The sequence below is a fragment of the Pangasianodon hypophthalmus genome, chromosome 28 (genome assembly GCF_027358585.1).
Source record: "Pangasianodon hypophthalmus isolate fPanHyp1 chromosome 28, fPanHyp1.pri, whole genome shotgun sequence".
NCBI classification, from domain to species: domain Eukaryota; kingdom Metazoa; phylum Chordata; class Actinopteri; order Siluriformes; family Pangasiidae; genus Pangasianodon; species Pangasianodon hypophthalmus.
In genome coordinates, this window is record NC_069737.1 from 1,133,569 (window position 1) to 1,251,048 (window position 117,480).

General features: G+C 38.8%; 10 protein-coding genes across 11 annotated transcripts in view; 2 read left to right on the top strand and 8 right to left on the bottom strand.

The window, feature by feature from the left end:
* Positions 1 to 5,250: 5,250 nt before the first annotated feature.
* On the top strand, positions 5,251 to 14,598 carry LOC113545735 (putative C-type lectin domain family 20 member A). The gene is made up of 6 exons (XM_053231049.1): positions 5,251 to 5,336; positions 7,575 to 7,622; positions 7,810 to 8,202; positions 8,459 to 8,800; positions 13,325 to 13,416; positions 13,870 to 14,598. Exons 2-6 carry the CDS (start codon positions 7,589 to 7,591, stop codon positions 13,969 to 13,971), a joined length of 963 nt encoding a protein of 320 aa, XP_053087024.1. The 5' UTR covers positions 5,251 to 5,336; positions 7,575 to 7,588; the 3' UTR covers positions 13,972 to 14,598.
* A 2,583-nt stretch (positions 14,599 to 17,181) lies between these two features.
* On the bottom strand, positions 17,182 to 30,868 carry LOC117596372 (C-type mannose receptor 2-like). 2 transcript variants are annotated; one of them, XM_034301295.2, is made up of 7 exons: positions 30,739 to 30,868; positions 26,072 to 26,166; positions 22,243 to 22,286; positions 19,873 to 20,265; positions 19,034 to 19,375; positions 17,991 to 18,076; positions 17,182 to 17,417 (listed from the first exon to the last, which is right to left on the bottom strand). In XM_034301295.2, exons 2-7 carry the CDS (start codon positions 26,101 to 26,103, stop codon positions 17,313 to 17,315), a joined length of 1,002 nt encoding a protein of 333 aa, XP_034157186.2. In that variant the 5' UTR covers positions 26,104 to 26,166; positions 30,739 to 30,868; the 3' UTR covers positions 17,182 to 17,312. The 2 variants fall into 2 exon arrangements, with proteins under 2 accessions (XP_034157186.2, XP_034157187.2); XM_034301296.2 differs by having other exon boundaries at positions 26,072 to 26,169.
* Positions 30,869 to 31,349: 481 nt separating this feature from the next.
* LOC128317668 (putative C-type lectin domain family 20 member A) lies at positions 31,350 to 38,328 on the bottom strand. The gene is made up of 6 exons (XM_053231100.1): positions 38,277 to 38,328; positions 37,821 to 37,870; positions 33,281 to 33,673; positions 32,797 to 33,138; positions 32,156 to 32,247; positions 31,350 to 31,961 (listed from the first exon to the last, which is right to left on the bottom strand). The coding sequence occupies exons 2-6, from the start codon at positions 37,855 to 37,857 to the stop codon at positions 31,854 to 31,856; spliced, it is 972 nt and encodes a 323-aa protein (XP_053087075.1). The 5' UTR covers positions 37,858 to 37,870; positions 38,277 to 38,328; the 3' UTR covers positions 31,350 to 31,853.
* A 17,414-nt stretch (positions 38,329 to 55,742) lies between these two features.
* LOC128317665 (C-type mannose receptor 2-like) lies at positions 55,743 to 59,284 on the bottom strand. The gene is made up of 6 exons (XM_053231072.1): positions 59,227 to 59,284; positions 58,810 to 58,858; positions 57,956 to 58,348; positions 57,349 to 57,690; positions 56,682 to 56,773; positions 55,743 to 56,496 (listed from the first exon to the last, which is right to left on the bottom strand). Exons 2-6 carry the CDS (start codon positions 58,844 to 58,846, stop codon positions 56,389 to 56,391), a joined length of 972 nt encoding a protein of 323 aa, XP_053087047.1. The 5' UTR covers positions 58,847 to 58,858; positions 59,227 to 59,284; the 3' UTR covers positions 55,743 to 56,388.
* Positions 59,285 to 64,283: 4,999 nt separating this feature from the next.
* LOC128317675 (putative C-type lectin domain family 20 member A) lies at positions 64,284 to 66,053 on the bottom strand. The gene is made up of 4 exons (XM_053231155.1): positions 65,669 to 66,053; positions 65,065 to 65,412; positions 64,844 to 64,935; positions 64,284 to 64,656 (listed from the first exon to the last, which is right to left on the bottom strand). The coding sequence occupies exons 1-4, from the start codon at positions 66,003 to 66,005 to the stop codon at positions 64,549 to 64,551; spliced, it is 885 nt and encodes a 294-aa protein (XP_053087130.1). The 5' UTR covers positions 66,006 to 66,053; the 3' UTR covers positions 64,284 to 64,548.
* A 3,782-nt stretch (positions 66,054 to 69,835) lies between these two features.
* Positions 69,836 to 73,574, bottom strand: LOC128317620 (C-type mannose receptor 2-like). The gene is made up of 4 exons (XM_053230721.1): positions 73,200 to 73,574; positions 72,026 to 72,367; positions 70,091 to 70,185; positions 69,836 to 69,943 (listed from the first exon to the last, which is right to left on the bottom strand). The coding sequence occupies exons 1-4, from the start codon at positions 73,525 to 73,527 to the stop codon at positions 69,836 to 69,838; spliced, it is 873 nt and encodes a 290-aa protein (XP_053086696.1). The 5' UTR covers positions 73,528 to 73,574.
* A 5,766-nt stretch (positions 73,575 to 79,340) lies between these two features.
* LOC128317664 (putative C-type lectin domain family 20 member A) lies at positions 79,341 to 90,777 on the bottom strand. Its single transcript, XM_053231058.1, has 6 exons — positions 90,713 to 90,777; positions 89,290 to 89,330; positions 85,162 to 85,554; positions 84,450 to 84,791; positions 83,583 to 83,674; positions 79,341 to 80,494 (listed from the first exon to the last, which is right to left on the bottom strand). Exons 2-6 carry the CDS (start codon positions 89,321 to 89,323, stop codon positions 80,381 to 80,383), a joined length of 975 nt encoding a protein of 324 aa, XP_053087033.1. The 5' UTR covers positions 89,324 to 89,330; positions 90,713 to 90,777; the 3' UTR covers positions 79,341 to 80,380.
* Positions 90,778 to 94,512: 3,735 nt separating this feature from the next.
* On the bottom strand, positions 94,513 to 100,080 carry LOC117596318 (macrophage mannose receptor 1-like). The gene is made up of 6 exons (XM_034301030.2): positions 99,960 to 100,080; positions 98,234 to 98,280; positions 96,227 to 96,622; positions 95,554 to 95,895; positions 94,985 to 95,076; positions 94,513 to 94,785 (listed from the first exon to the last, which is right to left on the bottom strand). The coding sequence occupies exons 2-6, from the start codon at positions 98,268 to 98,270 to the stop codon at positions 94,675 to 94,677; spliced, it is 978 nt and encodes a 325-aa protein (XP_034156921.2). The 5' UTR covers positions 98,271 to 98,280; positions 99,960 to 100,080; the 3' UTR covers positions 94,513 to 94,674.
* Positions 100,081 to 114,473: 14,393 nt separating this feature from the next.
* The window catches only part of LOC113545725 (uncharacterized), a 3,846-nt gene continuing 839 nt past the window's right edge, over positions 114,474 to 117,480 (top strand). Inside the window, exons 1-2 of the mRNA XM_026945202.3 lie at positions 114,474 to 114,608; positions 117,219 to 117,480. The exon at positions 117,219 to 117,480 is cut by the window's right edge and continues 839 nt beyond it. Of these exons, the coding sequence (XP_026801003.3) occupies positions 117,224 to 117,480 (257 nt within the window). The 5' untranslated portion in view covers positions 114,474 to 114,608; positions 117,219 to 117,223. The remainder of the gene's footprint in view (positions 114,609 to 117,218) is intronic.
* The window catches only part of LOC113545732 (ribosomal protein S6 kinase beta-2), a 19,658-nt gene continuing 18,499 nt past the window's right edge, over positions 116,322 to 117,480 (bottom strand). The window contains exon 16 of the mRNA XM_034301293.2: positions 116,322 to 117,480. This exon is cut by the window's right edge and continues 1,357 nt beyond it. The gene's annotated coding sequence lies outside the window, so the exon portion shown is untranslated.

The following is a 117,480-nucleotide window of genomic DNA, read 5'->3' on the forward strand; positions in this document are numbered from 1 at the left end:
GAAATCACACTTAAAACACAATTTTTTAAGTTCTTTTAAGTTTAAGTTTGAAGACCGCCAGTGATTCAGCTGTTTGGACATCTAGGGGAAGTTCAAGGACAGTTGATTGTCTATGTTTACCCCAAGGGTGCGTGCAGTAGCTGAAGGTGAGATCTCAAGTTCAAGTTCAAGTGGAGTTTATTGTCATTTCAGCCATATACAAGTACATAGTGAAACGAAACAACGTTTCTCCAGGACCAAGGTGCTACAGAAGACAAACACAGAATGACATAGAACTACAAGGGACATAAATTATACAATACAGTGCACAAGTACAAACAAGTGCAGACAACACAAGACAGTACAATGACTACTGGGACAGACAATGGGCATAGTAAGTCCCAGTGCAGTGCCGACCAGTACACAGTTCTGTTTAAAGTGAACCTAGTGACAATAGTGCAAATAGTACAAGAGTACAAAACAAGTAGCTGAAATAGTGTAAACATAAGTGTAAACATAAGAGTAGCAGTCTATGTACAGTATGATATAATGAGTAATGTAGCAGCATAAACATGTGCAAAAACTTGCAAAAAAATTGCAGAGAGTACCCTGATGATCTTCTCAGCTGTCCTCACTATCCACTGGAGGGTCTTGCAATCCGAGACGGTGCAATTCCCAAACCAGGCAGTGATGCAGCTGCTCAGGATGCTCTCGATAGTCCCTCTGTAGAACATGGTTAGGATGGGGGGTGGGGGGGGGTGGGGGTCCTTCGCAGAAAGTAGAGACTCTGCTGGGCTTTCTTCATTACGGAACTGGCGTTGAGCGACCAGGTGAGGTTCTCCACCAGCTGAACACCAAGAAACTTGGTGCTCTTGATGATCTCCACGGAGGTGCCGCCGATGTTCAGCGGAGAGTGGTCTCTCTGTGCTCTTCTGAAGTCAACAACCATCTCTTTAGTTTTGTCCACGGTCAGAGACAAGTTGTTGGCTCTGCACCAGTCCGTTAGCTGCTGCAACTCCTCTCTGTATGCTGACTCATTGTTCTTGCTGATGAGACCCACCACGGTCGTGTCATCGGCGAACTTGATGATGTGGTTCGAGCTGTGCATTGCTACACAGTCGTGAGTCAGCAGAGTGAACAGCAGTGGACTGAGCACACAGCCCTGTGGGGCCCCAGTGCTCAGTGTGGTGGTGTTGGAGATGCTGTTCCCGATCCGGACTGACTGAGGTCTCCCAGTCAGGAAGTCCAGGATCCAGTTGCAGAGGGAGGTGTTCAGGCCCAGCAGGTTCAGCTTTCCAATCAGGTGCTGAGGAATGATTGTGTTGAATGCTGAACTGAAGTCTATGAACAGTATTCGAACATGTGTGTCTTTATTGCCCAGGTGGGTGAGGGCCAGATGGAGGGTGGTGGTGGTGGCGTCATCTGTTGAGCGGTTGGGACGGTAAGCGAATTGCAGGGGGTCCAGTGATGGGGGCAGCAGGGTCTTGATGTGCCTCATGACGAGCCTCTCGAAGCACTTCATGGTGATGGGTGTGAGTGCAACGGGATGGTAGTCGTTGAGGCAGGACACTGGAGACTTCTTTGGCACGGGGACGATGGTGGTGGCCTTGAAGCACGTCGGAACAACGGTGCTGCTCAGGGAGGTGTTGAAGATGTCAGTGAAAACATCTGCCAACTGGTCTGCACATCCCCTGAGCACCCTGCCAGGAATGTTGTCTGGTCCAGCAGCCTTCCGCGGGTTGACTCTGTGTAGAGCCTTCCTCACATTGGCCGTGGTTAGACACAGCACCTGGTCATTGGGAGGAGGGGTGGTCTTCCTCGCCGCCACGCCATTCTGTGCCTCAAACCGAGCGTAGAAGATGTTCAGCGCATCAGGCGTTCAGGCATCACTGTCACAGGCAGGTGGTGTTGTCCTGTAGTTGGTGATGGCCTGGATGCCCTGCCACATGCGCTGTGTGTCTCTGCTGGCCTTGAAGTGGCTGTGGATTCTCTGAGCGTGTGCGCGCTTTGCCTCTCTGATGGCCCAGCACAGTTTGGCCCTCGCTGTTCTTAGGGCCACCTTATCGCCTGCTCTGAAGGCGGAGTCTCGGGTCCTCAGTAGCGCACACACCTCTGCAGTCATCCACGGCTTCTGGATGGAGCGTGTGGTGATGGTCTTGGAGGCGGTGACGTCATCAATGCACTTGCTGATATAGCTAGTCACTGATGTCGCGTATTCCTCCAAGTTGGTGAAGTCGCTGTCAGTTGCCGCTTCCCTGAACATGTGCCAGTCAGTGTGTTCAAAACAGTCCTGAAAAGCAGAGATGGCTCCTGCTGGCCAGGTTTTCACCTGCTTCAGAACCGGTTTGGAGCGTCTGACTAGCGGTCTGTATGCTGGGATTAGTATAACAGAGATGTGGTCTGAGTAGCCGAGGTGGGGGCGGGGCTCCGCCCGGGACGCGCTGGGGATGTTTGTGTAAACAAGGTCCAGCGTGTTCTTCCATCTCATTGCAAAGTCCACATGCTGATGAAATTTAGGGAGCACTGACTTGAGATTTGCATGGTTGAAATCTCCGGCAAAAATAAACAGTCCATCAGGGTTTGAATTCTGCAGCTCACTAATAGCTCCATACAGTACACAGAGCGCGTCTTTAGCGTTAGCGCTGGGGGGAATGTATACACCGATTATGAGAGCAGTGGTGAATTCCTGTGTTAAATAAAATGGTCTGCATCTAACAGTCACAAACTCCACCAGCGATGAGAAGTAACTAGAAACTAGCACCGAGTTCTTGCACCATTCCGTGCTGATGCAAACACACAAGCCGCCGCCGCGAGCCTTAACACACAGAGCTGTGTTTCTGCCGGCTCGAAACGAGGCTAGCCCGTGTAGCTGAATGACGGCGTCCGGAACTCTGCCGCTGAGCCACGTCTCCTTGAAAACAAAGACGCAGCAGTCTCTAAACTCATGCCGAGTTTGATAGTTGTCTGATAGTTGTCCAGGGAGATTGCAAGATCCTGACGTTGGGATGAATCACCTTGGATGAACAGCAGTTCAGTTTTGCTGGGATTAAGTTACAGTTCATGAAGAGATGTCTGCCAGACATGCTGAGATCTGAGCAGAAACATGGGTGTCTGAGGGAGGAAGGGGAGGATGAGTTGAGTGTCATCCGCATAGCAGTGGTATGAAAACCCATGTGAGGACATGACCGCACCAAGAGATCGAGTATAGAGGGAGAACAGAAGAAGGCCAAGTATTGAGCCTTGTGGGACACCAGTGGAGAGTCAGATGTGGATCCCCTCCATTTCACCTGATATGACCGACCTTCCAGGTAGGAAGGTAACCATTGCCAAGCTGCACCCCGAATTCCAAGACTTATGTGGGTGGAGGAGAGAGTCTTGTGGTTGACTGTGTCAAACGCTGCTGAAAGGTCAAGGAGGATGAGGCAGCATGTAGCTTCTCAGTGACAGCCAAAAGGGCAGTATCTGTGAAGTGTGCAGCTTTGAAGCCAGACTGGTTAGGATCTTGGAGGCTGTTCTGTGAGAGATGGAGAGACAGTTGACAGTTGTAGACAGTGCATTCGAGGATTTTAGAAAGAAAAGAGAGAAGTGATACCAGTCGTTAGTTGCTGATGTCAGTGGGATCGAGAGTAGGTTTCTTCAGGATGGGAATAACCCTTGCTCACTTGAATGCAGTTGGTACATGACCAGATGTTATGAAGCCATTGATGATAGTGATGAAGGGGAGGAGGTCTTGTGAGATGGTCTGGAGCATTGTGGAAAAGATTGGATCCATTGGGCAGGGGGAGGGATTGCAGGATCTCTTCTGATGCTAGACTAGAAAAATGTACCAGTTAAGGAGAAATGGAATCCTGAGTGTGTAGTGTAGGAGTTGGGGTAGAAGTGAGGGTCTGGCAGATTTTTTCAATCTTCTCATCATAAAAAGTGGCACTGATATCTACATTTCTACTTTTAAACATTGTCCCACACTATTTCCATAGTATTGTGCTCATCATCATAGTTCCTGGCATGTAGTTGAGCCCGTAGTCAGAAGCTCCGGACAAAGCTAGAAATGTCCAGCAGTCAGAATGTAAATGCTGGGAATTGGAGTCAAATGTCCTCCAAATTTTCTAAAGTGGTTTGGGCACCTTACAAGGATGGCCCCTGGTCGGCTCCTGCTAGAGATGTAGCAGGCATGTTCAGTTGGATGGCTTTCTCGTACTCATTTGTCTTTAAATACTTGTTTTTCAACTTCTATGGTGTTGTAGTTGTGGAAACCACCAGGAGGATCTGGAATCTGTGGCTGGAGAAAGAGAAATCTGGACTGACCTTCTCAGCCTGCTGCCACCACAGTGACCACCACTAGAAAAAGTGGAAGGAAAAGAAATAAAAATGAATCAGTAGTTATGATATACTCTGTATTATCTAGACTGGAATAACATAACATTAATGTTATAAACATTTCCTTATTAGGGTACACAATTATACCTACAGTATATGGTGATACACCCATGATACAGTATGTGACATGATATGGCCCTTATTCATCAAAATTGTGTATGTTCAAATCTGCTCATAAAAATGAGTGTAGAGTAAATTCCACTGACAGATACCTTTATCTTTGGTGCGTCTGTCAAACTCACGTCTAGTTGGAGTGTATGTAAATGCTCAATTTGCAGTTAAAGAATAAAAAATATCAAAATCATTATAGCATTAACAGTAGAACAAAACAGCAGCTTGTCTTATGAGTCACCCCAAGAACAGAATAGACTTTTTATTTATTCTAATTTAGTATGTCAGAAACTGTCATGTATTTTTATAGAATTTATTTAACGAATCATGATCTGAAAATGTTGAACTCATGTTCTCTGTTTTCATTTTGTGGAGAACAGGTTTGTATTTGTATATGTCCTAGAGGAAGGTGAGATGGAAATTATGTAAATCATCTCCATTATATAAATCGTCAAGAACTACTGCTTGATATAAAATGGTATAATGCGGCATCAATACATGGCTGTGGATTTAATAAAGTCAGAGAAATATTGACAGATGTTCATGAAAATGAATACTGCATTGGTGTTATTTCATGACCTAGCATGAGTTTTACACACAGTTTGAGGAGAGCCAGTCTGGAAATGCTGACCTCATGTCCTCTGTTTGACAGGAAAAGGTCTGTATGTCATTGTCCTAGAGAAAGGTGAGATGGAAATCAGTTTCAATGATGTCCATAAAGTACTACTCTTTTGCATAAAATGTTATAATAAGGCATTATCATTTGCTTATGGAGTTTAGAATGTCAGAGGAAGTTTGTGAAGATTTGAAACATTCAGAGCTAGTGAAAGAAGAGAACACTGGTCTAAGCTTTGGTTTTTAGATTACAGGTAGGTTTCACTGCTTTTCTTTTTATATGTGTTGCTTGTTTGGTTACATGGCTTTCTCATTCTTATTTATTTACCTGTTTTTCTATGTCTGTGCTGTTGTAGTATTGTACTCTTTGTATGAACCTTTATGGATTGAAATGCTATTATGTTACCTATCTGACTGGTCTTGACACTAAGATGCACTTCAGACATAGTGATCTCATTTTTAGTAAATGAAAATAATTAGAGCATTACATGAATAGTGTAATTTCATGACATAGCATTATTTTTTATTTGATTTAATCTTTCCAGCCATGTACATGCACAGTCCATAAAAAATTACTGACATGACAGATTCAGATGGGAATAAAATCCCAGAGATACTCTGGCAATAAATACATTATCCATCTCCACATGTAAAAGTAATCTAGTCTGAACAGGACTTTAGTAAGATATAAAATCACATTGTCAATACAATCTGAAAGAGAGAGTGGGTTCAAAGGGAAAATATATGTAAATGCATTTTAATTGCTATAGTAATCGGTATTAAACTCAATGGTAATGTAACCATCCCATCATAAACGGTCATAAACATGTCTACCTGTAAGAAACAAATTATTTGGATCCATGTGCATAAGTTTATTGTTAACAATTTACAATATATAAAGTTGTTTAGTCTTATGATAGTAGAACCATTACTAAATTGTTAGGGAATAAGGCTATTAAGCAGTAAATAATGCTAGGAATTGTATCATATTTTATTTATTATAAAAAGTGTTTAAAAAACTTTTTGGTGCATTAAAACATTAATGAACATAGTATTTAGCAGTATAAACAGTTATAACCACTAGGCAAGATGGTGTTTGTTGGCAAGCCATTGCCTGGTGTCTGTGCTACCTGTCTTGGGTATGATTCTCCTGGTCATGTGTCACACAAAAAGCTGCTTCAGTTCTGGTATATGATCATCATCTCCTTCTCAATATCCGCACCTCTGTTACGGATCCTTATGGCTGGGATTCCGGGAGACAGAAGCGCTCGGATCCTCCATTTTTTTTGCCCAGCTACCGGCAGACATATGTCGCCTACCAGTTTGTAGAAATGAGAGGCAGTGTTTTGGTACAGATGAGGAGACATTTCCATGTCCTCTCTGGATTCCAGGTTCTTGTAGATCTGAGGCTCCCTGTCTCAAACCCTAGTTATGGTTGGTTCTTCTCTTGGCACTCTCTGGAACAAAGATATGCCAGTTTTGTTCCTGTTTTCCCAGTGCAATACATCAAGAGCCAGGGGGATGTAAACTTTTGAACAAGATGATCAGTGTAACTTGTTATTATTTTTTTTAAAGATCTAATTTTTTTCATTTACTACTGCCCTTCAGAAGCTACATAAGATATTTACATGTTTCCCAGAAGACAAAATAACAACAATACTACAGACCATTTCAGGATTATTTAAGTTCACGTGGGCTGAATAGAAGTTCAGAAGTTTAGAAAAAGAGCAGGCTACTGAAGCAGGAAACAGGCGAGGTGAAGTAGAATTATATCCAAATATGGAAAAATATTCTGCAAAAATCTCATTATGCATGGGAAGCAGATCAGCGTCAGTATGTAGACACATGGTTCTTTATGTCCAGCAGCTTTAAATGTGTTTGTTCTTGTGAATTAAAAGCTTTAAATTGTAAGAAAAGGGAGGCCAAGCAGTTAAGAGTAAATATAAGTTCAATAAATATACGTTCATAAATAATGCAGGCATGTTTTTCTACAGATGTAACTGTACTTGTAATAATTTGTTGTTTAAAAAATAAGGAAATATATTATTCGGAGGGAACGTCATGGTTACCACCCCACGCATCATTTTTAAGACAGTGGCCAGTAAATGTTGTGTTTCTACATAAAAACTTCACTATAAAAAGAAATAAACAAAAAGGTGATAACAGTCATGAGTAATGAAGCAGCCTTTATTTTGTCACATTTACATTACAGCACAGTGAGATACCTTTCTTTGCATTTCCCAGCTTGGTAGGAAGCTAGGGTCAGAGCGCAGGGTCAGCTGTGTTACAGTGCCACTGGAGCAGAGAGAGTTAAGGGTCAATTTAATTAATATTTTAAAAAATAACAAGTGCCTGAGACTTGTAAACAGTACTGTTTATGTACACTACATTTCATGTTTCAACAATTGCCAAATATATGCTTGACTTTTATATTTTAAAATTTACCCTCAAGCTTTTGAATATCATTTAACTCATTTCTTTCCACTGCCAAGGAGTTTCATCCATCATGAAGCATCTTTTTTTTCTCCTGGGTCTCACTGGTGAGAGCATTTTTATAAACCTCTTTGTTTTCTTGATAGCAATTTTATTTTTGCTTCATATTTCAGATCAACAATATACACTGAAAATATAAATCATTGTTTATTTTGGTCATATATTTATTCTGAACTTCTGAACTGGGCTAGTGGAAATTTCATTTTGCATTGTAAAATAAATTATTGTTGACAGGCGTGGTGCCAATCACCATCTCCATTCTGCAAACTACGCGTGGTCTGTATTTCATCAACCAGGCAGTGACATGGCCTGCTGCTCAGAATTACTGCAGGATGAAGTACACTGATCTGGCTAGGGTTAAGGATTATAGTGATTTGCTAAAACTAAGAGAAATGGCGGCAAGTAGAGGTCTGACAATGTGGCCTATCTGGATCGGCCTGTACAATGACTTTGACAGTTGGCGCTGGTCCTTTAATAACCTCCTACTGACAAACACAACTCCAATGAGTTGGTACCTTGGACATCCTGATAATTACAAAGGGGCTGAAGCATGTGGTGTAATCTTCAGTCCTGGGTACTGGGGGGACTCTAACTGCACAACACTGAACCCATTTATATGCTACAATGGTGAGTAAACATCCTGAATTTTATAATTTTTTTGTCTTATGGCTTTTACACACACAGTAGCTATAAACTAGATTTGCTATGAGCTCTCTACCTGTACAGATGAACTAACAAGATAAATGTGTATAACAGAAAGCCCAATAAATTTGCACTGCGTTTAAAAACCCCAGAAAACACTGCAGTCTGATAAGCGTGTACCAGTAATGACTAAATTTTAATTTAATTTGACATTTGTTTTCTACCCATTTTGTTTTTACAGCTAGTAACAGTGGTGCTGGCAGGTTCGTCGGAGTCAGTAGTCCTCAGCTGACATGGTCTGGAGCTCAGACTTACTGCCGAACATTTCACACTGATCTGGCCAGCGCACTCAGCCAAACAGACAACGACCTGTTAGTGCAGGTGGCGTCTCTACAGGGCCCTTCCTGGTTTGGCCTGTATAGGGACACGTGGAAGTGGCTAAACAATTCCAAAGCTTCAAACCTCCTGTGGGGTTCTGGACAGCCTGATAACTATAGACCTCAGGAGAACTGCGGGATGCTGTATGATGGACTGTTCGGTGATGAATCATGCACAAGCCTACACTATTTCTTCTGTGAATTCAGTCAGTGATCTTTTAATTGCCCTCCATGCCTAAATTAATTAAATGTTTTAACACTTTTTAGCTCAGATTTCATTTGATTGTTATGATCAGTAACTTGTGCTCCCGAATTTTGTGCTCATGCTGATTTGATCCTTCAGGCCACAACAATCAGCAATAAGCAAAGACTAGTTTATTATTAGGGGGCCAAGCACTAGGTACTGATGCTGTGGCTAATAGCAAGCCAGTTAACACTTTGGATCATTAAGCTCTGCCCACTTAGATTTTGAGCTAGTTTACATATGTGAAACCTACCTTTTCATTAACTAGTCCTAGGATTTGTCTAACCCTTTGTAGAGTTGTTAAATATTGCCATAGCCCTTCAAGGTTGGTGTTATACGGGAGGAGGTGGGTCGTCAGGTTTTAGAAAAAAGGGACACAGGCAGACAGGTGTAAAAAAGAAGGAGAGTAACCAGAAGGAAATAAACAATACGTTCTGTTGGCAATCCTGTTCTGCGTTGTATCAGTTCTTAAAACAATTTACATGGTGTCAGAAGTGGTTGAACATGGCACAAGGTCTCCGCCGTATTGATCCACTGATTTTCGACGAACATATAGCTGACAATTGAAGCAAATTTGAAAAAGGATGGCGTATATATTGCAACGCTGGTCTGTCAGACAAATCGAAGAAGGTGCAGGCCTATTCTCTGCTGAATTTAGCGGGTCCGGACGCGGTGGAGAAATCCGAGGCTTTCACGTACGCTGAGGGGGAGGACAAGGAAGATCCCGACGTCTTGCTGCAAAAGTTTGTTGAACTCTGCTTGCCCACAAAGAATATAATAATGGACAGACACATCTTCAACACAACTAATCAAAAGCCTGGTGAGTCCATTCAGTCATATGTTTCCACACTGAAAATACTTGCAAAAAAATGCGACTTTGGACAATTAAATGACGAACTGATACGTGACCGCATCGTTTGCGGGATTGAAAGTGACAGTGTGCGGAAACAACTGCTCCGTGAGAAAAAGCTCACGCTGGACTCTGCAGTTAATATATGCTTGTTATATGAGCAATCCGAAAAGAGCACAAAAGAACTGAAACACGAGGCTGAAGTCTGTACCATACAAGATCGCTGCATCAACTGCAACAGATACCACGCCCCTGATAAACTCAAGTGTTTTGCTTTCAATAAACAATGCAACAACTGTGGTAAATGGAACCACTTTGCAAAGTGCTGCAGATCGGCTCCATCACACAAAACAGCACCACAGTCTCAGAGTCGTGATTATCATCCTAAGCGAACTGCAGCACAATTCAGAAACTCTAAGTCTAATCGAGTGAATGAACTGGACACAACTTTGGATGTCCCTGAGGACACTTTCTATTGTGAGACAGTGGATGATGTCTCTCAGAAAGGTGAAATATTTACAACACTACATCTGAAACATGGGTCTGGCCAATTGAAAATTGAAATTGCAAACTGCCTGTCGTTTATCACATGCGGGTAGATGAGTCAGTAGTGCCCACTGTATGTGCTCCTAAGATAGTGCCCATTGCAATGAAGGAAAAAGTCATGGCAGAGCTTGAGAGAATGACTAAATTGGGTGTCATTACCCCTGAAACTGATGCCACGGAATGGGTATCTGCCATGGTTGCTGCCAAGAAGAAAGATGGCTCTATAAGGATATGCATAGATCCAGTGCATCTCAACAAGGCGCTCCTAAGGCCACATCATCCATTGAAAACCATCGAGCAGGTCATAGCTGATATGCCAGGTGCCAAGGTTTTTAGTATCCTCGATGCCAAATGTGGATTTTGGCAAATCCCTTTAGATGAGGCATCATCAAAGTTGACCACATTCATGACACCCTTTGGCAGGTACAGATTCCTGCGCATGCCTTACGGGATCTCCACTGGCAGTGAAGTATTCCATCTCTTTGAGGGACAACCATGTCAGATCGTGGTAGATGACATCCTAGTCTGGGGGCGCACACTACAGGAACATGATGAGCGATTGAAACAGATACTTCACAAAATCCGTGCCTGTAACATGAAATTAAACCCGGATAAGTGCCAATTTCATGTCACCTCTGTCTCCTATGTAGGCCACCTCCTGACTGCTGACGGCATTAAACCGGACCCTGACAAGACTACAGCTGTCCGCCAAATGCCAAAGCCTGAGGACAAACAGGCCCTGCAACAGTTTCTCGGCATGACCAACTACTTATCGAAGTTCATTCCACACTATAGTGACGTCACAGGCCCTCTACGTGAACTGGTAAAGCAAGATGTGGAATGGTCATGGCATGATCTGCAGAATGCTGCCTTTCAAAAGCTGAAGGATGCTGTATCCAGTCCCCCTGTTCTGCAATACTTTGATGTCACTAAACCCGTTGTTCTCTCAGCTGACGCATCCCAACATGGACTGGGCGCCGTATGTCTTCAGAAGGGTGCTCCTGATGCTTTTGCCTCACGCGCTTTAACACCTACTGAATCTCGGTACGCCCAAATTGAAAAGGAAATGTTAGCCTTGGTATTTGCAACTCAGACGTTTCACGACTTCATCTACGGTCGACCCGTGACTGTGGAAACAGATCACCAACCCCTCATCACAATCTTAAAAAAGCCATTACACACTGCGTCAGCACGTCTTCAAAGCATGATGCTCAAGCTCCAACGTTACAGTCTTGATGTGATCTACAAACAGGGCAAGGAGCTCTTTGTCGCTGATGCTCTATCACGTGCTCATCTCCCTTCCACTGAGCCTCCCCTTTCGGATGACTTGCTAGAGGTAATGACGCTTCAAGTTCTCTCATCGCGACGGACAGAAGAGCTCCGATCTGTAGTTAAATCTGATCCCACATGCCAAAGACTTGTTCACATGATAATGCATGGCTGGCCAAGCTCTTTCAAAGAGCTTTCACATGATCTCCGCCCATTCTTTGCCATGAGAGAGGAATTTGTTGTTGAGGATGGACTGATTTTTCGTGAACAGAGACTCCTAATACCACCATCGCTACAAAGTTACTATGTGACTCAGCTACATCAAGGCCATCCAGGTCTGGTGGCCACAAAACGAAGGGCAAAAGAAACAATGTACTGGCCCACGATGTATGGTGATATAGAGAGAGCACTCTTTCGTTGTGCTCCTTGCAATGCCCTCAAGCCCCATCACTCAAGAGAACCTATGCAGCTGCACAATGTTCACTGCTGCAGACATATTTGAATGGCATGGTAAAATGCACTTGGTTCTAGTAGACTCGTTCTCTGGTTGGTTCGAGCTCGACCATCTACCTGACATGAGGAGTATCACGGTAATTGCGAAACGTCAGAGACACTTTGCAGTCCATGGCATTCCCCAGACGCTCATGACAGACAATGCACGGCAGTTTGTATGCAGTGATTTTACAGATTTTGCACATGCATGGGATTTCAAGCACATTCGGAGTAGCCCTCACTACCCTCAGTCTAATGGCCTTGCAGAGCGTGCCGTGCAATCTGCCAAACATCTGCTGGAGAAGTGCCATAGGGAGCACAGTGACATACAGGCTGCTTTACTCCATCTGCGTAATATTCCACGTGCTGACCTGCCATCTCCTGCCCAACTCCTCCTCTCCAGGCGTACAAGAACTTTTCTTCCTGAGTTGAAAGACAGAATGACACCCTCTGTATGCCGTGGCGTTAAGACAGTGCTGACCAGGAGGAGAAAGGAAAGCAAAGCATACTATGATCGCAATGCCCACACGCTTCCACCTTTACAACAGGGTCAGACAGTAAGGATGCAGACAGCTCGGGGTTTCAATAAACTGGCAGTCGTACAGGGCCCTGCCTCTCAACCTAACAGCTATGTGGTAACCTCTCAGGGCAGACAGTACACAGGAAATCGACGTCTCCTTCTCCATGTTCAAGAGCCTGCACCCGCTGAAGGTGCGGAGGATGATTATAGGCCCCTTTCACCAGCTCCACCTCCTACAACCCCCCTGTCACCTGCTGCTGCAATTGCCCAGCCTGTAGTGACTCGTTCAGGAAGAGTTAGCCGTCCCAATCCCCGTTATCAGGACTATTTCACTCGTTAAGGACAGTCTTTTTAGTTGTCCACAATGTTACGTTATGTTGTACTTATTCCTTAGTTAATTTCGAATACTATGTTTGTATGTTTAGTCTCTAAGTGTTATTTAAGGGAAGAGATGTAGAGTTGTTAAATATTGCCATAGCCCTTTAAGGTTGGTGTTATACGGGAGGAGGTGGGTCGTCAGGTTTTAGAAAAAAAGGGACACAGGCAGACAGGTGTAGAAAAGAAGGAGAGTAACCAGAAGGAAATAAACAATACGTTCTGTTGGCAATCCTGTTCTGCATTGTATCAGTTCTTAAAACAATTTGCACCCTTAATAATAATAATAATAATAATAATAATTATGCAACACATTTGCTATATTATTTATTTAGTGTTGCACATTAGTGTTTTGAAAATGCTGTATTACCCTGTGTGTGTGTGTGTGTGTGTGCGCACGTGTGTGTGTGTGTGTGTGTGTGTGTATTCCACAGTTCCACCAGTGAGGAGGCAGATAATAAAACTGCAGTTCAAGTCTGATGGGAATGTGTTTGATCCTGCTGTGCAGTCGTCCATTTTAGAGCAAGTGAGTAACACAATATCTTTGGAATTTTTGTGGGTTTTTTATTTTACTGCTCACATGGAACATCGATCTGATGCTAAACTCCATTTAGCTAAATTCAAACGCTTGAAAAAAGTTCACTAATGTTTTTTGTAGATGAAACTGTATGTAAAGTTATGAGCACTAAGCGCCACTCCTCAAACAAACCTTACCCATTCTAAATTTTACACACTCTCTGAACAGTCATTTTTTGTTCCAAGATATCACTGAGGAAATAGAGCTACCATAAAAAAAGAACATTTACCTTTATAGAGCGTAGAAAAAATATAGAAGCCTTAAGAAGGATCAGTGTGTCATATTTTTAGGATAGGGTTAGGGAAGGTTTAAGTCTTTTGTGAATACAGACCCTGGTCCATGAGGTGCAGCACATGTAAAATGAACAAATCAAATTTTATAATTCAGTTATTATATTTTTAGATGAAGCAGAAACTGAAGCAACATGGCATGCTGGAGAACACCACAGTGACCTGGAGGGTGCAGCCAGATGGAAACATCTTCTACAAGAAAAACAATAATTAGAGTGTGAACGCTAATCTCTATAGATAGTCACATAGTAAACAGTAAAAAAAACACTACATAATATTTAGTGTAGCATTTGTTACTTATTAATGTGAAAGCCAACTTACGTGCAACACAAATATAATAATCACATTCAGCATAATGATTAAAACAACTCTTGTGAATTTCCTAGAAGTTTCTATAACTTTTGAAAAAAGAAAGAAACACACATTTGTAGCCATGAGCCAGTCAGAAACCCATGCTGCTGTGTACGTACATAATCTCTGTGCTCATGTGCAGTAATGACTTTCACCATGACATAAAATCAGAATACAAAGCAAGCAGTGGAGGTAGATAGAGCAGATAGCTCCCACTCACACACTCGTCCTGTCAGAGCTGAAGCACAGACCTAACCACATAGCATCATGAAGACCAAGGAACTATCAAAACAAGTCCAGGACGAAGTTTAGTTATGTAAAGAAACAAAATTTAAAAAATTTAGGATTTTGGCACAACCACTCTTTTCCTGGAGGCTGTCCATCAAAAATCTGCGACTGGGAGGACATTAATTAGAGAAGCGAGCAAGCTGGTGTTTAATTAGGTGCAATATTTTCTCCAACAAACTCAAGGGTCTTCCAGGAAGAGGTATATATATATATATATATATATATATATATATATATATATATATATATATATATATATATAAAATACTTATTTAACCAATACTTAATTTTTATTTATTTGTATATACGTTTGCAAACTATACTGATTTATATGATAGTGTACTTTGTGTATTTTCCTAATACTAGTTAGGTTCCAGGTTGAAACACTAAATACTGAATATGGAAATGTTGAAAGGGGCGGAGATACGTATGCAAAGTGCTGGAGATCTTCTGCCATTGGTCTTATGATTTTCTGATGTTTTTCTTTGCAAATGCATAATTATCAAATTAGAAAAGATCAGAAAAAAATGATAGATGGGTAGCTGTGAAGCCATAATCTTCAGTACACAGTATACAGTCAGGTACATAAATATTTGAAAACTGACAAAGTCGTTGTATTAGCTATCTAGCACAGGATACTGGACTTGGAATGAAATAATAAATATGAATATGATCTCAAAGTGCAGACTTTCCGCTTAAATTTGAGGGAATTTACATGTAAATGGGCTGAACGGTGTAGGAACTACAGCACTTTTTAGATGTGGTCCCCCTTTTTAAAAGGTGTGCACACTTATGCAACCAGTTTTTTTTCTTTTTCTTTCTTTTCCTTAAAAACATTTTATACATTTCTATTAGTTTTTTCCCACATTTCTGTTGGTTGTTATATCACAGTAAAGCTGGAAAAATATCTGACATGGTTTATCTTTGTCAGTTTCTTTTTTTACATTACAAAAAAACCTGCAATTTTATTTTACACACACACACACACACACACACACACACACACACACACACACAGTGTATGTGTTCTACTTCTACTATAATTACTGAAGTACACAGTGGGTTTACTGCTCTCTTTCGCCCCCTAGTGGAATAACAGACACTAGCTCTTTTTGAATTGATTGATTTTAAATTAAAAGATCAGGGATTTTAATTTCATTTGGTGGGCCGGATTAGAACCGTATCATGTACAAATTGTATAACGTATAAATGATTTGCGAGAAGTCCATAGCTCTCCCTAACATACAAAAGCCATATGAACATTTATTTCATGACACATTTATGTCATCAGTAATATATTTGTAGAAAAGAACAAGAATAATTATCAAGTTGAGGGCAATAAAGGTCCGATTATATACAACTATTCTATTATAACTGTGTAACTTATGGTTAATGAGAAGCTCATAAAATGTCAAACTTGATGCACAGCTGTTACAGTAAACTCAGCACTGAATTATTTGAACAGTTTAACTGAAAGAGGAGAAAACACTGCAAGAAAGAAAGTGCTGTTTTTTTTCTATGTCCATTTTGTCTTATTGCTGAAGCATGAATTATGGCCACCTTGCATTTATACATGCAGTTAAATTATTATCATAATGACAAATACACAACATCAGTTTCTGCAAACGTTGGGCCTCAGTTATCAAGCTGGATATGACGGATTCATGCGGAAATCATTTGTGTGAGTGTGAGTGGTATTCATAAAAATGCCATAAATAACAATACCTGAGTGGCATTAAGGAAATATTACATATTTATATATAAAAAAATACAGCAAGTCACCATTTCACGCCTTTAAATAGTTCATATTCATTTATAGAAAATGGACTATGAGTTTTAGAGCATCATGCTAAGTGTGGACCGTAGCTTCCATCCATCCATCCATCCATTCTCTGTACCGCTTATCCTACAAAGGCGGAGAGCAAGGCGGGGGACACCATGGATGTGGTGCCAAGCCATCACGGGGCACAATCACACACACACACACACACACACACACGTTCACACTCTACAAATTAACTTATGCACATGTCTTTGGACTGGGGAGGAAACCAGCGTACTCGGAGGAATCCCCCGAGGCACGGGGAGAACATGCGAACTTCGCGCCACAGGGAGGAGGCGGGAATCAAACCCTCAACCCCAGAGGTGCGAGGCAAACGTGCTAACCACCATTAAAATGAACAATTTGAAATTTTTTGCAGAATAGTTTTTTTATGGACCATTTAAAAACAAATATTTACTGTATGTCATTTTCAATTTGAATTTAAATTGCATATGGGAGGGGAATGAAAGGAATTTATGAACTTTTACTGTTTTTTTTTTTTGTTTTTTTTTTTTGGTGAAAATAATCATTTGGTCCATATCAGTGTTACCCTGCAGTCATGAGTCTTTATCTCTCTGTGGAAAATCTGCTTCAGCTTTCAGAGCACAGAGTGGGTGAAGGGGAATCAGTGACTATTACTGAGCACAAATATTAAATAATTTATTTGTAAAACAACCTAAAATGTTTTGCTTATAGCACAATCCTCCACAATCAGTTCATAATTTTCTTTGTGCTCTCCTTCCACCTGGTGGTTAAAGTCTGTATTGCACACAAAGTATTAAAATGATACCAATGTGCTTTCACTACAGACAAACTGGATTTCATTTAATTAATTAATTAATTAATTTAATTTAAATCACTCCTACAACAACTGTTCATAAAATGTTTATTTAATAATATAAACAACAACAGGTACAGAATATTATAACTGAACTGAATATGATGTTTACTGCAGTAGTTCTCAAACTTTCTAGATCTTCCTTCTACTCTAATATTCTAATTTTTTCTGCTTTTATGTAAGATTGCAGTTAGATTTTAGTTGGCATTATTTAAGCTTTAGATTAAATGTTATCTACAGAGTGAGCATTTGGATGTTACAGATCATTGTTGTTTTTCTTGTAGAAGATGTTTCCGTCTGGCTGCACCTTCCAGGTCACTGTGGTGTTCAGCATGCCCTTTTCCTCCAGCTTCTCCTTGATCTGTAGAACAGAAGCAGGATTTGATTACTCAGTACCAATCCTGAATAATAACACAGTTTTTAATTGCTATAATAACCTTTACATTTAACACTACAGGAACTCTCTCTGATTACTTAAGATAAGGTAAGATAAACTTTATTGATCCCACAGTGGGGAAATTCACTTATCACAGCAGCTCACAGACAGTAAAAGTGCAGGAAGAAAGAAAAGGAAGGGAGAAAGAAAAGTTAAAACTATAACTATATATACACCTTAGGAATAATAAAAGAAATAAAATGATATAAAATTTATAAAATATTGCACATTTGAACATCACAGTAATGCGTAATACTTCTGACCAGCACTGTTTTTCCCACATAAACACTCATTAACATTAAACAGTGTCTATATTTTTAGGATAATAAATCTGCAGCGCCTCTAGACAAGATGAAAGATTATTACAGGCCTGTGTTTTCTTGTTGGAAGAGAAAAAAAAACAAGCAACAGTGGAAAGCATGAATGAATGAAAGGAAAGCAAGTGAAAAGGAGCAAGAAGAAGGTTGTAACAAATTTCAGAGACGTCCTGCGACTCACCTGCTCTAAAATGGACGACTGCACATCAGGATCAAACACACTCCCATCAGACTTCACCTGCAGTCTCACTATCTGCTGTTTCCTCACTGGAATTGTAAAAGAAACACACAGTCTCTGATAAGCTAAGAAAAAAAAAACATGGTCAGATAAAGAAGAATATTTCTGGTTCAGTTATCTCCTGCACTGTAGTCTTTATGGGAGAATAATACTGACATCTTTACATGATTAAAACACAGCCTGGTGCCAGGAGATAGACATCAGGCTAGATGGATGGATGGATGGATGGATGGATGGATGGATGAATGGATGGATGGATGGATGGATAGATAGAGTGGGTTTCCCTTTTAATGTACTCCTGAAACCAATGAGATGATTGAGTTTTTTTTTCCCTGCAAATGAACTTGTCAAAGCCAATCAGCTTCCTATAACACACAATTTTGCTTTCACCTTCTGAGTAAATACTATGATATATGGCTCAGGTGAGTTAATGAACCATTTATGTTAAATTTACATTACATTAATTGTACAGAGAATCCTTTTGTTAGTTTGTCATTTCTTTTGTAGTTAATTATATTTTATATTGTAAAATTGCATCCTTCATATTATTGAATTAATGTTAACCTTTGCACTAAAATAAAACTGTCTTACGTTGAAACTCATCTCCTCCCCTCTTCTTGTGCTGTCATTTACTCATGAAAAGTGAGCTATTTTTTCTGCATACGAATACACATATTTTAGTGAGCCGTCATCAACCAGTTGAGTTGATATAGCGGTAAATTTTTGAAGGACAGTTTATTAGAAGGCACTGCAAGTATTTATTGAAATATTTTTTATTGTTATTAAAACACGATATTATTTTGATTTCCTTCTTACGGAGCCAAGAATGATTTTCTGAAGATGTGAATTTTTTTGACAAGTTACAGAAAGATTAAAATAAAAATGACATAAGGACAAATCTTCGTAAATAATTAATTTTTGGGGGATTTTTGAAGGTACCATTGACTTGTTATTAATAGCAATAGTCAAGAAAATAAAAGACTCACTGGTGTGACAGAAGAAATAGTACTGGTTGTTGCAGGGTACATCACTGAACAGTCCGTTATAAACCAGTGCACAGTTCTCAGCTCCTCCATTATTATCAGGTTGTCCAGGAGCCCATGGGAGGCCTGAAGCGTTGGCCCCATCTGACCACTTCCACGTGTCTCTATATAACCCAATCCAGGGATAAATACTGAATGTCACCAACTGCGCTATCATGTTGTTGTCTGAGCTGTTAAGAGAGCTGGCCAGGTCTGTGTGATGTGTTCGGCAGTAATCCCGAGCTTCAGACCAGGTCAGCAGAGGACTTGAGACAGGGATGAACCTAGCAGCGCCACTGAAATTAGCTGTGAAATAACAAAACTTAGTGTTACTGATGTCTCTCCACCTATCTCCACCTGTCTCCACAATCTCTGGACTTCTGCTTATACACACTTGTTACCAGTCAGCACACTCCCATTAAATAACCCGTACATTGAGCAGAAAGTTTCACTCCTGCTTTTGTCAGTGACTTTGCTAATCCTTTCATCCTGAGATTTGATTTCGTTCCAGGTTTTCACTTTCGTTCCAGCTCCTGATCTAGTTTCTGTTCTTGCCTACTTCAGCCTGTATATAGATCTCCTGATCCTTTGCCTGCCTCCTGATTCTGATCATTGATTTACCCTTTATTGTTTGTCTGTCCGGGTTTGTTTGCACACCTGCTCAAGACTGACACAAATCACTTCTTTTGTATTTAGCAATTCAGTGGTTAATTTATTGTTATATTATTTTTATTATTTCTTTATTCAGAATTTTTGGGTTTTCTGTAATGTAACTACACAAGAATATCAGAACATTGACTCACCATTGTAGCATATGAAGGTTTTTTCTTGTGTACAGTCTGAGTCCCACCAGATTGCATTGCTGTCTATTATACCACATGATTCTTTTCCAGCATAATTGTCAGGCTGATCAGAGTACCAATTGGTATAAGTGACACTCTTCAGTGAGACGTTGTTTAAGGACCAGCGCCACGTATTGATATCGTTGTACAATCCGACCCAGGCAGATGTTGCCAGACCTTTGCTTGCTGCTTCCTTCTTCAATCTTAGCCAGTCAGTATCACTTAGGATCGTTGCCAGGTCAGTGTACATCACCCTGCAGTAATTCTGTGCAACGGGCCATGACATCTTTGCCTTAATCAGGTCATACTTGTGAGGGACGGTTCGCAGAATGGATACAGAGATTGGAAGAAGACCTGTTGGTGATATACACAGAAACTTAACATTACACTGACAGTCTTTAATTCAGTCTATAATCCACAGTTCAGTCTTGGAGTTCAGCCTGGTGTGCCAGTTCTGTTTAGGGCAACCAACAATGAGAAATAATGAGGAGAAGTAGAAAAATAAAACATTGGTACTTCATTTCGTTAACTGTCCTTGCTTCCTTTCCTCGCTACATAGCTCCTCTCTCTGAGATGCAAAAATAGGATACAAGAAAAGAAAACAAGCACAGGAGGAGTGGTGGAAATACATAGGGGCCTAATGTTAGCCAACTAATAAACTAATAAATGCTAGTAAAGATAACTGCTGAATCTGAACATGTGTATTTTTTAATATAGTTTTAATAATCATTAATGATAGGATTTCCAAAACTTTTTAGGCAAATTACCTCAAGTCATGACCACCATACATTTTTTTAAATTTCAGATTTATAATTTAGAAATACTGTGACATTTGTAACATATGTCTAACAAAGGTGATTAAAAACCAAAGCAATATTCCTTGCACTGGCCTACCAGACTAATGGGAAGGGTGAGCTTATGTTGCTTGACACGACTTTATAAAAAGTCAGGAGGTGTGTTTGAAAGGCCACATCATCTATTTCTGCTGTCACATAGATACGTTAGGAATAAAACACGACAGGGCATGTTGTTATAGTAAAAACAACCCATGCTGGGTGTTGTGATGTGAAGCAGACTTGCGTACTCGTGCAATGGCAGCGGCACAAATGACATCACACACTCACCTGTAAATCCGGAGAATTAAAAGTGACATCCACTATAGTTGGCATGTAAGAGCCAAAACATATCCGTGTTCGTCGGATTTCCAAATCGAACGTAAAATGTTTCAAAATTTCAGTCACAGTGACGAGATCTGCCAAACACACTCCCGAGTTATGTTTCTCTCAAAACTTTTCACTATCATGATGATTATGTCATGCTTGGCTATTGTCTAACTTCATAGAAGAGTGATATTTCTTATATTAATAAAACAAGGAGAGGGGATTGTGAGTTTCTCTCATAACCCTATTTATAAACCCCTGATTTATGATCAGAGTAGGCTTGGGACAATTGATGATGATAAAGTTTGTTGTAGCTTGTAATATGTGTTTCCTTTTGGCCTGTTTGAATCCTATACGAATCTTAATAACCTGCTGTCTGACTTCAGAGAAGAGGAACAAAACATCTTTCTCTGGTGCATCTTAGCTTCCCTTGTGTGTGCTGCTGAACAGATAAAACTGCAAATGTCTTCACTCGCAAAACATGTATGAACAGAGATTAAATTAAGTTTAAGAAAGAGAAATTGTTGTTTATCAGGGCAAGTTCACTATATCAGAATTTAATAACTATCTCTACTGCTGTTCACCACAGAGCACATGCACGTGTAGTATATATAAATGTATTAATATTTTATAACAAGCTTAGTTACAGCTTATGACTCTTTACATTTATTTACATCCAGACTTCAGTTTTGTCCTCATTCCTGATAGGACAATGTAAAATATTACACACAATCTCACAATCCTAGTACAACGTATCACAAATAGAATCAGACACAGCCCTGTCTGTATGATGCAAAGTCAACAGCAAATTAAATCTTAAATCAGGGTGTAAATTTAAATTAAAATTTATATCTGGATTTCTGTAACGTTGCTTTGTGACATTGTTAAAAGTGCTATATAAATAATTGAAAATTAAAATTAAAAAAAAGAAAAAGTGACAGTAAATGATAGTGATGAGTAATATAAAGTTATTTTTGATTTATTGTATTTAGTGAGACTTAAGAAAAAAAGACTTCACTGTATTCACTTATATTTACTCTTTCAGTAGGCTAATAATGACTTCATTTCAATACAGTTCAGTAACAAACAAATAAATAAATATGTATGATATTCATTTATCATTTTTTTTTACAATCTATTAACAAAAAATTGATTATAAAAGGGCTCTCACCAGCGAGACACAGGAGAAGAAAAAGCTTCATGATGGACGGGTAGCTGAGGAGTCACAAACAAAAAAAGTACAAATTAAAAGTATAAAAATACAAAAAACGAACATATAAAAATGTTATTATTACTGTATATTATTATTATATTGATTATGCAAAAAAGAAATCCGGTTAGAGCAGCAAAAAAATGTAGAATTTGTATGAAACACTTGGGCAAAACCCTCTGAAGTTTGCAGCTCACCTGCATAAAGCAGCTCACTGTGTCCTAAAGTCAAGTCAAGTCAAGTGGCTTTATTGTCATTTCAACCATAAACAGCTAGTTAGTACACAGTGAAACAAAACAACGTTCCTCCAGGACCAAGGTGCTTCATAAAACAACACACAGAACTACAGTAGACATTAAATATATTTACATAAAGTGCACAGTGCAAGCATGTGCAGAAGGCACAAGACAGTACAAAATCAGGTGCTGAGGAATGATTGTGTTAAATGCTGAACTGAAGTCTATGAACAGCATTCGAACATGTGTGTCTTTATTGCCCAGGTGGGTGAGGTTGGGACGGTACGTGACTTGCAGGGGATCCCGTGAGGGGGGCAGCAGGGTCTTGATGTGCCTCATGACGAGCCTCTCGAAGCACTTCATGATGATGTGTGTGAGTGCAATGGGACGGTAGTCGTTGAGGCAGGACACTGGACTTCTTCGGAACGGGGACGATGGTGGTGGCCTTGAAGCACATTGGAACGGTGGCGCTGCTCAGGGAGGTGTTGAAGATGTCAGTGAAAACATCCGCCAGCTGGTCTGCACACCCTTGGAGCACTCTGCCAGGAATGTTGTCTGGTCCAGCAGCCTTCCGTGGGTTAACTCTGTGTAGAGTATTCTTCACAGCACCTGGTCGTTGAGAGGAGGGGTGGTCTTCCTCACCGTCACGCCGAGGAACAACTGTATGATCAAGTGTCATGCTGATAAACATCTACCCCAGTATTATGATTTTCACTACATAATGATTTCAAATTCAAATTTGAATTTTATTGGTCACACGCACAACCACACACAGTATGATGTGCAGTGAAATGCTTTTTCTCAGCTGTCTGTGACATAAAATAGAATTTACATAAACCTTTATTTACATAAAGCAGAATTTACATGTAAAAGCAGAAGCTCTACCACTGCACTGCAACAGCCTACAGGTAGAAAAGGAAAAATAAAAATATAAGGGATATAAAAGATAAGTGGCAGCAACAGTATGAATATATTTGGAATAAAATGCAGATATGTGCAGTTGTTTGTGCAATATAATGCTGTGCAGCATCAGGCTGAGGTAGTTGTAGTGAAATTGCCAACATATAAATATTTATAAATATGGGGTAATACAGGTATATTACGTAACAGGAGCGTAGGGTGTGTGTGTTGTGCAAAAAAGTCAAGCTCTAGTCCTTGGTGTTGTCCTGGATGAGGGCCTGAATGGCCTGTGGGAAGAAACTCTCAAGTGGGGACATAGTCGGACAGTGGAAGGAGAACTTTGAGGACTTCCTGAATACCACTGACACACCTTCTATTGAGGAAGTAGAGCTGGAGGACTCAGAGGAGGACTTGCCCATCACTAGGGCTGAGGGTCACTGAGGCAGTTAAACGACTCTTTAATGGCAGGAATCCTGGGGTGGATGAGATTCACTCTGAGTTCCTCTTGATGATGTTGGGATGTCCTGCCTGACATGCCTTTCAACACTGCATGGAGGTCAGGGACAGTACCTTTGGATTGGCAGACTGGGGTGGTGGTCCCTATCTTGAATCCTGTGAAAACCTGCTCTTTACGTCATAAATAAATTTTAACCTATTTTCAGTATGCGTCTATTCATGGTATGTGTCTTTTCAGTTACAAGAACTTGGTTAATTTAATGCAATCAGTTGCAATTAAAGTGAGAAGTGAAGTCTTTGGTTTAGAGTTGCAATTACTTTAAATATTTAATTACGTTGAATTAATGTTTAAGTAAGACAAACTCATTCACATTTAGTTTTGGCAAACATGATGCATATTTAGAAGCTTAAAAATATTAAGGCAATGGTTATGGTTTTTATTTTTTCAGTTATATTGACTTGTTTGGGTTTACAGTGTTAATAATAATAATAATAATAAGAAGAAGAAGAAGAAGAAGAAGGGAACGCACAATCTATGGACACTTTTTTGATTCTAAACCATGAAAAGCTGTTTAATTTCAGAACATGTCGTTTTCCCTGGGTGAATCACATTACACAAGCTGCTAATCAAGAGTCTGCAATGATGCAAATCACACACACACACACACACACACACACACACAGGAGTGAGGTGTGGCTATATACCTGACAGATGATGAGAGTAATTGAAATCACCCCAAATTTTGAAATCTTGCTGACAAGCATCCGAAAGTCGACCGGTTAGCTACCTGTCATGTAGCAGATTTCATTATGATGAAAATATGTAATAGGATAGCCTATGTCTGTTAGCTAAGCTTTGCTAATCCTAGTTAAATGCTGCATTATAATAATGGAGAGTGACTCGTTATTGTTGTTCACTTTTAATCTGTTATTTTTGCTCTTAGATAAATGTAAATTATTCATATAAATTTAAACACACATGCTTAAATATATTACTCCGTATACTACTAGATAGTTATAGAGATGATTAGTTTAAAACATTTTGTGTATCACATCCACCGTTAATTTTCCTTTTGTTTGTTTGTTGGTCAAGATCTCCTGAACACATCCCATTTCGGCAGCACTTTCTATCCTTATTATTATGTCTTGCCTCACAGCTCAATTTAGCAAATCACATCTGCAGAAAAATCTCACAATCATCCCAAAATACATGCCATGTTCAGTTCACTTTGTGCAGTTGGATCAATTCAGAATCGAATCGTTTCTCACTGCAATCGAACCACAATAATATTTGATTGGAACCGTACTGAAACCACATCGAGCAGACAGGCTTGGACGAGTTATTTTGGTCGCCACCTGATTGCAATTGTTGTGTTAATGAAATAGTGCATTAATGAACTAAACATGAGATGAGATGAGAAGAGATAATATAAGATAAGGGGAAAATTGTGCTGGCTCTCCTCTACAGGTTAATACCCTTTTTTTTTTCTCCAACAGTTACAACTGCTGCAGCCATCGATGGCCAGAAGTCAAGAGAGCAAAATTGGTCGTGCTTTCTGGGTGGGTGGGGCATACTCTCTCTCCTGTCAATCAGAGCAACATTAGCCAATCGTGGGCGGCTGTGAGCTCATGCATACAGAATAGGGCAGATAGCACTTTCCTTTGAGTGTGTTATGCCCCCTGTGATGCTGCATAAGCTGAAGTTAGAAGAGATGTGGAAGTTGGCTTCATGAGTCACAGAGGAAGCACGTGCATGCCCCTCCCACCTCAGTTAGTGGTTGTCATGTGATAGGGTTAAAGAAGAAAAGGTGTTGAGCTATCTGGTGAGTGGGTGGGAATTGGCAAGACCAAAAAAACTAAAAAAATTAAACAAACAAACAAAAAAATACATCATCATACTCAAGTTGGTATCACAATTCTGGTATCATGATAACCCTAATAACAACAAGCACTTACTTCGTTAAAAACTGCTTGTAAATCCTTTTTATTTTCAGGGTTTAATTTTTTTTATTGCTTAAATAATATTTGTAAGCTTAATATTTTAAGCTTCTACAATAAATATCAAATAAATAATCATAATCATATATATTTTTTAATTAAAATGCTACTTATTACTTGCTTATTATTGGTTTATTATGAAACTCTAAAATCTGAAGCAATTCTAACAATAAAGAGAAGCAACCAGCATTAAAACATACCTGTAATATGAAACTCTGAGGACTGGCTCCATTTTAGATCTTCACTGCTTGCACACAACTCTCTTAAAAGCTTATCTGTTTACTTCCTCTGTCCTCTTCTTAAACATGGAGGGATGAAGAAATGGTCAGAATTTACAACATGTGTGATGTAGACTGATTTCCATTTCTACGTGACTTTCCTTTAGACTGTAGACTCATTTAAACAAAACCAAATTCTGACCCATCGGCCTCAGATTTCAGCACAGAAAGGAAGTGAATGAGTTCATCAGGTTGCCTTTAGTGTGGAATTTCCATGTGCCAATAATACAACATTCAGCATGCACAATATTATCATGGCTGCTTTATGAAATCATCACTGCCTCTTCTTGGTAACTAGGAGGCAGCATTTTTGGGCAGTGAGATAAAATCTAACCCACTGGGAATCCAAGGGAAAAATGTAGAGGCGTCTTAATCATAATTATTTCAAATTAATGGATCTACAAAGGAACTACAGAGTTTTATAATCATAAAAGAAGATCTACATGATGTATTAAACACCAGAAACAGGTCAGGACTATATTCTTACAATGTTGAAATAAAAAGTAGCACTGTGTTTAAAAAATATTTGCACATGATGCACTTAAATTATGGAATTAAATTTGTTTCAGTAGTATTGAAAACAATTTGTCAAGAAAAAAAAAACTTAACTAAAACAACAACAAAAACAACATGAAAGGAAATTGCTCTGTTTTCATGCGTACGACAAGGAGCTCTTTAGGAAGTAAATGGTACAGGGATAATAAATAAGGAATAAAACATGAAGGGGTGTGCTGTTATAGGAAAGTAATCCATGATGGGATGGTATAATACGGCCAGATTCGAAGCAAAGTGGATTATTTTCCCATACCAGCATGTCTTAAAGTGTTTTATTCTTCTTATACCACAGCACTTTGACAGTGATAATAATTTTAATATATTAATGAACAACACTTTGTGCTTTTTTAAACATTAATGCTGTGGAGTCTCCATGAGAAAAGAAAGATTCTGTTATTACCTACAAGACAATACATACAGTAATTGACAGACAGACAACTGTCAAAACCAAGAAACAATGTGATCATGGAAAAACACTATATTAGACAAACACTAGGAAAACAAGGCTCAAAACTGAATATTCAAAAATGAATATTCCCCTGAACCAATGGAAACAAGATTTAAATAAACAAAATAAGAATAGGAAAATGAGAAACAGGTTAGCACGATGAGAAAAACAAATTAGAGATGAAATAGAAACAAGATATCCCAAACAGAAGTACTTGAATCTTGTTACCATGGCAACCATGACACAAAGGAGCAAGGGCAAGACTGTGTGCATGTTTCTGAAGCCAGGCCTGATTTCTTGAGACTGATATATCAGTAATGTCTCAAAGTTACTAGTGACATATTGTTATGAGAAAGGCAAAACCAAGATTATAGGGATAGAATGCAAAGAATTGATAAGTGAAGGTTGAGAGAGACAGGATAAAATGGGGACAGATAGTGGGGAAGAAATGTACTAACTTGTAGTTTCTCTCTAACCTTTTTAGCTCAGTGTTATTCTCAGTAACCTGAACAATGGAACTAGCATGAGGATGTTTTTGATAGACACTTACAAAGCACTTCTGAGTGCTAAATGCTGTAAATGTAAATGTGAAATAAAAAGAACAGGACAGCAAGGGGAAAAATGTAGGGAAAAATAATGTACCAGGGAAAACATTTTAACCCTCTTCATTTTACAAGCTATCTGAGCGGCTCCACACTACTTACTTTACATTGTATCCTCTATACCAGAGGTATTCAAACTGTATGGCAATTGCAAGGAATTGCAAAAGGGGGTGGGATGGGATAGGGGGCATGTGTAAGATGAAAAATACCAAAAATTAAATAGCTACATGACCTGCTAATCTTTATACATTTTCTGTAGGAGCTTCACATTTTAACAACAGAAAGCAAAAATATGCCAAAAGAGCACTATTCTGTTTTCTCCAGCAAAAATGCCAGAGAATCCAGAATGACTGATTTAAAAAAAAAATTAATTCATATGAAGTAGACTCTATCAATGTGTCTGACGTAATTGCCATTAAATAAATATTTAACATCACTTAATTATACTGTTTATTAGAGACGCCACCAAAATATTTTGGAAGAAAATGATAAAAAATGGCACATTTGGTTTCCTCCAAAAGAGAAAAAGGCTGAAAATTTCCTTTTTCATCAGTTTCCTCTTTGGAGTATCTGTATGATCAAACTCACGTCTGGCCAGTGTGTGTACATTTGAGCGCAATATTGTAACCTGAAAAATGCTTGAGTTGCGGTTAAATAATCAAAATACAATCAATAATTATAGCAAGTACAGCAAGCATAGTGGTAGTAACTTGTGTTATGAGTCACCTCATGAACAGAAAAAAAGGTTTTACTTATTATACTGTTAATATGTTATATGTAAACTATGATGTATTTTTACCAAAATTATTTAAGAACTTATGATCAGGAAACACTGTTCTAATTTTTTGTTTTTAGGTTTGAGGAGGACCAGTCTGTTTGCTTTTATTTAAATCTGTCTAGTCCTACAGAAAGTTGAGATGGAAATCAGTCTCTGTGATGTAAATCATCACAAAGTGCTACTGATTTGCTTAAGATGGAATTGTTGGCCAGTTAAGCTTTTGATAAAGTCAGAGCTATTGAAAAATAAAAATCCTGAGAGGTATTCCCTCTTTGACCAGCACGCAAGACACCGCAATTACCAGTCGGGAAGGAAGGTGCTGCTGCTCCTACTGTCTTCCACCAATAGGCTCACAGCAAAGTGGCATGGGCTCTATACCATTGTTCGAAAGATGGGTCCTGTCACCTATGAAATCTGTCATCCAGACAGGGGTAAGGAAAGACAAATTTACCATGTGAACCTCTTCAAAGAGTGGAAGGAGAGAAAGGCAGCCCTGAAAACATCACTGATGGTGTGTGAGGTGGACAATGAAGAGGATAACGAGTGTGATATGGAGGTGATATGCAACAGGCAGTAGGGGAACTGGGAAATCTCAACAAAGACCAAGAGACAGAGCTATGCCAAGTTTTCACAGAGTTTCCAGCCCTGTTCTGGCAGACCCCTGGAAGGACATCATACAATCCACTTGAAAGATCCCAATCCAATTTGGCAACACCCTTATCAAGTGCCAGAGAGACTGATGAAGGCACTAAAGGATGAAATTACCACCATGAAGGACTTTGGGTGTCATTGAGCCTTCCACCAGTGAATGGAGCAGCTCTATTGTCATAGTCCCAAAGAAGGATGGGTCCCTTAGAATGTGCATGGACTTCCCAAAGCTAAATTGTGTCACAGTTTGATACCTACCCAACACTCTGCATTGATGACTTGTTGGAGAAAATTGGACAGGCCAAATTCATCAATACCCTTGGCCTATGTAAAGAATAATGACCCCTTAGATGAGAAGTCTTGGGCGTACCTTCTGGACCCAGATAGGGCTCTTCAAGTTCAGATTGATGCCATTCAAGTTGCATGGCGCTCCAGCCACATTCTAGTGTCTCATGGATTAGGTCCTCCAGAGCTCTGGGAGTGCTGTGCAGCCTACCTTGACTATGTGGTCATCTACAGTAACACCTGGAAGCACTATCTGCAGCATCTTCGTAGGGTCTTGGGCCGAATCCATGAGCCCAGGCTCACCCTGAACCTTGCAAAATGTGAGTGAGCCAAACATGAAACCCGCTACCTAGGGTACCAACTAGAAAATGGAGAAGTGCTGCCTCAGGTCGACAAGGTGGAAGCCATCCGGAACAGCCCAAGATCCCACACCAAGAAGTGGGTATGGTCATTCCCGGGTCTTGTCGGGTGGTATCAGCATTTCATCCAGTTCCAGTTCACTTCCATCGCAGTTTCCCTGACTAATCATACCACAAATGCCACCAAGAACCCAGTGGAGTGGACTGAAGACTGTCCTAAAAAGCTACCTCTGCTCATCTCCTTGCCATAAATTGGGTTCTTGACAGCCTGAGATACTACCTGCTTGGTAGGGAGTTTTGATCTGGATACTGATCAGGCTTTCTCATGGATCCAAACTATGAAGGACCACAACACTAGGGTGACACAGTGGTACTTGACACTGCAGCCCTTCAAATTCCTGATCCATCACAAAGCGGGAAGACAGAACATCATTGCTGATGACCTGTCTCCAGTGCCGAGCTTTGGCAATCCTGGAGAGGAGAGAGGAGATACAACCCGTTGCGATTAATGTTTGGAATGCTGACCAAATATTATCTAAAATGTGAAATGTGATCCTTAATGATACAGCTAATAATGTAAGTCTATTGTGTGCATTCTAAAATAATTGTATTTAATAATGTATTTCATATTTACTCAGGTTAGGCCTTGGGAAGCAAACTTAGGGAAAAAACACCTCCAAAAAAAGGGAAAACAAAGGGTCACCCCATGTGGTGCTTGAACCTAGAGCTCAAGGTTGGAGACACCAACATGCTGTCCAGTGAGCTACCAACCCAGCACAAACAAAGAACTGGGAGTGGGCATTGCCAAAGGCTCGAGAAGAGTAAATGAAAAAACAAAGTAAAAGACTGACTTAAGAAGGAAATAAATAAACTCAGTTTTTTAAAAGCAAGGAACAGGAAAAATCCAGACAAACCCCAAGAAAGAAGCTCCAAGAGGTTTGGTCTGACGCAGCAAGAAAGCTTGAGAGAGAAGGAGAGCCGAGAGATATATGCAAGCATTTTACCAAACTACCAGCTTAGACTCAGTACCACGCTTAACAAGGAGAACTCAAGACTGAGCATCTGAGCAACCTGTAAACAGCCCTTAAATAGGCCAGTCACAGGTGAAGCCAGTTACCACTGATTACTGAGTGGCAGCTCTCTGTCTCCCTCTGGTGGCGAGAATTGGAGTCAGCACTTCTGAAGCTCAGCTAGTGTAGGTGTTCCTCAGATGTTACTAATTGTTCTGCTGAATCACATTTATATATAATGTTATATAATTATATAAAATTATATAATTATATAAAATACCTTTCTAAATTGTGACTCTTTACTCTGTTTGCTGCTGATATGAGGACAGTTTTGAAGTGACGTGATGATGATGATGATGATGATGTGTTTTTATGGATGAATATAAAACACCTGCACTGAATTAATAGTAGCAGACCAAAATAAGCTTAATTTTATAATGGTTACAAAAAGTGACAAAAGGTTTCTATTTAAAATTGTTTATTGATGATATTAATGTATATCCTTAATGCCTTAGGTGCAGAGAATAGAAACAAAATGCAAGGAATAACAACATATTTAGAACTGCAGAGTTAGAAGAAGAAAATTACAGTAATAGTGGCAAGTGCATTATATCTGACTGTTCAAAGTACACACAGTGTATTTACAGGTTCTATTACATTCTCTATCATATCTATAGGAATTATTCTTTACTACGACACACTGATGCATTAAACCCGGTATTTGAACACGTCCTCTTTGACTTTTTCCTTTGATTATCTCCAGTGGCCACGTGCAGCAAAAGCTGAACATATTAAATATTAAATATTTGCCATAACATTGAAAACTGATTATAAAATTAAGGTGGCAAAGTCAAAGTGGGCGTGTTACAAACAGAGCAATAAAACAATATTATTATTCCTCTACTTCTGGTTAATCTTGTCTTCTGACTTCCCCTACTGATCAAAGCTTAAATGTTGGAGTTTAAATAAAATTTCACTGAGTTTGAAATCTACTTGACTTGAAGGTGAGCATTTAGACATTACAGATCATCCTTTTTTTTCTTGTGGAAGATGTCTCCATCTGGCTGCACCTTCCAGGTCACTGAGGTGTTCTCCAACATGCCATTGTCCTCCAGTTTCTGCTTGATCTGAAGAACAGAATTAGGATTTAATTAGTCAAACTGAAAAGAAAAGGAATACGTGTCACAGAGAAGCCATGAATTAATAAAAGGAGCAAAATTCTTGAGAATCACAGAAATTTGAGCAGGTGAACAGTGAGAAATGCTAACAGGGGCATTTTGCACAAAATTTCTCAAAACTTGAGAGACGTCCTGCGACTCACCTTCTCTAAAATGGACGACTGCACAGCAGGATCGAACACACTCCCATCAGACTTCACCTGCAGTCTCATTATCTGACTCCTCATTGGGGAAACTGTGGAATAAACACACACAAACACACACACAGTTTTTCTACCCCTCTTTAAAAAAAATCTTATTCCAATCGTTTTGTAAAAGATCTAAAGAAAACCATTTCATTTCCCCATAATGCATAATTTTTCTCCTTAAAGACAAGCTACTTTCTCAATGAACTTTATGGTATGTGGCTTAATGACATACTGAACTGTCTATCTAAAATTTACCCTACATTAATTACACAGAGACACTTTATGTGTTAGGAGTTTTGTTTGTTTCATGTATATTTATATTTTCATACAGTAAAATCTCACATTCATATTTTGAAATAATGCTGACTTTTGCACTAAAATAAAATTAAGTGTATCTCAATCAACCTTCATCTCCTCTTCTTCTCTGCGGCTGGAATTTACCCATGAACTGTTAGCTGTAATTTTTTTTTGACAAGTTACAGAAGATAAAAAAAACATACAAAAACACAAAACTTGATATATACTTCATTTTTCGTTTTTTGAAGTTACGATTGAATCGACATTAATAGCAATAGTCAAGAAAATAAAAGACTCACTGGTGTGACAGAAGAAATAGTACTGGCTGGTGCAGGTTGTATCACTGAACAGTCCGTTATAAAAGACTCCACAGTTCTCAATTCCTCCGTAATTATCCGGTTGTCCAGGAGCCCATGGGAGGCCTGAAGCTTTGGTCCCGTCTGACCACTTCCACAAGTCTCTGTATAACCCAATCCAGGAATCACCCTGCCGATTCCTCACCTGCGCTAACATGTTTTGATCTGAGCTGTTAAGAGAGCTGGCCAAGTCTGTGTGATGTGTTCGGCAGTAAGCCTGAGCTTCAGGCCAGGTCAGGCGAGGATTAGTGATGCCGATGAACTTGTCAGAGCCACTGAAACTAGCTGTGGAAAAAAGTAAACAAATGGTCACGTCTATGTCTGCACCTGTCTCCACAGAAAACATGATACCAAGAAACACCCTAAAATATGAAAAACTAGCCATCAAACCAAAACTAAACAAATTAATATCAGGATGTTTACTCACCATTGTAGCATATGAACTGTCTTACTCCTGTACATGGTACATCATACCATGTATTATATGCACCTATTGCACCACACGCTTCTTTTCCAGCACCATTATTAGGCTCTCCAGGGAACCAATTGGTATAAGTGACATTCTTCAGTGGGAGGTCATTTAAGGACCAGCGCCAGTTGTTGATATCGCTGTACAATCCGACCCAAGCAGGTGTTGCCAGACCTTTGTTTGCTGCTTCTTTCTTCAATCTTAACCAATCAGTATCACTTAGGATTGCTGCCAGGTCGGTGTACATCACCCTGCAGTAATTCTGTGCAACGGGCCATGACATCGGTACCTTAATCAGGTCATACTTGTGAGGGACGGTTCGCAGGATGGATACAGAAATTGGAAGAAGACCTGTTGGTAACATTATATTTAATGAAACACACAGTAATACTTACAATACAATTCAACAACTCATCGGTAACTATGAAGGAACTACGCAGGAACTAAGCACAAAGAACCATTCATTACTGCATAGTTAATAGTGAACTCCTATTAACATACTTACTGTGTAATTAGTAAGTAGTTCTTAGTATTTTATAGGAATAAGATAGATATTAACGAATAACTACTCATTCATTCCTGCTTAGTTCCTCTATATAGTTACCTAAGAGTTGTTGAACAGTACTGTAAAGTGTTACCAAACACACATATGGTCAGTATTTGATTATAGATATTCCTAAAGAGAAATAGAGAGGAACAGTAAAAAAAAAAAAAGATTAATGCTTCTCTTTTGTTTAATTGTGCCTTTTTGTTTCCTTTCCTCTCCTCTTTGCTCCTCCCTCTGAGGCCATGAGGAAACGAAGGAAGAAAAGCAAACAAGTACAGCAGGAATCAAAGGAACACATTATTGATGACTTGTTGCACATATCTGTATATACACAAGGCAGTGTGATTACACACTGAATAAATATCAATGAAAACATTGTCAACATTTTGCATTAGATCTCCTTATCATTGTTGATTGGAATTTGTTCTTTGGGAGAGTTGAAGCATTTATATTGTTGGCTCATGCTATGGTTTACAGTTTTAAAAAAAGTATGTTCTCCTTGTCTACATGGGTTTCCTCAGGGTTCTTTGGTTTCCTTCCACTTCCCAAAACATGTCAGTAAGAGGATTGCACATGATAATTGAGAAGGTGTGTGATAATGTGTGTGTATACTTTGCACGGTGCTCAAAGATAGACTGGTGTCAATATATATATTCTATATATATATATATATTCATTTATGTGAGTCTGTGCCCAATCTGGTCATTCTCCTCTGATCACTCACATCAACAAGGTGTTCCAGCCTGCAGACCCTACACTCACAGGGTGTGTTTTTGTGTTTCGCACCATACTGTTTAAAGTCTTTAAACTCTGTCGTGTGTGGAAATCCCTGGAGATCAGCAGTTTCTGAAATACTCAAACCAGCCCATCTTGTATCAACATCCATGCCACGATCGAAGTCACTGAGATAACAGGTTTTCCACCTTCTGATGTTTGAACATTAACTGGAGCTCATGACCTGTATCTGCATGATTGTATGCATTGTGCTGTTGCCACATGATTGGCTAATTAGAAAACAGAATGTGCAGTTGTACAGGTGCTCCTGTGAATGGTATATATACACAATCAGTGATATCACCAGCAAGCTCCTCAGGGCAGGGATGAAAGTATCACAATCCTCCATTCGAGGAAGATTTTAAAAGCAGAAATATAGAGGCCATACCACATGATGCAAATCATTCATCAGGAACAGGAATCAGAAGGCCAGATTGGAATTCACAAAGAAATACAGAGATGAGCTACAAAAGTTCTGGAACCAAATTAACCTCTACCAAAGTGACGGAAAGGGCAACTTGTGGAGAAAGAAAGGATCTGCTCTGCTCCAAAACAAAGAAGCTCATCAGTCAAGCATGGTGGAGGTAATGTCATGGCTTGGGCTTGCATGGCTGCTTCTGGAACAGGCTATAATCTTTATTGATGATGGAACTCATGATGGTTGCAGCAGAATGGATTCAGAAGTCCAGAAACATTCTGTCTGACAATTTACAGAGAAATGCATCCAATATAATTGGGAGGAACCTCATCATGCAACAAGACAACGACCCAAAACACACTGCCAACACAACAAAGCACTTCATCAGGGGAAAAGTGGAAGGTTTTAGACTGGCCAAGTCAATCACCAGACCTTAACCCAACTGAGCAGCGTTTCACCTCCTGAAGAGGAGACTGAAGGGCGAAACCCCCCGAAACAAACAACAACTGAAAGAAGCTGCGCTACAAACCAGGAAAAGCTTCACGAAAGGAGAATGCAACAGCTTGGTGATTTCAGTGAGTCACCAGTTTGATGCACTTTTTGCAAGCAAATATTAAGTGTTATTAGGTGGCCAAGCACCGAAGGTGCTTATGCACCCTATTGTTATTCTACCTTTTCTTCTTCTTCTTCTTCTTTTTCTACTTTTTCTTCTTCTTTTTCTACTTTTTCTTCTTCTTCTTCTTCTTCTTCTTTTTCTGGCTATGGTGTCTATGGCAGCCCATAGAACCATTTGGTAAGAAAGTTGTGAAATTTGGCAGGCTTACTGGGGAGGGTATAAGGAACATTCTGACCAAATTTGGGCCAAGGGCTGCTGACTTGGTCAAATTTTGGAAGTACCTTTATTGTCATAACTTTTGAATATTGTGTCCAAAATGTCCAAAAGCCACACATTCCTGGATTCCCTGGGGTCCCTTATCAAAGGAATCTTGATATTCAAAACCATTCTCCTGTAACATGCTGGCAAATGCAAAAAACAGGATGTGAGGGTGTATCTCAGCAATGCATCTATGTCATCATCATGAAACTTGATAAGTATCTTTAGAACCAGGCCTTGAATATACCCAAGGCATTTCATGACTGTGCCACCTTGTGTTCAAGAACTGAACCACTTTAATTTTTGTTATATCATTTGAAGACTTTGTGATAAATTCACAGTGAATTTTTTCTGTAATTCCCTGGAGTATGCGGAAGTGAACACACACCAACATCTGAAATTCAAGTGTACCTCCTGTCGACCATCTTGGATTTTGTTACAAAACTGTTTTTTTTGCGACTCCATCTAAAAATTTTGCCCAATAATCACCAAATTTGGCACAAGTAATCTTCAGAGTAAGCCTCACAAAATTTATCAAAAGAATTTTGAATATTCCAAATGGTTTGTCCATAATGGGTTAATGAATCTGATGGTGAAACCACCAAACACGAAGTGAGGCTGTATCTCAGCAACGACTTTGCGCACTGACACAAAACTTGGTAGGCATCTTCAGGACCATGACCTGAGGCTATGCAACAAATTTCTGCTTTGCCTCACCTACAGGTCAAAAGTAACAATAACATGCCAAAAATGCTTACATCTAACTGCCATTTTTGCTGCTCTTCCTCCAAATTTTGTCCAATCTTCACCAAATTTAGCTCACATCATCTTGAGACATGTCTGAACAAAAATTATCAAAAAATATTGATATTCAAACCATTTTTCTGTAACGTGCTGGCAAATGCAAAAAAAAGTGAAGCCACCAAACAGAAATTGGAGGCTGTATCTCAGCAATGACCTGCACATTGAGAGAAGTCTTGGTAGGTATCTTCAGGACCATGCCCTGAGGCTATACAACAAATTTTGTGACAGTGCCACTTACTGGTCAAATGTTACAATAACATACTGAAAATGGTTCCATCTAACTGCTATTTTTGCTCCTCCAAATTTTGTCCAATCTTCACCAAATTTGGTTCACATCATATTGAGACCTGTCAACTTGCACAAAGTGGGGAAAAATGTCCCAGACTGATGAGAAAAAAATAAATACCTTAGATGTTTTAAATTGCAAAAAGAAGAAGAAAAAAATAGGTCAGAGTAGTTGCAATCATGACCACAGGTCATAGCAGTAGTGGCTACTGCAGCAGCAAAGCCACCCTGCTTCCCATTTGTTCATCTGCACCTTTCCTGAATTTAAATAATGACTATATGAAAGCTCAAGGTTCAGACTTTCAGACTTAGATTTGAGGGTATTTATGGTGTAGGAATTACAGCACTATTTATATGTGGCCCCCCCTTTTTAAGAGACCAAAAGTTATTGGACAATTGGCTGCCCAGCTGTTCAATGGCCAGGTGCGTGTTATTCCTTCATTATTTTACTTACAAGTAAGCAGATAAAAGGTCTAGCATTGATTTCAGGTGTGGCATTTGTATTCGGGGTAAGTTGCTGTGAATTTTCTTTGCCAGGAAAGGGTTTATATACCTTTTATAAGGTGAAGAATAAAGCAACATACAAAAAATGCTGTAATTCCTACACTGTCCACCTGATTTGGATGTAAATACCCTCAAATTAACTCTAAAAGACTGCACTTGGCACGTAACTCATAAATAAATAAATAAATAAATAAATAAATAAATAACACCTGCATCCTATTTGTTAACCACTGAATTTACTGAATATTGAATTTATTAAATACAAAAAAATGGTTTATAAAAATGCTCTCACCAGTGATACACAGGAGAAGAATAAGATTCAGTTTCATGATGAATGGGTAGCTGGGGAGTCACAAAAATAAAAAAAAAAAATACATACAACATAAAAGTTTAAATGTACCAAAATACAAATTTATATTAACAAATTTCCTTTAAAATGCTAAAATTAGTTTTACATTAAATTAATTACTTGGGAAGTAATTAAAAAAAACTGCATTTAAATCTTTACTATTATTTAGGATTGATGGTTTTAGATGTATAATTTAATATTCATTAAATTAAATGTGTATTATAACATGTTTAACCTTATGATGAAATATTATTAATGCATTATTAATTATGAGATGAATTTTAAGCATTCTGAAACAATTGTTCATCAGTCAATTTTTAAATTAACCTGTTACTGAATTTGTTTTTAGGTTTCAAGCCATTCTAACAATAAGGATAAGCATTGAGCATTAAAACTTACCTGAAGGCTGATGTTTCTCCGTTTCAGATCTTCACTGCTTGCACACAACTCCCTGAAAAGGTTATCTGCTTACTTCACCTGTCCTCTTGTTAAACATGGAGGGATTACAACAGGAATGACGTAGACTGATTTCCATTTGCCTTCCACTTTCCTGCAGACTCCAGACGCCTTATTTAAACAAACCCAAACACTGACCCATCAACCTCAAATTTCAGCACAGAAAGGAAGTGAATGAGTTCATCCATGTGCCAAAAATCCGATACAACATTCAGCATGCACAATATTATCATGGCTGCTATATAAAATCATCACTGCCTCTTCTTGGTAACTAGGAGGCAGCATTTTGGGGCAGTGAGATAAAATCTAACCCATTGGGAATCCAGAAGAAAATTGTAGAAGTGTCTTAATCATAATTATTTCAAAATGATGGATCTACAAAGGAACTACAGAGTTTTATAATCATGAAGGAAGATCTACATGACGTATTAAAGGCCAGAAACAGGTCACGACTAGATTCTTACACACCTTACAATGTTAGGAGAAGCACATTGTGACTATTTGAATGCATTTTCTTGGCAAATAGAAAGTAGCACTGTTCTCCAGAGTTGGATTAACATTTAAAACAAAACTTCACACTTGACTCTACAGCTATAAAAACAAAGAGTCCTGTTTTACATAGGAAAAGAAGTGTTACCTAAGACCAGAATTCAGTGTCACTGGACCAAAAGGTCACAGAAAGAGTTTCTTATTACACAAAGTATTATTACAGTGTGAAGCAAGTCTGCAAATTAAATACCAAATTAAACTGTATCATCAGTACAAAACTGTACAAATTTAACAATACAATAAAGCCATATTGCACTGCTTCGGTCTAACCATTATATATAACATTTCTATACAGGATGCATTTAAATGCCATATTATTTTATTATGGAAATAAAATGTAAATAAATACCCTGGCAGACCGTGACATGGCCCAGTTCAGTGATTTCCTGCACATAATCTCATCAACACACCCTTCCTAAGGCTAATGAAGGGGTGACAGTGTGTGTTAGATCACTCTTTCACACTGATATCTACATTTCCTCTGCTAAATGTTATCCCACGCTCTTTCCATAGTATTGTGTACATCATCATAGTTCCTGGCATGCAGTCGATCCCATAATCATCAGCTCCTGACAAAACTACAAATGTCCAGCAGTCAGAGTGTAAATGCTGAGAATTGGAGTCAGCACTTCTGTAGCTCAGCTAGTGTAGGTGTTCCTCAGATGTTACTAATTGTTCTGCTGAATCACATTTATATATAATGTTATATAATTATATAAAATTATATAATTATATAAAATACCTTTCTAAATTGTGACCCTTTACTCTGTTTGCTGCTGATATGAGGACAGTTTTGAAGTCATGTGATGATGATGATGATGTGTTTTTATGGATGAATATAAAACACCTGCACTGAATTAATAGTAGCAGACCAAAATAAGCTTAATTTTATAATGGCTACAAAATAGTGACAAAAGGTTTCTATTTAAAAAATTTTTTTTGAGGATATTATGTATATTTTTTTTTGCCTATAGGTATGGAAAATAGAAACAACATACAATGATATATACTTATTTTTATTTACAACTATAGATTTAGAAGAAGAAAATTACAGTAATAGTGGCAAGTGCATTATATCTGACTGTTAAAAGTACACACAGTGTATTTACAGGTTCTATTACATTCTCTATCATATCTATAGGAATTATTCTTTACTACGACACACTGATGCATTAAACCCGGTATTTGAACACGTCCTCTTTGACTTTTTCCTTTGATTATCTCCAGTGGCCACGTGCAGCAAAAGCTGAACATATTAAATATTAAATATTTGAAAACCGACTTTAAAATTAAGATGGCAAAGTCACAAGTCTGGCATAGAGTTGTAGAATCTATTTGTGACCTTTTCATTGGGTAGTAAGATGTATCTCCTTAGAATTGTGAAGTACTCATATCTAGGGTATTACTGTGTCATGTAAGTATTCATCTTATATGTAGGTAGTGCTGACTGTATTTTTTTCTTATCTCTGTCTTGTTTGGCTCTGGTTTATTTTTTTGTGTGTTCTTTTGAAAATCTAATAAAAAGAAAATCAAAAAAAAAATTAAGGTGGCAAAGTCAAAGTGGGCGTGTTACAAACAGAACAATAAAACGATATTATTATTCCTCTACTTCTGGTTAATCTTGTCCTCTGGTTCCCCTACTGATCAAAGATTAAATGTTGTAGGTTAAATAAAATTTCACTGGGTTTGAAATCTACTTGACTTGAAGGTGAGCATTTAGACATTACAGATCATCCTTTTTTTTCTTGTGGAAGATGTTTCCATCTGGCTGCACCTTCCAGGTCACTGAGGTGTTCTCCAACATGCCATTGTCCTCCAGTTTCTGCTTGATCTGAAGAACAGAATCAGGATTTAATTACTCAAACCGAAAAGAAAAGGAATACGTGTCACAGAGAAGCCAAGAATTAATAAAAGGAGCAAAATTCTTGAGAATCACAGAAATTTGAGCAGGTGAGCAAAATTTCTCAAAACTTCAGAGACTCACCTTCTCTAAAATGGACGACTGCACAGCAGAATCAAACACACTCCCATCAGACTTCACCTGCAGTCTCATTATCTGACTCCTCATTGGAGAAACTGTGGAGTAATCACACACACACACACACACACAAACACACACACACACACAAACACACACAGTTTTTCTACCCCTCTTTAAAAAAATCTTATTCCAGTCGTTTTGTAAAAGATCTAAAGAAAACCATTTCATTTCCCCATAATGCATAATTTTTCTCCTTAAAGACACGTTACTTTCTCAGTGAAATTTATGGTATGTGGCTTAATGACATACTGAACTGTCTATCTAAAATTTACCCTACATTAATTACACAGAGACACTTTATGTGTTAGGAGTTTTGGTTGTTTCATGTATATTTATATTTTCATACCGTAAAATCTCACATTCATATTTTGAATTAATATTCACTTTTGCACTAAAATAAAATTAATTGTATTTCATTCAAACCTTATCTCCTCTCCTTCTCTGGGGCTGGAATTTACCCATGAACTATGAGCTACTTTTTAAAATCAAAAGTCAAAACTTGATAAATAATCAATTTTTGGTTTTTCTGAAGTTACCATTGAATTGACATTAATAGCAATAGTCAAGAAACAAAAGGCTCACTGGTGTGACAGAAGAAATAGTACTGGCTGGTGCAGGTTGTATCACCGAACAGTCCGTTATAAACCACTGCACACTTCTCAATTCCTCCGTAATTATCCGGTTGTCCAGGAGCCCATGGGAGGTTTGAAGCGTTGGTCCCATCTGACCACTTCCACAAGTCTCTGTATAAACCAATCCAGGAATCACCCTGCCGATTCCTCACCTGCGCTAACATGTTTTGATCTGAGCTGTTAAGAGAGCTGGCCAAGTCTGTGTGATGTGTTCGGCAGTAAGCCTGAGCGTCAGGCCAGGTCAACAGGGGAGTAGAGATGCCGATGAACTTGTCAGAGCCACTGAAATTAGCTGTGAAACCATCAAAATAAAAAAAACCATCAAAATCTTGTTTTAAATTTAAATTAAATTCTAAACAAATAGTCTCAGTCTGAACAAAATATGATATCATGATACAACAAAAAAATGTGGCACCTGTCAATTTATATATTCAATATTCAAGAGTTATTAAGGATAGAGATGGAAGGGTGCTAACAAGTGAGGAGAGTGTACAGAGGAGATGGAAGGAGTACTTTGAAGAGCTGATGAATAAGGAAAATGAGGGGAAAAAAGAGTAGAAGGGGTGACCTCTGTGGAACAGAAAGTAGATAAGATTAGAAAGTCAGGAAGGCTTTGAAGAGGCTGAAAAGTGGAAAGGCAGTTGGTCCCAACAACATCCCGGTGGAGGTCTGGAAGTGTCTAGGAGAGGCAGCAGTGGAATTTTTAACTAGTTTGTTTATCAGGGTTTTAGAGAGTGAGCAGATGCCTGAGGAATGGAGAAGTAGTGTATTAGTGCCGATCTTTAAGAATAAGGGTGACGTGCAGAGTTGCAGCAACTATAGGAGGATAAAGTTGATGAGCCATACAATGAAGCTATGGGAAAGAGTAGTGGAAGCTAGGTTAAGGAAGGTATTGGAGATTTGTGAGCAGCAGTATGGCTTCATGCCCAGAAAGAGCACAACAGATGCAATTTTTGCTCTGAGAATTTTGATGGAGGAGTATAGGGATGGTCAGAGGGAGTTGCACTGTGGGTTTGTAGACTTGGAGAAGGCGTATGACAGTCTGCCAAGAGAAGAGCTGTGGTACTGTATGAGGAAGTCAGGAGTAGCAGAGAAGTATGTCAGAGTGGTGCAGGACATGTATGAGAGGAGCAGGACAGTGGTGAGGTGTGCTGTAGGTCAGACAGAGGAGTTCAGGAGCCCCTTCCTGTTTGCTATGGCGATGGACCAGTTGTCAGAGGAGGTCAGACAGGAGTCTCCTTACACAATGATGTTTGTGGATGACATTGTGATCTGTTGTGAGAGCAGGGAGCAGGTGGAGGAAAACCTGGAGAGGTGGAGGTTTGCGCTGGAGAAAAGAGGAATGAAAGTCAGTCGTAGTAAGATTGAGTACATGTGCGTGAATGAAAGGGAGAGAAATCGAACAGTAAGATTACAGGGTGAAGAGGTGAAGAAGGTTCAGGAGTTTAAGTACTTGGGGTCAACAGTCCAGTGTAATGGAGAATGTGGGAAAGAGGTAAAGAAGCGAGTGCAGGCAGGTTGGAATGGGTGGAGAAAGGTGTCGGGAGTTCTGTGTGATAGAAAAATATCAGCGAGAATCAAGGGGAAGGTGTACAAGACAGCGGTGAGATCGGCTATGCTGTATGGTTTAGAGACAGTGGCACTGAGGAAGAGATAGGAGTCAGAGCTGGAGGTAGCAGAGCTGAAGATGTTGAGGTTCTCTTTGGGAGTGACAAGGTTGGACAGGATTAGGAACGAGTACATCAGGGGAACAGCTCATGTTGAACGTTTAGGGGACAAAGTTAGGGAGGCCAGATTAAGATGGTTTGGACATGTTCAGAGGAGGGAGAGTGAGTATATTGGTAGGAGAATGTTGGACATGGAGCTGCCAGGCAGGAGGCAAAGAGGAAGGCCAAAGATGGTAGAAGCCGGCGTGCACAATTTGTTTATCTAGCTTTAGTTCGCAGTCAAGTATAAAACCCAGATTTTTAGCGTCGTGGACTTGATATGGGGTAAGAGAGCCCAAATCGATTGGGCTCACATCAGTTTTGCCATTTGATCCGAACAAAACAACTTGCGTTTTATCATTATTTAGATGTAGAAAGTTATTTGTAACTATGTTTTCAATTCAAGGAGACAAGCAGTTAATTGATTTACAGCAGAATTTTCATCATGTTTAAGTGGTATGTAGAGCTGAGTATCGTCAGCGTACCAATGATATGATCCACCAAATCTCCTAAATATAGATCCCATGGGTAACATATACAGTGAAAACAATATCGGTGCCAAGATTGATCCCTGAGGAACACCACATGTGGAATGCGCTACAGAAGAAGAGTACTTGCCAATGCTGACTGAAAATCTTCTGTTAGACAGAAAAGATCGAAACCAGTTAAGTACAGTGCCCCTAATACCTATGCAATGCTCCAACCTAGACAACAGGATACCGTGGTCAACAAAATCAAATGCTGAGCTAAGGTCTAAAAGCACTAAAGCCATAATATTGCTCTCATCAAGTAGTAATTAAAATATCATTAGAAACCTTCAGAAGGGCAGACTCTGTACTGTGCAAACTTTTAAAACCAGACTGAAAAACATCAGAAATACCACTAATACTCAAATGGCTTTGCAATTGCAAAAATACAATTTTTTTCTCTAATTTTCGATAGAAACAGGAGATTGGAAATTGGTCTAAAATTTGTCCGGTACAACCCCTGTTAGAAGACAACTGTTCATAATAGTCACTAAATCTGAACCAATAGTCTCAAATGTTTGTTTAACAAGTCGTGACGGCATGAAATCGTAAGGGGGAAAAAGTGGATTTTAAATTTAAGGTGATTTCTCTGCATGTCTTTACAGACTAATTCAAATTCACTCCACTGAATATTGGATAAAGCGGGATCTAAGACAGGGCTTACTGTAATAGCTAACTGAGCCTTAACTCTATTTACTTTATCTACAAAATACTTGAGGAAATTTTCACATTATAAAGGAGAAAGCTCTGGGAATGTCTGCACTGGGGTATTTAACACAGAGTCAATAGTTGAGAATAGTGTTCTGGATCAATGAGAATTTTTGGCAATGATTTCTGACAAATGTTTTGCCTTAGCTGCCTTAGCAGCCTTTTGAAATGTGCTCAATGAGTCCCTCAGCATTTCATAGGACACCTGAAGCCTGTCTTTCTTCCACCTGCGTTCACATTGGCGACATTGCTGTCTAAGCGCCCGAATATTACTATTCATCCATGGCTGTGATTCGTGCTTTAAATTGATAAGCCTGAACGCTGCAATAAGGTCGAAAATATTAGAACACCTGTTATTAAAAAAATGCACCTGATCCTCAACATTTATGTTAGAGATAACAGGATCTAAAATAAGAGGTTGGTGAGCCTCCAAGTACATATCAGACAAATCATTACTGGACTGTGCAGTTAAAACACGCGACCAGCACTCTTGAGTTGATGAAGTACATGGTGGAGAAGGCAACAAAGCTGTGAACAATACAGGTATATGATCAGAAAGAGGGGTATTACATGTCTCAATATCAGCAATAGACAGACCATAGGTCAAGACCAGATCTAATGTATGACTGAGGCAGTGAGTGGGGCCCTTTACCCATTGCACAAAGTTCAGAGAGGACATAAGATTTAAAAGGTCCTTAGCCAAGGCATTAGCAGGACAGCAGACATGAATGTTAAAATCACCCAGCATTAAAATATAATCATATTTAGTCAAAATTTCACCCAAAAAATCAGCAAGTTCATCAATAAATTTGTTACTGGTTGCTGGTGGACGATAAATGAAAATAATGATATATGTTTTGGTACTTTGGAAATCATTAAATTGCTTTTATTTGTATGCTCAAGGCTGCTAACATTCGATGCAAAACCAGCCATCAAACCAAAATGCAGCAAAATAAAATAGGGATGACTCACCATTGTAGCATATGAAGGGTCTTAATCCTGAACATGGTGTATCCCACCATGTATTATATGCACCTGTTGCACCACACGCTTCTTTTCCAGCATAATTATCAGGTTGTCCAGAGTACCAATTGGTATAAGTGACACTCTTCAGTGGGAGGTCATTTAAGGACCAGCGCCAGCTGTTGATATCGCTGTACAATCCGACCCAAGCATGTGTTGCCAGACCTTTGTTTGCTGCTTCTTTCTTCAATCTTAGCCAATCAGTATCACTTAGGATCGTTGCCAGGTCGGTGTACATCATCCTGCAGTAATTCTGTGCAGCGGACCACGACATCGGTACCTTAATCAGGTCATACTTGTGAGGGATGGTTCTCAGGATGGATACAGAAATTCGAAGAAGACCTGTTGGTAACATTATATTTAACGAAACACACAGTATCACTTCACAATACTATTCAACAACTCATAGGTAACTAAGCAGGAACAAATGAGTAGTTAACACAAAGAACTATTAATTACTGCATAGTAATAGTGAACTCCTATTAGCATACTTACTGAGTAATTAACAAGTAGTTCTTAGTATATTACAGGAATAATTTAGATGTTAACAAAGAACTACTCATTTGTTCCTGTTAGTTCCTGCATATTTAGAGAAGAATATGGAGAAGAGAAGGAACTGCTAATTATCTGAAACATAACACCTTCAAATCACTCTGCTAAAATCAGCATTTGGCATGTAACTCATAAATAAATAAATAAATAAATAAATAAATAAAATCTGCATGATATTTTTAAGCACTCAATTTATTGAATATTGAATTGACTAACTACAAAAAAAATGATTTATAAAATCGTCTCACTAGTGATACACAGGAGAAGAACAAGATTCAGCTTCATGATGAACGGTAGCTGGGGAATCACAAAAAAAAAACGTACAAAAAAGAAGCTTAAATTTCTCACTAGTGATACACAGGAGAAGAATCTTCCAACTTACATTTACATTTACATTTAAATTCCAATTTACATTTACAATTTTACATTAAAATTATCAAATTAATTTTTACATTAAATCAATTATACAGGATTTAATTTACAGGATTACAGGATTAATGCTGCATTATAAAATCATCACTGCCTCTTCTTGGTAACTAGGAGGCAGCATTTTGGGGCAGTGAGATAAAATCTAACCCACTGGGAATCCAGAAGAAAAAATATAGACGCATCTTAACCATAATTATTTCAGAATGATGGATCTACACAAAACTGACTTCACAAAATCCATCGCCTGTTTATTATCATCCTCAATTACTGAAAACCTTCATAATATATCACCCTTTACTTGGGTTCAGACAGGTTTTAAATACCCGGGTGTGGTGGTATCCTCTAACCTTGAGGATCTTCTTAATAAAAACTAACGTCTTTTAATTAAAAAAACAAACCAAAAGACAGTGTAGAATATTGGTCTTTATTTCCCATATCCCTTTTGGGAAGAATCAATATGATTAAATCAAATGTACTCCCATGCTACACTTACCTTTTCCAGTCTTTACCATGCTATTTGAATAAATCACTTTTTAAGATTGTAAACAAGCAGATTAGCTCTTTTGTCAGGAATAACCAAGGATTGCCTTTAAAACCCTATTTACAACAAAAGAAAAATGGGGTTTAGGGAGTTTGGATCTACAATTATTCTACTGGACAGCACAAACAAGAAGTACTAGTCTTTCATCATCAAAATCATCAACCTGTATGCTAGATCCTTTACCTACTTGTTTCCTCAAACAGATAATTCCTGACACAATCAAACCTCTTTTAAAGATAATCAATTCTTCCCTTAGCATTGGCTATGTACCTAAATCTTTTAAATTAGCAGTTATCAAGCCCTTGATTAAAAAACCTGACCTTGACCCCTGTCAGCTGTCTAACTATAGACCAATATCAAACCTCCCCTTTATCTCCAAGGTCCTAGAAAAGGTTGTAGCACAGCAGCTATGCTCATACTTACATAGGAATAACATTCATGAAATGTATCAGTCAGGATTTAGGCCTCATCATAGCACAGAGACAGCGCTGGTTAAAGTGGTAAATGACCTACTGGCCTCTGATCAGGGTTGTGTCTCCTTGCTGGTGCTGCTTGACCTTAGTGCAGCTTTTGATACCATTGATCATGCTGTTCTCCTCGATAGACTGGAAAATGTAGTAGGCATTAAGGGAACAGCCCTTTCCTGGCTCAGGTCTTATTTGACTGATCGTTATCAGTTTGTAAACGTAAATGGTGACTTCTCTTCTCATACTAAGGTAAAGTTTGGTGTCCCGCAAGGCTCTGTTTTAGGCCCACTGCTCTTTTCTCTATATATGCTACCTCTGGGTAAAATTATCCGTAAGCATGGTATTAGCTTCCACTGTTACGCTGATGACACATAGTTGTATGTTTCAGCAAAGCCAGATGACAGACACCAGCTTAATAAAGTTGAGGAATGTGTAAAAGAATGTGTAGAAACTGGATGCTTATTAACTTTCTCTTACTTAATTCTGACAAGACAGAAGTACTTGGACTAGGACCACATGCAGCTAGAAGTAAACTTTCTGATTACATACTGTAATAACTCTGGATGTTTCTGTTTCATCATCTGCAGCAGTAAAATACCTTGGTGTGATTATCGACTCTAGTCTTTCTTTTGAAGCTCATGTAGATAATATAACTAGGATTGCTTTCTTTCATCTCAGAAATATTGCTAAAATAAGAAATATATTGTCACTACATGATGCAGAAAAATTAGTTCATGCTTTTTTTTACCTCTAGGTTGGATTATTGTAATGCCTTACTGTCTGGATGCTCCAGTAGGAGCATAAACAAGCTCCAGTTAGTCCAGAATGCAGCAGCGAGAATCCTTACTAGAACCAGAAGATATGACCACATCACCCCTATCTTATCCACACTGCATTGGCTCCCAATCAAATTTCGTATTGATTATAAAATACTACTATTGACCTATAAAGCACTAAATGGTCTCGCGCCACAGTACCTGAGCGAAATTTTGGTGTTTTATGATCCGCCACACCTACTCAGAGCAAAAGGTGCAGGCTATTTGTTGGTACCTCGAATAATGCGTGCTACAGCTGGGGGTAGAGCTTTCTCTTACAAAGCCCCACAGTTATGGAACAGCCTTCCACTTAGTGTTCAGGGCTCAGACACAGTCTCAGTGTTTAAGTCTAGGCTGAAAACATATTTGTTTAGTCAAGCCTTTTGTGAATAGTTTTCTTAGGTACAGGAGCAGGTCTGGAGGGTTTCACAGGCATAGAGTGTTGTGGTGAACTGGGATGTTTGGATGCTGTCGCCCCCCCACTCTCACACGTTCACTCAGGTTTGTCGACGGTGGAGTGGCTGGCTGCTTTATGTCCCAGGGTGCCCTCATGTCTGTGTTAGCTTCTGGTTCTCCCTTTTAGTTATGCTGTCATAGCTAGTCTTGCCGGAGTCCCTGCTTGCACTCTGCATGCAAAGTACATCATGCTTAACCATTAGAGGACAAAAGCTCACCTAACAATCGCTTCCTTTCTCTCCATCTCTCTCTCTCCCTCACTCTCTGTCAAGCTACACATGCTACTTCTGAGATGCCAGTGATGCCAGTGATCCTGACCCCTTCTGCTCCTCCTCGCTGCCTGACCCATCCTGATGCCCTACTTCTGGTTGGAGTTCTCATCGGTTGAGTTCGCTCGCTGCTGCTTGGGGTGGCCCCATATGGACTGCCTGAAGAACTGTTTGGATTGCTGGGGATGGTGCCACCTGGGGGCTGTGGAGATGGCATGGGGCTCACATATGGGGAGCTGTACTGTAATGGCTTGGGACTGCGATTGCTGTAGTGGCTTTGGGGCTGCAGTTGCCACGAGCAGCTTCGTACTCAGGACTCCATCAGTGGACAGTGGATAGATTTTAACCAGCTGGACTTCTTGCAAAAACTGTGATGAATTTATTGGTTGCACAATTGTACTATTTGTCCATATAGTACACAATAATAGAAGGGATTTATTTATAATCGCACTATCCGTTGCACCCAGATAAATTCAAATATTTACAATATATTTTTGTGAATCCATTTATTTCTGTAAAGTTACTTTGTGACAATGTCGATTGTTAAAAGCGCTATACAAATAAAATTTAATTGAATTGAATAGTCAAGTCAAGTGGCTTTATTGTCATTTCAACCATATACAGCTAGTTAGTATACACAGAAATGAAACAACGTTCCTCCAGGACCAAGGTGCTACATAAACCAACACAGAACTACAGGAGACTACATACATTTACATAAAGTGCACAGTGCAGACAGCACAAGACAGTACAAAACTACCAAAACAAGACAATGGGCACAGTGAGTTACAGTGCAGCGCCGACTAGCACACAGTTCCAGTGTGAAAGCGAATCAGATGACAGTAGTGCAAAAGAGTAACAATATAAGTTACTGTAAATATACTACATGTATATCCGTATATAACACCTTTCTAAATTCCACCCTTTGCTCTGTTTGCTGCTGATATGAGGACAGTTTTGAAGTCATATGATGATGCATGTGATGATGATGATGATGATGTGTTTTTATGGATGAATATAAAACACCTACACTGTATTAATAGTAGCAGACCAAAATAAGCTTAATTTTAAAATGGTTACAAATAGTGACAAAAGGTTTCTATTTAAAATTGTTTATTGATGATATTAATGTATATTCTTAATGCCTTAGGTGCAGAGAATAGAAACAAAATGCAAGGAATAACTACATATTTAGAACTGCAGAGTTAGAAGAAGAAAATTACAGTAATAGTGTAAGAGTTAAAAATTAAACACAATTTTATTTTAGTGTTAGAAATGCCCCATGTTAAAGTGCCTGTTGTTATGAGGACTTTTATTCTGACGGGGCGGAAGGCAGAGGGGAGAAGAGAGGAGAAGAGAGGGAGATGTGAATGGAGAATAAAGTGGGGAAAAAGAGCTCGTCAGTATTCGAGGGTTTTATTTCTCTAAACTTTCAGTTATAGCCCCGAAAACACCCACAAGAGTTTCTTTTTTTTTGTATGCTTTCTTTTCGCCGGCGCCTTGCACGAGCGCGGTGTGTACATCTGTGTGATACCAGCGGGACTCCGTGAAGTTCGGTGTGCCATTAATAAACTTAAGAGATGTCAGACGAGGAGGCCCAAGTGCTGCGGGACAACAGTGCTCATACCTCGCGGCCGTGCCGCACACAAACTACCCTGAAAGACATTCCTTTACCGCCGCCATTTCGCAAAGAAGGCACTGAGTCCTTTCAGCTGTGGGCTCGTCGGTATGAGGTGATTCAAGAGGCTCGCTATAAAGATAGCGGTGGTGATTTGGATGCAGTGTTAGCAGCAGAGTTGCCTACTAGACTGCCACCTGACCTGTTCATTGTTTGGGACAATTTTCCACCTGAAATTCAGCACTCGTTCACTGCAGCGAAACAAGAATTACAAGATGCTTTTGGCTAGAAGGATGTCATAGCATCGTTTCAAACATTTCCAAATTCACGCCATAAATTGCCTAATGAACCAATGGAAATGTATGCAGCAGACATATGTAGACGGGTCAAAGAAGCTTTTCCTGATTTTGAGCAGAATGCATCTGAATACATGAAACTGTCACGATTTCTGGCGGGTTTAGATCAAGAACTCCAGATTAAATGCCACGAGAGGGGTGTGAAAACGTTGAAAGACGCCGTCCAGGTCGCTACGCAAGCTGAACGGGCACGCAAAGCAGCCAAATTGGTGCAGCCAGTTTCATCTACGGTGAGAGAGAATTCGATGGCACAGACAGTGAATGTTATTTCTGACACTGACACTCTTTTTTTGAAACAAGCCGTTGTTGATCTCACAAACACAGTCAAAGATTTAAGTAAGGATGTCTCTGCATTGAAACTTCAGCTGCATGATCAACGCAGCCGATCTCATCAAACCTCATCACCACATCGGCATAGTTCAATGAGACATGCTAGTCCAACAAGATATGCCACGGAATGGAGTGCACCAATTGGTCGTTTATCAACCAGACATCCTGATGCACGTTCTCCATCACCTGACATCTACAGAAGATCTCCTAGCTGTCGCAGAGACCTGTACAGACAACAGGACGACACATACCAGCATAATGACAGAGTGGACTTCTCACCGCACCGCAGGGAGAAGTTTGCGGATTACTATTCTCCAAAATACTCCACTGCAGCCGGCACTTACCACTACGTGGATTACAGACAGGGACAACGGCATGACACCATGGCTTCCAACAACTCGTCATTACATCGACGCAGTCCTAGCCCTCATCACAGGTGTGTCACCTTTGACGACTACCAGGACCATCATTACAGACCTTGGCATCACACCCAGGATCATCAGAGTGGTTTGTGTGATGTCTACCCAGATTGTCGCGACCATCGTCAGGGAAACTTCCATTAGCTGATGCGGCGGGGCACACATCAGCTATTTCACCACCAGCCCCAAGCAACACCGAACAGGTGACGACCACAGACACCAGACATCCAGAGAATGGATGTTCTCCTGTTGCGGACATGACGGACACTAGTACAGCACACATCAGTGGTATTGTTGAAGGTACTGACATGCACATCATGATAGACACTGGGTCTAGTATTTCATGAAACTACCTGTATGGCAATTCCTTCATTGCGTAAAAGACCACTAAAGAGTTCTTTCATTCTGTCAAAATCTGTAACTGGTCAGAATTTAGATACTCTGGGAACTGTGACTGTTAACCTCAGATTAGGTACACTGGCATTACAGCATGACATGTACGTCATCAGAAAAGTGAATCAGGGTATCATACTTGGTTTGGATTTTCTCCAGAAGCACCAGGTGGTCTTGAATGTGGGTAAATGTATGTGTTGCCTATATGACCAAACTTTGCCGCTGTTAAGCAAATCTCAACTCACCCCTGTGCACTGTACAGCTCAAATTACTGTGACAACTACCATTCCGGCCCAATGTGAGAAGCACTGTATAGCGCAACTTATCCCATCTGCTGTTAATGCAGGCTTAGCAGATGGATACTGTGGGTTGTTTGAGCCATATCTATTCAAGTTAGATGGTATTGCAGCTGTACACACCCTTACGACAGCTGAAAACAGTCAAACTGTAGTGCGGCTCATTTGTACAGCCCGTTTGTACTGCAACCGGGTATGCAACTGGGGGAGTTCACTCCAATAAGCTCAGATGATGTTGTTGAGCATTCTGATGTTGTATGTAATGTGTCTACCCCTTCTACACAGGTGTCACCTCTTCAATTTGAAGTTCAAAGGGGGGGGGGGGGGGGGGATCTTTCTGATTCTCAGGTGAACGAACTGCATTCATTGTTACATGAGTTTTGTGACGTGTTTAGTAAGAGCCCTACAGACTTTGGTAGAACAAACATAGTCACACACAAAATCAATACTGACAATGCAATTCCCATACAGAAACGTGCTTATCGCACTTCGCCTCAGATGCAGGAGGTGATTCAGTCACATGTGGACGACATGGTGGCAAAAGGCATTGTGGAAGCCAGTCATAGCCCTTGGGCTGCGCCTATCGTTATGGTGCGAAAGAAAGATGGCGCCTGGCGTTTTTGCGTAGATTATAGGGGCCTTAATTCTGTCACCATTACGGATGCCCATCCATTGCCTAGAACAGATGACACCTCGGATGAACTAAGAGGTTCATCTGTATTCAGTACTATGGATCTTTCATCCGGATATTGGCAAGTGCAACTTCATGAGGCAGATAAACCAAAAACAGCTTTCACCACGGGTCGTTCTTTGTATCAGTTTACAGTGATGCTGATGGGCCTTGCCAATGCTCTGCCCACTTTTCAACACTTGATGCAGTTAGTGCTGCGGGGCCTGTCCTGGAAAACATGTCTTGTATATTGAGACAATATCATTGTCTATAGCAAGAGTTTCAGTGAGCACATACAGCACTTGAGAGAGGTTACCTCCGTCAGTACCTCATGGGGCACCCTTTTCGGATGATCACAGACCATAAGCCCTTGCTTAGTCTTAGGCGAATGGTTTTGGATGGCGATCCAACAGGTTGCAGAGCAAGGTGGGCTCTAGAGATTGAACTATATGACTGGACTATTGAGTACTGGCATGGTCATAAACATGCCAACACAGATGCCATGTCTCGTTGACCTGACGAGGAGAGTAGGGAGATTTCTAATAATTCTGCGATCAAGTCTGTCCATTTAGTGTCCACTTCAACGCAGACTGAGGTCACCGAATCGTATTCTACTTATGTACAGCCTGCTTCTTCTGATACATGTTCTGGGTTTGAACCTTCAAATTCTGCTTTCTTTACCTGTTTCAGCATTGCATGCCTGGGTATGGGTAGTGAAGATATCACTCAGACAGCTGATCCTGTCCTAAGCATTGTCGCTGAATGGGTATCAAGTAAGAAGAGACCTACATATACTATGCTGAAAGGAACTGCTAGCGAACAGAGGCATTTCTGGAAAGAGTTCCCAAGGCTTACTTTTGTGGATTCTGTTCTTTGCCATAAAGTTAGACCCCCACCAGATGATCAGATCTTGCAGGTTGTAGTTCCACTTGCGTTGCAGCCAAAAGTGTTCGAGAATTTGCATGGTCACTTGCTTTCTGGACATTTCAGTGCACAAAAGACATTGCAGCGTGCTCTAATGAGATGTTTTTGGCCCCACATGTCTAGGGACATTACACAGTGGTGTGCTCAATGTCAAGCCTGTGAATCAAGGAGACCACCAATGCCTCATCAGCAGGCACCAATGCAAAACATAATTGCAAGCATGCCTTTTGAGAAAATTGCTGCTGATCTAATGGAGTTGCCTGTTACTCAGAAAGGGAATCGTTATGTTCTTGCAGTAATGGACTACTTTACAAAATATCTCAATCTTTATGCAATTGCTGATCAACGTGCAACGACCATCGCTAAGTGTTTGTTTGAAAACTATGTGGGCCAGCATGGAGTGCCACAGAGTTTGGACACTGACCAAGTGCGGCAGTTTGACTCTGACTTGGTGAAAGAACTGTGCTCTCTACTTGGGATTCATAAAACAAGGACATCCCCATATCATGCTATGTCGGACGGTATGGTGGAACGTGCCAATAGATCTATAAAATATCAGCTTGCAAAGTACCTGTATACCAAAGGGGGAGAATGGGATGACCACTTAAAACAGGTTGAATTTGCTTACAATACAAGTTTTCATTCATTGACAAAACACACACCTTTTTTCTTGGCACATGGCCGAGAAGCTCGGCTTCCTGCTGATTTTCTTTTGGGTGTTACCATAGCACCTTCTAGAGCTACTCCAGGAACCCCAAATGAATATGCACATTCTATGCTTTCACCACTGTTGCAGACAATATCCAGACAGCTGGAGCACACCAAAAGCATTACTATGACCGCCATATCCGCCATACAGCTTATCAGCCTGATGATCTCGTATGGGTTGATCTTCCAGCTATGTCAAGACACAAACTCTCTCCAAAATGGACTGGACTATACAGGGTCTTGAGCAGATTGAATTCATCCACAGGTGATATTGGAGTGACATATAAAGTGTTAGATCTGCTTGATCCTAGGTCAAAGCCTAAAGTGATTCACTATAATCGGCTAAAACCTTACCGCTCTGTGTGGTCCCCTGAACCACGTCCAGTTCTTATATCCCCTCAAAGTGGATGCCCTCCGCTTACAGGGCTATCAGGGTCCAGACCTTATGTTCTTCAAGATTCTTCAGTACCCAAGTCTGTAAGACCCATTCAAATGATGCAAGAGAGGGATGGTACATTACCTCCTGTTCAGGATGTACTGTCTGAGGGGTCTAGAGCTAAATTGCCAGTAGAAATCCCTTGTGAAAAACCAGCAGAGGGCACGAAAACTTGGTCAGGACGTTCTGTGCGTCCTCCGATACGTTATAGGGAATTATAATGTCTTTATTCATCTCTATAGTGTTTTTTTCCCTTCCCATTTGCTAATACATTCCTGAGTATGGGATTTCGAAGGGTATGGTAGAAAACACAGTGGAATAATGTCAAATGAGGTCAGAAACATAACACATTCAAGTTGTTATTTGTATGATGTAAAAGTTTACTGTTGCTGAAACTTTGGAATTGTGTTTTTTTCTGTACCTGAAAGTGTTTTCTGTTGAAATTACAAAGGTCTGGAAAGCTTATGTTGTTACAAATGTATGATTTTTGTTGTGGTTTTTTTCAGAAACGAGGATGTTTCTTTTCATAAGGGGGAAGTAGTGTAAGAGTTACAAATTAAACACAATTTTATTTTTGTGTTAGAAATGCCCCATGTTAAAGTGCCTGTTGTTATGAGGACTTTTATTCTGACAGGGCGGAAGGCAGAGGGGAGAAGAGAGGAGAAGAGAGGGAGATGTGAATGGAGAATAAAGTGGGGAAAAAGAGCTCGTCAGTATTCGAGGGTTTTATTTCTCTAAACTTTCAGTTATAGCCCCGAAAACACCCACAAGCGCTTAAGCAAGCGTTACAATAGTGACAAGTGCATTATATCTGACTGTTAAAAGTACACACAGTGTATTTACAGGTTCTATTACATTCTCTATCATATCTATAGGAATTATTCTTTACTACGACACACTGATGCATTAAACCCGGTATTTGAACACGTCCTCTTTGACTTTTTCCTTTGATTATCTCCAGTGGCCACGTGCAGCAAAAGCTGAACATATTAAATATGAAATATTTGCCATAACATTGAAAACTGATTTTAAAATTAAGGTGGCAAAGTCAAAGTGGGCATGTTACAAATAGAGCAATAAAACAATATTATTGTTCCTCTACTTCTGGTTAATCTAATCCTCTGACTTCCCCTACTGATCAAAGCTAATGTTGAAGGTTAAATAAAATTTCACTGGGTTTGAAATCTACATTACAGATCATCCTTTTTTTTCTTGTGGAAGATGTTTCCATCTGGCTGCACCTTCCAGGTCACTGAGGTGTTCTCCAACATGCCATTTTCCTCCAGTTTCTGCTTGATCTGAAAAACAGAATCACGATTTAATTACTCAAACCGAAAAGAAAAGGAATACGTGTCACAGAGAAGCCAAAAATTAATAAAAGGAGCAAAATTCTTGAGAATCACAGAAATTTGAGCAGGTGAGCAGTGAGAAATGCTAACAGGGACAAAATTTCTCAAAACCTCAGAGACGTCCTGCGACTCACCTTCTCTAAAATGGACGACTGCACATCAGGATCAAACACACTCCCATCAGACTTCACCTGCAGTCTCATTATCTGATTCCTCATTGGGGAAACTGTGGAATAAACACACACACACACACACACACACACACACACACACAGTTTTTCTACACCTCTTTAAAAAAAATCTTATTCCAGTATGTTCGTTTTATAAAATTCTAAAGAAAACCACTTCATTTCCCCATAATGCACAATTTTTCCCCTTAAAGACATGCTACTTTCTCAGTGAACTTTATGGTATGTGGCTTAATGACATACTGAACTGTCTATCTAAAATTTACCCTACATTAATTACACAGAGACACTTTATGTTTTTTTTGTTTTTTTAGTTTTGTTTGTTTCATGTATATTTATATTTTCATACCGTAAAATCTCACATTCATATTTTGAATTAATGCTGACTTTTGAACTAAAATAAAATGAATTGTATCTCATTCGAACCTTATTTCCTCTCCTTCTCTGGGGCTGCAATTTACCCATGAACTATGAGCTACTATTGTTGTATTTTGTTTAAGTTACAGAACATGAAATCAAAAGTCAAAACTTGATAAATAATCAATTTTGGGTTTTTTTGAAATTACCATTAAATTGATATTAGTAGCAATAGCTGAGAAAATAAAAGACTCACTGGTGTGACAGAAGAAATAGTACTGGCTGGTGCAGGTTGTATCACCGAACAGTCCGTTATAAACCACTGCACACTTCTCAATTCCTCCGTAATTATCCGGTTGTCCAGGAGCCCATGGGAGGTTTGAAGCGTTGGTCCCATCTGACCACTTCCACAAGTCTCTGTATAACCCAATCCAGGAATTACTCTGGCGATTCCTCACCTGCGCTAACATGTTTTGATCTGAGCTGTTAAGAGAGCTGGCCAAGTCTGTGTGATGTGTTCGGCAGTAAGCCTGAGCGTCAGGCCAGGTCAACAGGGGAGTAGAGATGGCGATGAACTTGTCAGCACCACTGAAATTAGCTGTGAAATGGCAAAAAAAATCAAAATCTTGTTTTAAATTAAAATTAAATTCTAAACAAATAGTCTCAGTCTGCACAAAATATGATACCGTGATACAACAAAAAACGTGGCTCCTGTCAATTTACTGATTTTTTGGTACTTTGGAATTCATTAAATTGCTTTTATTTGTATGCTCAAGGTAGTACGAAAAGCCAAGGCTGCTAACTTTCGATGCAAAACCAGCTATCAAACCAAAATGAAGCAAAATAAAATAGGGATGACTCACCATTGTAGCATATAAAGGGTCTTAATCCTGTACAAGGTTGATCCCACCATGTATTATATGCATCCATTATAACACACGCTTCTTTTCCAGCATAATTATCAGGTTGTCCAGAGTACCAATTGGTATAAGTGACACTCTTCAGTGGGAGGTCATTTAAGGACCAGCGCCAGCTGTTGATATCGCTGTACAATCCGACCCAAGCATGTGTTGCCAGACCTTTGTTTGCTGCTTCTTTCTTCAATCTTAGCCAATCAGTATCACTTAGGATCGTTGCCAGGTCGGTGTACATCATCCTGCAGTAATTCTGTGCAGCGGACCACGACATCGGTACCTTAATCAGGTCATACTTGTGAGGGACGGTTCTCAGGATGGATACAGAAATTCGAAGAAGACCTGTTGGTAACATTATATTTAACGAAACACACAGTATCACTTCACAATACTGTTCAACAACTCATAGGTAACTAAGCAGGAACAAAGGAGTAGTTAACACAAAGAACTATTAATTACTGCATAGTAATAGTGAACTCCTATTAGCATACTTACTGAGTAATTAACAAGTAGTTCTTAGTATATTACAGGAATAATTTAGATGTTAACAAAGAACTACTCATTTGTTCCTGTTAGTTCCTGCATATTTAGAGAAGAATATGGAGAAGAGAAGGAACTGCTAATTATCTGAAACATAACACCTTCAAATCACTCTGCTAAAATCAGCATTTGGCATGTAACTCATAAATAAATAAATAAATAAATAAATAAATAAATAAAATCTGCATGATATTTTTAAGCACTCAATTTGTTGAATATTGAATTGACTAGCTACAAAAAAATGATTTATAAAATCGTCTCACTAGTGATACACAGGAGAAGAACAAGATTCAGCTTCATGATGAACGGTAGCTGGGGAGTCACAAAAAAAACATGTACAAAAAAGAAGCTTAAATATACCAAAATACAAATTTACATTTACAATTTTACATTAAAATTATCAAATTAATTTTTACATTAAATCAATTATACAGGATTTAATTTACAGGATTACAGGATTAATGGTTTTATACACATAATTTAATATTCATTAAATTAAATGTGCATTGTAAAGTGTTTAACCTTGTAATTAAATATTATTAACGCATTTTATAAGATGAATTTTAAACATTCTGAAACAATTGTTCATTAATTAATTTTTTAATTAATCTGTTACTGACTTTTTTTTAGATTTCAAGCCATTCTAACAATAAGGATAAGCATTGAGCATTAAAACTTACCTGTAATATAAAAATCTGAAGGCTGATGTTTCTCCGTTTTAGATCTTCACTGCTTGCACACAACTCCCTAGAAAACTTATCTGTTTACTTCAGCTGTCCTCTTGTTAGACATGGAGACGTGTGACGCAGATTGATTTCCATATTGCTTTAACTCTTCCTTAGACTCCAGACCCCTTATATAAACAAACCCAAATTCTGACCCATCGGCCTCAGATTTCAGCACAGAAAGGAAGTGAATGAGTTCATCAGGTTGCCTTTAGTGTGGAATATCCATGTGCCAATAATACAACATTCAGCATGCACAATATTATCATGGCTGCATTATAAAATCATCACTGCCTCTTCTTGGTAACTAGGAGGCAGCATTTTGGGGCAGTGAGATAAAATCTAACCCACTGGGAATCCAGAAGAAAAAATATAGAGGCATCTTAATCATAATTATTTCAGAATGATGGATTTACACAAAATTGACTTCACAAAATCCAACGCCTGTTTATTATCATCCTCAATTACTGAAAACCTTCATAATATATCACCCTTTACTTGGGTTCAGACAGGTTTTAAATACGCGGGTGTGGTGGTATCCTCTAACCTTGAGGATCTTCTTAATAAAAACTAATGTCTTTTAATTAAAAAAACAAACCAAAAGACAGTGTAGAATATTGGTCTTTATTTCCCCTATCCCTTTTGGGAAGAATCAATGTGATTAAATTGAATGTACTCCCATGCTACACTTACCTTTTCCAGTCTTTACCATGCTATTTGAATAAATCATTTTTTAAGACTTTAAACAAGCAGATTAGCTCTTTTGTCAGGAATAACCAAGGATTGCCTTTAAAACTCTATTTACAACAAAAGAAAAATGGGATTTAGGGAATCTGGATCTGCAATTATTCTACTGGACAGCACAAACAAGAGGTATTAGTCAAGTCAAGTGGCTTTATTGTCATTTCAACCATATACAGCTAGTTAGTACACACTGAAATGAAACAACGTTCCTCCAGGACCAAGGTGCTACATAAACCAACACAGAACTACAGGAGACTACAGACATTTACATAAAGTTCACAGTGCAGAAAGCACAAGACAGTACAAAACTACCGAAACGAGACAATGGGCACAGTGAGTTACAGTGCAGCGCCGACTAGCACACAGTTCCAGTTTGAAAGCGAATCAGATGACAGTAGTGCAAAAGAGTAACAATACACCGATCATGGATCGGACCTGATGGCCAGCACAGCCCACAGATGTTCGATTGGATTGAGATCTGGGGAATTTGGAGGCCAAGTCAACACCTTGAACTCTTTGTCATGTTCCTTGAACCATTCCTGAACAGTTTCTGCAGTTTAGTAGGGAGCATTATCCTGCTGAAAGAGGCCACTGCCATTAGGGAATACCGTTGCCATGAAGGGGTGTACCTGGTCTGTAACAATGTTTAGGTAGGTGGTACGTGTCAAAGTAACATCCATATGAAGGCCAGGACCCGAGGTTTCCCAGCAGAACATTGCCCAGAGCATCACACTGCCTCCGCCAGCTTGCCTTCTTCCCATAGTGCATCCTGGTGCCATCTCTTCCCCAGGTAAACGATGCACATGTACCCGGCCTTCCACATGATGTAAAAGAAAATGTGATTCATCAGACCAGGCCATCTTCTTCCATTGCTCCATGGTCCAGTTCTGATGCTGACGTGCCCAGTGTAGGCACTTTTGGCAGTGGACAGGGTCAGCATGGGCTCTCTGACCCGTCTGTGGCTACACAGCCCCATACGCAGCAAGCTGCACTGCACTGTGTGTTCTGACTCCTTTCTATCAGAGCCAACTTTAACTTTTCAGCAGTTTGTGCTACAGTAGCTCTTCTGTGGGATCGGACCATACGGACTAGCCTTCACTTTCACTCCACACGCGCATCAGTGAGCCTTGGCACCCATGATCCTGTCGCTAGTTCACCGGTTGTCCTTCCTTGGACCACTTTTGGTAGGTCCGAAGCACTGCATACCGGGAACACCCCACAAGACCTGCTGTTTTAAAGATGCTCTGACCCAGTCATCTAGCCGGCACAATTTGGCCCTAGTCAAAGTCTCTCTAATCCTTACGCTTGCCATTTTTCCTGTTTCCAACACATCAACTTCGAGAACCGACCAGTCACTTGCTGAATATATCTCAACCCTTGACAGGTGCTATTGTAACAAGATAATCAATATTATTCACTTCACCTGTCAGTGGTTATAATGTTATGGCTGATCAGTGTATAAGCTGCTGTAAATGTAAACATAAGGAGTAGCAGCCGGGTAGAGAGTATAAAGATTATATACAGAATATTATAAATATTGCAGTACAGAGACGAGCAAAAATTGCAAAGAGAATGGTGTGATATTCAGTTGAGTGTGATTCATATGTGATTCGTAATGTAATGAACACTTGGCAGGAAGCTAAAAAGTTTTTGTGGTTTGTGTTCAAAAACTTCTATCTTGTCCCTTTGTCTTTCAATCCAGATTTACCACCTTCTTTGGGAAGGACTTTATTTACAAAGTGAAAAGACCAAAGTTTTGACTCCTTTAAGCAACTTTTTACTCTAAAACCCTTCTCTGAATTTAAAAATGAATCTGATATTGACAAAGAAGATTTCTGTAAACACCTACAATTTCGACATTTAATAAATGACCTTCTTGTAAAGGGACAAATCTCATTGGAAATATGTAAATTAGAAAACATTTTAGAGAACACGTCAGTACCGAAAGGAAAAATGTCTGAGATGTTTACAATTCTAGACCAATTCGAGGAGACCAAGCTGCCTTATCTACACTGTCACTGAAAAATGTATGGCAAATGGATCTTGAATGTGAATTTAACAATGACCAGTGGGATAATATATGCAAAATTTATTTATTTTTTTCATTTTCCTGTACCAAAATAACTGAACAAAATTATTAATTTATGCACAGAATATATTTGACATCAGTTCACCTTAGATCTGTATAATTTTGTCTTTTTTCTCTCCGTTTTTATGTGTTTTTTTTTTTCTTTGATGCTGTTAATCGCAATGTATCTTGATTTTGAATTTTGCTGTTGTTATAATGAAAACTAATAAATAAACAACAATGATAATAAAAAATTATGGATTTACAAAGGAACTACAGAGTATTATAATCATGAAGGAAGATCTACATGACGTATTAAAGGCCAGAAGCAGGTCAGGACTAGATTCTTACACACCTTACAATGTTAGGAGAAGCACATTGTGACTATTTGAATGCATTTTCTTGGCAAATAGAAAGTAGCACTGTTCTCCAGTGTTGGATTTAAGTGTAAAACAAACCTTCACACTGGACTCTACAGCTATAAAAACAAAGAGTCCTGTTTTACATAGGAAAAGAAATGTCACCTAAGACCAGAATTCAGTGCCACCGGTCTAAATGTCACAGAAAGAGTTTCTTATTACACAGATGTGTGCATAAAAATCTGCAAAATTAATACTAGATTAAATTCTTTTTCAGTGCAAAACTGTACAATTTTAACAGTAGAATTAAACCACATTTCACTTTGTTGATAAACAACTACACAAGAATAAAATGAATGAAATAAAATATCACCCACTTGCTCATAATCTCACTGAAGGGGTGACAGTGTGTGTTAGATCATCATTTCACACTGTCATCTACATTTCCTCTGTTATCCCATGCTCTTTCCATAGTATTGTGTACATCATCATAGTTCCTGGCATGCAGTCGATCCCATAATCATCAGCTCTGAAACAAAGCTGCAAATGTCCAGCAGTCAGAGTGTAAATGCTGAGAATTGGAGTCAGCACTTCTGTAGCTCAGCTAGTGTAGCTGTTCCTCAGATGTTGGCATGAAGCAGGTGATTAAGGGATTCATCCCAACTAAGCATGACAGTGTGAATGCGGTGGTTCAGACAAATTATAAATACCAACCTGCTTACTATTCAGAAGTCAGGTTGATCCAAGATACAACAAATTAATACGTCAAAGCTGCACCATATTAGAGACCACAAACTCAGTGACTTTTCTTTGTTGTTGTTGTTTTATTTCACTTAATAAGTTGAAGAAGCAATGCAGACTAGAAGCAACTGCTTTGCAAACCTCATCACATGGTCACCTGCTCACCTCAAGACATAAAACAAATCCATGCGGATATACAGAAGTATCTTTTTACTAAATAAATAAATAAATCTAGTGTTTGGATCTGTAGTATGTCCGGTTCAGCACTTCTGTTGGTGCTATTCACTGTTCTGCTGTCAACGTTTGGTCAAACTAAATATCTGTAGAATAAAATTTATATCACTTTTCTAAATTCTGACCCTTTACTCTGTTTGCTGCTGATATGAGGACAGTTTTGAAGTGAAGTGATGATGCGTGTGATGATGATGATGCATTGTTATGGAGGAATATACTGAATTAATAGTAGCAGACCATAATATGCTTAAAACCATAGACTACAGTGGTGACAAAAGTTTTTTTTTTTTTTTTTTTAAAAATGCATTGACTATATTATCTATATTCTTAATGCCTATAAGTACAGAAAATAGAAATCAAATACAATGATAGCAATAAGTATATATGCATAACTACAGAGTTCGAAGAAAAAGAAATAACTATTCATTCTATAGCTTATATATGAAAATTATTCTTTACTAAGACACACTGCTATGTTAAACCCTGTGTTTCAGTATTTGAACATACCCTATTTGACTTTCCTCTCATTACCATGTCATGTGACTGCTTGCAGTGAAAGCTGAACGTGTTGAATATTAATTAATTGCCATAAAATTGACAAACTGAATTTACAGTTGAGGTGATAAAATCAAAGAGGGTGCATTATAAACATCCATCCCTATTCTGTACCGCTTATCCTACACAGGGTCGCGGGGAGCTGGAGCCTATCCCAGGGGACTCGGGGCACCCTGGACGGAGAGCCAACCCCACACACACTCGCACAGCCATTCACACACTATGGACAATCTGGGAACGCTAATCAGCCTACAGCGTTCTGGAGGAAACCAAAGTACCTGGAGGAAACCCCTGAAGGCCGGGGAGAACATGCTAACCCCGCAGATGCAAGGCAACAGTGCTAAACACTAAGCCACAGTGTCCCTGTGTTACAAACAGAGCAATAAAATGATATGATTATTCCTCTATCTTTGTCTCTGAAACTCCCTACTCAGCTGGAGCTTAAATGCTGTATGATAAATAAAATTTCTTTCAGTTTGCAATCTACTTGACTTGAAGGTGAGCCTTTAGACATTACAGGATACAGTTTAAGGGGTTTAGTTTTACAGCTGTAGTGTTTTTGTCTTACAGGTTTAGTTACAGATCATCCTTTTTTTTCTTGTGGAAGATGTTTCCATCTGGCTGCGCCTTCCAGGTCACTGTGGTGTTCTCCAACATGCCATTTTCCTCCAGTTTCTGATTGATCTGTAGATCAGAAGCAGTATTTTGTTAGTCAATCCAAAAAGAAAAGAAATACTTATTATCTAGAAGCCAAGAATTAATAAAAGGAGCAAAAATGTTTGAGAATAACAGAAATTTGAGCAGGTGAGCAGTGAGCAGTAATAACAGGGGTGTTGATTTCTCAAAACTTCAGAGACGTCCTGCGACTCACCTTCTCTAAAATGGACGACTGCACAGCAGGATCAAACACACTCCCATCAGACTTCACCTGCAGTATCATTATCTGACTCCTCATTGGAGAAACTGTGGAATAAACACACACACACACACACACACACACACACAGTTGTTTTAATTTAATTTAACTGTTTTAATCATCAATCCTTTCTCTCTTTACCTTATTAGCTCACAGGAAGTTGGATCAATACTCACTGGTGTGACAGAAGAAATAGCGCAGGTTGGTGCATCGTTCATCGTAGAACAGTCCGTTATAAAGCACTGCACAGTTCTCACTGAGGTAATAATTATCCGGTTGTCCAGAAGCCCATGGGAGGTTTGAAGTGTTGGTCCCATCTGACCACTTCCAAGTGTCCGTGTCTCTGTATAACCCAATCCAGGAATCACCCTGGCGATTCCTAATCTGCACTAACATGTCATCATCTGAGCTGTTAAGAGAGCTGGCCAAGTCTGTGTGATGTGTTCGGCAGTAAGCCTGAGCGTCAGGCCAGGTCAACAGAGGACTAGAGATGCCGATGAACTTGTTAGTGCCACTGAAATTAGCTGTGAAATGGCAAAAAAAAAAACCATCATTTTTAGATTATAGATAGATAAATAAAATTGTAAAAAATGTCTTTTCTCTGTTTGCACTGGAAATATGATACCGAGATACAACCCAACATGTGCCACATTTCAATTTACATTAATTTGCCACGTCACATATATAACATAATCGCACACTTTTTTAGATTTCAAAGACGCAGTGATAAAACAAACCATAAAACCAAAACTAAGCCAAAAAAACAGGATACTGACTCACCATTGTAGCATATGAAGGGTCTTATTAGAGTACATGGTACATCATACCATTTATTATAACCAGCTATTATACCACATGCTTCATTTCCACCATAATTATCAGGTTGTCCAGAGTACCAATTGGCAAAAGTGACATTCTTCAGTGGGAGGTCATTTAAGGACCAGCGCCAGCTATTGATATCTTTGGACAATCCGATCCAGGCAGGTGTTGCCAGACGTTTGTTTGCTGCTTCTTTCTTCAATCTTAACCAATCAGTATCACTTAGGATCGTTGCCAGGTCAGTGTACATCATCCTGCAGTAATTCTGTGCAACGGACCACGACATTGTTGACATCATCAGGTCATATTTATGAGGGACAGTTCGCAGGATGGATACAGCGACTGGGACCAGACCTGTTGGTGATATACACATTAAACATACACTGGTAGATAATTAAATATATATTACTAATAGCTAAATGAAAGTAATCTGTGAATCACAATCAAATCCTGCAGTTCAGCCTGATGCTCCAGTACTGTTTTACTGCACAACAAACACATACACATTTTAATGTACATAGTCAAGGTTTTTAATTTGTTTTCTTTCTTTCTTATTTAATTAATATAATTGATTTTACGTTACTTCTTCTTATAATTTTTTTTTATTGTAATTAGTGTTTTGGGACAGTTGAAGCATTTATGCTGTGGGCTTATGCCACAGTTTACAGTAAAAATAAAAAAGCATGTTCTCATTGTCTGCATGAGTTTCCTCTGGGTTCTCTGGTTTTCTCCCACTTCTCAAAACATTGCCTTAGGTGTTAATGTGTGTGTGCGTGGTGCTCATTGGCTAATCAGGAAGAAGTGAGTGTATACCTGGATCATGTAATGCAGCCAAACAGAATAGTTACAAACCCTAAACCCTGCATATGAAGTATTACAGTGTTATTAATCGCTGTTTAGTATCCACACAGTATTAATAAAATATTAACAAAGCAAACTACCAGGAGTGTTTTACTCTGCAAAATCTTGAGCCAAACTTTATTGTGTCCTGATATTTTTAATCATTTGGAGATTCAGTATTTCTGAAAATATTTGTGAGACTCTTGTTAGTATCATGGAAATGGTGAGAAGGGAAGGTTGCACAAGTAAAACAAGAAACAAATAAATCAGTACACGTGCAGAAGTCGATAAAATAGGAGAAATTGAGACCTTAGAAATAAAATAAAATAAAATAAAAAGGAGCAGTGAATTATAAAAGGATGAGTAATATAAGTGTAACGTCACCACCGGCACCTGCCCGCCAGAGGGAGCCCTCACCTGAGTTTTGACTCCACCCTTAAGAAACACTTCCGGGGTTTTCAGGGACATTTAAGCAGCGCGTTCACCACATGAGGACGCGAAGTATTGTTTTCGGGACATTACTGAGCGTTTCCTTTTGCATTGTTTATGGTTTTTCTTCATGTGTATGACCCTGGTTTGTTTTTCTGATTTTTGCCTTTGCCTTGCGATTTTGGATCATATTTTCTCGCTGATTGACTTCCTGGTTTTTTCGGACTTTTGCTCTCGTTTCCTGATTGTGATTTTGCCTGTCGTTTCGGATTTATCTGCTTTAATCTCTGCTTATGGATCCTACACCACCCGCCTCGGACGAGGCATTACAATAAGATTATCTTTCATTTATTTTATTGACTGAGACTTAATTAACAATTAAAGGAATTATTATTTTTTTAATTTTCTTTGCAATCAAAGAAATTTCCTTTATTCTTTTATGCATTTCTTAATATTTTTGATTTGTTAGATCCAATCTATTATCAGCATTTATTATTTTGGGAATTCTATTTGGTTTAACAAAAGCAAATATGAATAAATAATTACATCTCTGTAATATAGATTTACTGAATATTGAATACATCAAGTAGCAAAAAAGTAGTTTATTAAAATGCTCTTACCAGTGAAACACAGGAGAAGAAAAAGATTCGGCTTCATGATGGATGGGTAGCTGTGGAGTCACAAAAGAAAGAAAGAAAGTGTGCAAGTACCAAAATATTAAATCATTCATTCAACTTGTTGTATATTAAACTGATCTAATCAAGCTTTACATCGTTATACTGATTACACAGGAAGGAAATCAGCAGGTTAGAGAAGAAAGTCTGTTTGAAACTCTCAGACAAAAATCCAATAATTATTTTCATTTAGTTTAATCTGCTTTATGTCCCTCTGTGATGTTTGCTGTCAAGCAGCTCACTGCGTCTTAAAGTGTCATGATCAAATCACACTGATAAACTGATAATTTAACCCAATATTGTGATTTTCAGTTTATAATGACATCTGCTTACAACTTCACATTTACAGAGTACGGCATTAAACACCATCTAACACTGCTTCAAGTGTCCACTGAATTTTTTAAGCTTTAACAATTCTAACAATAAAGATAAGCATCTAACAATAAAATGTACCTGTAATGTGGAAGGCTGGTGTTTCTCCGTTTTAGATCTTCACTGCTTGCACACAACTCTCTAAAAAGCTGATCTGCTTACTTCACCTGTCCTCTTAATGCTGGAAACACATGACATGTATGACGCAGAGTGATTTCCATATTACTTTAACTTTCCCTTACAATCGAGACTCCTTATTTAAACAAAACCAAATGCTGAGCCATCAACCTCTGATTTTAGAATTTACAACATGTGTGATGTAGACTGATTTCCATTTCTACGTGACTTTCCTTTAGACTGTAGACTCCTTATATAAACAAACCCAAATTCTGACCCAACGTCCTCAAACTTCAGCACAGAAAGGAAGTGAATGAGTTCATCAGGTTGCCTTTAGTGTGGAATATCCATGTGCCAATAATACAACATTCAGCATGCACAATATTATCATGGCTGCTTTATAAAATCATCACTGCCTCTTCTTGGTAACTAGGAGGCAGCATTTTGGGGCAGTGAGATAAAATCTAACCCATTGGGAATCCAGAAGAAAATTGTAGAAGCGTCTTAATCATAATTATTTAAAAATGATGGATTTACAAAGGAAAGGAGTTTTATAATTATGAATTATGATCTACATGACGTATTAAAGGCCAGAAACAGGTCACGACTAGATTCTTACACACCTTACAATGTTAGGAGAAGCGCATTGTGACTATTTGAATGCATTTTCTTGGCAAATAGAAAGTAGCACTGTTCTCCAGTGTTGGATTAACATTTAAAACAAAACTTCACACTGGACTCTACAGCTATAAAAACAAAGAGTCCTGTTTTACATAGGAAAAGAAGTGTTACCTAAGACCAGAATTCAGTGCCACCGGTCTAAATGTCACAGAAAGAGTTTCTTATTACACAAAGTATTATTACAGTGTAAAGCAAGTCTGCAAATTAAATACCAAATTAAACTGTATCATCAGTACAAAACTGTACAAATTTAACAATACAATAAAGCCATATTGCACTGCTTCGGTCTAACCATTATATATAACACCTTTCTAAATTCCACCCTTTGCTCTGTTTGTTGCTGATATGAGGACAGTTTTGAAGTGACGTGATGATGATGATGATGATGATGTGTTTTTATGGATGAATATAAAACACCTGCACTGTATTAATAGTAGCAGACCAAAATAAGCTTAATTTTATAATGGTTACAAAATAGTGACAAAAGGTTTCTATTTAAAATTGTTTATTGATGATATTAATGTATATCCTTAATGCCTTAGGTGCAGAGAATAGAAACAAAATGCAAGGAATAACTACATATTTAGAACTGCAGAGTTAGAAGAAGAAAATTACAGTAATAGTGGCAAGTGCATTATATCTGACTGTTAAAAGTACACACAGTGTATTTACAGGTTCTATTACATTCTCTATCATATCTATAGGAATTATTCTTTACTACGACACACTGATGCATTAAACCCGGTATTTGAACACGCCCTCTTTGACTTTTTCCTTTGATTATCTCCAGTGGCCACGTGCAGCAAAAGCTGAACATATTAAATATTAAATATTTGAAAACCGACTTTAAAATTAAGGTGGCAAAGTCAAAGTGGGCGTGTTACAAATAGAGCAATAAAACAATATTATTATTCCTCTACTTCTGGTTAATCTTGTCCTCTGACTTCCCCTACTGATCAAAGCTTAAATGTTGTAGGTTTGAAATCTACTTGACTTGAAGGTGAGCATTTAGACGTTACAGATCATCCTTTTTTTTCTTGTGGAAGATGTTTCCATCTGGCTGCACCTTCCAGGTCACTGTGATGTTCTCCAACATGCCATTTTCCTCCAGTTTCTGCTTGATCTGAAGAACAGAATCAGGATTTAATTACTCAATATCATTCCTGAATAATAACACATTTTTATTACCATCATACACTTCCTACACTAATCACTCATTAGCCGTAAGCACCATAACTGCGTCTGTATTTCTACTAATCCTGCGACTCACCTGCTCAAAAATGGACGACTGCACAGCAGGATCAGACACACTCCCATCAGACTTCACCTGCAGTCTCATGATCTGCTGTTCCCTCACTGGTGGAACTGTGGAACACACACACACACTTTAGATGATTAAAACGCCACTTGCTGTCCCTGTATATACACTATATTACCAAAAGTATTCGGTCACCCATCCAAATGATCAGAATCAGGTGTCCTAATCACTTGGCCTGGCCACAGGTGTATAAAATCAAGCACTTAGGCATGCAGACTGTTTTTACAAACATTTGTGAAAGAATGGGCCACTCTCAGGAGCTCAGTGAATTCCAGCGTGGAACTGTCATAGGATGCCACCTGTGCAACAAATCCACTCGCTCCTAAATATTCCACAGTCAACTGTCAGCTTTATCATAACAAAACGGAAGAGTTTGGGAACAACAGCAACTCAGCCACGAAGTGGTAGGCCACGTAAACTGAGGGAGAGGGGTCAGCGGATGCTGAAGCGCATAGTGCAAAGAGGTCGTCGACTTTCTTCACAGTCAATTGCTACAGAGCTCCAAACTTCATGTGACCTTCAGATTAGCCCAAGTACAGTACGCAGAGAGCTTCATGGAATGGGTTTCCATGGCCGAGCAGCTGCATCCAAGCCACACATCACCAAGTGCAATGCAAAGCGTCGGATGCAGTGGTGTAAAGCGCCGCCACTGGACTCTAGAGCAGTGGAGACGCGTTCTCTGGAGTGATGAATCACGCTTTTCCATCTGGCAATCTGATGGACGAGTCTGGGTTTGGAGGTTGCCAGGAGAACGGTACATTTCGGACTGCATTGTGCCGAGTGTGAAATTTGGTGGAGGAGGAATTATGGTGTGGGGTTGTTTTTCAGGAGTTGGGCTTGGCCCCTTAGTTCCAGTGAAAGGAACTTTGAATGCTTCAGGATACCAAAACATTTTGGACAATTCCATGCTCCCAGTTTGGAGCGGGCCCCTTCCTCTTCCAACATGACTGTGCACCAGTGCACAAAGCAAGGTCCATAAAGACATGGATGACAGAGTCTGGTGTGGATGAACTTGACTGGCCTGCACAGAGTCCTGACCTGAACCTGATAGAACACCTTTGGGATGAATTAGAGCGGAGACTGAGAGCCAGGCCTTCTCGACCAACATCAGTGTGTGACCTCACCAATGCGCTTTTGGAAGAATGGTCAAAAATTCCTATAAACACACTCCTCGACCTTGTGGACAGCCTTCCCAGAAGAGTTGAAGCTGTAATAGCTGCAAAAGGTGGACCGACATCATATTGAACCCTATGGGTTAGGAATGGGATGGCACTTAAGTTCATATGTGAGTCAAGGCAGGTGACCGAATACTTTTGGTAATATAGTGTATATGTATATATATATATATATATATATATATATGATATATATAGATAGATAGATAGATAGATAGATAGATAGATAGATAGATCAATGATTTTGTAAATATTGGGTCTAAATTTTAACCTTATCTCATCCCTTTCTCATGAGATGTGCGCTCCTTATGCTATGTTCAAATTAGTGGTCAATCAGTATATTTTTTTTAGTGGCTGATGCTGATCTTCACTGAGTAAAGAGGCTGATGGCTGATATGATGATGATTCTTTCCCCAGATTCCGTAGAACAATATATTAACAAATGAAAATACAATACACTTGTTTAACTTTTGAACATTTATGCCAAATAATCACTGAAGATATATAACACACTTTGTTTAAATATATAATTTAGTATTAGAACTTAAAGTTGTAATAAAAAATGACCTTCTACTCCAGCCTGATACTGTTTCCATAGAGCTCGATGGTGCTGCTATAAATGGTCATCTCTAAGTGAGTCGTGTTGCTCTACATCAGCTCTAAAACAGGCCTACAGCAGAGTAAGAATATCGAGACAAAACAAACGACTCACTGGTGTGACAGAAGAAATAGTACTGGTTGGTGCAGGGTACGTCATTGAACAGTCCGTTATAAACCACTGCACAGTTCTCAATTCCTCCGTAATTATCCGGTTGTCCAGGAGCCCATGGGAGGTTTGAAGCGTTGGTCCCATCTGACCACTTCCACAAGTCTCTGTATAACCCAATCCAGGAATCACCCTGGCGATTCCTCACCTGCGTAATCAAGTCATTATCTGAGCTGTTAAGAGAGCTGGCCAAGTCTGTGTGATGTGTTCGGCAGTAAGCCTGAGCGTCAGGCCAGGTCAGGCGAGGACTAGAGATGCCGATGAACCTGTCAGAGCCACTGAAACTAGCTGTGAAATGGCAAAATAATAAAAAAATTAAAAAAACAAAAAACAAACAAACCAAAAACCCACCATAAAATTATGCTAGTCACATATTTACACACAGCACGCACACACACATACAATATACAGTATACAGTGTGTTTACAGTATTGTGCAAAAGTCTATTTTTTTCAGGACAAACTTTGTTATAGATGTTTATTTTCCGGCTTCTACATTATTGATTCAGTACAAAAACATTTTAGATTCCAAACATTAGTTTTCCAGCACAAAATGAAATGTTACAGAAAAATGTTTGTATGTCAGTAAAGAAAGCAGCAGATTCCATAAGAGACACTTTTCAGATAAAAACATAATGAAGGCTGCTGGGTTTCGCTGCAGAAATAAGAAGCGAGTCGACAGTCAAAGTCTCCAGAAGAACTGTGGCTGCTTCTGCAAGATGCTCAGTAACACTTCCAGCTCATTTCCTTATAAAACTGCACACACTGCACCTCAGATACTGCTTTATTTAAAGCGAAGGATCGTCACATTAAATATTGACTTTGTTTCATTTATTACTGTTTACTGCTCTTTATAGGATTTTATTTAAATGTAGAAACATTTAATTTCATTATTTTTGAAGGCATCTTTGCTCTACAGCATTTCTTTGCATGTGACTAAGACTTTTGCACAGAACTGTATGTATATATATATGTATGTATAGATCAAGCACAAGAATGAGTAAAGTTTATTTGCTTGCATGTTAAAGGCAAACTGTAGGAAAAGCTAAGACTGCCAAATATTATTGCAAACTATCCTTCAAAACAAAACTAAGCTAATCGAAATCAGGATATTGACTCACCATTGTAACATATGAAGGGTCTTAGCTCTGCACATGGTGTATCCCCCCAGTACCCGTATATACTCATTATTATACCACATGATTCTTTCCCAACATAATTATTAGGCTCTCCAGGTTTCCAGTTCGCAAAAGTGACATTCTTCAGTGGGAGGTCGTTTAAGGACCAGCGCCAATTATTGATATCGCTGTACAATCCGATCCAGGCAGATGTTGCCAGACCTTTGTTTGCTCCTTCTTTCTTCAATCTTAACCAGTCAGTATCACTTAGGATCGTTGCCAGGTCGGTGTACATCACCCTGCAGTAATTCTGTGCAACGGACCATGACATCGGTACCTTAATCAGGTGATATTTATGAGGGACAGTTCGCAGGATGGATACAGTGACCATGACCAGACCTGTTGGTGATATACACATTAAACATACACTGGTAGATAATTAAATATATACATTACTAAGAGCTAAATGAAAGTAATCTGTGAATCATAAGCAAATTCTGCAGTTCAGCCTGATGCTCCAGTACTGTTTTACTGCACACAACAAATAGAATTTTTTTTTAAATAAATAAATAAATAAAATATTTTCTTTAATTGTGCCTCCTTGTTTGCTTTCCTCGCTTCCTAGCTCCTCCCACTGAGGCCATGAGGAAAGGATACAAGAAAAGGAAACAAGTACAGGAGGAATCGAGGGAAAACATGTTTGCCAAATGAGTCCTTCTCACTCACTGAAGCATCTTCACTTACTGACGACTTGTTTTTTGGGGAAAGTTGAAGTATTTATCATGTGCGCTTAAAGTTATTTAAAAAAATCTTACTGAAGAAAAAAAGCACCAGTGTATTTTCATGCCTCCAATATTCTCTCTATTTAATTCCTCTGAGTGATTTACTTGCTATATTAGTATGTATGTATATACAAAATATATATATATTATTTTGGGTTCACTGAAATAATTTCAAATACTGATAATTACAAATAACTTTACATATAACAAACAACTTACTGAATGAAATATATTATGTACAAGTCTGTTTTGCGAGTGTTTCCCAAAAGCCTTCGTTATCAGAGAATTAATGAGCCACTTGTCAGTAGTTCTTTGTTGGCTATATTTATAGTGGAATCAACAATTTACAGCAGAAATGACTTTTGTTTGGAAAAGCTACACTGTGTTCAGTCAGATTTAAGAGAAACTGTAATGTATAATTTACATACATATATTAGGTTATGCATTTGTTCCGCTAAATGTAATTTTAACAAAAATCTAAACCTTTTGTGAGGCAAGCAACAAGCAGAATAGTTACAAACCTTAACACATGCATGTGAAGTATTGCAGTATTATTAATCACTGTTCAGTTTCCACAGAGTTTTAATACACTATTGTTATTATTGGAAGTATTCTAGTTGGTAGTAATATTTGTGAATCTCCTGTCTTTATCTCTTTGTGGTGAGGAAATTATGAAATGTTGCATGACTAAAATAAGATATATATAAATATCTAAACATGTGCAGAAGATAAAACAGGAGAAAGTGAGAATTTGATTGATAAAGAGCTGAGTAATATAAAGTTATTTTTATAAATTGATTTTATTGTCAGAGACTTATGTGATAATTAAACATATTTTATATTTTTAATTCACACTGTAATAAAATTTTGTATTGTATTTTATATTAAATATTTATTTAATATTTATATATTTTAATTTTGCATTTATATTTTGTATATTTTTATATTTACAAACTATTGTGATATATTGTGTATTCATTATCTAATAATTACTTTAGTTGTTTTAGGAATTCAATACATTTTAGCAAAATCTAACAAATAAATAAAAACTCATACATAAAAAACATGGAATATTAATTTATTGAATATTGAGTTTATTGAATATTTACCCTTGAGTAGCAAAAAGTTGATTATACTCTTACCAGTGAAACAGAGGAGAAGATAAAAATTCAGCTTCATGACGAATGGGTAGCTGTGGAGTCACAAAAAATTCAAAATAATATATTCACACTAAAAGCATAAAAGTACCAAAATAAAAAGTCTTTCATTTATGCAACTTTAATGATGCAACAACTTTAATGATGCAACATTATACTGATTACACACGAAGGAAATCAGCAGGTTACTGAAGCAATAAATGCTGTAAATCTGTTGGATACTCTCAAAAATTCAATAATTATTTTAATTTTATTTAATTTAGGTTATTTCTCTCTGTGATGTTGGCTGTCAAGCAGCTCACTGTGTCTTCACATTTACGGCACTAAACACCATATAACTCTGCAGCAGATTCGTTCTTATGTAACACTGTATAACTAACATTTACAATGCATTTACAATATTATTTATTTACAAAATTATGTATTATTACTACATATATCTTTCAGACACAGAATGAAATTTTGGTAAGTTCAGTAATAAATTATTTATAATCAGATTCCCAGGAGTATGCCATTACTGCCATTTTTAAGTTAAGAATAAGCATCGCACAATAAAACATACCTGTAACATGGAAAATCTGAAGGCTGGTGTTTCTTCAGTAGCTCCGCTTTAGATTGTCACTGCTTGCACACAACTTTCTAAAAAGTTTCTCGGTTTACTTCACCTGTCCTCTTGTTAAACACGGAGAAATTATGACGCGTGACGCAGACTGATTTCCATACTGATTTCCATATCTCCATATAGGACAAGCGCATTGTGACTATTTGAATGCATTTTCTTGGCAAATAAAAAGTAGCACTGTTCTCCAGTGTTGGAATAATGTGTAAAACAAACCGTCACACTGGACTCTACAACTATAAAAACAAAGTGTCCTGTTTTACATAGGGAAAGAAATGTCACCTAAAACCAGCAATCAGTGTCACCGGTCTAAATGTCACGATGCAGAAAAAATATCTTATTACACAGTTGAGGGTAAAACAAATCTGAAAATTAAATCCATGAATAAATCCCAATATCAGTGCAATACTGTATAACTTAACAATACAAAAAAGCCACATTGCACTTGGTTTAAAAACGAATTACTTTACAAGATGCACTAAAATGACATTATGTTATAGAAATAAAATAGGGTTTTTAAATATAATCCTGGAAGACTGTGACACGGCCCTTTACAGTGATTTCATGCACATAATAAGTTTCTCTAAGTGCGTCTGCCAAATGCTAAACGCCATAATCTCATCAACACACCCTTCCTAAGGTTAATCAAGGGGTGACAGTGTGTGTTAGATCATCATTTCACACTGTGATCTACATTTCTACTGCTAAATATTCCATACTGCAACACAGTTCCAGTGCTAGTATTTCCATAATATTGTGTACATCATCATAGTTCCTGGCATGCAGTCGATCCCATAATCATCAGCTCCTGACAAAGCTGCAAATGTCCAGCAGTCAGAGTGTAAATGCTGAGAATTGGAGTCAGCACTTCTGTAGCTCAGCTAGTGTAGCTGTTCCTCAGATGTTGGCATGAAGCAGGTGATTAAGGGATTCATCCCAACTAAGCATGGTGTTTTAGCCAAATTATAAAAACAACTTACAGGCAAGTGGTTTTTGTTGTACAGACCAAACTCGTTACAGTTCAGAAGTCTGATAGATCCAAGATACAACAAATTCAATGCCTGTTAAAGCCACACAAAATCAGAGACCATGGTTCATGTTGATGTGATTTCATCTAGAATTCCTGCAGATTTTTCAGATGCACTTTCATGCTGGGAATCTCCCATTCTCCCACATCCCAAAGGTCTTTTACTGGATTCAGATCAGGTGACTGGGAAAGCCACTGAAGAACACTGAATTCATAAAACCAGCTTGAGATGACTTTTGCTTTGTGACATGGTGCAGTATCATGCTGGAAGTAGCCATTAGAAGATGGAGAAATTGTGGCCATGAAGGGATGAACAACAATTCTCTAATAGGCTGTGGCATTCAAGCGATGACTGATTGGTATTAACGGGCCCAAAATATGCCAAGAAGACATTCTCCACACCAGTACACCACCTCCACCAGCCTGGACTGTTCACAGAAGGCAGGTGGGGCCATGGATTCATGCTGTTGGTGCCAAATTCTGACTCTACCATCTGTGAGCTTCAGCAGAAATTCGAGATTCATCAGACCAGGCTACGTTTCTTCAGTCTTCAAATGTGCAGTTTCGCCCTCTCTGGTTACATCCTGATTTCACTGTGCAGTAACTATGCATCATCCTATAACATTACTCTCTAATAACCAATACCAGTTTAAGTGTAAGCTAAAATAAACAAGCGGTGGACATGTTTCATATTTAAACAGAAGCCACACACCTGAGCTTGAGCACTCCTATGCAGCGCTCAGTGATCGACCTCGTCCATGAGTACACATAGTTTTATTGCCTTTCCTACTCCGTCCAGGGTGTCATGACACACGACCACTTCTTTAAAGGGTAGCCACTGTCACCAAGCATTAGGACAGAAAGCCGTCCCTCCTCACACAGTCTTGCCAGTGCTGTCTCCTTCAAGATGCGTGCATACCACCACGCCACCAAATCAATTCATTTCATGTCTGCATCACACACAACCTGAACATTAATTGAATGGAAGCCTTTCCTGTTTACAAAAATGGTACTCATTATTGATGGTGCCTGGATGCGGTCATGAGTAGCATCAATACAGCCAAAAATACCAGGTATGCCAGAGTCTCTGCGAAATCTCTCCTGGGTGTGTGTGGCCTCCTCCTCAGTGCGTAGATGAACATATTGGTGAGCCTGATCTTGAAGGGCCAGAGAAACTCGTTGTATTGCCCCGCATGCTGAACTTCTGCTTACATTCACCATATCAGTGACTGTATTTTGGGAAGATCCACTGGCATAAAATCGAAAGGGAAATTAGCACCTGCAGCGCTGGGGACAGCTTTCCGTTCCTATCTGTTAGATACTGCAACTGCGGTGATAACTCATCAATTAATTCCAACAATTCAGCAATTATATGTACATCAAGAACTTCAATAAGTTCTTGATGTACATATATATCCAGAGGACTGGTGCCATTTCTCATTACTCCTTCATGCCTGAAAGCCCGCTGATCATGTAGCCTGTATATTAGACGTGCCATTGTACCGACGTTTTTATTTTCAACTTGGAAACTAGTCAAGACTTTTCACTTTACACCTACCTTTGACTAGGCATAAGATTTACTCTCAGATGTAGCACTACACCTGGATGGTGCAACAAGTACTAATTCTATTTAGGACTTAAAGCGCATTTTATGTTCAGTCTAGCTTTACAACCGGGTGTACGTCCAGCTGGGGGAACTCATTTTAGGTAACAAGCAACCTGTAAGGCCACCTGCCTTACAACTTCCCCTGAACACCCACCCCATACCACCACCACCCCAAAAAATTACTCATTTATTTAATTCAGGATTATATACAACTTATGGTTGATGTTTGTAACTAATACTTTTATGGCACAACTATCAAACAAACATAGGCGTCACATATTCCAGCTATCTTTGACCATGTTTGGGAATTCTTTACAGTCTGTGATGTTTCACTTTATAGTATAGCAGTAGGTGCAGTTGCTAATCACTGCTCCAGGAAACATTTCTACTTTATGCACAGCTGTTACAGTAAATAAATTATGATTGTTTGGAAAAGCTACACTGAAAAAAAAGGCAATATGTGTTCGGTCAGATTTAAGAGAAACTGTAACGTGTAGTTTACAGAAAAATATTTAGTTACTCTTTAAAACATGATTTCACTGCTTACAATAAATGTAATTTAAACAAATATCTAATTTATTACCATGAATTATGAATGAGCGTGATCCGTTGGCCTTGTTTCCATTCCTGAGTGCATGTGTCTGTATGGAGCTCCAGGGCTTTGGATAAATATGATCAAATCATGTTGGCTGCCTTTTTTGAGGTAGAACTGAATGCAAGTAATGAAGTACTTAGAGAAGGAATGGGTCACGTTACTCATTATTTTATAAATGAGTTTACTTACTATGTTAATTAGGAAGGGTTTTCAGAAACATTCGTTAATTAAAGAAAATTCTTACGAACGAGATAACAAAGTACTTTGTATTACAGACATTTTTGGAAACCATCCCGAGTGTTCTGCCAGTCCTCAGCTAAACAGTTCATGAATTGCTTTGTGCTCTGGTTCCACCTTGTGGACAAAGGCTTTACTGCACAGGAAGTATGAAAATGGTGCTGATGCGCATTCACCACAGACAGACTGGATTACATTTCCTAACTGAAATCATAAGTTTATAAGTTTATTCAGTTATATTATCGATAGTATAATATTATAGACAGTAAAAGCTACTGAATATTACCTTTTAGCACACAATACTTAAAGGAGTGATTAATAATTGAACAGAATATGATGTTTACTGCTTTGTTTGGTTCTCACAATCTACAGGTCTCACTTGCAGTCTAAAAAAAAGATTCTACAGACACCTTAAACATCACAGCACAATAACATAGTAATGTATAATCCATCTATTCATTTGATCTATTCATATAGATGAAAGACATGAAAATTGACACCACATTAAAATGTAAAAATGTTTTGAATGTGATCAGTATTTTTACTAGTTTCATTAAGATTGCAGTTTGATTGTAGATGACATTATTTAAGCTTTAGGGAAAATAGTATACAGTCAGGTCCATAACTATTTGGACAGTGACAGAAATTTCATAATTTTTCCACCACTCTTTACTCCACCACAGTGGATTTGCAATGAAGCAATCAAGATGTGATTGAGGTGTAGACTTTCAGCTTTAACTCAAGGGGTTAACAAAAATATTGCATTAACTGTTTAGGAATTAAAGCCCTTTTTTAGAGTCCCTCCATTTTCACAGACTCAAAATGTCAAGAACAGCTACCAAATGCAAATCCAACACTCAGAATCAACTGCAGACCTTAAATATATCCTTAAATTGCCATGAGATAATGAGGGAACAGGCCACACCTGGCCATTAACCTGCATATCAGTCAATTATCCAATTACTTTTGAGCCTGTGAAAATGGAGGGACACTGTAAAAAATGGCTGTAATTCCTAAATGCTAAATACATTAATGCATATTTTTGTCATCTTGATTGCTTCATTTCAAATCCACAGTATTGTACAGATGAAAAATTATAAAACCTGTGTCACTGTCCAAAAACTTATGGACCTGACTGTATGTTAAATACAGAGTGAGCATTTAGACATTACAGATCATCCTTTTTTTCTTGTGAAAGATGTTTCCATCCGGCTGCACCCTCCAGGTCACTGTGATGTTCTCCAACATGCCCTTTTCTTCAAGTTTCTGATTGATCTGAAGAACAGAATCAAGAATTAATTACTCAATACCATTCCTGAATAATAATAGTTTTTATTACTGTAACAGCCCTTGTATATGTAACTCTACAGGAACTTGCTGTGATTACTGCGGACTAGCAGCAATTTGGTTTTAAAAGTAACATAAACACTCATTAACCATAAGGACCACAACTGTGTCTGTATTTATACTAATTTACGAGAATAAATCTGTTGTGGTCCATGTACCTTTTGTTCGTTCTATTTTCGTGTCAGTAACAAAACCAGAACAGTTTTTGATTGTGGTTTCAAAATGAAAAACTTTTTTTTTTAATCAGAAATCGCAGATACAATATTTTAACGTTTCTTTTCTTTCTTTGTAAATCCCAAAATGAAATCGTAAACAAAACACAAAGATAAATGGGAAAAAAAAAACAGTTTTACGATTTAAAAAGATACTATAATCATGTTAAGGAATAAATGTATATTGTTTTCAAAATATTTGGACATGTAAATTCAGTATTATCTCTTTCAATATTATCTCTTTTCTCTTTATTTATTAATGTGCTGAAATCATAAAATAAATAGATAAAAATATAACAATGAAAAAATATCGATTTTACATTTTCAAGCATAGGCCAGTGGGCTGGGTTGTTGTAGCCCAAGTAAGCCCACGTGGGAGTAATTTAGGCTCCGAGCGTAGGCTAGCTAGCTAACATTTCCACCAAAAATGTGAATGCCTACAGCTGGGGTGATGTCTTCATTTCAGCTATATTCTGTTATCATTGAAGATGTGTTGAGGAGACGTGTAAAAATAACAATAACTGTTATTTTTCCTCCTGGAAATATATAATAAGCCTTTAATGGTTGTTGTATTTATTCTTATGGATAAGGAAGATGCTTTCACAAATATGATATCAAATTTAAAAATAGAAAATCATAAAATAAATCATTAAATAAATAAATCATTAAATAAAAAATCATTTGGACATAAAAATACATGGACCATTTTTTTTCCTGAAACCTGTGGTTGTCTCTGAGATGATTGTACAACTGAAGTGCAAGGTCCATGTACTTTTGTACTTTTGTGTTCCTCCAAGGATTTGATTTGTATTAACACTAATTTTGTACACCATGCATGATTTGATCATGTATATTCAAAGCCCTGGACTCCATACAGTCACCTGAGCTCAGGCTCAGACCCAGGACTTTGGAGCTGTGAAACAAGAAAAACTATGAGTGAACAAACACACACAGAGGGAACAGACTCTGGGGGATGGGGTAGAGCTGGAGTGCTGGATGCACTAGGCAGTGCTAAGTTGAGTGTGTTGATGGTTTTGGGGTAGAAACTGTTCAGTAGACTGGAAGGGTGTGCCCTGATGGTCTAATAGCGCTTCCCATACGGCAGGATGGCAAACAGACTGTGGCAGGGGTGTGAGGGGTCCTTAATTATGTTGGAGGCTTTTCCACAGGCAACAGGAACCGTAGATATCCTCCAGGCCTGGCAGCTGGGTTTTGATGATTCTCAGGGTTGTGTTGATGACTCTTTCCATTGTTAGCCGCAGAGCAGTTGCAATACCACAGTGAGATCCCACAGGTCAAGACTTTCTTGATGGAGCAGCAGTAAACATACACCAGCAGATGTTCAGGCAGGTTGACTCTCCTCAAATGGTGTTTGTTGACCATGAGAGATCTTCAGAAATGTGGATGCCAAGGAACTTGAACCTGGTGACCTTTTCCACTCTGTCTCCATTAATGTAGAGTGGAGCAGGGTCTCTACATGTCTTCCTGAAGTTATCCCAGCTTGATAGCCTTACTTCTGCTCCTTCTCTCTCCTCTGCCTCCTTCTCCTTTCGGTAGGAACAACAATCCATGGAGACCCCAGAAGTCTGATGAGTTCCGCTGGGATGCTTCAGTTGTAATGTAAGATGCTCAAAACTTGCTCACCACATATTGATCCCATGTGCAGTAATTCGTTTTGGTGAGACTCCCTGATGTGATGACAGTGCTAAACAGTGAGCATACTATTAAAAATATTAATAAAAAAGAAAACAGCAGCAAACTGAGGAGCACGGAGCTGCTGTGTCTGCATGCACCATCATCTTGGTTTTTCAAAGTCAAACACTAACTGTATTAAGAAAACTGGTTTATGTTAGCACACAAATCCATCTTCCGCATTTCTAATATTAGTTTATAAAATAAATGAGTTAAACAAAATAGGAGATTGTGAGTTTCTCTCATGGTGGGGTTGCAACTCCTGCTTTAATACCTTAATTATAGCATTTTTTTTTAAATAAAACTTTTCAATTTTGGTTTTTCATTTCAGCTTAAGTTTAGAATAATGAAAGAACACAAAAGAACACAGACTGTGGAGCAGCCCAAAGGCTTGAGGAACACTACTCAGCACAACTGTCACTCGGGGGCTCAGTGCTGATTCCACAACTGCAACCCAAAATCACTAGTCATTGCACTTGAGGTTAGTAACCACAGAAACAGTGTTTCAAGGCAGAAAATTTAATAACTTGGAGTACAGGCCTTGTTTCGAGGAACACTTCCATCACTTAATAATTTAAGGAGACTTTATTTCTCCAGTATCTTATTGAGATGTTCCGTTCAATCTTAAAAGGTCCTGTAGTTATGATCTCGCACCTGTAGATGGCACCATGAAGCGCACTAAAATAGACAAGGCTGTCAAAACTGAATAAAAGTGAAAAACTACTTTATTAGTATCCGTAAGTATTGGATATTTTACTTAGTTGTAGGACTAGATGTTCAACGTGTAGTAAAGGTTAGTGGGTTTTCAGTTTTTCCTGCCATTGCCCAAACATTTACATGTCAATGTATTCAAAAATATGACAGTCATGATAGGAAAAATAGGCCTATTATATTGAGAAACTAACGCTGATGCTGGATATTTTCCAGTTGAAAAAGTACACATCTAGAAGAGCAAAACAGTGGCAAAAAGAGAAGGAGAACGCTAAGAACGCAAAGATAGCAAGGGAGAAGGAGCAAAATCCTTGAGGATAAAAGACGTTTGAGAAGGTGAAAAAGTGAGAAATGGAAAAAGAGGCATTTTAATGCAATTTTAGAGACGTTCTGCGACTCACCAGCTCTAAAATAAATGACTGCACAGCAGGATCAAACACACTCCCATCCGACTTCACCTGCAGTCTCATTATCTGGCTCCTCACTGGTGGAACTGTGGAACACACACACACACACACACAGTCAGGTAAAGAAAAGTAGTTCAGTCCAGTTCAGTCACTTCCTGCTGTGTTATGTCCGTTGTAGTCTTTATGGGAGACTACACAATTTTGACACCTTTACATGATCTTTTTTTTCTAAACTAATCCCAGTAGGATTGTCCTGCAAAAGAACTTGTGAGAGTCAGTTAACGTCCCCATAATGCACAATTTTTCCTCTTAAAAAAACACTAAATGAATATTAACATATATGGCTTATGTGAATTAATGAAGCATATATCTTAATGTTACATTACATTTATTGCACCGAGAGCCCTTATGTGCTAGGAATTTACAATTTTATTTATGGTAAATTTATTTTTGTGCTGTAAAATTATTAAATTAATGTTGACCTTTGCACCAGAATAAAATGAATTGTGTCCTAATTTGAACTTCATCCTCTCCCATCTTGTGCCATCATTTACTAATGAACTGAGAGCTACTTTTGCAGCATTCGAATAGTTTAATGAGCCCTCATCAACCATCGCTCCAGAAGGACATTTTACCCCAAAGGTATTGCAATCTGCAAAATGAAGCTAAAGCTTTTTATAAGCAGAAAGAGGAGCAATTATTATTTTCTTGACCAACTAAAGATTTTCCAAAAAGTGAATTTTTTTGATGACGAACAGAAATGTAAAAAAAAAAAAAATAACAAAGACAAAACTTGAATAATTCAGTTTGGGATCATTGTCTTCATGTTAGTAGCAATAGCCAAGGAAACAAAAGACTCACTGGTGTGACAGAAGAAATAGTGCAGGTTGGTGCAGGGTTCATCACTGAAAAGTCCGTTATTAACTGATGCACAACTTCCCATAATTCTCTCAGCATTATCCGGTTGTCCAGGAGCCCATGGGAGGTTTGAAGTGTTGGTTCCGTCTGACCACTTCCAAGTTTCTCTATATAACCCAATCCAGGAATCACCCTGACTACTGCTCACCTGCGCTAACATGCTTTGGTCTGAGCTGTTAACGCAGCTGGCCAAGTCTGTGTGATGTGTTCGGCAGTAAGCCTGAGCTTCAGGCCAAGTCACTGGACTTTTGAATCCGATGAACTTGTCAGCACCACTGTAATTAGCTGTGAAATGGGAAAAAAAATTAGATCAAAATAAAATTTTAAACATATTGTCTGCACCTGCTTCCACTAAAAAATCTGTAATAAATACCAATATACAATTTATTACTTTTCTGATACTTTGCGGTTCAGTTTATATCTTTTGTACAGCGCTTTTAAATCGAGTTTAAATGTGCTCTAAAAATAAAATAGACTTACTTACTCAATAATTGCCTTATTTTTCTACACACAAGGTAGAGCACCCTTGGGTTATCTAACCCAATCATGTACTAGAATGAGTAAAATGGTAGGAAAAGCTTAGGCTCCTAAATCATGTTGAAAAAGCAGTCATCAAGCCAAAACTAAGCAAATTAAATTCAGGATATTGACTCACCATCGTAGCATATGAAGGGTCTTAGAAATTGACATGATGTATCAAGCCAAATAGCATATGCATTTATCATAACACATGCTTCTATCCCCAGAGCGTTATTAGGCTGTCCAGATTTCCAACCAGTAAAAGGGACATTCTTCAGTGGGAGCTCGTTTAAGGACCAGCGCCAGCTAGTAAAATCATCATACAATCCGACCCAGGCAGATGTTGCCAGACCTTTGCTTGCTGCTTCATTCTTCAGTCTTAGCCAATCAGTATCACTTATGACTGTGGCCAGGTCAGTGTGCATCAATCTGCAGTAATTCTGTGCATCTGGCCATGACTGCAGTGTCATGATCAGGTCATACTTGTGAGAGACCGTTTCCAGGATTGAGACAGCAACTGGGACTAAACCTGTTGGTGACATTTTATAGTAATAAATAGTATAGTAATACATTTACATTACAGTACAGTAAACTTACATTGGTGAATGTTTGAATGATTTGCCAATAAAGAGTAAAGTTTACAATCCACAATCCAATCTTCTTGTTCATCTTCCAACTTACCACTTAAAAAAATCATGAATAATAATTGAATCATCCAGAAGCAATAAAAAGGACAGAAAAGGGAACAGTTACACCATTTCATTTCATTACCTGCTGTGTACCTGGGAACCGCTCGATTGTGAAAACTTGGCTGGATGATGTATTTTAAAAAATGATCCTTTTACAATTCGCTTGTCTGGTGTCCAAATGTCTGACATTTTTCACTGTTGATATTCTGATAATGGGCACAGCAGGTTAAAAGCCAAACAGCATTTTTAATCACTTTCATATTATCAGTACCTTTACTATTGTTTGTAAAATGGCACTTTGTTGTAGATCTATTTAATATTTCTTTTCTGTTTTGTTGTTTTCCAATCAAACTTTAGCCCTGAAAGACCTAAAAGTTATGCCACACTTCCTATGGACAACTGACAAAAGTTTGTTTACTTTTTTCTTGAAATTTAACATTTTGGAATGGCCAAGTCAAAGTCCAGACCTTAACCCAATAGAAATGTTGTGGAAGGACCTAAAGAAGAGACGTTCATGCAATGAAGCCCACCACCATCACTGAGGTCCCTCCAAGGAGGAATGGGCTAAAATTCCTCCAAGCCATTGTGCAGGATTCGATTAATCTGTAAAGGGTTCACAAACGGTCTAGCAGCACTGTATGCTGCTATCCAAATAATAAACCTTGGGTCACCAGCAACCTGAAAATTCTTCTGAATGAGAAGAAAAGGACCTTTAAGGCAGGTGACCAGGAGGAAGTAAAGCATGTACAGAAGCAGCTGAGGGTCAAAATTCAAACAGAGTAAGAGGACAGTCTGCAGTAAGAGGAAACTCGAGGACAGTCTGCAGATGAGCAGGACCAGAGTGGTGTAAATGGGGATTTCAGGTTGCAATCTACAATGTTATAGCTTGTAACAGAGAGAGGAGAGTTTGCGAAGGGCAAATGAGCTGAATCACTTCTTTAATAGATTCACTCAGGGGCACTCCACTCACCCATCACCACCACCCAGGGCACCTTCACTACACTCCCCCTCAACTGGTCTACATTTGCCACCAACCCATCATCATCATCATCATCATCATCACCACCACTATCAACAATGTCACCACCAACACAGAGTGACGGCAGCTTTCTACTGCCCCCTTCTCCTATTCCCAGCAGTCTGGTTATCACAGCCAATCAGGTGAAGAGAGAGCTGAGGAGATTACAGCAGGGAAAGCAGTGGGACTTGATTGGAGTCAGCTTCAGATTGCTGAAGCTCTGTGAAGACCAGCTATGTTTCTTTGGTACCTGTGCTAAAGAAAAAGAACTCAAAAGATCTGAATGACTACAGGCCTGTAGCACTGACATCACACACGATGAAGACCATGGAAAGGCTAGTCCTTGAGCAGCTTAGGAAGCCGACAATCATGGCAAGGGATCCCCTACAACTGGCCTCTCAGCTACACAAATTAGAGTCTGCTGCAATCTTCTTGCTACACAGAGACTACTCTCACTTGCAGAACACTGGAAGCACAATGAGGGTAATGTTCTTTGACTTCTCAAGTGCATTCAACACCATCTAGCTCACACTACTGTGGGATAATCAGTATGTATGGCTACAGGACTATGTCTTGGAGCAGATTATCAGCAGCACAGGTGCTCCTCAGGGACCATTCTGGCTCCTTTCCTGTTCACTTTTTACACCTCAGACTTCAGGTACAGCTCTGAGACGTGTTTTCATATTAAACAATTCCTGAACCATGAAAGAAAAATGGACGCTTTAGAAGAGGCACTCGACAGTATACTTGGTCTGGACAGTAAAACCTCAACTAAACATGTCACCTAGGAAAGCACATTCAGGAGGAGAAAGATAATAAATTCATTAAGAAAACTGAGATCCCACACAAAGCATTACTTTACAATCACATATGCACAATTTCAATTTTATGTTTCTATAAATAAAGATTAATAGTATAACTATTCCTTAAATATCTAACATGCCATATCAGTGGAGTATGATCATATGACCACATGACACAAACATCCAGGTTAGTAGAAAATACAACCCAAAGAAACTCGCTCCTCCTATGGTAATTTTACTGCTGTCCATAGGTAAGAGTTTTATCACTGAGGAGATGTGTAAAAAATAAATTCCCCCTGATAAACTAATCCAACTGGAATAGGGCAAAAGATAATGACAGCGGACTTTCACAGGAAGAAATCCGACCTCACCCCAATCCCTATACAGGATGAGAACATTGAGATGGTACAGTCCTACACCAGTACCTAGGTGTACACCTAGACGACAGTTTGGTATGGTCAGCAAACAAAGATAATCTGTTCAGGAAAGGTCTGAGCCAATCCTACTTTCTGAGGAGGCTGAGGTGCTTCAGTTTACACGGTAATCTACTACATACTTTCAATGAATCTGTGGTGTTGAGCATCATCTTCTATGCTGCTGTGTGCTGGGGGAGCAGCTTAAATGCAAAAGACAGACTCAATAACAAACTCAGTAAGATCGTAAAGACGGTGAGCTCAGTCCTGGGGCTCAGCATGGACTCAGTGGAGATGGCAATGGAGAGGAGAATGCTGGCCAGGCTCTCCGTCATCAAGACTGAACCCCTGCACCCACTACATGCTGAAATCAGTGCTCTACAGAGTACGTTGAGCAGCAGGTTCCTTCGTCCCCAGTGCAGAAGGGAACCCTTTTGCAATACTTTCCTCCTCACATTGATTAGTCTGTACAACTTTGTCCCCAGCTCGTCTGTCCAACCCTTTAGTAGTAGGTAGTTCCTGCACAGTTCACTGCACTTTACTCAGTTCAATGCTGCACAATGATTTTTCTACTTCTTCCATCTGTCATGGAACCGGCAAGGGGAGCTAAGATCTTCACTAAACAGATTTCAGTGCAAGCACAGGCCACTGTGACAGTATGAATACTTGGTGATGACGTATGGGCTCATGAATGCTGTTTCTGTCTTCCAAACATTTCTGAACATCAGCGAGTTCATGAATCAATGTGTCATAATTTACATCTGATCTACTCCAAGCATGAAACTGAGCATGTAGAATAGGTACAGGCAGCGCTAGAAAGGCTCCTAGAAAACAACCTGTATGCAAAAGTTGAACAATATGAATTTTAGAAGATGCCTTTATGTAAAGTAAATGCCTTTAGTTGTGACATATACACTGCAGTACAGTGAAATTCTTTCTTTGCATATCCCAAGATGAAAGGAAGTTAGGATCAAAACTTTAGTAGAGTTCAATCAAGTTCCTGAGGTACGTCCTGACTGAGAATGCCATTGAGATGGATCAGCACAAATAAAAATGTGTTACTAATGTGTAAAACTGGTCAACACCGTCCCGTTGAGCTACATATAACGTCATGCCAGCAGAACTTGATAGAGAATGATATGACACACGTTCAAAATGGACACACAATTGCTTCATATGCTGAAAAAAACAAAAATAAATTACATCACACTTTCATTCATTTGGCAGCGCCCCTTCTTTAAAACATTTTCCTGCCTGGATTCACCTTTAAACCCAAACAAGGGATAGAAATATGCAAGAGAAGATTGTTATAAACATTTAAATGTTTATAAATGCACTCACAAACGAGATACAGGAGCAAATATTTCTGCTTCATGATGTAGCTGTGGAGTCAAACAAAAAAAAAATGAGGAAAGAAAAACAAACACTAGCAAAATATGTGCAATCAGACAAACTAATATCTTAGTTTAATTAATCTAACACTTGCTGTTGCACAGTTCACAGTGTCAGCGTGTCAAATCACGCCGATAAACATCTACCCGCTATTTTAATTTTCAGTACATAATTACAGATGCTTATAGCTTCACATTTTCAGTGGCAATGGCACTAAACTATGGAGTGAATTTTCTGCCAAATGTTTCAAATAAAATCCACAGGCAAAATATTAATTATAAAATGCAAGACGTATATTGCAAATGCAGTAATTAAATCAAACTTAATGTGCATTTGCATTTTTTTTCCTTTCTGCAGTCTCTCTTCTGCCTCAGCAATCTTTCTTTTTCTTCTGACTTTTGGCACATTTTTAAGGGGGTGGGTCTTAGAAGAAGGCATTCAACTTACTGTAAATCTTTATTGGTTAAATGATTTTGGAGGAAGAGGTGCTCTGAAAAATTAGCCACGCAGTGCATGGTAGAACGAATGGGGCCAAGTGTTCAGTATTGTAGTTACATTAAAAAAGCTACAAAAATAAAATGAGTAGCTCCTGAAGTGTTTATAGATGCATTCACACATATTTCTGGATCATGCAAGTGTCTTTATTCCATCGGCTTAAGTGGCTTTTTAAACAGCTAATGTTAGCTAGGTGTTGAAGCTGAGGTTCTTATTTGCTTGCTTCATTTCCATTCCATCTTAAAAGGTCCGAGTCTAAGGATCCTGCACCTGTAGATGGTGCCATGAAGCTTGCTAATATCACATACAATTTCCAGATACCACCATCATCTCCTCTTTATCAAAATGTCTCAAAAATGTGACAATTGCAAATGAAAATAAGTATAATGTAGTATCAAAATACTCAATATGAAAAAATTCTACTGTATGATTTATTAATAATGGCTTTGTGAACTTGGCATTTCAGACTATTGGATGGAGCTCCTTATCAAAATTATCAAAAATGTGATAATTGCTTAAGAAAAAGGGGTATAATAGATTATCAAAATACTCAAAATCCACAATATGTGGCTTTTATTATTTTATTTCAAACATTTTTTGGCACAAAATTAACTCCATGCTAAACACCATATTACACTGCAACACGTTCAAACCGCTAGAGTATGTTAGCTAACCAGACTTTAGTTGTAGGCATGTAGCCATGCGTTTAATTACTTAAAGGCAAACAAATAACATTTGAAACAACTGTTAATGAAAGACCAAATAATCTTTATATATTCACACTCCTATGTACAGTACAAAATAAAAAAACAACCATAACCAAATTATTTCTAAAAAAATAATGCATAGAGTTTAAACATCTAACATCAAAACATACCTTGAATCTGAAAATCTGATGCTGTTTCTTCAAAAACTCTGTTCACTTCATATCTTCACTGCTTCAGTACCTTCACTGATTTAAAATACTCCCCTCAAATTTGAAGAGACAGATGAATGGTGAGAATTTACATCACAAGTGGAAGAGACTGATTTACATTTTGACCTTCACAGCTTATCCAAATCTGTTGGGCAGTGAGGGAAAGTCACAAACCAACTGCATTATAGGAATGCTTGAAAATAACAGCAAAATTACACTTTTGAGATAAAAAAAATCTTTTGTTCTTGATCTTGATCTTGATTATTTTTTCGTTTTATGGATCAGATTTGTGTGAGTAAGTTTTGTTAAATGGGTTAAACATATCCATTGTGACTATTTGACTGAGACCGATTTCCATTTTGACTTTGCCTAAGACACGGGTGTCTTTATTTAAATGAGGTCAAAAGGCAAGAGAATGTGACAACTCAGTTTTCAAGGTTACAAACAGAAAATGCAACATAAGAGTACACATTAAGCCCACATACCCTTTAAGCCAACATTCAAGTTTGACATAAAATAAAAAGAAACCAATAATGTGCAGTGTTGTTTTTTTTTTAGCCAGTTCTGCTATTCGTTACTAGATTGATATTTTTTGTTGTTGCACGTCAATCAGATTAGCCAGTATTGAATGAGCACCTGCAATGTGCATTCATCCCCTAGTGACCTTACAGAAAGTAAAGATTTCTTGACCAGTGATGCAGTGTTGTCAGTCCAGGAGAGGTTTTCTGTGATGTGCACACCCAGGAATTTAATGCTGCTCACTCTTTCCACAGTCGCACCATTGATAGTCAGAGGAGCATGCTGAGTGTGCGCTCTCCTGAAGTCGACAACAATCTCCTGTATTCTCCACATTCAGAGAGAGATTGTTGTCTTTACGCCACCCGGCCAGGCGGCTCACCTCGCTCCTGTAGTCTGTCTCATCTTTGTTTCTAATGAGACCCACCACAGTCGTGTCGTCCGTAAACTTAATGAAGAGATTGGAGCTGTGTGATGGTGTGCAGTCATGGGTCAGCAGAGTGAAGAGAAGGGGGCTCAGCACACATCCTTGAGGGGCCCCTGTGTACAGTGTGATGGTGCTGGATGTGTTGCCGCCAACCGGTACTGCTTGAGGTCTCCCAGTCAGGAAGTCCAACAGCCAGTTGCACAGCGAGGTGTTGAGTCCCAGCTGGACCAATTTGTGAATGAGCTGTTGAGGGATGATTGTGTTGAATGCTGAACTGAAATCTATGAACAGCATTCTAACGTATGAGTCTTTTTTGTCCAGATGTGTGAGTGCTGAGTGCAGAGCAGTGGCGATGGCGTCATCGGTTGAGCGGTTGGACCGATATGCAAACTGAAAGGGGTCAAGAGAGGGGGGGAGGAAAGACTTGATGTGGTAAACAAGGATGACCTGTAATGTCTAAATGCTCAGTAGATTGCAAACTGACTTCAAACATCTTGTAGAAGATGTATGAAGGAAAAAAAATCTAGCAATTTGGTGTAGCAATAGTTACCTATTAAAGCCAACTGAATAAGTGCAAAACAAATATAATAATCATATTCTCCATAATGATTAAAATAACTATTGTTAATTTCTGCTAGAGGTTTTTGTACCTCTTGCTCTCAATATTGCTAAATATAGAAATAAAGAAAGATACATTTGTAGTCTTGAGGTAATTAATAACTCATGTCGCAGTGTACATACGTAAGCACTGCTTTTGTACAGTACGTTATGTGCAGTATACTGACTTTAACCCATGAAGTCAGAATACAAAGCAAGCAATGGAGCAGATAGCTCCAACACTCGCACTCTGTCCTGTCAGACCTGAAGCACAGACCCAAGCAAACACAATCATGTAAACAAGGAACTATCAAAACAAGTCCAGGACAAGGTTTATTTAAAAAATAAAATAAAATCCCAAACTTTGAGCACCATTATATTTATTCTTAATAAAAGGGAAGAATATTGCAGTAACATTTGTACCAAGAGAAGGCCTGGATATGGAGGGTTTTAGTCAGAGAAGCAACCAAGCTGGTGTTTGTTCAGGTACAGTGTGAGTGTATAAGTAAAACGTATGAGTATTAGATACAGAACTCAAGGTTCTTCCCAGAATGTGTGTATTTATATCAGTGAGAAGACTCCATTACTGAAGAAAAGGCATGTTGACGCTCATTTGAAGTTTTCTACAGAACATTTGGAGAAGTTTGTAGATTACTGGGAGAATGTAGTGTGGTCAGAGGAGACAAAAATTGACCTCCTTGGCACCAATATGGCACTTCATGTTTGGAGATGAAATGGCACTCCATATGATCCTAAAAATACCATAGCTACAGTGAAGTTTGGAGGTGGAAGTATCATGGTATGGAGCTGTTTCTCTTCTCATGGCACCAGTGGAAATTCTTGAAATCCCCTTCCCCTATTTCCCACACTCTTGACTTGTGGAGATGTTATCACAAAAACTGTCAAAACTGCTCTGTGTTTCAAAGAGAAAAGGGATGAAGATTTTTTTTACCCTAAAAAGGTGAAACAGGCCTAAAACAAAGTGTGAAATAATAAATAAATAATAAATCTCTCCTGCTTCTCCTGCTTGGCCATGTGGACATTAGACAGCCAATGTGGTAAAGGATTACTGAGCACACTGTATGCTGATGATTTGTTTGCATATAGATCAGACCCGGCACTTTATATTCCACAAGAAATTGAAAGGGAAAAAACTTAGATAGGTTCTCTGGAAGAATTTACAAGGTGAAATCTTTTTGTTTGGATGCAGCTGGATTTATACACTTTGGTATCAATATCACCATCACTTTTAAACAACTGTTCAACAACTATACTCCCTTAATTTACAGACTTAAATATGACCTTTAAGTCCTTCACTGGGATGCATTACACCTGTCCAAGTAAAATAAGTTGTGTCAAGATGAAGGTTCTGCCTAGATTTTTAGAATTGTTTCAGGTTCTTCCAATTTTTCTACCAAGATCTTTTTTTTTTTTTTTTTTTTTTTTAACTCAATCAATAACCTTTGTTTGGAAGGGAAAAGACCTCCAGAATTCACAGAAGCCTTCTTTATAGACAAACAGAGGGGAAGGTGATCTTGCACTCCCTAATCCACACGTTGCAAACCTCACCACAAGGTCATCTGCTTACCTCAACACCACAATCAAATCAACAAGTAAGAGGACCTTTGCCTGTTACAGTGGTCATGGTCATGACCTTCAATTCATGAGTCGAAAACAGAAGTATCATTTAACCAAATCAATCTAGATTTTAGATCTGTAGCACCTCCACTTCAACACTTCTGTTTGTGTTATTAAGTGTGCAGTTAAGACTATTTATTGAATAACATTTATGCCTATATGCCTCTCTTTCTAAATTTTGCTGTGAATGCTATGAACATGATCCATGTAATGGTCACTATAAAATGGTTATAATGAAATAATAGTAGTGTATCATAACAAGCATAATGCTGTAAAGACTGCAAAATAGTGATTTTTTTTTTTTTTTTTTAATTGACTGTATTTTATATTCTTAATGGCTAGAGATACAGAAAATAGAAACAAATTGCAGCATTAAGTCAGTGATATACAGTTAAAAGAAGAGAAAAAAATATGATAATAGTTACAAGCATATTGTATATGAATTTTCAAAGCATACACAGTTTACTAATGGGTTCTAATGGGTATCTTATATATGAAAATTATTTACTAAAACACCTTGATACATTAAGTATTTTCCCTTTCCCTCTATCACTATATCGAGTGATCATTTGTAACATGTTAATCAGAAAATATTTGCCATAACATTGCTAAACTGAGTTTATAGTTGAGGTGGCAAAGTCGACACCCTAATGAAGTTCTAGGTTTATTCCTCTACTTGTGGCTAATCTTTGCCTCTGAGGCTCCCTACTAATTTAAAGATGTTGTAGGATAAATACAATTTCATCTATTTCAGGTCATGCTTGTTTTTCTTGTAGAAGATGTTTCTGTCTGGCTGAACCCTCCAGGCCACTGTGATGTTCTCCAGGACACTATTTTCCTCCAGTTTCTGCTTCATCTGAAGAGCAGAATCAGGATTTAATTACTCAATCCAAAAAGAGTAAAATAATGTGTCACAGACAATGCAAGAATTAATAAGAGGAAAGCAAGCAAAAGGAGCCAAATTCTTGAGATAAACAGAAATGTGAGCAGTGAGAAATGCTAATAGGGGAATTTTACACAAAACTTCAGAAACTTTGAGATGTCCTGCGACTCACCTGCTCTAAAATGGACGACTGCATAGCAGGATCAAACACACTCCCATCAGACTTCACCTGCAGTCTCATTATCTGACTCTTCACTGGGGAAACTGTGGAATAAACACACACACATTGTTTTCTCCTCTTTTTTTACTCTTATTCCAGTATGTTTGTTCTGTAAAAGAACTTATGAAAGTCAGTTTAGTTCCCCTTAATTGCACACAGACCCATCATCTGCCAGGAATTTTGCTTATGAAATCATTTCATTTGTGGTATTTTTATACATGTGTTTTTGTTCTGTAAATTTTAATCCTTCATATTAGACATTGCAACAAATTGTAAATAAGGGTGTTTATGTATTTGTGGATGAAACAGAGCATTTATTATTATTATTATTATTATTATTATAACAACATTTTTTCACTTTCTTCTTGCAGAGCACTTAAGAGTTTTTGAAAATGTGATTTTTTTTTTGGATAAAATACAGAAAGTAAAAAAAATAAATGCATCAATACAAATCTTGATTAATTCATTTTTGAAGTTAACTTGATATTAGTAACAAGGAATAAGAAGGAAATAAGACTCACTGGTGTAACAGAAGAAATAGTGCAGGTTGGCGCATTGTTCGTCGATGAACAGTTCGTTATAGACCGCTGCACAGTTCTCATTGCCCCATTTATTACTGGGTTGTCCAGGATACCATGGGAGGTTTGAAGCGTTGGTCCCGTCTAACCACTTCCAAGTGTATCTATAAAGCCCAATCCAGGAATCACCCTGTTTATTCACCACCTGAATTATTAAGTCATTATCTAAGCTGTTAAGGGAGCTGGCCAAGTCTGTGTGATGTGTTCGGCAGTAAGCCTGAGCTTCAAGCCAGGTCAACGCAGGACTAGCAACACCGATAAACCTGGCAGCGCCACTGAAATTAGCTGTGAAATAAAAAAAAATAAAATAAAATAATGATAATTCTTAGATTAAAATGCAATTGTAAATAAATTGGCATGTCTCTGTCTGAAAATATGATACAATAATACAACCCAAAACATGCATTCTATCAATTTATTAACTTTTTGTACTCTGCAATTCAGTATTTCATGTTTGTATTTTTAATTTTTTTTTACTTTGTTCAGCATTAGAATGAATAAGGTACAGTAAAACTCCTGGGATGGCAAAGCCAAGGTGGTAGGAATAGCTAAGGCTGCTAATTCTTGTTGCCTTCAAACCAAAACTAATCAAATCAAAATCAGGATACTGACTCACCATTGTAGCATACGAAGGGTTTTAGTATTGTACATGGCGCATCCGCCCAGGTTCCGTATATACTCAATAGTTCACCACATGCTTCTTTCCCAATATAATTATCAGGCTCTCCAGGATTCCATTTAATAAAAGTGCTACTCTTCAGTAGGACGTCATTTAAAGACCAGCGCCAACTATCGGCATCATTGTACAATCCAATCCAGGCAGCTTCTGCCAATCCTTTTCTTTCTGCTTCTTTCTTCAGTTGTGAAAAATCAACATCACTTATGACTTTTGCCAGGTCGTTGTACATCATCCTGCAGTAATTCTGTGCATCTGGCCATGACCAGCGTGTCATGATCAGGTAATAATTGTGCGAAAGTGTTTCCAGGGTGGACAGGATGACTGGGACAAGACCTGTTGGTTTTAGAATTATATAATACACATTCAATACAATACAGCAGACACTAGTATCTTTGAAGAAAGCTCTTCTGATAAAGAATGAAGTCTAAAACCCACAATCCAATCTCGTTGTTCAGCTTGTTGTTGTAAAGCACCATTTTAATGCAACCAAGGTAGAGAAATAGTGAGGCAATAACAGAAATAGTTTGGAGATTCAGTTCGGGGGTACAGATGTCTTGCTCTGGACCAGTCCTTAGTAGACTTGCATAATACTGATTTTTTTCCCTGCATGTGAATTACTATTAAAAAAAATCACGATTAACTATTTAATTATCTAGAATTATCCAAATAAAAATGCAGAAATAAGACAGAAGAACTAGCATTTCCACCTTTTCAGGTTGAAGGAGAGAACTGGAGGATGTAATATCAGCTGTGCAGTGGGGAACTGTTTGCCAGCAATCACAAAAACTCAGCTATATGAAAGCATCTGTGCACCGACTGGCACAGGAAAGAGAACTACAAACGACACTTGAATCACTTTAATCTATTACCATGGACATGGTTTGGAAAGTTGATACTTTGTTGTAGGATTAATTAATCTTTTATTCAATCAGTCTTGATTGCCACCTCACAGCTTCAGGGTCCCTGATTTGATCCCAGGCTCAGGTTACTGTCTGTGTGGAAGTTTGCATGTTCACCCCCATGTTTCCTCTGGGTTCTCCAGTTCTCTCACACAGGTAGGAACATGCAGGTAGGAAGACTGGCTATGCTAAATTAACCCTAGTTGTGAATGTGTGTGCATCGCACTCTGCGACAAACGGGCATCCCAACGTCGTGTGAATTCTCCCATCTTCAAGGACAAAAGGACATTTGTGGAACAAAAGGACACGCAAAACAGGCCAATGTGCTAGGATTCTCTGCACAATGCAAAAAAGGTGCTTCAACCCTCCTCTACCTAGCATTTTACTGGCAAATGTTCAGTCATTGGATGATAAACAAACGAAGATTGTGGATTAAATTTCAGCACATTTGGAACTGCTGGTTCCCCAAAACACTGTACCTAATACAGGCCAACACCCAGGGAACACCATTCCTACCATCAAAAGAGTTTGTTTGCATGTTTTTGGGAGGTGGGAGGAAACCCGGAGAACCCAGAGGAAACCTATGTGAACACAGGGAGAATATGTGAAACTCCGTTCAGACAGAAACGCGAGCTCAGGATCAACCCAAGTACCCTGGAGCCATGATGCTCCCCACTGTTCCACCATGCTGGTCATGACTCTATGATTGCCAAAGTTTTCTGGAGTAGGACTGAGTTTTTCCAATAGAGTCTAGACCACTGTCTTTAAACACTAGCACTTGCTTTTAAACCTCCAGAAAATCAGGGATAGAAAACTGAAGAAGCAAATAAGCATGTTTTCTTTGCTGTCAAATAATGTAACAAAAGCGAGAGAAGACTTAATGTTTTTAAAATACTTAAAAGACTAATAAAATTATATAAGAATGAGAAGGTGGTGCACATAACAACCTTTTTGTGTCTATATATGTGTATGTGTGTGTGTGTGTGTGTGTGTGTGTGTATTTGTCCATATATCAATTAAAATCTTTGTTTAGAAAAACACTCACCAGTGAGACAAAGGAAGAGATAAATACTCTGCTTCATGATAAACACACTGTGGAATTAAAAAGATTATGAAAAAGCTGATCAACAAAGAGACAATGTTGTGTAAATTTTCATAAAGAATTTAAATAAGCAGTTCAACATTATAATTATCACTCATAGAGGAAAGAAACACTAGCATAATCTGTGCTTTAGTGACAAAAACTGGTAAACAAATCCAAATGAGAAGCGAAGTGGTAGTCAACAAACAGGCAAGGTACGAGAATCAAAAACCAGACTCAAGATCAGTAACCAGCATATCAAAAACACATGGGATATAAGGATTGGTAACATCAGGCAAGAATGCACTGAGTAAATACCTCGTAGGCTTGTGTGGGTATTTATCCAGTATTCATGATTAAGTCCAGGTGTGTATGATCAGTATGATGGCGACTGTGAATGTGACATGAGTTTGTGTGCATTGGGTGTTGTAGTCTTTGGTGGCCCTTTCTGTAGGCTGCGAAGTAGACTGGGAGTTACAGCGTGACGTTGATTCTGCCATTAACGTGACAGCAGTAGAAAGGGTCGTACTAAAGAGCTCAGATACTTTAAATATCCAGCTCCATCACTGGATGCCACCTTTGCCACAAGGCAGTTCATGAAATTTATTTCCTGCTAGATCTGCTCCAGTCACCTTTAAGTACTATTACTGTGAAAACGTCTTCTCTGGAGTGATGAATCACGCTTCACTCTCTGGCAGTCTGATGGATGAATCTGTGCTACTTACTGGAATGCATAGTGCTCACAGTAAAGTGTGGTGAAGGAGGGATAATGGTCTGGGGCTGTTTTTCAGGATTTGGGACTCTTAGTTCCAGTGAAGGAGGATGTTAATGTTAAAGCTACAGCATACGCAGACATTTTACACAACTGTATGCTTCTACTTTTGTATGCTTCAAACTCCCAACACTTTGGGGAAGACCCTTTCCCTGTTCCAGCAAGATAATGCCCCTGGACACAAAGCGAGCTCCATAAACACATGGTGTGAAGAGTTTGGTGTGGAGGAACTCGAGTGTTCTGCACAGAACCCTGACCTCAACCCCACTGAACATCTTTAGGAAGAATTGAAACATTGATTGTCCTTTTCCAACATCAGTGCCTGACCTCACTATTGCTCTTTTGACTGAACAAGCACAGATTCCCAAAGACACACTCCAAAGTCTTGTAGAAAACCTTCCCAGAAGAGTGAAGGGTGTTATAGCTGCAAAGGGAATCTGTTATAGCTCCAACTCCATATTAATGCCCATGATTTTGGAATGGGATGTTCATCAATGTGTGATGGTCAAGTGTCCACATACTTTTGGTCATACAGATACAGATACAAATACAGATCTTATTTACATCTTTATATTTTCAGGGACAACAGCACTAAACACCATAGAACATTGCAGAAACCTTCAAAACCACTAGAATACATTAGACTTTAGTCTAGACTTTAGATTTTAGTCATTAAACAGACTTTAGTTATTTATCAAAAACAAGTACAGGTCACCATGCAATTTTCTATATCTTTCATTTCTTTAAAAAGTAGAAAGGTATTTGTTATTATTTACAGCCAAAAAAACAATTATAATACAACTATTTATTCAAGACCTACAAAAAAAAAACTTTATTAAAGAGGAGAGAGAACCATTAGACCATAACCAAACAACTATTTTTTAACATACAATTGAATCACCCAACATTAAAACATACCTTAATTCTGAAATCTGATGCTGTTTCTTGGAAAGCTCTGTCTGTTACAGATCTTCTCAGCTTAAAGAGCTAAAGTGGCTACCTTTCCCCTTTATTCGATTTCTGTACACAAATAAGTCCTCGTCTGGAATATCCACAGACAAACAAATGGTGAGAATTTACATCACACATGACAGAGACTGATTTCCATTCTGACTTTCCCTAAGGCATGAGTGTCATCTTTTAAGAACAAAGGGTGTGAAAATGCTGACCTAGTGTTCTTAAATTTCAGCACAGAAGAGAAACAAAAAAATAAATACGTGTGGAACAGAATATTGGATACAATATTCATCATGCATAATATTATCATGGATGCTTTAGTAAATGACCATTTAGGCAGCGAGAGAAAGTCACAGATAAACTGCACTGTTTGAATGCAATAATGTAAACTGAAAACAGGAAACAATGCAGAATCATGAATATGGAGGAGACTGACTTGAATTTTGACTTTGCATAAGGCGCAAGTGTCCTTATTTACACAACACTAAAAAGCATGAAAATGCTGGTAGTCTAATGGCTAAGGATCCTACGATCTCATCACCGTGGCCTGGGTTTGATTTCTGGGCAGGGAACCAACCGAGCCACTGGGAGTATACTTCCAGTGATGGTCCCAAGCCTGGATAAAATGGGAGGTCAGGAAGGGCATCCAGTGTAAAACAGTGCAAGAACAGAGACAAAACTAATGGCATAAACTTAAGCCTATCAGAGGAGAAAGGTCTGACTCCTCACTGCAGAGAGCTAACCAAAGTCTTCCCCTAAAGACTCAACAGTGTGGCTAGGTTGACAAGGTAAACCAGCATGGAGGACTAGAATACAGCCCTAGTTTTCAAAATATGGATACTAGCTTAGTCTTGCACTCACAAGGAGAACTCAAGGCTAAACGATTGAGCAACTTGTAAGCAGCCCTTAAACAGGCCAGTCACATGTGGAGCTGGTTGCCGCTGATTACCGAGAGGCAGCTCTCTGTCTCCCTCTGGTGGCCCTTTACAATAATCTCACCAACACATTCTAATGCTTACCCCATCCTAAGGCTTACCAAGGAGTGACAGTGTGTGTGTGTGTGTGTGTGTTAGATCATCATTTCACACTGATATTCACATTTCTTCTTCCAAAACATTATCCCACACTATTTCCATAGTATTGTGTACATCATCATAGTTCCTGGCATGCAGTCGATCCCATAATCATCAGCTCCTGACAAAACTACAAATGTCCAGCAGTCAGAGTGTAAATGCTGAGAATTGGAGTCAGCACTTCTGTAGCTCAGCTAGTGTAGCTGTTCCTCAGATGTTACTAATTGTCCTGCTGAATCACATTTATATATATATATAAATAACACCTTTCTAAATTCCACCCTTTGCTCTGTTTGCTGCTGATATGAGGACAGTTTTGAAGTGACGTGATGATGATGATGATGATGATGATGTGTTTTTATGGATGAATATAAAACACCTGCACTGTATTAATAGTAGCAGACCAAAATAAGCTTAATTTTATAATGGCTACAAAATAGTGACAAAAGGTTTCTATTTAAAATTGTTTATTGATGATATTAATGTATATCCTTAATGCTTTAGGTGCAGAGAATAGAAACAAAATGCAAGGAATAACTACATATTTAGAACTGCAGAGTTAGAAGAAGAAAATTACAGTAATAGTGGCAAGTGCATTATATCTGACTGTTAAAAGTACACGCAGTGTATTTACAGGTTCTATTACATTCTCTATCATATCTATAGGAATTATTCTTTACTACGACACACTGATGCATTAAACCCGGTATTTGAACACGTCCTCTTTGACTTTTTCCTTTGATTATCTCCAGTGGCCACGTGCAGCAAAAGCTGAACATATTAAATATTAAATATTTGCCATAACATTGAAAACTGATTTTAAAATTAAGGTGGCAAAGTCAAAGTGGGCGTGTTACAAACAGAGCAATAAAACAATATTATTATTCCTCTACTTCTGGTTAATCTTGTCCTCTGACTTCCCCTACTGATCAAAGCTTAAATGTTGTAGGTTAAATAAAATTTCACTGGGTTTGAAATCTACTTGACTTGAAGGTGAGCATTTAGACATTACAGATCATCCTTTTTTTTCTTGTGGAAGATGTTTCCATCTGGCTGCACCTTCCAGGTCACTGTGATGTTCTCCAACATGCCATTTTCCTCCAGTTTCTGCTTGATCTGAAGAACAGAATCAGGATTTAATTACTCAAACCGAAAAGAAAAGGAATACGTGTCACAGAGAAGCCAAGAATTAATAAAAGGAGCAAAATTCTTGAGAATCACAGAGATTTGAGCAGGTGAGCAAAATTTCTCAAAACTTGAGAGACTCACCTTCTCTAAAATGGACGACTGCACAGCAGGATCAAACACACTCCCATCAGACTTCACCTGCAGTCTCATTGTCTGACTCTTCATTGGGGAAACTGTGGAATAAACACACACATGCAATAGTTTTAATTTCCCATAATGCACCATTTTTCCTCTTCAGGACACTGCACATTCTGAATGAATATTGTGCTATATGGCTTAATGTGTTAAATCTTAAATTAAATCTTACATTAATTGCACAGACACTCCTTATGTGTTAGGAGATTTGGTCATGTAATCATTTTGTTTATGGTATATTTATATTTTTATACTGTAAAATTTCACAGTCATATTTTTAAATTACTTGACTTTTGCAGCAAAATAAACTTTTAACTTCCTCTCCTCTCCTTGTGCCGTCATTTACTCATAAACTTGTGAGCTACTTTCTGCTGCATTCAAATATTTTAATGAGCCGTTATCAACCCTCCTTCCCTTTACTTTATTATCTCAAGGGAAGTTGGGTCTATATAGTGGTAAATTTCTGAAAGACAGTTTACCCAGAAGGCACTGAACACTGCAACAAATTGTAGATGAAGGTGTTTATAAGCATAATCAGGAGCATTTACTATTATAAAGCAACATAGCATTTTATTTTCACTTCCTTCTTATGGCGCCACTAAGGATTTTCAAAAATGTGATTTTTTTTAAACAAGATACAGAAAGTAAAAAAAATGACATAAAGACAAACCTTAATTTTTGGTTTTTTCGAAGTTACCATTGATTTGATATTAGAAAAGACTCACGGGTGTGACAGAAGAAATAGCGCAGGTTGGTGCATGGTTCATCGTAGAACAGTCCGTTATAAACCACTGCACAGTTCTCATTGAGGTAATAATTATCCGGTTGTCCAGAAGCCCATGGGAGGTTTGAAGTGTCGGTCCCATCTGACCACTTCCAAGTGTCCGTGTCTCTGTATAACCCAATCCAGGAATCACCCTGGCGATTCTTAATCTGCACTAACATGTCATCATCTGAGCTGTTAAGAGAGCTGGCCAAGTCTGTGTGATGTGTTCGGCAGTAAGCCTGAGCGTCAGGCCAGGTCAACAGAGGACTAGAGATGCCGATGAACTTGTCAGCGCCACTGAAATTAGCTGAGGAAAAAACGTCCACAAACAGTCACGTCTCTGTCTGCACCTGTCTCCACAGAAAATCTGATACCAAGATACAAAACTAAACAAATCAATATCAGGATACTGACTCACCATTGTAGCATATGAAGGGCATTATTAGAGTACATTGTGCATCCCACCATGTATTATATGCAGCTATTATAACACACGTTTCTTTTCCAGCATAATTATCAGGTTGTCCAGAGTACCAATTGGTATAAGTGACATTCTTCAGTGGGAGGTCATTTAAGGACCAGCGCCAATTATCGATATCGTTGTACAATCCGATCCAGGCAGGTGTTGCTAGACCTTTGCTTTCTGCTTCTTTCTTCAATCTTAACCAGTCAGTATCACTTAGGATCGTTGCCAGGTCAGTGTACATCACCCTGCAGTAATTCTGTGCAACGGGCCATGTCACTGATGACATCATCAGGTCATATTTATGAGGGACGGTTCGCAGGATGGATACAGCGACTGGGACCAGACCTGTTGGTGATATTTTATTTTATGAAACACACAGTAAATTTTAACTGGTGAATATTTGGTTATAGATATTCCTAATGGCTAAAATAAAGTATTAGCAATGTATAATTAGCAATCCAATCCTGTAGTTCAGTTCAGTGACAATAAGTAAGTCAGTGCTTTAACTATGCCTTGTTTTCTTTCCTCTCTTGTAATCACCTCCTTGTAAAGGATACCAGAATAGGAAACATGTACAGGAGGAATTGAGGAAAGACATGCTTGCCAAATAAGACCTTGCTGCTGAAGTGAAGACTTGTTGAACATGGCATATAAACCTTATTGTGTGTGTGTCCAACTAATGCTTAAATACAAATGTTTTAATTTGTACCACATTATATTATGCACTGGACTCTGGAATGGTGAAGTCTGGATTTTCGTGAGTTTATTTTTATCAGACTAACTTGCAGATGAATAATTTAAAAAAGAAAAACAGTAGAACAGTCTCAGCTCAGAGTTCATTGTGAGTTGAGTAGTGACTGTTAGAGCAGTGGGGTTAGAACTGTGGCGGTGGGGGCGTGGTCGAGTGTCCGCTGTGGACAGAGAGGATGCAGGTCGAACCGGCAGGTAACGCGGGATGATTCTCACCTGTGCCTTAGTAGACCCAGTTTACTTGTGTGTGTCTGTTTGTGCTTTCAGGGTCCCATAACAAGCCAGAGAGAGAGAGAGAGCGCTCTGAGCTGTGTGTACGTGTGTGTGTGTGTGTGTGTGTGTGTGTGTGCAGTAAAATAAAATCACTGAAAAGCAAAAGTAAAAGAGTAAAGGAAAATAAAGAGCCGCTTTTGAGTTGTCTGAAGCCTGCCTCCCAATATTTCGTCAAATCAGGTTTCACACAAATGTTATATCTTTCCAAGCTATATTTTTATGTTATGTTGTATATGTTATATGATTTCCAAGCTCTATTTATTATTTATAATTAACTTCTCATGAAATTATTTGTAGTTATTTATAATTATAATTATTTGAGATTATTTCATTAAGTTCTGAAACTACCGGTAGCCCAGACGTGAACCGTTTAGCTAAATCAAACAGAAATAAATCAAAGAATTATGTTTGTGGCAGTTTCGTAAAAGTAATAAATAAAATAAACTGAAGTCAGTAAAATAGAGAAACTTAGAAACCCAAAAATAAGAGACAGAAAATAATAAAAGCACAGTAATATAAGGTTATTGTTTATTTATTAACATGAAATAATGAAAGGTGTAGTTTTAACTCACTCTATAATAAATTTTAGTATTCACTAATATTTTATTCCATTAGAGAGTCTAATAACTTCTGTTGTTTTGGGAATTCCACACAATTTAGTTAAATCATTTATTATTAGGGTTAGAGGTAAAACATAATGCTAATTAATATTACACAAATTATGTAAACTATGCAATTGATTAACAAAAAAATGGCTTATAAAAATTCTCTCACCAGTGAGAAACAGGAGAAGAAAAAGATTCACCTTCATGATGGACGAGTTGCTGAGAAAAATAAAATAAAAGTATATAAGTATCAAATAGAATGTGATTTATTTGTGCAAACGATTTGCAAATTTACATTTCGATTTATGGCATTTGGCAGACGCCCTTATCCAGAGCGACTTACAAAAGTGCTTTGAAGTCTATCATAAATACATTCTGATATTAGCTCACTAGGTCACAAACTAGGAATACCATCAGTCCAAAACTCTGTTGGGGAGATAATAGACAAGCGCTCAGACAGTACATTTATTTATTTATTTATTTTGGTTTTGTAAGTGCTATCTTCAGTACTTTAGGAAGAGGTAAGTCTTTAGCCGTCGTTTGAAGACTGCCAGTGACTCAGCTGTTCGGACATCTAGGGGAAGTTCATTCCACCACCTCAGTGCCAGAACAGAGAAGAGTCTCGACGCAGGTCTTCCTTGTACCCTGACAGATGGAGGGACCAGTCGAGCAGTGCTAGAGGATCGGAGGGAGCGTGGTGCCACGCAAGGTGTGATAAGTGCTTTGAGATAAGTGGATGATGGTCCATTTTTCACTTTATAGGCAAGCATCAGTGTTTTAAATCTGATGCAGCAGCTATAGGATGCCAATGATTAACTAATCAAGATTTACTTATTATTATTATTATTATCATTATCAGGAAGGAAATTTGCAAGGACCTTCAGGCAAAGTTCCAACAATTATTTTTAATTCATCTGTCCAACTCTTATTTTATTGCTTTCTGGGATGTTTGCTATCAAGCAGCACATACTGATAAACATCTAACCCAATATTACGATTTTCAGTACGTAAAAATATCTGCTTACAACTTCATGTTTTTAAAGAGGACAGCACTACACACCATAAAACACTACAGCACATTTGGTCTTATTTAAACCTGTATAAAATACCATTTAGTATACTGCTTATTAATAAAAGTATGGTCATGCAGTATGTCATAAATAATATTTGTTATCACACTCATTAAGATACTACACACAGATTTCAGACACAATGAAATTTTGGTAACACTTTAAAGTTCAGTAATACATATTTCCTTAAATAAATTTGCTTCTAAATTTCTGATATCATCTAAAGATAAATTAATAAATATATTAATTGAGCAATTTGGGAAAAAGCAGAACAGCAGGGATTCTACAGTACTAGAGACACACTGCTTTCCAGAGATTGAGGGTTTTATTAGTTTCGTATGCTATTACTTTAATTAAACCTTTTAAAATTTTAACCATATAAGATTTATTTAATATTAATGCAATATATAAAATTGCTTTCTTAAATTACTCAACTTTCTACAATAGTTCTTTATTAATCATTCATTAAATTGTAATAAATATGCTACTTTTTACTTGCTTATATTTAGCTTCTTATCAAACTTTAAATCAATGTGTTATGTAAATGTTTAAGTTTCAGTCAATAGTTAAGTTTCAGTTTCTAACAATAAAGATAAGCATTGAACATTAAAATATACCTGTAATAGGAAAATCTGAAGGCTGGTGATTCTCCGTTTAGATCTTCACTGCTTGCACACAACTCTCTAAAAAGCTTATCTGCTTACTTCACCTGTCCTCTTAATGCTGGAAAGATTATGACATGTGATGCAGAGTGATTTCCATATTACTTTAACTTTCCCTTGGAATCGAGACTCCTTATTTAAACAAAACCAAATGCTGATCCCTTTGTCCTCAGATTTCAGCACAGAAAGGAAGTGAATGAGTTCATCAGGTTGCCTTTAGTGTGGAATATCCATGTGCCAATAATACAACATTCAGCATGCACAATATTATCATGGCTGCTTTATAAAATCATCACTGCCTCTTCTTGGTAACTAGGAGGCAGCATTTTTGGGCAGTGAGATAAAATCTAACCCATTGGGAAACCAGAAGAAAATTGTAGAAGTGTCTTAATCATAATTATTTCAAAATGATGGATCCACAAAGGAAGGACTTTTTAGGAGTTTTGTAATCATCTATGATGTATTAAAGGCCAGAAGCAGGTCAGGACTAGATTCTTACACATCTTACAATGTTAGGAGGAGTGCACTGTGATTATTTGAATGCATTTTCTTGGCAAATAGAAAGTAGCACTGTTCTCCAGTGTTGGATTTAAGTGTAAACCAAACCTTCACAGTGGACTCTACAACTATAAAAACAAAGAGTCCTGTTTTACATAGGAAAAGAAATGTCATCTAAGACCAGAATTCAGTGTCACTGGTCTAAATGTCACAGAAAGAGTTTTTTTTATTACACAGTTGTGGGCAAAATAAACCTGCAAAATTACTGCAGAATTTTCACTGCATGTGAAAGGACACAGCTGGATCTCTGCAGTGTCTACAACATGGTGTGCACCACCTCTGGCCACTACGAGTACCTGGAAATGCCATATGGGTGCTGTAGTGCCCCCTCAGTCTTCCAGCATTTTATCAATGACATCTTGAGGGATATGCTGGGAAGATATGACATCCTGTTCTACTCCCCCTCTCCAGACTGCACCACTTTTGGCAGGTCCTCAAATGCCTTCTACATCACCAGCTCTATGTAAAGGGGAGAAGTGTGAGTTGCACTGGTGCACCATTTCATTTCTGGGTTACAACATCAGCCCAGATGGTGTCATTATGGACCAGGCCAAGGTGACCACTGTAACTGACTGGCTGACACCCAGGACAGTGAAGAATCTGCAAAGATTCCTAGGCTTTGTTCATTTCTATTGGTGCTTCATCCACACACCTGCTAATGTCAAAAAGAGGGCAAAGTGTCTGGCCTGGAATCCAGCAGCAGAAAGAGCCCTCCAGTAGCTCAAGGCAGCATTTACCACTGTGCTCATCCTCAAGCACCCAGAAGACCTTTGTTGTAGAGGTAGATGCCTCCAAAACTGGGGTCGGAGCCGTCCTCTCTCAATGGTTTGGAGAAATTACATCCAGTTTTGTTTTTCTTGAGGAAGCTATGCCCAGCAGGACAGAATTATGATATCAGGAACAGAGAGCTGCTGGCAGTAAAGCTGGCTTTGGAGGAGTGGCGTCACTGCCTGGAAGGAGCCAAGCATCCATTCATCATATTCACAGATCACAAAATCTGGAGTACCTCCAAACTGAGAAGCGCCTGAACCCCTGCCAAGCCCGCTGGTTCCTCTGCTTTGCCAGGTTTCATTTCACCCTCTCCTATCCACTAAGCTCCAAAAACACAAAAGCAGATGCACTGCCCAGCCACGAGAGGGCAATGAGGAGTACATCCTACCCTTATCCTGCTTCATGGGTGCCATGGACTGGGAGGTTGACCAAGCCATTGCCCATATACCACAGCAACAGATTCCCTGTTCTTGTCCCTTGAACAGAGTGTTTGTACCAGCTAAGTTCTGCACCAGGCTTGTCACATGGGCCCACACCTCTGTAGCCACTGGTCACCCAGGTACCAGACGCACTTATCACCTGCGCCAGAACAAGTACTGGTGGCCCAAAATGCAGGCTGATGTGCACCGAGCCATCTCCTCCTGCACCACCTGTGCCCATGCCAAGGTACCCAGAACCCTACTAGCAGGCAAGCTCCTATCAGTGCCCACACCCCAGTGGCCCTTGTCCCACATCACTTTCAATTTTATCACAGACCTTCCAGAATCCCATGGGCAAACCCGCAATCCTGTTTATTATTGACCAGTTCTCCAAGGCCCTGCGCCTTGTCCCATTACCCAGTCTGGACACAGGAGAAGAAAAAATAAAGGACGGGTTGCTGAGAAAAAAAAAATCAGAATCTTAAATACAAAATAAAAGTATGTAAGTATCAAATACAAAGTGATTTTTGTATTTGAGCAAGTAATTTGTCTGTCTGCATTAGACATCAGGAAAACTCTGTCCAGAGTTAACCCATGGAAAGCTGCAGGTCCTGAGAACATACCTGGCCGGGTTCTCAGGGAATGTGCTGATCATCTTGCAGATGTCCTCACAAACATCTTTAACATCTCCCTGAGCCAAGCAGGTGTCCATGTATGCTTCAAGACGACCACCATCATCCCAGTGCTGAAAAAATCATCTGTGTCCTGCCTGAATGACTACCGGTCCGTTGTACTCACACCTATCATTATGAAGTGCTTTGAGTGGCTAGTCATTCACACACTGGACCCTTACCTTCCCAACCGCTCAACAGAGGACACCATATCTGCTATCATCCACCATTCTCTGACACATCTGGACAAAAAGTACAGCTATCTAAGGATCCTGATCATAGACTTCAGTTCAGCATTCAACATAATCATCCCACAGAAACTGATAACAAAGCTGAACCACCACACTGAACACTGGCGTTTTCAAAAGTAGTTCAAATCACATCATCAAATTTGCTGATGACACTACAGTTGTGGGCCTCATCAGCAACAATGATGAGTCAGCGTACAGAGAGGAGGTGAACCAGCTCGCAGAATGGTGTAGAGACAATAATCTATTTATTAAAGTTGGTAAGAATAAAGAGATGATTGATGACTTCAGGAGGACCCCAGTGGACCACTCACCACTGTATATCAACAGAACAACTGTGGAGAGAATCAAAAGCTCCAAGTTTCTTGGTTGCACATGATGGAGGACCTCTCCTGGACTCTCAACATCACCTGCCTAGCCAAGAACACCCATCAGCGCCTCCACTTCCTGCAGAGGCTGAAGACAGCCAAACTCCCTGCTCCCATCTTCTACAGGGGGATGACAGAGAGCGTCCTGACCAGCTTTTTCACTGTGTGGTACAGGAACTACACAGTCTCCAACCTCAAGACCCTACAGCAAATTGTGAGATCAGCTGAAAAGATCATCGGAGTCTCTCTACCCACCATCGACACCTCATACAACAACCGCTGCATCCGCAAAGCCACCAGTAGTGCAGATGACCCCTCTCACCCCTCTCACCCCTCTCATGGACTCTTCACCCTCCTGCCATCTAGCAGAAGGTACAGGAGCATCCGAGCTAACCGCCAGCAGACTCCGCAACAATTTCTTCCCTGTGGCAGTTAGATTACTCAACACCCTGCTGCCTCCCAACACTCACCTGGGCTAGTCAAACACCTAACCCAGGATGACTCAAAAATATCGCACACCTGCACCTTACAGCTGCATCAGACACTTTTATTATGGAACTAATTTTTTCTGCCATTACTGCTGCTATACTTATTGCTGCTACACTACAAAATAGTTTACAGTTTACAGCCCATTTTCTGTATATTTATTGTTCTATGTATCTATTGTTCTGTTCTGTGTATTTACTGTCCTGCACTCATCTCACACTCCTGTATATTGCACTTTATGTAGTCTTGCTGTCATGATAGTGCCAAAGGGGGGCTGAACTACACTTCCCATCAGCCCCAGCATGTCATGTTTTCAAACACTCGCACCTGTGTCTTGTCTCACCTTGATTAGCACCATTAGGGTCTGGTCGTCAAGCGTCTGTTGTTGTTGTGTTTCTGTGTTGCTGAACCATAGTCTCGTTCTTAGTCTGCATGTTTTGCTTTGTATTTCCTGTTCTGGTTTATAGTTCTTGTTTTCGATGTTTCTTGGTTATTTGCTTTGCATATAAATAAAATAAATAAATAAAGTCTTCACTTGCATCCGCCGCCTCTACAAATCCCTTACATTTGCGTACTGTTCTATGTTGGACCATGGTCCTGGAGAAATGACATTTTGTTATGATGTATACTAGCTACAGAAGAACGACAATAAAAACCACTTGACCTGACTAAAGGAAGATCTACATTATGTATTAAAGGCCAGAAACAGATCAGGACTAGATTCTTGCACACCTTACAATGTTAGGAGATGCGCATTGTGACTATTTGAATGCATTTTCTTGGCAAATAAAAAGTAGCACTGTTCTCCAGTGTTGGATTAACGTACAAAAAAACCTTCACACTGGACTCTACAACTACAAAAACAAAGAGTCCTGTTTTACATAGGAAAAGAGTGTCACCTAAGACCAGAATTCAGTGTCAGTTGTGGGCAAAACAAACCTGAAGTCAGTGCAAAAATACACAAATTTCAAAATCTAAATTTTCTATACTTCTATCCCGTCTTGATTCCTTCATTTCCTTCATTTCAGACCTGACTGATATATAATCAATCATATATACATACATACATACATATATATATATACACACACTGATCAGCCATAACATTATAACCACTGACAGGTGACGTGAATAATATTGATTATCTCGTTACAATAACACCTGTCAAGGGTTGAGATATATTCAGCAAGTGACTGGTCGGTTCTCAAAGTTGATGTGTTGGAAACAGGAAAAATGGGCAAGCGTAAGGATTAGAGAGACTTTGACTAGGGCCAAATTGTGATGGCTAGATGACTGGGTCAGAGCATCTTTAAAACAGCAGGCCTTGTGGGGTGTTCCCGGTATGCAGTGCTTAGGACCTACCAAAAGTGGTCCAAGGAAGGACAACCGGTGAACTAGCGACAGGATCATGGGCGCCAAGGCTCCTTGATGCGCGTGGGGAGTGAAGGCTAGTCCGTATGGTCCGATCCCACAGAAGAGCTACTGTAGCACAAACTGCTGAAAAGTTAAAGCTGGCTCTGATAGAAAGGAGTCAGAACACACAGTGCAGCGCAGCTTGCTGCGTATGGGGCTGTGTAGCCACAGACGGGTCAGAGAGCCCATGGTGACCTCTGTCCACTGCTAAAAGTGCCTACAATGGACAGGTGAGCATCAGAACTGGACCACGGAGCAATGGAAGAAGGTGGCCTGGTCCGATAAATCACATTTTCTTTTACATCATGTGGAAGGCCGGGTACATGTGCATCGTTTACCTGGGGAAGAGATGGCACCAGGATGCACTATGGGAAGAAGGCAAGCTGGCGGAGGCAGTGTGATGCTCTGGGCAATGTTCTGCTGGGAAACCTCGGGTCCTGGCATTCATGTAGATGCTATTTTGACACATACCACCTACCTAAACATTGTTACAGACCAGGTACACCCCTTCATGGCAACGGTATTCCCTAACGGCAGTGGCCTCTTTCAGCAGGATAATGCTCCCTGCTAAACTGCAGAAACTGTTCAGGAATGGTTCAAGGAACATGACAAAGAATTCAAGGTGTTGACTTGGCCTCCAAATTCCCCAGATCTCAATCCAATCGAACATCTGTGGGGTGGGCTGGCCATCAAGTCCGATCTATGGAGGCTCCACCTCCCAACTTACAGGACTTAAAGGATCTGCTGCTAACGTCTTGGTGCCAGATACCACACACACCTTCAGGGATCTAGTGGAGTCCATGCCTCGAAGGGTCAGGGCCAACACAATATTAGGCAGGTGGTCTTAATGTTATGGCTGATCGTTATATCTCTCTCTCTCTCTCTCTCTCTCTCTATATATATATATATATATATATATATATATATATATATATATATATATATATATATATATATATATATATATATATATATATAAATCTTCTTCCTTAAAGGGCTATGAATGAAATTCTAGGTAGTTTTCACACTCGCCTCTAGCTGTGAACCGTTATTTACACACACCGTTGGGAGGGTGGTGTGTGATTAATAAATCTCTTACAAATTCCCAGCAGCACAATTCATACAAAACTAAACAATTGAACAGAATTAAAACAAAAGAGTAACATTGAGATGGTGATATGGATGTGTAGGAGGAGGAAAGAGCTTCAGATCAGAGCCACGGACAGCAATAGGTGGCAGCAGAGCCTTAATAAGGCACACAAATGAAGGAATTAGTAATTCAGGGTGTGTAACATGCAGTTGTAAGTCTGTTTGAATTGAGCTTAGGCACACAGAAACACACTAAAGTTTGGACAAAAATAACCGGTTGGAGACCATCTGAGTGAGGTGATCTCGGTGCACTTCTAGCTGAACTCGAGCATGGTTTGATTACAGTCAGAAAACGATTAAATCCTCAATCGATTCAACTGCAGGAAGTGAATTGAACAAGCTGTGTGTTTTGGGTTGCTGTATCTTCTTGTAGATTTCAGCTGTTAAACTGAGCCAAAAGACAGAGCTGTAGAACTGCAAGTCTGGAGATTTGGACTGACGAAATAAAAAGAGAAAATCTACAGTGGATGGGAAACACAAAATGTTTTAAACTAGTCATTGATATAATTATTAAGTAATTTACTTTTTTTCTGTAGTCATATGTCTGACCCTGACCCTACACACCCCTCAATGTTTTTTGCTTTTCGGTTCATTTAATTATGTGCAGTCAAAAAATAAAAAAATAAAAATAAATAAAAAATCCAAACCAAATAGCAAAAGAATCAAATTTAGCTCTGATTCTGACTCAGTATAAAATATTCTTCAATACTTGCTACTGAATGTATTAAACTTTGTGCAATGTGAATGATCAGATCTGTAAATACCAGCATTATAACCTTTAACAAGTTGACTTTAGAGTTGTTTCTGGTCGTTCTGTACACCACGACCCTGCCACTGAGCGTGCGTGCCATTTTTCCATGAAACTATACACATGAAACTGACCTACATGCGTTCTGCAGATGACTCATCCTTTTCATTATATGGTCTAAAAATAACTTTTAACGAATATGTTCAAATGTACAAAAAAAATCTACACATATCCAGCACATCATGTGTCGTCCAATCACATTGTGGATATCCTGTGATGTCACTGGAATTTAAATTACATTAGAAATAGGGCTCTCATGTCTCACAGAGGGAACGCTTAAAGGTTCTATTTAAGCAGAACCACTTTAGAAAGCAAAGAACCTTTAAAAAAAAAAAAACTCAAAAAAACTTAAAGAACCCCTGTTAAGTGTGTAAAGACTTTTTCTTCTCTAAGACAGTTTCTAAAATTTTATTTAGAATATGTTCACTTTAAGTCTCCGCCCCCCAATTTATTTATTTATTTATTTATTTAAAGTAAATCAACTTAAAAAAAATTCTGGAAGTTAATATAAACTTACTTAATATAAAATTGGCCGAATCTAATGCACTCTATAGGGCAGTAATAAGCGTTCTGTACACACTCTAGTATCTGCTGAGGTTCTTCATCTAACACGTTTTTTTTTTTCTCACTTTTTCGCGCCACCTTTCTTTGTTTCGCACTTTCATACTTGTGCTGGGGCTCATTCACTCTTCACCTCTTCATCTCTCTCACTCCGGATCACCCAAGAACCAGTGAGTAATACAGTTCTCTTTCTACTGAGTAGCAAATGAATTTTCAGTGCACTGTGTTGATTAATTTAAAACGGTTCTTCAAGTGCATATGTATATATACACACACTTTGTGTGGTTTTTCACGCATGTTTAGTCAGAAGTTCCCTTCTTATCTGTCTCAGAGCTACCAGTTTATACATCCCTTAGAAACTGATGAAGCCTTGGTTGTAACTGCACTATGAACTCTGAATTCATGTAAATATTTAGTTATTTCAGTCCCATTTGTCCCGCGTTTTCCTATTTCCTGTTAGCCAACTACCATACACATCGCTTTCACAGATACCTAAAGGATTTGGAGATCCTCAGGCTACAGGCTTCTTTCTTCATGGAAAAACAAACCGTCTTTTCATAAATAATGCAAAAAGAAGTATAATGTGCATTAGGGAGGCTTGTTGTTACTGCAATGAAATTTTCCAAGTTTTTTGGACGTGTGCAAGAACCCCGGATTACATCCACCAAAATTATTTCCCCATCTTTTTTTTTTTTTCCTTAGATCCCACTAGCTGGTATTTTTAGTAACTCTTTCTTGTACTATATTCACCAAAACAGCAACTAAACAAAGATCAAGACAAAAATACAGCTGCACATGTATATATATATATATTTTTTACATTTTAAAGCATGCGTTAAGTTTGTTTATTAACTGACACCAGATTAAGGTCATATAAAGATGCTGCTTATTGTAAATCCACACAGGCCTGTTTGTAGACGTTGTTTAGTTTCTGTAGCTGTTGTGAGTAGATAACAGAATAATCGCTCGATTTTGTTTTGCGCATAAAGATATCAAAGGATCTAAACGTTCTTACAGTCGTGTGTTGAGCGTTCAACAACGAAAAAAAACAAAACACAATGCTCTGCAAACCCACAGGTGCAACGTTGAATCAATAATGTAAGCTTTTCTTTTTTTCCCCTTGTGGTTTACACAGTGGTGGTATGCGCGCCAAAAGTGTGCAGTCTCCACCACAGAGCTTCCTGTGCATGAAAAGATTTGCAGACCCCCAGCACAACCTGCACAATGCAGCTGTCCTAATTAAATAAAGAAAAGTTTACATAAATAGACGATGTGTAAATATACGTTTTCCTGGATTACATATCTGTTTCAGACAGATGAGATTATATTCTGGCGGTACAGCATCTTCTAGGTCCTGACCTGTTTTATTTTATTTTTTGCATGTTTCTGAGCATTTTTTCATGAGCATTTTGAGGAAAAAAAAAACGAGGTGGTTTCCTGTAACTGCTAGCAGCACAACAGGATCAAAGCCATGAAACACCTTGTCTCACTTCACAACAACACAATGCTTTTTCAAATACGCTGTAAAACTCACAGTCACCTTCAACACATTGTCACATTGCAGCTCACTTTCCATCTCACATCTGTAATAAAATAACCGCAGTGCCTTCGCAGGATGGCTGAACGTATAAAGAAACAACGCCATGTGGCTGTTAAACAAGCGCTAACCCTCGCATTCTCTTTACTACTCAGCATTAACTCATTTTACAGCAGTACCATTATAACACATCAGTATTTTCCCCCAAACCCAGAAGTACTTTACGTTTATATTATATTTAGATTATCAGCAATATGAACTTTTTTGAAAGTAGTATTGTAATAGAAGTAAGAACGCTTAGGTGAGGAGAAGGAGGGGAAAGAAATGATGACAACTCAAATCCAGATTAAAGTTTCGTTTTCAATTTACAGCTTTATTTTAAAGTTACCAGGATCACTGAAATGAAAATATAATTATTCAATTTCTCATCATTGTCATTTTATACCTTTAGATATAATTTATGTAGAACATTTACTAAACTAAAGCCAATTTTAACCATCCCCGTAACAGTCAAATATCACTAATGTTAGCTAAATTAGCTCAATTAGCTAGCTAACTTTGAGTAATCTGGCTCACATTAGTCACATTTCAGTATCAGTGTCTTGATTTACATCATTTTATTACTGATTTATTTAACAGCGGCCCAAACCTGTCTATTACATATACACATATATAAATTTCAATGTTACCAAGACAACAACAATTTTGTTTGGCACGAGCATTAACTAGCTTAGCAAGTTGCATGTTTGCAGGTTCGACACCATCCTCTAATAACCTTTAGTTTAAAGGTCATCTGACAAAGGCGTCTTGTCAGTCATTTTATAGACACGACACTCCATCACTCCACCCCCATCCAAGAGGGAAATCGGTAAACGCCCAGCACAGCCAGATAATAATTCTCCAGTGAGGGGAAAAAAAAAAAACATGTTCTTCAAAAACGCATTTTAAAAAAATATTCAAATCCTATCCTAATCTTGAGAAATTCTGATGAATCTTACTTAATGCACCTTTAAGTTACAGCCTATTTTATGACATCACAAAATGATCTTGTATGTAGCTCCGCCCCCAAATCAGTTTTAAGTAGACAGCTGACCCAGAGACCGAGCTGAAGAGTGCAACAGTTGAAATCAGACTACAAATGAAATAAGAAATGAAAAATTGTGGTTTTAGTTTTGGTTTTTAATTCCAGAGAGACAAAAGTATTTATCTTTTCTGACCTGTGTTTGTTTTTTTTCCCCCTCAGGCATCATGAGACCCCAGCCATCCGTATTTCTGAGAGCACTCTGCTTGCTCCTCTCTATGGCTCCTGTTTTCCATGGAGCATCAGCTTCCCTCAACACCACGAATGTAACGGCTACAACAATGACGTACAACACGAGTGCGACTGAAAGTGCAGCTCCTACAACCACACCCGACACCAACTTCAGCTTCGAGGAAACTCAAGACACGTCCACAATCATCACCACGTCCTCAGAAACCCGTAGCACAACAACGACCACGGTGCC

Excerpts from the sequence above, each read along its gene's own strand:
- LOC113545735 (XM_053231049.1), top strand. The coding sequence starts at position 7,589 with ATGAAGCATCTTTTTTTTCTCCTGGGTCTCACTG. Across the intron at positions 7,623-7,809 it reads TTTTCTCCTGGGTCTCACTG|GCGTGGTGCCAATCACCATC; the intron begins GTGAGAGCATTT and ends TATTGTTGACAG. Across the intron at positions 13,417-13,869 it reads AGTCGTCCATTTTAGAGCAA|ATGAAGCAGAAACTGAAGCA; the intron begins GTGAGTAACACA and ends TTATATTTTTAG.
- LOC117596372 (XM_034301295.2), bottom strand. The coding sequence starts at position 26,103 with ATGGAGCCAGTCCTCAGAGTTTCATATTACAG. Across the intron at positions 19,376-19,872 it reads AACCTTCATATGCTACAATG|CTAATTTCAGTGGCGCTGCT; the intron begins GTGAGTCAATGT and ends GTTATTTCACAG. Across the intron at positions 17,418-17,990 it reads AGTCGTCCATTTTAGAGCAG|ATCAAGGAGAAGCTGGAGGA; the intron begins GTGAGTCGCAGG and ends TCTGTTCTACAG.
- LOC128317668 (XM_053231100.1), bottom strand. The coding sequence starts at position 37,857 with ATGAAACTGAATCTTATTCTTCTCCTGTGTATCACTG. Across the intron at positions 33,674-37,820 it reads TCTTCTCCTGTGTATCACTG|GTCTTCTTCCAATTTCTGTA; the intron begins GTGAGAGCATTT and ends TGTTACCAACAG. Across the intron at positions 32,248-32,796 it reads CTATTTCTTCTGTCACACCA|TTTCCCCAATGAGGAGTCAG; the intron begins GTGAGTCTTTTA and ends TTTATTCCACAG.
- LOC128317665 (XM_053231072.1), bottom strand. The coding sequence starts at position 58,846 with ATGAAGCTGAATCTTGTTCTTCTCCTGTGTATCACTA. Across the intron at positions 56,774-57,348 it reads CTATTTCTTCTGTCACACCA|TTTCCCCAATGAGGAATCAG; the intron begins GTGAGTCTTTTA and ends TTTATTCCACAG. Across the intron at positions 56,497-56,681 it reads AGTCGTCCATTTTAGAGAAG|ATCAAGCAGAAACTGGAGGA; the intron begins GTGAGTCGCAGG and ends TCTGTTTTTCAG.
- LOC128317675 (XM_053231155.1), bottom strand. The coding sequence starts at position 66,005 with ATGATGTCAACAATGTCGTGGTCCGTTGCACAGAATTACTGCAGGATG. Across the intron at positions 65,413-65,668 it reads ACCCTTCATATGCTACAATG|CTAATTTCAGTGGCACTAAC; the intron begins GTGAGTCAGTAT and ends GCCATTTCACAG. Across the intron at positions 64,936-65,064 it reads CTATTTCTTCTGTCACACCA|TTTCTCCAATGAGGAGTCAG; the intron begins GTGAGTATTGAT and ends TTTATTCCACAG.
- LOC128317620 (XM_053230721.1), bottom strand. The coding sequence starts at position 73,527 with ATGTCATGGTCCGTTGCACAGAATTACTGCAGGGTGATGTACACCGAC. Across the intron at positions 72,368-73,199 it reads ACCCTTCATATGTTACAATG|CTAGTTTCAGTGGCTCTGAC; the intron begins GTGAGTCAATAT and ends GCCATTTCACAG. Across the intron at positions 69,944-70,090 it reads AGTCGTCCATTTTTGAGCAG|ATCAAGCAGAAACTGGAGGA; the intron begins GTGAGTCGCAGG and ends TCTGTTCTTCAG.
- LOC128317664 (XM_053231058.1), bottom strand. The coding sequence starts at position 89,323 with ATGAAGCAGAAATATTTGCTCCTGTATCTCGTTT. Across the intron at positions 85,555-89,289 it reads TTTGCTCCTGTATCTCGTTT|GTTTAGTCCCAGTTGCTGTC; the intron begins GTGAGTGCATTT and ends TGTCACCAACAG. Across the intron at positions 84,792-85,161 it reads ACCCTTCATATGCTACGATG|CTAATTACAGTGGTGCTGAC; the intron begins GTGAGTCAATAT and ends CCCATTTCACAG.
- LOC117596318 (XM_034301030.2), bottom strand. The coding sequence starts at position 98,270 with ATGAAGCAGAGTATTTATCTCTTCCTTTGTCTCACTG. Across the intron at positions 96,623-98,233 it reads TCTCTTCCTTTGTCTCACTG|GTCTTGTCCCAGTCATCCTG; the intron begins GTGAGTGTTTTT and ends TAAAACCAACAG. Across the intron at positions 94,786-94,984 it reads AGTCGTCCATTTTAGAGCAG|ATGAAGCAGAAACTGGAGGA; the intron begins GTGAGTCGCAGG and ends TCTGCTCTTCAG.